Source organism: Cydia fagiglandana, chromosome Z, assembly GCF_963556715.1.
Source record: "Cydia fagiglandana chromosome Z, ilCydFagi1.1, whole genome shotgun sequence".
Taxonomy (NCBI): Eukaryota; Metazoa; Arthropoda; class Insecta; order Lepidoptera; family Tortricidae; genus Cydia; species Cydia fagiglandana.
The window spans coordinates 5,399,802-5,543,980 of record NC_085959.1 but is presented as its reverse complement, the minus strand read 5'-3'; the positions used below and the strand labels follow the sequence as shown (position 1 = coordinate 5,543,980).

Sequence of the window (144,179 nt, the reverse complement as noted above, 5' to 3'; positions counted from 1 at the left end):
ATGCACAGTTAGCTTGGTCCTAGGACCTTGTAGATGCAACCAGAGGTCCCAAGGCTCCAAAGCACTTAACGAGCTTTCTCCCCAGTTTAGGCTTAAACCAGACGAACATACACGCATTAAGGCCCCCACCTGACAAAACAGAGAGATCAAAGTCCATAAATCCTGCTAAGTACAGTATTATACCCGTGAAATGTCTACATCTGTTGGTTTTTGGCTATTAGACGCAAATATGTATTGATGGTCACCCCTAATACAAACACCGGGTCTCAATCAAATTTCAACTTTAATAACTATTTTATAAAATCCATTTTCATTCGCTGCTACTTCTAATTTACCTCCAATAGAAATAAGACTTTATGACAATAACGTTAGAGTGTATTTTTGATTGGTTGCGTATGTGAAGCTAGGGCTACCACCGGGTCAAATCTACCCTAATTCAATTTAGTCTTGTATGAGATCTGGTTAGGGCTGGCGGCGGCGGTGCGATCTTGTTACTCGCAAAGTGAGCAGGTTTTTTAAAGTATAATGCTTTTTATATTGAGTGCTGGTTATCATATGAATGGGCACGGATTATTATACATACTTATTTTATTAAGCTTTTGTATGAGGTGACGATTAGATAGTATCAATGTTTTTTTTTGCGTTTTAGTTTAAGTTTTTTGATACAACTTTTTATTGCCAACTGCCGTACAAGTTCTGCTGTCACTATGGTATTCTATAAAAGCCCGTACCTATATGGTATACCTACGGGAAAAATTTACACCGTGTGAACCTTTTCTTTTTTGAGGAGGGGAAATAGCCCAATGCCAACTAACTGCAGTGATAGTCCATATACTTAAATAATTCAAATACTGGAGGAAGTTATAAAGTTAACCCAATTTTATTTATTACCTATATGCCTCATCAAAAACGTTCCATGTAAGTAATAGTTATACACCTGTACCCATACCACGAGTCTCTCACGGTGTCAACACTAACGTACACGCTAAACGTCTACGTAACTTATTTTCTATGCATCCCTCTCGTACTGACATATTAGTGCGAGCGAGGTGTTATAATGGAGGTTTGACAGTCTAAAATTCCATTGTAAAATGCCTTACAGATGTAGAACATAATTGTTTTCCATCGTATTTTCTGGGAAACGTTCGTATGTGTCATGCTACTTCAGTCAACCTCAGTACTTTTTGTACTGAGACTGTCTGAAATAGCAATACACGTAAAAATACGATGGAAAATAATCATGCATTACATCTGTAACTAAGAAAAAAGCGGCCAAGTGTGAGTCGGACTCGCCCATGAAGGGTTCCGTAGTAGTAAGTAACAAATAAAATTGCGGTTTAACATTTATGACGATTAAAAAAAAACTACTTACTAGATCTCGTTCAAAACAATTTTCGGTGGAAGTTTGCATGGTAATGTACATCATATATTTTTTTTTGTTTTATTTTAGAAGTTACAGGGGGGGGGGGGGACAACATTTTACTATTTTGGACGTGTCTCTCGCGCAAACTATTCAGTTTAGAAAAAAATGATATTAGAATCCTCAATATTATTTTTGAAGACCTATCCATAGATACCCCACACGTATGGGTTTGATGCATTTTTTTTTTAAAGTTTAAGTTGTAAGTATGGGGGACCCCCAAAATTTATTGTTTTTTTTATTTTTGTGTGAAAATCTTAATGCGGTTCACAGAATACATCTACTTACCAAGTTTCAACAGTATAGTTCTTATAGTTTTGGAAAAAAGTGGCTGTGACATACGGACGGACAGATAGACAGACAAACATGACGAATCTATAAGGGTTCCTTTTTGCCATTTGGCTACGGAACCCTAAAAACGATCTATAATTTTGACTTCAGTGCCATAAAAGTCAAAGAACCGCCCAAGTAGTAATCAAGTACAGAATACTCGGACCTTAAGGCGGGGTCCCCTGGCAACACGTCTAATCGGCATCCTATGGTCTTTAAAAATCACATTAGGGCCGCCTGTGCGCCCCGAGCGGGAACGAGACGGACGTAGAGCGCTGGATGAGACAGGGCTAGTTTTAGAATGACAAGTACGCTCGTTAAGGTTATATGCATATCAAAATTGAAGCGCTTGTTAAAATTGTACAAATTGTACAATGTCTCTTTAGTTGCGCCTAGACAAGGTATAGGGGAGACCGAGGTAAGTTGTGACAGAGGAGAGTTGTGACATCGTCGATTTTTTGGAATCTATAAACTAAATAAGGTCGCAACAGTGTGCGTTTGTTAGCTCGTACAGTCATCAGCAATAGTATCTTACACAACTAGGGCCGCAAAAATATGTGACACGTTCTTATTTGGAGCGCAATAAGAGCGCGTCATATATTTTTGCGGCCCTAGTTGTGTAAGATACTATTGCTGATGACTGTACAATAACTTGAACTAACAAACGTACAATAACTTGAACGCTATTGCGACCTAGTTTTTAGTTAATAGATTCCAAAAAATCGACGATGTCATAACTCTCCTCTGTCACAACTCACCTCGGTCTCCCCTAGCTGTGCACGTGCTAACGAGCTCGCACACACCGAAAGAGAAAGAGACAAGCTTATGTGCAACTACGTGAGTAGGAAAGATGCGACAAGTAATCAACAATGACAACATTCGTAGTTTAATCAAATAAATATGGAAGTATTTTTTGTATTATTATAATTATGTATATCTATAGTTATACCGGGTGTGTCCTGTAATACGAGCAAAAAATTAAACTGTAGGCTTTATTCCTCTAACTGACCAACATATGTTCAGCGACTTTTAGAAATAAACTGTACCTATTTTGATTTTTAACACACTTTAAAGTTTAATCTAAGACGCAATGAATTGCGAATTTTGTTATGTATAAGCGTGACAAGCAACGTCAATTACACTGATGACAGCGTACATTGAAAATGAAGACCTATTTTGTATTGAAAAATACGAAGTCTAAAGTTTAAAAGGCGCTGAGCAAATGTTGGTCAGTTTGAGGAGTACAGCCTACAACTTAATTTTTTTCGCGTATCGTAAATTATATTTAGCATTTTCGGTGCAGCGGAGAGGTGTTAGCGGAATTGGTATAAACAAATTCCACCCTAATGATTAACTAGCGTTAATCATGTTAACATTAACCTTAATTTACCATTTCAGTTGGAATCATGTACAGGGTGCTTCCTGTAACAGGAGCAATAAATTATACTAAAGGTTGTACTCCTCAAACTGACCAACATTTGTTCAGCAACTTTAAAAAAATATGAATCCTTTAGACTTCCTCTTTTTCATACAAAATAAATATTGCCTTCAATGTGCGCTGACATCAGTGTGTTTGACGTTGCTTGTCACGCTGTAAACATGACAAAATTTGCAATACATTGCGTCTTAGAAAAAACTTTAAAGTGTAATAAAAATCAAACCATGAGTTATTTTCAAAAGTTGCTGAGCAAATGTTGGTAAGTTTGAGTGAGGCGTACCTATACAGTCTATTTTTTTTTTTATTATGAATGGGCTTACTCATGGCCACAGACTAGCCGAGGCGTAGACGTGGCCTACGATGGAGCGAGCTCGCCCAGAAGGTGCCTGTTCACTCTTGATTTGAAGGTTGCCGGGTTATAAGAACACGGAAATATAGACGCCGGCAAGGAATTCCATTCCTTGGCAGTGCGCATAAGGAAAGTAGAAGCAAAGCGCTTCGTGCGAATTGGTGGAATATCTACCAAGTAAGGATGGAAACCGGCCGTGCGTCTAAAAGTCCGATGGTAGAATGGGGACGGTGGAATAAGCTCGTGTAGCTCTTGGGCACACTCCCCGAAGTGCAACCTGTAGAATACCGACAGGCTGGCGACTTTCCGCCGATGGGCCAAAGACTGAAGCTTAGCCGTTAGCTTCTTGTCGCCAATCACCCTCCTGGCTCTGCGCTCCACTGAGTCCAAAGCGGCGAGTTGGTATTTAGCTGAGCCATCCCACAGGTGGCTGCAATACTCCATACACGACCGGACTTGAGCTTTGTAAAGTGTTAGAAGCTGTCCAGGTGTGAAGTATCGCTTCACCTTATTTAGGACGCCCAGCTTTCTGGCCGCAGTTTGTGCTTTAGACTCAATGAAGCTGCCGAAGCTGAGGACTGAACTCAGCTCCATGCCGAGGAGTTCCAGGCTGTCGGCAATAGGTACAGATGCACCCCGGAAAGAAGGAGTCAGGTCGAATGGACTCCGTTTTGCGGAAAATAGACACGTCTGCGTTTTGGAGGCATTGAACGTGACCAGATTGTCATCACCCCACTGGGAAACGAGACTAAGGGTCAAGTTCATTCGCTCAACCATGGCCTCTCTCTGTGAACGTATATCCTCCCTGCTGTCCCCTGCACTAGCCAAATATCTCTCAACAACCGTACTGTCATCTGCATAACCTACAATGCTGGGTTGCAGCATGTCGTTAATGTGGAGCAGGAAAAGGGTTGCGGAGAGAACAGACCCCTGAGGAACACCGGCGTCAATGGCCATGAGGTCTGAAGAGCAGCCATCAATAACTACTCTGATCGACCGTTCACTCAAGAAATCAGATAGCCAGCTACAAAAGTCAGCAGGGATGCCGTATGCAGGAAGCTTGCTAAGGAGACTTGCGTGCCAAACCCTGTCAAAGGCCTTCGAGATGTCCAGTGAAACAGCAAGCGCTTCACCGTTCCTCTCGATGGCCTCGCCGCAGCAGTGCGTGATATACGCTAAAAGATCCCCAGTAGACCGACCTCGGCGAAAGCCATATTGACGGTCACTGAGCAGATCATTTGCTTCGAGGTATGCCAGCAGCTTGCCGTTAAGTACCCTTTCCATGACTTTACAGAGCATGGAGGTAATGGCGATTGGTCGGTAATTGCAGGGATCAGCACGACTACCCTTCTTGGGTACTGGCTGCACGTTTGCAAGCTTCCAGGATTTCGGCACCGTTCTTGTTTGGAGAGAGAGGCGGTACAGGCGTGTCAGTACAGAAGACAACTCAGGCGCACACTGCTTTAGTACACGTGCAGGTATACCGTCTGGTCCACTGGCCTTATTCACGTCAAGATTCTGCAGAGCTCGGCGTACCTCTTTTTGATGAATAGCAATTCTCTGCATAGAGGAACTGCATTGAGGTAGCGTAGGTGGAAGTTTTGAGCCTGCGTCTAGACGTGAATTGCTCGCAAACAGAGAAGCAAACAAGTTTGCTTTCTCTGTCGCGGAGTGGGCCAGTGTCCCATCAGGTTTCTGCAGAGGTGGCAATGTGGGTCGGCAGAAGTTGGATTCGACCGCTTTCGACAGGGACCAGAACCGCTTGCTACCAGGAGGGTAGGAGGCGAGTTTGGCCCCTATTCGACTGACGTGGTCGAATCGAGCCTTTCGAAGCACCCGTTTGCAGGACTTGGCAGCTGAGTTAAAGGCTTTTTTCCTCGCGCGAACCCTCTGTGCTCCAGCTTTGGTATCGCGGGCTAATACCCAAGCCTGGTATGCAGACTGCTTAAGGGCCTCGGCTCGAGCACAGTCCGAATTGTACCATGCTCGGGTCTTGTGATCGAGCGATAGGTCGGAGAACGGAATGAAATATTCCATTCCCTGCCGAATCACATCCGCAACAGCCTCAGCAGAACACGAGGGGTCACCCGAAGTAAAACAGACCTGCCGCCAGGGGAAAGACGCAAAGAAATGCCGCATCTCATCCCAGTCCGCTGACTCGTATCGCCATACTCTCCTCGTGCCCCTAGGGCAGAGATCAGGAGGAGAGTGGATCGACACGGATTTCACTAGACAGTGATCGGACGATCCTAGCGGAGCTGAGACCGAAACCGAGTGCCTGTCTGGATCAGTTGTCAGCAGAAGGTCAAGGCAATTGGGTGTATGGTCAGTAACATCCGGTATCCGCGTCGCAACATTTACCAGCTGGGTAAGGTTTAGGGATACAGCAAATTTGCGCGCTTCCCTCCCAGCGTGGCAAGTATTCTTGAACGGGAACAGCCACTCCTCGTGGTGGGCGTTAAAGTCCCCAAGGAATACGAGTTGAGCCGCAGGGTACCGCTGTTGGGCTTTATCTGCCATCTCAGTAAGGTGGTCAAAGAGCCTAGTTGTCTCCTGGTTTCCGCTGTGCGATCGGTAGACACAGGCATACAGAGTTTTCTCTGAGCCCGAGTCAACCATAATCCACAAAGTGGAAAACCCGGCAGCCTCAAAGCAACGGAGACGCTTGCAGCAAATGTCATCGCGGACGTACACACAGACCCCAGCACGTGCTCTGAACTTATGTTCCAGTGAGTAGCCTGGGTAGTTGAGGTACGACGCGTCCGCTGGGGTTTTGATTTGCGTCTCCGTCAAAAAGAATAGGTGCGGTTTTTCGGTTTCAAGATGGTGGTGGACCGGATCGATATTTGAGTGCAACCCCCTGATGTTGGTGAGGTGCACTTTCAATGGGAGGAAGTGCAGCCGGTGTTTAACCCTATTCTTTTTTCTTTTCATTTTCATATTTGTGGAGTGTGGGATGGGTGAAAAAAATGCCTGTCGAGGTGTTGCGTTTACCATTTGGATCACTTGAGCTAATCCGGACAATGAGGAGCTCACTTGGAGACTGCGGGGACGCCCGAGCCCCCCTGAAATAACCCACCGGGTCCTCCCGTCCAGTCGCCAACTGGCACGGTGGAGCTATTCCAGGATTTTTCACTAGGTGGCGGGGCAGCCTCTCGCACGTGGCTGTCGTACAATTGGGCCCCCAACTTCCTGCGGTCGGCCACCGGCAAGACCGTGCCTCGGATCCCGCTACCCTCCAGCGAGAGCTGCTCGGCCCGACGTCACTCAGGAATCCAAAAACCGGCATTATGCAACACAACTGACAGCCAATCATCCCCCAAAGGCATCTATAGTTTAATTTATTGCTCCTGTTACATAAAACACGCTGTATACCAATTCCGTTAACACCACTCCGATACACCAAAAATGCTATAAAATGTACGATGTCTGCACTCTACTGAGGGGCTACCGCGAAAACCGAAATTCGCAAATTGCGGGTTTCTTTCTCCTTTACTCCAATGAAGGCGTAATTAGAGTGATAGAGAAAAATGCCCGCAATTTGCGAACTTCGATTTTCGCGGTTATAGCCCTGGACACACCCGGTATAATATCATTGAGTGTTGCCACATCCAGTAAAGCTACATCACACTTGTTAGATTAAAAATGTAATTAATTTTTTATTGCCCTCTCCACGGCCTGTGTAAATGTTGTTTTTATTTTTGGCTCAAACACACCCAGGGCGTTTTACTGGGATTACAAAGTTTGCACTGGCAACACCGGCAGATTGCCACTGAGTTGCCAGGATGAGGATTCGTGTTAGTAGCTTTTTTTTTAATTAAAGCCGTTGGCTGTTTTTTAACACATCTATCTATCTGTCTAATAGGTACCTCTAAACGAGCAATTCTTGTTTATTTATATATATATTTCGGTGATCTCGGAAACGGCTCTAACGACTTCGATGAGATTTGCTATATGGCGGTTTTCGGGGGCGATACGATATAGCTAGATCTTATCTCTGGGAAAACGCGTATTTGGAGTTTTTATATGCCTTCCGAGCAAAGCTCAGTTACCCAGATATTTAAACCTTAATCAACCTCTTTTCGTCTACCTACCAATAGAACGGTTACTTATTAGGGAATGCAAATCGGTTATTTTTTGTATGGAAATAATCGGTTTTTAACCGAAACCGCGGTTATTTCCACACAAAAAATAACCGGTTTGCATTCCTTATTACTTATACATTTTTCATATTCCAAAAACTTTCAGCGCTGCCCTCGTTGCATTTGCCAGGACTAATCTACACGCGACGTTAAAAGCACGCGCCGTCGTCTCTGGGGATTTGACACGAGTCGTGACATAGCCATTTGACACTAGTTGTTAGTTGGGCCCGCTTTGACTGTGTTTTCCAGTTATACTTTTAGTACTTACAGGCACATAGTGATTACTAAATTAATACAATATTTAACTATTTACTAGAAAAGTGTTTTTTCACCTCACTAGCTCGGAAAGCCCTTTTTTACTATTTAAAAACAGATAGCAAAACTGCATTTTATCCACAAGAGTGCAAAGAATATTTGAAATCCGAACGTGTTATTAGATACTTTTTTAAACAAAATAACATGAATAGGCCAGTCCAGACAGGACAATTTTCACCTAGCTGATTAAATTGTTTGATCAAATCAAATCAGATGTGGAAGCAAAATAATTTTATACTGAATGGCATTCAATTAAAAACATAGTGCAAATAATTTTATTACATGATTTTACCTAAAAACGCTTAAAATCTTACAAGAAATTTTATTTTGATCCATCCATTTTAGTTATTCTGGACGCACCACAAGTAACAGTGCAAACCATAGATATAATATACTTAAAGATGGCTTTGAAAAAAAAACGGTTTTTTTCAAAGCCCCGAAATAGTTAACAAAACTCAACTTCGTTCCGTTTAGTAACTTTCGGCCCTTGGATTTAAAGAACCCTTATTATGTACCTGTTACACAAAATACTATTGTACAATAAGTACATAATAAGCGTTATTAATCACAGTCCATATCCAGGTCGATATAAGTCGGATAATAAGATAAATGTACAGTCAACAACAGAGCTATGAATACAGGCAAAGTGTCAAAAATATGTATACAGTACTTTATTGCCTGTACAATGTACATTAAGGTCGTGTATACATATTTTTGGCACTTTGCCTGTATTCATAGCTCTGTTGTTGACTGTACCTAAAATTCGCCACTTTTTTAAGTTAATCCGATCATCCGCTTCATGCAACCGCGTCAGCTAGCGGACGCCCTTAAGATTCTTTACAGTTACACATGGTCCTATTTTCCTGCACTAGTGCGTAAAATAGCACTTTTCATGCGTATGTCAAAAGTTTAAAGGGCCATATGTACTGTAAAACGTAGTACGATACACGTGCGAATAGGTAATTCGCAACTCGTGTTGATTTAAAACACTCCCTTCGGTTGAATTTATCGCCACTCGTTTCGAATTTCCTCTTTTCCGCACTTGTATCGTAATAGTACATTTCGATGCTAGTGCGGAAGGTATGTCATTACTTCACGAGTACCGAGATATCTTGCCACGAGCCGCAGGCGAGTGGCAAGACTCGGGACGAGTGAAGAATGACATTTCCGCACGTGTATCGAACGACGTTTTTTAATACAGTTGCGAAAAAATAAGAAAAACATTGTTAATCGTATACTAAACAAAAGTGGTAACAGTGACAGCTCGGTTAGACGTCGTCTTTAAGTATATTATATCTATGGGCGTTTGGCAGCTATTCCGTTCCATTCAGTCAACTTAATAAGAACGGAATTTTCAATATTGAATATTAAAAAATAAACGTGTTATAATGATGAAGAGGTAAGTAATTAAATATGAAAATGTAATATTTTTCGTATTCTTACATTAACGGTAGGTTTTTATGCTGATTACGACGTTTAAAGGAAACTAATATTAACACTCATCAATAAGTAGTCGTGAATTGGAACAAGTATAAATTTAAAAAAATTGGAAAAGTAAAAAGCACTAGTTCGAGATAACCAACTTTCCGCACGCTAAACAGCTACGTAAAGTAGCACTTTTTGAGCAACTGTATTAAAAATAACTATTTTAATACATTTATTTTCAAGATACAAAAATTGTTTTTTTGAATCGCGCCCTTTCTCAAAAGCAACCTTTGACGTGACGTCAATCCAAAAACCGTCACAATTACCAAATTCCCAAAATTCGATCCCCAAATTCTACCGTCGTCAACAATTAGTAACTTGACATTAATTGTGATGTAAACTTTGCCCGATGGGGGGGGGGAGCGAGAGCGTGCGCGCCACGCGACCATTCGGTCACATCCAGATTGCATAGAACCATCCTGTATACCCTACACATGCTATTAAAACTCGAAACTTGACAAGCTTGACAGAGAATTTCGAACCCTATTTTTCTAAGTCTATAGTTCATATTCAATTAAACGATTGAACTGAAATATGAGCTTTCAAAAGTTATAAAGCGAATTAGATATCAACGCGTTTACAAAGTTATATTTGCTGTCGAGTTTTATATTTTCAGTTGAATTGTTTACAATATTTTAGTTTTTGGACAGCAAAGTTAAGTTGGTGCTAATTTCTTTAAGGTGCCAAGTGGTTTTGGTCGATCAAGTTCAGAGTGCTTATCTAGTATTTCTATTGAGATACTTATGTTATGTAATTTTGGGGGGTGAGATAAGTGTTTTTGGTACTTTTTAATGGCGATTGGGCGTGAAGTGGAAAATAGTCTAAGGGTCGGTTGCACCAAACTGTTCGTATCGTAAAAGAGTTCGTTAAATTTGCATGTATGGAAAGTTTCATAGTAAGGCGCTGGGGCGCGCCGGCTGAAGGCTCCTCTTCAAGTTGCTGGGCAGTGGCGGATTTGCAGTCTTTGCCGCCCTAGGCCCCAGGCCTTGTAGCCGCCCCATTCAAGCCACCCATAATATTGACTACATCATCATCATCTCAGCCATAAGACGTCCACTGCTGAACATAGGCCTCCCCCTTGGATCTCCATACGTGCCGGACGTATGGCACGTACGGAGATATTGACTACATTTTGAGTTATTTCTTGTTACCATCAGCGAATTTTTTGTCACAATTTGCCGCCCTAGGCCCGGGCCTACTGTGCCTTAGGGCAAATCCGCCACTGACGTTGGGCCAACGCCAACGCCAACGAGGGACGCAGCCATGCGGTAGAATGAGATAGCAATATCACTTGCTCCCTCTAACGCATGAATGCGCCCCTCGTTGGCGTTGGCGTTGGCCCAACGTGAAGAGGAGCCATGACGTTGATCAGTCTGTCAAATGTGGTTGGTGCAACTGGCCCCAAGGCTTCGAGCAACACGTCGGCATTCGCACTATTTCCCCTCTGCCTAGGTACAAGATCAACTAGGCATGCACACAACTAGCGCGGTGCGTGTTGACTCGACCGTCCAGTCAGCAGCAAAAGTTGCTAAGCGGGCGAGGTGTTCAAAATTAGCTTGACACGATCTTATTCTCTTAACAATAAAGTCGCGTCGAGATCATTTTGAACACCTCGCCCGCTTAGCTACTTCTGCTGCTGACTGTACACAATAATGATATCGAGGTGTGCAAGTGTCTTTGACGTGTGTCATTTTCTATGTGTATTAGATTTTGTATGTATTTATGTAGTGAGTGAAAAGTGCGCCTGTGTGCACGTTTCTTCTCGCACAAAATGGCAGAATATCTTGTACGGTCAGATATCGCTTGGGCTTCCTTTCCGACATGTCGGAAGCCAGTGTTGGGCTCGAAGCTGTAAAATGACAAGTAAAACCATAAATACAGTCGCCATCCGATACATCGGAGCGGACGAGGTGCTGAAAAATATCTGAACACGCACTCAACACATAGACTAGGAATCCTCTAGACCGAGTTCAGAGCAATTATTTCATGTGACCGATGAATACCAAAAATGCGGGGGTGCGCGGGACGAGGTGAGCGAAGTCCCGTGCCGTGATTGGTCCGTTCAAAGACACGTCACACAAAGACACTTTCGACTCGAACATGGAGTAAAATTACCGCATGCGTGGCAGAGGGGGTAGCGCGACTATGCTCAGTCTGGAGGATGTTTTGTCTGTGACTCAACACCTTTACAATAGAGGCGTGTGTAGATATTTGTGAGCGCCTTGATGGCGACTGTAGGTACCTACATCAGCAGCAGAAGTAGCTAAGCGGGCGAGGACACACTCTTTCTTCTTATAAACAAAACCGGCCAAGTGCGAGTCGGACTCGCGCGCGTAGGGTTCCATAGCATTACGCAGAAAACGGAAAAAACACGTTCGTTGTGGGGAGCCCCACTTAAATATTATATTTTGTGTTTAGTAAAGGTAAACGTACTGGTGCTCGACGCGGTCCCAGTACATGTTATCTCGAAACTTAAGTCATTGTCAGGGGTCGTACAAAAAGTGCGGTTGACGTCAAACCACTTATAGGATGATTTCAAATAGTATTTTTGATTTTCATAAACAATTATCACTTATCATTTATCAACCTCTTTATTAAACGATATCGCCACTTGAAATGAGTAAGTACGTTTTTGACTGACACATTGTCAATCAGATGAACAATAAATTGACTTCGTTATTGTTTAGCTATTGTATCTTCACGATTATATTTAGCTAAAATTTATATTTACTAATGTATAAGAAAACGCTCTAAAATGTCATCTTTACTCGAATATTGTGGCAATTTTCCGTTTTTGGAGGTACGTGACAAACACGTATACTGCTCTTGCTGTAATCAAGATATACCAACGGAGGTAAGCAATATTAAAAGACATTTATTCGTGAAATTTATTTTATTCACTACATCACCCTACCACCTGTATTATTAATTCCATGGATTTATTTACGATTATTTTGTTACTTCATTAATACTACTTTGTTACTACATGTCACACGGAAGTTTAAATACAAACTCAAACATCATCCTGTGTGCAAGATTACGTCATTTTTACGTCATCCGCACTTTTTGTCCGACCCCTGGTCATTGTCAATAGAGGTGACAGCAAGGTGTCATCTTTTGGGCATTAGCATGTCGAGCACTAGTACGTTTACCATATTTGTTGTTATAGCGGCAACAGAAATACATCATCTGTGAAAATTTCAACTGTCTGTCTATCACGGTTCAAGAGTTACAGCCTGGTGACAGACAGACGGACGGACGGACGGACAGACAGACAGCGGAGTCTTTAGTAATAGGGTCCCGTTTTGACCCTTTGGGTACGGAACCCTAATAAAAAAGACACGTCAACATTGCTTACCAGCTTACTTACCAAAAAAATGTGGAAAAAATGTACTCCATGTTCGAGTCGAAAGTGTCTTTGTGTGACGTGTCTTTGAACGGACCAATCACGGCACGGGACTTCCCTCACCTCGTCCCGCGCACCCCCGCATTTTTGGTATCATCGGTCGCATGAAATAATTGCTCTGAACCCGCAATAATATGTTACTCTTCGAAGGCCGCAAAAATATGTGACACGCTCTTATCGCTCTACAAATAAGATCGTGTCAGATATTTTTGCGGCCTTCGTTGTGTATTATTATTGCTGGTGACTGTACGAGTAGGTATATTTGCGGACAGAAGCTATCTGCCCTTCAGCTAAAGGCCCCAGTACACGATGGGCCAACGCCGGCCACTCCAAGGGACGCATTTATGCGTTAGAGGGAGCAAGTGATATTGCTATCTCATTCTACCGCAAGGCTGCGTCCCTTGGAGTGGCCGGCGATGGCCCATTGTGTACTGGGGCCTTAATAGATCTAGAAATGATATGGATTAGATGTGTCAGTGTCAAAAGTGACATTTTTCTTTGTCAAACGTCACATTTGACACTGATATATCTAATCCATATCGTTTCTAGATCTATTAGCTGATGTATCTTAAAGTTCGAATAGGGCCGTATGTAGTTAATAATCGTATAAATAATAAATATCTTATAGGCCAAGCAATAAGAAGGTATAGAGGGAAAAGCTAGGAACACAATTTTTGACTCCGTAACTTTGTTTTGAACTAGTTAGGAGGTGAACAAATCAAAAGTCCCCGGCCGTAGCCCGGTGGTAGGGGGTAGAGGGGGGAAAGAAGGTCTCATTTTTCGGTTTTTCACTTATATCTTGGAAACTTTGCGTCTTAACGACATGACTACTAAGACAAACCAAAAGCTGATGAAATTGGTTACAAGTTTTATTCAGTCAAGTTTTTCGATATCTTGAATAGTTTTTTAGATATTCGCTCTTGAAAGTTTATTTAGGGCTTTCAATTTAATCTTGATATCTACATTAGTGAAGCTGCTAGGCCGAGTTTGGTATCATTTTCGTATAAATCGGGGGTGCTGAATTAATTTTTGGTATCACATTGACACTTTTCCGAAGTAAAACCAAAATTTAAAAAAATATATTTTTTTAAATCCCTCTTCACGCTTAAACCGCTGAGCCAATTTCGTTCAAATTTGGTATAGAAATACCCCCCAGCACCGGGGCTACAGCCGGGGACTTATGATATGTTCACCTCCTAACTAGTCCAAACAAAGTTACGGAGTCAAAAATTGTGTTCCTAGCATTTCCCTCTACAACGTTTTTTGAGCATTCATTTCCTGACCTATTACGAGCAATTCTTGTATATATATATTATATATTTATATATTTTTAGCGGTTCTAGTTAACGATTTCGATTTTTGCTATTTAGCTAGGTCTTAGTTCTGGGAAAACGACAATTTTTTAGTTTTTATTGAAGTGAAAACTTATTTAGCGGCGCTGTGCACTTTTTGAGGTGGGGAAAAAATGTTAAACTCGAGACAGCGTAAGACGTAAACCTTCTCTTTCTACCGCGCGGCGAAAATGTATGCCTGAGCCTGCTGTTTCGTTTAGGCGGCGCAGGGCGCTTGCGTGACGTCACGTTTGACGGACAATGTCATTGTGTTTTTTGATTTAAATGACATCTAGTGTGTTTCCCTCAAACTGGTATAAATATAACTGTAGTACCTACTCATAGTGATGTGCTTAGGGGTTTCAAGTAATGCGAAGAAATAACGCTAGATGGCGTTAACCTCAATTATACAATAGTGCTGCAGACATTTTGCACTAAACGGCGCTGTTATAAATATTTTGAGTTACATTATCGTTGAGTTTTCACTTCTGCCGGCACTCCCGGAGTGCAATCCGTTGTTTTTTTATATGTTTTCCGAACAACGCTCAGTCTCTCTAGTAAACTACTCATGGCTAGAATAACATAATGCATCCTTCATTCAAAACCGACGGAGCATTCCTTGAACATTTCCTCCCTAGAGAATAAACGCGATCCTCAAATTAGTACCATAGGGCCTAATTATTGTATTCCTTTGTGGTGGGATTCAAACATGAGGTATTGTGTCTTTGTGATTTCGTTAGGTGTGCAAATAGGGAAAACTAACAGTTCACAGTTAAAAGGAAGGTTCGAATGAAAGGTTGGCCAAAAAAAACCGGGCAAGTGCGAGTCGGACTCGCGCACGAAGGGTTCCGTACCATAATGCAAAAAAAAAAAAAAACAAAAAAAAGCAAAAAAAAAAACGGTCACCCATCCAAGTACTGACCACTCCCGACGTTGCTTAACTTTGGTCAAAAATCAGGTTTGTTGTATGGGAGCCCCATTTAAATCTTTATTTTATTCTGTTTTTAGTATTTGTTGTTATAGCGACAACAGAAATACATCATCTGTGAAAATTTCAACTGTCTAGCTATCACGGTTCGTGAGATACAGCCTGGTGACAGACGGACGGACGGACGGACAGCGAAGTCTTAGTAATAGGGTCCCGTTTTACCCTTTGGGTACGGAACCCTAAAAATACGTTAACGTTATGCGAGTACGAGCGAGATGCATAGAAAGTAAAGGAGCCCACAGATTACCAGTTCGCCGGACGATATCGGCCTGTCAGTTGTTCGGAGCTGTCAAATTTTGAGTTCAACTGACAGGCTGAACTGGTAATCTGTGGGCCCCTTTGAAGCCTGTGCACACCGGCTGCGTGTGCGTGACGTGTACGTGTGTGTGCGGCGTTATAGTATACAGGTCCTTATGAGAGAAGGCACACCGCTTGCGTGACGTGTGCGTGTGCCGTTCCAACATTGCACGTCACGCGCACGCAAGCCGGTGTGCACAGGCCTTTAGTTACGTTCTCGATAGCGTATAATGGCTCTTCTACACGATGGGCCAGCGCCGGCCACTCCAAGGGACGCATTTATGCGTTAGAGGAAGCAAGTGATATTGCTATCTCATTCTACCGCATGGCTGCGTCCCTTAGGAGCCATACAATGTCAGTGCCAAGCTGGTGGTAGTCACATAGGACGTTCTAATTCCCGAATCAAGTATTTTTTCAAACTGTTGTAAGATTATTCATCAACTAAAGCAGCGGTCGGCAACCTTTTAGCAGCCAAGAGCCCCATAGTAGTTAAAGGAGGTGAGGCGGGCTGTATTTACCCGATTACGGCAGCGCAAAAGGAGGGTTATGATTTTGACCGGTATGTATGTGGGTATGTATGTACCTAAGTATGTTTTGTTAATATTTATGACTTTATGAGACATTGTCGTTCGTCACAATTACATATAAAATAGCCAAGGCGGCTCTCGGGCCGCAAGTGACAGGTTCACGGGCCGCATGCGGCCCGCGGGCCGCAGGTTGCCGACCGCTGCACTAAAGGATGACTCACGCTAGACCGGGCCGGGCCCGGGCCGAGGCGTCCGACATGTCATTTCCTATGACTGCTGATCGGTGATGACGTGGTGCTTCCATAGAAAACGAAGCGCCAGAAGCTCCGGCCCGGCCCCAACCCGGTCTAGCGTGAGTCATCCAATTCAATTAAAGTACTACCTATATACAAACAAGTACATTAACCAGTAGGTATACAATATACAAAATCACAACCCGTACCGTAAAATGGGGTGAGTTGGGTGAAATTTGATTTTCAATCCTCGATAAAATTTTATTTTTATATGTGAAAACTGAATGGTGTATATAATAAGTGGTTCGGACGTTTGTAAATAGTTTATTTTGGGTAGTTCCATTTCATAACTTTGACTATAAAGAGGAAAACCCACCTCACCCCGTAGTGCCTCGTATTTGGGGTGAGAGGGTTTTTCATACAAAGGTGATTTTGGAAGGTTGTTGGATCGATTTTTTTTATTACGCGTATTACTATAGCCCCATTTTAAATTGGAATACATTATTTTTGTAGCAGTAGCCTTAAAATCCCTTCTCAAACCTTCTCTCGCCATTCGTAACCCAACTCTCCCCGCGAAACCTACTCACCCCGTTTTACGGTACGCCATAAAGGGGCATGCCGTATATGAGATTAGCGCTTTTCATTATAATTACCATTTTAATTGAGGTGGGCGGAAAATATACGTTTTGTGCGCTCTGCACGGTCTACGGTGTGCCAACACTTTTCTGTTTAGGTAGTTTTTTACAGGCGTGGCTCATTCCGCGATTCCGTCGCTTTGCTACAGGTAGCTAAAAGTGCATCCGTTCGACCCCAATTTTGGGGTTTGCCATAAGCCGCGCGTGGCGCTGTCGCCACCTAGCGGCCATATCTGTGCTGGTCGTAACAGACGCGTTTTGATAGAGAGTGAGTCTTCTTTTCCTAGTACTATTATTTATTCTGTGCCCCGATACAAAAAAAGGGTTTAATATCCCCAGCGCGGACCCCAATGTCTGTCAGCGGCATCGTAGCTCTCCAACGGATGGAACGATTTCGATGCCGTTTTTTTACGTGAAAGCGAGTTGCCTTGCAGTGTTACTTAGCTATGTTTAATAAAAATCGATCCAGCAATTTGAAGAGTATCAGCTCTTTTTGCATAATATGCATTAAGGGGTTTAGAAAAAGATTTTTTTAATATTATTATAGTTTGTAAAGGTAGCCGTAACTGAAATAAAAGGTTGCATATCTATTCCTTTTTTAAAAATCCTGTATCTTAAGTGCTCTATCGTAATTAATTTGAAACGTTATGAAAATCAAAAATAAACGGAACCAAACATGACCACAATTTGTTTCCGGTGGTTTTGTTCGGTACCCGAATTTTATGGTAGCACAAATAATATAATAATCCAGTATTATGACTTAGTATATACATACTTACCATAAAATATCTAAATATATGAAACAGTTGCGTTATACATATAATATAAGAATGCAACAAGACAAAAGATATGACACCGCACGAAACTCAAGACGGAAAATATGGCCACCTCGCGGGTTTTACATTTTTTCCCATCACGTCATTCACGTCCGTCGGCTATATCACTAGCTATTTTATACTAAAATTATACTGCTATGGTATACAGGTTAACGATATACAATTGATAATAAATTAAAAATTCTAGTGGTTTCATGATTACTTTATACCGAGTCAGCTTTTATTTAGTACCATCGCCCACACTGTTAAGAGCCCATCAACGTGCACACTAGCGCCACTGCTAAATAATCGTGATTATTTAAATATTACATAAATTATAAAAAAAATTTTTTTTATAATTTATATAAATTTAAATAAATTATAAAAAAAAGGGGCCGCTACGTATACTGTATTTTGTATTAAAGTACCTTTTGAATACATCAAACTAGTTTAGAACAGACAGCATCAAAGGTAGCGTATCAGATTATACGTCCAAAATCTACTATTCTATGGGCCCGATTCGGATTTTGGAATAGACATCTATTAGATATCTTTTAGACATCACCAAGATACGATAACGATATGTTTAAGTTCTATCCTGTCAAATTTGACATTTGCGCGATTTTGGAGATACTCTTGAACGATTTCCACAGAATATGACTTAGAGATCCAATTCACATCTTATAGATATCTTACTCTATCTAACGTAAAGGTGACATTGGTTGCCCTAATTGTGCTGCAAAAGAGAACTAGTTGATATCTAAACTATAACGTATCTAGAATAATTGATCTAGTAAGTGTCGTCTCTTGTGAATATCTTGAAGTTCGAATACGGCAGTAGGACATCTTAACAAAAAGAGATATGTCTGTCCGCTGAACAAATGTTGGTCAGTTGGAGAAGTGCAGCCTACAGTTTTATTTATTGCTCATTACCCGGTAGAACAATTTAAAATAATTAACTGGTGCATATACTTTTGAACGCTAACTGTCCAAGACTTTGGGCGCGTTGTTTCATCCGCTACCATTGATGCTGACTAAAGCGTGTACTGCCTACTTTAACTGTGTGCTGCCTACGTTAACTGTGTACTGCCTACTTTAACCGTGTACTGCCTACTTTAACTGTGTACTGCCTACTTTAACCGTGTGCTGCCTACTTTAACTGTGTACTGCCTACTTTAACTGTGTACTGCCTACTTTAACTGTGTACTGCCTACTTTAACTGTGTATTGCCTACTTTAACTGTGTACTGCCTACTTTAACTGAACTGTGTACTGCTTACTTTAACTGTGGCACCGTCACAATTTTCTTTATCAAATTAACAAAACAATTTGTAGAGTACATTCTGATGGGCACTATTTCACAAATCAGTTTAGCGCCACGTGGCGCCTCGTGCCGTTATGGAACGGTGCCCTTTACCGTTGGACCCTCGGTTGTCAATTGAACATAATACATTTTTAGGAATAGGTATGCTGTTTTTACCCGACTACGGCAACGCAAAAGGAGGGTTATGGTTTTGACCGGTATGTATGTGGGTATGTATGTATGTATGTTCATTTGTTCCCTCAGAACTTCTAAAGTACGCATTATAATTTGACAAACGATATGTCATTCGAATCGTCTTAATCGTCCGCTGGTTATAGGCTATATGACGTCACAAAAAAATGAAAACGGCGCCCTCTAGAGGTCATAAAGTCACGAACCAAAAAAATAAAATAAAATAATGATGACGTGTTGTATATCATTTGAAAGAGCTCAGTTAGCACATTTCAAATATATACATATTGTTAGCTTTTGCACCCGGCTTTGCTTACATGAACCCGATAAAATATTAATTTATCGGGTAGGTAATTCGAACTACGAATCTACAAGCGCTTTGGATTCCCCAATTAAGGCGATACAAGAAGATTTTTGCAAAAGAAATTTGTTTGGCCACTATTTATACATGGTGTTTTTTAATGATCTGCAATATTTTATAACGCAAATAGGTACAAAAGTCCAGATCAGCCAAAATGTAGGCAACAGCCGTACAAGAGACGTACGAGGCACGCTGTACGTACGAAGCTCGCTGTAGGTGTTCCAAAACCGGGCGCCGAAGGCGCCCTCATACTAAAAGAGTCGGGCGTAGCCCGACGTACGAGGTACGCTGTAGGCGTTCCAAAGCCGGGTGTTGAAGGCACCCTCATACTAAAAGAGTCGGGCGTAGCCTGACGTATGAGGTACGCTGTAGGCGTTCTAAAGCCGGGCGCCGAAGGCGCCCTCATACTAAAAGAGTAGGGCGTAACCCGACGTATGAAGCTCGCAGTACGCGTTCCAAAGCCGGGCGCGGAAGGCGCCCTCATACTAAAAGAGTCGGGCGTAGCCCGACATACGAGGTACGCTGTAGGCGTTCCAAAGCCGGGTGTTGAAGGCACCCTCATACTAAAAGAGTCGGGCGTAGCCTGACGTATGAGGTACGCTGTAGGCGTTCTAAAGCCGGGCGCCGAAGGCGCCCTCATACTAAAAGAGTAGGGCGTAACCCGACGTATGAAGCTCGCAGTACGCGTTCCAAAGCCGGGCGCGGAAGGCGCCCTCATACTAAAAGAGTCGGGCGTAGCCCGACATACGAGGTACGCTGTAGGCGTTCCAAAGGCGGGCGCCGAAGGCGCCCTCAAACTATAAGAGTCGGGCGTAGCCCGACGTACGAGACACGCTGTACGCGTTCCAAAGCCGGGCGCCTTCGGCGCCCTTATACTAAAAGAGTCGGGCGTAGCCCGACGTACGAGGCACGCTGTACGCATTCTAAAGCCGGGTGCCGAAAGCGCCTCCATGCCAAAGGATGGCGCAGCCCGATATATGCGGCGCTCTGCGTGCATTTCTGTATTGAAGATGCCCTCGCAAAAGTAAAGTAACTTCAAATAGTTAGTAACGAAGCCCCCAAAATTAATTAAATAAAAAATAAGTTCAAAAACTAAAACCCGACTACTGCAAATCGCGCTCTAAAAAGTATGAAACAAGATAGAATTCTTATCTGAAATTATTAAACAGGAAATATTATAAATGTTATCATTTTTTAATAAAAAAATACAACGTAATATAATTTACTACATTTTTTATATATTTACAGAGATTCAGAGGATAGCCGTGGTCGTATGCCACTTTACTTTAAAGTTTATAATCGTGGCATACGACCACGGCTATCCTCTGAATCTCTGTAAATATATAAAAAATGTAGTAAATTATATTACGTTGTATTTTTTTATTAAAAAATGATAACATTTATAATATTTCCTGTTTAATAATTTCAGATAAGAATTCTATCTTGTTTCATACTTTTTAAAGCGCGATTTGCAGTAGTCGGGTTTTAGTTTTTGAACTTATTTTTTATTGTATGATGTAATGTGGAATGTCATGTAGGTATATTAAGGATTTTGTGACGTGTGATATTTAACACTCGCGTTTTGTACACATCTATAGTCAGACCAAGCCAAGTCTGCAACGATTATAGCACACGCAGTGCAAGTGTTATTTTATTGATCTAAGAGCTAGCTACGAAAATAGTCAAACTTCTATGAAATTATGACGTATATACAACACTTGGATTGCCTGTGCTTCGTCAAAGCGTCATTTCTCTATATATCTTGTCCTATCTAATATGATAGTGTAAACTTTCACTACCCAAGCATCGAACCTATAACCTATAACCCATCGCCAAGCTCCTGCCATTTTAACAGCCAAATCATAACTATAACGCACCTTCTTCTTCCTCGCGTTATCCCGGCATTTCGCCACGGCTCATGAGAGCCTGGGGTCCGCTTGACAACTAATCCCATGATTTGACGTAGGCACTAATTTTTACGAAAGCGACTGCCATCTGACCTTCCAACCCAGAGGGTAAAACTAGGCCTTATTGGTATTAGTCCGGTTTCCTCACGATGTTTTCCTTCACCGAAAAGCGACTGGTAAATATCAAATGATATTTCGTACATAAGTTCCGAAAAACTCATTGGTACGAGCCGGGGTTTGAACCCGCGACCTCCAGATTGCAAGTCGCACGCTCTCACCGCTAGGCCACCAGCGCTTGGCATAATACAGCATAACTATAACGCACCCCTCATAATAATTTAACGGAGTTTAATTCAACATTGTCTCGCCCCGGCAAAGCCCGCCCGCTACGTAATTAGCCGAGATCATAACCCGGCAAACGCATCCCCTCGCCAAATGTACGTACGTACAATATACGTATGTATAACATATATGGTGGGACAAAATTAGCGAAAGCGACATGGGTATAAGTTGAAATTTTAAGAATGCAATCATTTCTTTTTCACCTCGGCAGCTCGAACAAGGGTACTTTCTTCTTAAAAACAGTGAGCAAAATGCGATTTTGCTCACTGAGTCATTTTGACTCACTCAGTGAGCAAAATCGCATTTTATTCACTGATTGAGACAAAATGAGTGAGCAAAATCTCAATTTGCTCACTGAGTGAGACAAAATGTCATTCAAGTGACCTTTATAGTCAAATGTCATTTCAACATGCGGGGTCTAATACAAGTTCGATATACTTGGGTTCTATTATCTCTGTCCCTCTAGGTATGTTCTCACTGCTTAGGGTGAAAATTTTTGTGTACTACACGAGATCAAAGTTATTTACATCTCGTGCGCTTTTGAATCCCTTACTACGCTCAAGATTCTAAATTAGATTCACTCGCAATCTTTCGCTTGCACGGGACTCAAAATAAGCACTCGAAGAAATATCAAACTTTGATCTCTTGTTGTACAAATAACTATTGTTGTATTTGAGAGTCACACTGAAAGAAATGTTTGCATACTTACTTACTTGGTTGGCGCGATGACCGAAAATGAGTCTTGTGGGGCGATTTTTGAGTTTCGATCGCTTGATTTCGTCCCTCGAAAATCTGTGGAAAACGAAGAATCAATGCTAATTTTAGAAATACGAGCGATAGAAATTGGAAATCGAGTGGTATTCACCACTCGTTTTCAATTTTATTTGTAGAATTTAAATGCCTAGTAGGTACGAACGGTCGAAATTCAAAAATCGGCCCTCAGACCTCCATACAAGAGCACGCCACTTTGCTCGGTCCAGTGCGGACCGATACCGCCCTGTTGTCTGTTGTTGTTGACTATTATTGTTGTTGTTGTGTTGTCGTCCTAAGTATCGATGAGTGGGAGCAGCCGGCCTAGCCAAGGTTACAATCGCTATCGCTTCGACAACGAAAAGCATTATGTCTCTCTATCACTCTTCCATATTAGCGCGACAGTGACAGTTGCGTTTCGATCGCTACGGAGCGTAAGCGATTGGCATCTTGGCTACGCGGCCAGATCTCCGTGAGCTCGGCGTCGGCGAAAACTGGCGTGAATGCCTAAAGGTGACAGTCCATTTCCAACGACAGCAGCATTACTGTTAATTTTACCATGGAATTTGACATTAACTCCGACGCTTTCAGTACTAGTAGTGCAGCTGCGGTCAGAAATAGAATGTTACCATAACAGTAACAAAATAATTTATTGCTGGTAACACAAATAGGCGCCTGCGAATGATGTGTTACCTGTTACAGAATCGTATGGAGAGATCATAATAATACGTATGTATACCTAACATAACATAAGCTGCCGTATTCGAACTTCAAGATATTTACAAGGGACGTACTAGATCCATTCTAGATACGTTATAATTTAGATATCAACTAGTTCTCTTTTGTAGCAATTCGGGCAACCAATGTCACTTTTACGTTAGATAGAGTAAGATAAGTCTTACTCTATCTTACTTATCTTATCTATTAGATGTGAATTGGATCTCTAAGTCATATCCTGTGGAAATCGTTCAAGAGTATCTCCAGAATCGCGCAAATGTCAAATTTGACAAGTTAGATCTTAAACATATCGTTATCGTATCTTGGTGATGTCTAAAAGATGTCTAATAGATGTCTATTTCATTTTTCTCGGTTCAGAGCGGACCGATACCGCCCTGTTGTCTGCCGTTGTTGTGAAAAATGTGTTATAGGTTATAGGTTATAGGTTATCGCGGGCTTGTTTTCCGCAACTCGACGTCTATTATTGCGCCTATTTTGCGTGATGGGATGGCTGCACTATTCCTGCCAACCCAACTCCACCAAGAAGCCTAGCAGACCCTTAATGTTGCCGACGACTTCTGGGAGAGACCCCGGTGAGCCGAGGTGTTGTGCCCGGTATTTTGCCACCCCTGGGCATTCGAGAATGACGTGGGCGGCTGTCTCCTCTGCCTCCATGCATGCTCTGCAGAGGGGGCTATCTGTAACACGTAGGGTTAATAGGTGTTTGTTAAATGAGGCGTGTCCAGTTATTGCCCCAGCTAAAAGCCGGAGCTGTGGTCTCTTCAGCTGTCGAAGCCTCCGCGACAGATTGGGGTTGAGTGTCGGGAGGGCTTCCTTCGCCTGCCTGCATGTGCCTAGGTTAGACCAATATTGCTGGTGTTTTACCTTGGTGTTGTGTCGCAGCGTGTTCCGGAGCCAGGCATATGGCAGAGGTAGGATTGGCTCAGGTCCTGCCACCTTCAGTTCCGAGCCTCCTCTCGCCAGGATGTCGGCTGCATCGTTACCTCGTGAGTTGCTGTGTCCTTTGATCCACTGCAGAGTTACGCCATTGGTGGTACATACCTCTGACAGAGCTTTGTGACATTCGTAAATTAGCCCTGAAGTGAAAGTAAAACTTTGTAGAGCTTGTAGTACTGACCGACTATCAGAGAGTATGCGGATGGGGTAGTCCATTGCTTCCCTTGAGACGATTGCGTGTGCTGCCATTATAATGCCCATACATTCCGCCTGGAAGACTGTGTTATGGGCACCAAGTGGTGTCGAGATGTGTATGTTTAGGTCCTCTGAGAAAACCCCAGCGCCAGTGCCTTACCTTGTTTTTGATCCGTCCGTGAAGATTCTCAGCTCCCTTGGGTTGAGTCCTTCATGGGGTTCTTCGTGTAATTGTATTTTGTATTTTTTGTCGAAGACGAACTGCTTGGGTATCCTGTCAGTCACCGCTTCTATAAGCGGTTCCTTACCTATGGCCTCGTAGAGGATTTCGGTGTGTGGCACCCTAGGCGGTCTCCAGAGATTAGATTTTTTGAGACGTACCGCCGCAGCCAGCGCTTCTTGTTGTATGAAGAGGTGCAGCGGCGGCAGGCCCAGTAAGGCTTCCAGGGCCGCGGTTGGTGTTGTCCTCATGCAGCCCGTTGTCGCCATACAGGCCAACCTCTGGAGTCGTTGTAGTCTAGCCTCAACAGTGGATAGTTTGGTGCGTGGCCACCATACTATCGCTCCGTAGCTTATTATTGGTCTTATCACTGCCTGGTAAAGCCATAGAGTTAGCCTAGGAGTTAATCCCCAGGTTCTACCCACCATTCTACGACATTGCCAGAACGCGACTGTAGCTTTATCAATTTTGCCATTTAGGTGATTACTCCAATTCAGTTTGTTGTCAAGTATTACCCCTAGATACTTTACCTCTGCCGATAGTTGGAGTTCTGTATTGAACAGTTTGGGAAGGTGGTAGTTTCCCAAGTTGCGTTTGTTGGTGAACATTACCAGCTCCGTCTTGCGGGGATTGACTGTGAGTTCGTTGTTAACGCACCAGCGCTCCACGATGGCTAGTGCAGAGCGGGTAACATCGCATACCGTACCTGAGTGGTTGCCGCTTGTTAGTATCACTATGTCGTCAGCATAGCCGATTGTGTAATAGTGATTGTTGTTTAATGTTGTTATGAGGTCGTTCACCACTAGGTTCCATAGAAGTGGCGATAGAACTCCCCCTTGGGGGCATCCCTTTGCCACTACTGCCTGCTGTGTCTCGCCTGTCCCAAGTCTTATGATCCTCTGGCTCAACATGTTGTTTATCCATTTGGTCATGACTGTATTCGCACCATGTCTTACCAGTGCTGCTGCAATGCTGCTGAACCTAGTCCTGTCGAAGGCTCCTTCTATGTCTATAAAGGTTCCTAAGCACATGGACCTGTTTTTAATCGCTACCTCAATTTTGCTTACCACTGCATGAAGTGCCGATTCTGTAGACTTGCCAGGGCTGTAGGCATGTTGGTTGGGATGCAGGGGCACGTTACTCAGCACTCTCTCCCTCAGGTGCCTATCGCACAACCTCTCCAAGGTTTTAAGCATGAATGAGGTCAGGCTGATGGGCCTGAAGGATTTGGGATCTGAGTAATCGCTTTTACCTGGTTTCGGTATGAAGATGACTTTGACCTCTCTCCACCGCTTCGGCACGTACCTGTGAGCCAGACAGGCGCGCAGAATGGTGGTCAGCTTCAAAGTGAGATGCCTCCCGCCCCACTTAAGTAGCGCAGGGAAGATCCCGTCCATTCCTGGAGATTTGAAGGAGTCAAAACTGTTTATGGCCCATTGCGTGCGCTGCGGGCTGATTACCTCATGTGTCTGCTGCCACTCGTCCTCCGACGGAAAATGTGTTATAGTCGCACCAATAAAAGTCTGCAGCGGATTCGATAGCCCACGCAATGTAAGTTATGTATAGTTACGTCATCATTTCATAGAAGTTTGACGTTCAAAATGACACTTGCACTGCGTGGGCTATCAAAATCGCTGCAGACTTTTTACGGTCTGACTTTACCTGTTACAGAATCGTATAGAGAAATCATAATACAGCGTACTACGGAGGCGAATAACACGGATTTTAGCCAATCAAAAATTTTAATGATCAATTACAAATTTTCTAAATATCTAGCGTGAAATTATGTATTGATTAATATCAAGGGAATTTAAAAATAATATTGCGTGCACGGTGTATATTTGTAGGAAATGAACATCTGACTGGGACCTTGAGTGGTAGAGAATGCCATTTGACATTAAGTCTGCCATTTGTACATTATTGTATATGTTTTGTGCAATAAAGTTTAAATTAGTGTCAGTCGTGTGGACCGTGAAGTCTGAAGAGCTTCGTATATTCCGTCCATTGACATATGTGACGTTATCTATGAAAAGGGACCTTATTGTCGATGGCGCTTACGCCGTTATTAACGATGCTCCGATATAAATTCAATGCCGCGCGACGCTGTGCGGCGTAAGCGCCATCGACAATAAGGTCCCTTCTCATAGATAATGCCTCATATGAGTTCGCATCACGCGCGCGATTGGTCGCAACTAGTTGCGTTAGGCTGCACGATTGGCTCGAATCCGTGAGTGACACCGCTGAACTAGCACCACTCTTAGTGCCCGTAAGGCCCGTCCTTATGGTAACGTAACGTTCTCAGATAAAATAGAAGACTGCTGAAATCAAGCCCTATGGGCAACACACCATTGCAAGATGATAAGTGGAAGAAGTAGCCTAAGGAGATTTGTAACTAAAAACAGGCATTAGACAGCTAGGCCCACCTACTTCATTTGGCCTTTCTCTATTGCCAAAAATAATGAAAATTGTGTGTGCAGTTGATTGACTTCTAATTTCGTAACTTTCGTAACTCAGTTACCTGACGTTTCCCGTAGCGTCACGGCGTCACGGTGACGTGGGGGCTGCAAGCCATGCACGGGTTAAAAGGGTCAGTATGCATTAGGGGGACAAGTCACAAGATGGAGCGTTTTTAAGTTACGGTACCAAAGGCGGAGCGACACACATTTTCAAACATGTTTGCGTTTCACAAACTCATACAAATCAAATGTTTGTGCTTTATAAACTAAAACGTTAACAAATTGTGTATACAACTACAGTTGATTGATTTCTAGTTTCGTAACTTTCGTAACTCGGTTACGTGACGTTTCCCGTAGCGTCACGGCGTCACGGTGTCGTGGGGGCTGCAAACCATGCACGGGTTAAAAGGGTCAGTATGCATTAGGGGGACAGGTCACAAGATGGAGCGTTTTTGAGTTACGGTACCAAAGGCGGAGCGACACACATTTTCAAACATGTTTGCGTTTCACAAACTCAAACAAATCAAATGTTTGTGTTTTATAAACTAAAACGTTAACAAATTGTGTGTACAACTACAGTTGATTGATTTCTAGTTTCGTAACTCAGTTACGTGACGTTTCCCGTAGCGTCACGGCGTCACGGTGACGTGGGGGTTGCATGCCATGCACGGGTTAAAAGGGTCAGTATGCATTAGGGGGACAAGTCACTAGATGGAGCGTTTTTGAGTTACGGTAACAAAGGCGGAGCGTCACACATTTTCAAACATGTTTGCGTTTCATAAACTCAAACAAATCAGATGTTTGTGTTTTATAACTGCTGCAAAGTGTTGGAGAGAAGAGAAACCTACTGAGGACCATAGAAAATAGACGAGGCAAAATGATAGGTCACTTGATAAGACACGACACTTTCTTTAAAACTATATTAGAAGGCAAAATCGAAGCTAGGAGAGGAAAAGGAAAACCACGAGCACACACACAACAACTAAAAGCAAAAGCAAATGTCGTGTCTTACAGGGACCTAAAGAACCTGGCCGAGGATCGCGAAAACTGGCGCATACTCCACCGACAAGAGCCATGCTCTTAAATTATGATGATGATGATGATGATGTGTTTTATAAACTAAAACGTTAACAAATTGTGTGTACTAAAAGAGTCAGTATGCATTAGGGGGACAAGTCACAAGATGGAGCATTCTTCTTGGTCAAAGTTGGACTCTAAAGCCGACCACTGACTAACAGGGTGCCGGATGATATCGGCCTGTCAGTTAGAACAAAAATTTGACAGTTCCTAACAACTGACCGGCCGATATCGTCCGGCGGACTGTTAGTCAGTGGTCGGCTTAACGGCGGAGCGTCAATCATTTTCAAACATCGTGGAAATGTCGGCGATTGTTTAATTGGCTTTTTTTCGATATCAGTGGAGAAATGTTAGAGAGAAATAAGCCAATGAATACATATTTGTTTTACAAGGGGGGAAAGTTATTGCTTAACTTCTCGTACTAATATTGATACGCGAGCTAGCTAAATTCCAAAATTAAATCACTATCCTACCGAGTGCTTTAAAAAGTGGAATATTGAGTGTTGCGAGGGTTTCAAGCCACGACGGTTAAACGAACTTTGCCGCCGATTGTAGCATTTCTATTCCCACCACACTACCGCGAGGAAATTAACCGTAAAGCGTTACAAATCAAATTAAAATTAAAGTTGTTGAATACTTATCATTTAAAATTTTGCATCTTCGTTACATTGACACTCTTTTGACTACAATGCAACTTTCTAATAAGTAAGTTTTGGAAGTATAAATAGAGCCTTTACGAGCTAGAGGAAAACCCAATGACCTAAAAATCGCCGCCGCCTATCTTTAGGACCGCATCCACACATTCCCGAAGGAGCCACGCGAGCGATAAAAGCCTCATACATAATGGACGACGGCCGAAATCGAAAAATTAAAAACAACGCCATCTGCCGCCGGACGAGCGTAAATGCAAAGGGGTGTTAAGGGGAAAGTGGATAGCTTCTCCAAAACAGCCCTTAAGAGACACTTGCACCATCCCACTAACCTGGAGTTACCCCTTAAACCGTTAACCCAGTGTTAAATTGTACTGGTAACCATGGTAACTCCAGGTTAACCCGGGTTAGTAGGATGGTACAAGTGGTGCTTAAAGTGATTTGCAGATTTTTTAAAGTAGATCATTAAGCGTAGTTAAGGAGCAGTAATTAGTCTTAATTTAAATGATTCAATTGTGTTACGAAAAGACCGCCCAAGTGCGAGTCGGACTCGCGTTCCCAGGGTTCCGTACATTACCACAGAATAAATAATAGTACTAGGTACAGAAGACTCACTCTCTAACAAAACGCGTCTGTCACGATCAGCACAGATATGGCCACTAGGTGGCGACAGCGCCACGCGCGGCTTATGGCATACCCCAAAATTGGGGTCGAACGGATGTACTTTTAGGTACCTGTGGCAAAGCGACGAAATCGCGGAGTGAGCCACGCCTGACATTACCCAACTTTTAACAATGTATTTTTTATTAGTGAAACGCGAGAACGCGAGTGAATTGTCTTTAAAAACCCGTATAGGGCGGATCAAAAACTAAGTAATTAGTTAACTCACGCTTGACTGCATATTTCTAATAAGTTTTCCTGTCATCTATAGGTAAAGAACTGTTATGTATAATTTATGTCATTTTAGACCTAGTAGTTTCGGACATAAAGGGAGAGAGGGAGGTAATTTTTTGGCTGTTTTCTAAAACAACTTCTAAACTATTTATTTTAAAATTGCAATAACTATATATTTGAGAATCTCAAAATGAGCTTTTTCATTTGATACGTAACACGATATACCTAGTTTAAAAACATTATCTTTTATTTTTCTCATTTACCCCCCAAAAGTGGCCTCCGTGTTTAAAATTCATTTGTTTACGTAAGATGTCCGTCTTTGGGTCACGAATTTACATAATTATGTGTACTCGTACCAAATTTCAACTTAATTGGTCCAGTACTTTTGGAGAAAATGGGCTGTCACAGACGGACAGACAGACGCACGAGTGATCCCATAAGGGTTCTGTTTTTCTCTTTTGAGGTACGGAACCCTAATTAACCATGTAAATGGTATTGTATTGTAGGGACCAAATATGTGACGTTCTACGGAAGAAGGTACCTTATGGTGGCTGGCGCTTACGTCGCATAGCGCCGCAATAATATTGGAGCGGCGTTAATAATAAGTCTAAGGAACAATCGTGCCTCGGAAATCAAGAAAAAGTCATTCTCGGACAGATGCCGCACACACCTTTAGCCTATACGCGGCTAGATGGCGCGACGACACCGATACATATTTAACAATTTTAACACATATATATCAGTGAATGAACATGGATCAAAATGATATAAAAATAATAAAATAATTTATCCATAACTATAACATTAACTATATACATTTTTTCGATAATTTCATACGTTTTCATTATGAGTTTTAGTCGATAGATGGCAGTAAATTTACTGTGACTACAAAATGTACAATGACAGGACCCCTCTATAAGTAAAAAAAAACACAAATGACTCAGGAACAAATATCCGTGCTCACCACACGAATTATTTTTGGTTTTGAACCCGGGACCATCCGTTTCATAGGCCTGGTCACTACCAGCTTGGCTAGACACTCTAGACAGGTCGAAAAAAAATATCCAGTATTTTGGACATTGCCGAAAAAAGGTAAAAATCAAGAATTTAAAAATGTATTTTCAAGGACTCTTTTACAAGTCAGTACTTATAACACAGACAAAACATCCTCCGGACTGAGCATAGTCGCGCTACCCCCTCTGCCACGCATACGGTAATTTTACTCCATGTTCAAGTCGAAAGTGTCTTTGTGTGACGTCCGTGTCTTTGAACGAACCAATCACGGCACGGGACTTCGCTCACCTCGTCCCGCGCACCCCCGCATTTTTGGCATCATCGGTTGCATTAAATAATTGCTCTAAACTCGGTCTAGAGGATTCCTAGTCTATGACTTAGAACCTTTACAGTGACCGATAGAGACAAGAAAAATACAGTAACAGCTAGGGAATGCAAATCGGTTATTTTCGGTTATTTTTTGTATGGAAATAATCGGTTATTAACCGAAACCGCGGTTATTTCCATACAAAAATAACCGATTTGCATTCCCTAGTAACAGCCCATACCTGTAGAGTGTAAATTAAATTCGATAGCGTGACGTGACGCGTTTGCGTTAAGTGTAATTTTGTATGGGATTTTGAGTTTCCAAAACGACCCACTTAACGCTCTGTTCATGGTTATTTAATTTTTTTTATAGTTATGTAAATATGAACATGCAGTTTTGTCTATGGTACTGACATCCGAAGCTATTTACACTAATAAAAGTACGACATTTTGAAAGTAAGCAAGCTTAAGACCTGGGCCTTCTTTGTTGCAGTTACCTAATATCTAAGATTATGAAAAACGCATTAACATTAACGTATCGATTCAGAGACGCGTGAAAAGGCAGTCACATGAGTGAATGAACGAATTGAATAATTCACTCATTTGTGGGGCCACCGTAAACATGCCCACAGCGGGGCGTGGCAGTCGCCAGTCGGTCACTATCCGGCGTCGAGAGCGGTCGTGCCGCGTTTCACCCCGTGCGTACTCAAAGCCGTCAAGATTTTCGACCGGCAATACCACTCACCCTCCAAGGTGTTAAAGTTGGAGGACGACCCTTGGGGGTCATGTGCCATGTACTCCCCGGACAAGATGAAGTCGGGCGGGGGGCTCATGGGGCCCCCCGGCTGCTTCCCGGGCCGGTACAGCCCGACGTACCGAAGCCCGGATCCGAGGCGCTGCGTGCCCAACCCTTCTGTGAGTACCCATTTTCAGGTGCCAAAAAAATCGTTTTTTTCTTAAGGGTGGAAAAAAACTAACAAAAAATACTAATCCATTTTCTCCAGGTTTGTATTTTTATGTATATATGCTGAGCGATGGTTTTATGCTAGCGATTGCAATGGCGAATAAATGGAGCTCCATTTGTTTTATATATATATTTGTGCGAATTTTTAACACGGTCCGTAATACATAGGTACTTGTGTTTGATATATATAGGATGGTTTCAGTATATATTGATTTGGACATTTAGTGAATACAAGGTTATTAAAGTTTTTCATACAAACTAAATGTTTGTACAATACAAACAACTAGGCTTTAACATATATAACACATGTTCTACTTGATGACACCAAAAATATTTTAATACATATATATTTTGCTTAAATATATAAAGTTAACCAAAATAAATCCAAATCATCTGGGAATAAATCTTAACTATATCTCAAACTGACATATTAACTTTTCATCAATTATTTATGTATTTGTTGAATTCGTATACCTACCTATAGTTCGTTTTTTAGCATTAGAAAGAACTTGCAAGAAGGTGAGCGATCTTGACATGTCTTTTAATCGAAAAACACTTTTTAAAAACCAATAACTATTACTTATGAAAGCAGAAGAATATAAATGATCGTAATAGATTGATATTTGTTACATATTTACCGTAACTTATTTTTAAAATGTGTTTTTCAATTAAAAGACACATCAAGATTGTTTACCTCTTTTCTAATGCTAAAAAAACGAGGTATTGTATACATAGGTATACAAGTACGCTAGATTACAATTTATTCATGACCGTAATAATAATATAACCATCAGTTGTTAGTTCATGGGTGTTTATTGTTGCGCCTGTGAACGGGTTCCAGCAGGCGTTCTAAATACAGTGAAACCTGGTTAAGTGGGACCTGGATAAGTGAGAAACCTCTATAGCTGGGACTCATGGTGCGGTCCCGAGACTTTAGCACAGAAATTACATCACATTAAAGCTCTCCAAAGGGCCTCTACATGTTGAATATATACCTACGCAAGCCTATCAAAATACCGGGATTTATAGGTCCGTGGAATCCAAGGAGATACAAATAATAAAACCATTCATTTATTAAACCCACGTGTAGACCAAACATGGCATATTTAAATTATATAGGTAAGTATAGGTATGGCACAAAAAAATAGAATGTATTTTATTAATAGGTATTTTGCAAAATGTAAAATGTCTTATGATGAAATGTGATTTTGAAAAATACATCCGTAATACCATTAAATATACCATTAATAAATAACATATTTTATTTTTTTATTGTATTAAAAAGGAATCATGTAAAAAAAACAAATTAAATGGAAGAAATATAAGAGATAACTGTAGTACAACAATATTGTAAAAATATTTTAGTATAACTGTTAATAATTATAAGATTTGTTATGTAGGTATGTACCACAACTGACGTAAAATTTATAAACAATATAACTGTGAATAGACAGTTACTTTAAACATAAATTTGTATTACATTTAATATCATAAACGTGAAAATATAACAAATATCTGAGTCAAATTAAACATTATTTATCTCACCAAACCAGAAAAGGAACTCCAAATTACCAAACAGGATTACACATCATAAATTACAGAGCGGGAATTACAAGTTTCCCGGCGTAATCTGCGCTCATTGCAGTTGGATTGTTTCACGGGGTTTTTATTAGCGCCGCCATTTGTTCGAGCTTATTGCCGGCGCCCGTTTGTCTGAAGGGCCGGGAAATAAATTGTTTTCGCGTCGGGACGTTAATTTTTATGAAAATTGATAATTATTACCCCTGGTAATATTTGGAAAAAAATTAATAAATTAAAGAGTTTATTTTATTTTAATTTATTTAATCGTATGGCATGAGACATGTTAAAAAACAGAATACAACTTGAAGAAGAAGCTATAAAATTGAGAACGAGCTTAGCTCCTGTGTCGTCTTAAGGCCAAGCGCACTACGATTATTGTCGCGCGATAATTTTGTCACAGAAATGCAATGTATGTGTTTATATTATACCGATTATACGATAAAAAATATGTATTACAGCGCGATTCTAAAAACGTGTCACAAAAATTAAAATCATAGTGCGCGCTTAGCTTAATTAAGGCCTAAGTATTTTATTAAAAAATATAGCTAAATATTTATAAAGTTAAAAAGTATGTGTTTTTTGAAGGATTAAATGAATTTAAACAGCAACGTACTTCACAGCGAATGGAATAAGATTTTTTCCGCTTTTACAGTTGTTTAAAAATTTAAAATAAATGAAAGTTTTAGTATTTACTTTTCAATAATAAATAATACATTCAATTAATTTACGTGTTGTAAAGATTTTTTGGTAATGTTTTTATATTTTTTTAACGAAAATAGAACATGCGAACGTGGCCAGGTGGTAGAGAAATGTTATATTATTTTTTATTTTATTCGACGTTCTAATATTTAAGTTTATATTTTACAGCTTTTTTCTTGGTAAGATATTTTTCACGGAAATACATTAACCAAATAGGTTTAAAATCATTCAAATAACATGAAACAATGATTTTTGATTTAAATATACGAAGTCCTTTTTGTTATATGTTACATTCAGTTAAATATTTAATTAATTAATTCTTAATTAAGTATTATTTACTATCTGAAACGTCCGTTTACTTCTAAAATAAAATCATAAGTTAATTCATCATGTTTAAAACTATATTTTCATTACTAATAATAGCGACGTATAAAAACAATGTTTTTTATAATGAGATAAAACGAGATGATTACATGTGAAACGGCTTTTAAATAAATTAAATAATGCGACTATAAATGTGATGCTCTCTTAAAAAATATACGTTTTTGTTACGATCATTAAAATAAACAATTTTTTTATGATATTTTTAGGGTTTTGTACAGTCACCTGCAATAATATGTTATTAGGCCGCAAAAATATGTGACATGCTCTTATGGCTACAAAAAGAAGAACGTGTCAGATATTTTTGCGGCCTTCGATGTGTAACATATTATTGCAGGTGACTGCACCCGAAGGTTTACACACGGAATCCGACATTTTGCAATATATATGTTGAAATATTGAAATAATAACAGAGTTTTTATTTATTTACGCTATAATATAAAATGACGAAAATTAAATGAATATCACTATTTTTGGTATTTGTGATATTTTTAATTTTCTGCAAACTTTAATCCACTTGCACCATTCCACTAACCCGGAGTTAACCGGTTAAATCTGGAGTTACCATGGTTACCACTGTAATTTGACACTGTGTAACGGTTTAACCAGTTAACCCCGGGTTAGTGGAGTGGTGCAAGCGGAACTTCATGTGAATACAGAGAAAATACTTAGCGTGGGCTTAGTAAAAAAAAAAATTGAAGGTAATTATGTGATGCTTCGGAATTTATATAGATGCAAACTTATATGTAACATTTCTAACTTTTATTCTGACTTATAAATGGTAATATAAATGATGTCCGTTTGTTATCGCTCGCTCGTCTCGTCTCTAATATCTGTACGGTTAAAGTAACTAAATGACAGCAGAACATAGATATATTACACTTGTATTAATTAATACACGTTTTTTGATGATTTTTATGTATTTTAAATACCGAAAAAATCTAAAAAATTCTTGAACTTACAGTACCTACTTAAATACTGCTTTCAGTGCTGAAGTTCATATGTCATCACAAATGCTCTCATATGCCTACTATACTTAAAATAATTCACATATATAAAATTCTGACATTCTTTAAAAAAAATTATAAATTAATTATATGATTTATAGATTATTTGTAATTAATTTAATTATATATACCTATGTTTTACAATCTCGGCCGATCATAATTAACAACCAAAGAAAAGTAACAAAATAAAAAAGTAAACGTAGGCATGCTCGTACACGTAGATTGTCGTAGCACCTTAGGTATTTCAGCCGACGGGGCGGCGCTACGACCGGGGCGTAGCTACGCCGACGGCTACGCGTCGTAGCATTGTGTAGCTACGGGTTATAAACTATAGTATTATTTTTGTATTATTTGAGACATGACTTTATAATCTATATTTTTTTGAATAAAAAATATTAACACATGTCTTTTGTAAATTGAAGGATATTATTTTGATTGGTCGACATTTAAACTGAAAATCGTAATTAGATTCCAAAAAAAATGAGACAATGTTGCCACTGCAATAATTTGATTGGAAAATAGTAAAATTATTTTTATAAATAAACACGCTATATATAATTTATTTATTGGTAATTTTGCTCCTACGTTTTAAAAATGTACTTTTATTTACTTATTTTTACATAAATACAAGACGCGCTAGGCGCTAGTAAAAAGTGACAACATTGACTTACTTTTATTTTAATCTAATTTCGATTTTCAGTTCAACTATTTTATTTTGAGATGATTAATAATGATTCTAATTAATATTGTAAATACTAAAGATAAAACAGTTACTGAGAAAAAACAATAAATTAAAATGTTTTAATTCTTAGTATATGTTTTGTTTGGAAGATGGAAAACATATTTATTATTCGTATGATAAAAAAATAAAAACCGGGCAAGTGCGAGTCGGACTCGCGCATGAAGGGTTCCGCACCACAATGGAAAAAAAAACAAAAAAAGCAAAAAAAAAAAACGGTCACCCATCCAAGTACTGACCACTCCCGACGTTGCTTAACTTTGGTTAAAAATCACGTTTGTTGTATGGGAGCCCCATTTAAATCTTTATTTTATTCTGTTTTTAGTATTTGTTGTTATAGCGCCAACAGAAATACATAATCTGTGAAAATTTCAACTGTCTATCACGGTTCGTGAGATACAGCCTGGTGACAGACGGACGGACGGACGGACAGCGAAGTCTTAGTAATAGGGTCCCGTTTTACCCTTTGGGTACGGAACCCTAATAACCTAAATTATTATTGTTGTCCACAACAATAATTTAGGTTTTTTTTGTTTTAATCGCACTATAATAGTGCGTATAAAACAAATTATTATTATTTATGTTTTATACGCACTATAATAGTGCTTATAAAACAAAAATACTTACAATCACATATCTGTATACAAATACGTGTGTATTTGTGTAATACTTTAATACTGATATGTACTAATAATTACAAAACAATAATAACAATTACAAGACAATAACAAAACATATAAGTAACTTATGAATTAAATAGGTATATCTATGAATAAAACTAAATTAAAACTAAGAACCCTAAATATATTTAAAATTAAACAAGAAATTTAAAAGTTACTGAATGAGGTTGTTCCGCGCAACTCCCGTTGTTGCGCCTGTGAACGGGTTCCAGCAGGCGTTCTACATGACATTAACCTCTAGCCGCCCAGAGACCTATAAAAAGGTCTCCTGTTCCATTCTAATTTGAACTTTGTGTTGACAAAATAAAATTTATTTTTGCTTGGCAAGGTTTGACGTATGGGCGGCTAGAGGTTAAAGCTCTCCAAGGGGCCTCTACGTGTTGGATCTGTATCCCCACGCAAGCCTATCAAAAGACCGGGATTTATAGGCCCGTGAAATCCAAAACTTAGTTACAAATAATTTACGTTTTAAATATTTTGTAAATATTCGCCACAAATTGACCACAAATCATTGTAAGGAATAAAAACAAAAATTAATATATATTTTAACTAGCGACCTGCCACGGCTTCGCACGGGTTGACAAATTATACACCTAAACCTTGCTCTAAAATTGTATTGATGGATGAAAACCGCATAAAAACCTGTTCAGTAGTTTTTGAGTTTATTGCGAACCTACAAACACACAGACAGATGCGGCGGAGGACTTTGTTTTATAATAGGGTATGGTTTTCACTGTTTGTTTAAAATAAATACTTAACATTAATTCAACCGAACGAATACTAGAGTAATTTAATAATTTATTAATTTAAAATTAGTCAAATTTCCACTTGAACCTTTTATTAATATATTTACATATTAAATATCTTAAGAACGGGTCACTCACGTATTTTAACATGTCGAGCGTTTTTCTACTTAAAATACGTGAGTGACCCGTTCTTAAGATATTTAATATATATACATAACAAATAATTTCGCATTAAGTATGTATTACGGGCCGTAGTTATTATATGCTTATATATATGTTTGTACCTAAGTTATAATATATATTATTACAGGGATCCAGTTACCCAACGGAGTGTCTGCTTTAAAAAGTGAAGTGCAATTTAATTATTGAGACAAAATAATAGTATTTTATGCAACCATTGTTTAAGAGAGGTCAAAAAAGGCGAGTGGCGTGAGTAACAATTTGAGGCGAAGCCGAAAATTGTTAATAAATACGCCACGAGTATTTTTGCATACAATACTTTTACTACGACCAAGCACAAAAAAAAATTGAAAATTTAACAAATCTTTTTAATTCAAGAAGTAGCAAAAATAGAGGGTACGGGCGGGAAAAGAATGAATGAATGGATGTAATTAAAAACAAAACATGTCTATGGTTCACTTGTTTGTCAGAGATGACATTTAGAATAAGGTTGGCAACACTGTATTTCATTCAATATTTTTTAAGTGGTCATTACACGAAGTATCGTAAAATCGCCAAAAAGATACTGCGTGTATGCACAAATTCTTTTTTTAGGAATAGACTTAAAGAGTTGTCTAGACAACTATAAGGTAGGGTTTTAAAGGTGTGTGCACGACCCTTTAAATGACAAATAAAAGTACGGGAGTAAAAGAATAACAAAAACAATTGTACTTAACAATATCGTAGATAATAATTTTGTTCGTTTACAAAAATAAGTAATTCCTAAAATATAAAACCTTATTTTACCTAGTTCGGAAATGGTTAAAGGCCCGTTTTCCTAGCCGTGCCGTTATAGCGACCGTCGCCATACAAAATATATGGATGGAGTAGTATTTTGTATGGAGATGGCCGCTATATACTTAACGGTTGCGTCCTCCGGATTGCAAGTCGCACGCTCTTACCGCTAGGCCACCAGCGCCATTTAGTATATTTAAATTAATTACTTATTTAATTTAAATATGATTAAATGGCTGATTTGTCTTATTACAAAAAAATGTGCACGTAAAATTAATTAAATTACATTATTCCCAGAAATATTTCAATAATAATATACCCAGTCTCACACTCCCAAATTTCTATTTATAGACCGGTATATTGTTATTTTTTTCTACAATAGTCCCAATGCTGCTGAGACCGGGTTCCAGCACGCGTTCTACATGTCAATAAAGCTCTCCAAGGGGCCTCTACGTGTTGGATCTTTATCCCCACGCAAGCCTATCAATGGCAAAAGACAAATAATGAAAATCCGTTTTAATATTATCATTTCATATTCTAAAAAAAAAGATGGATATAAAATGTGTAGGTAGACCTATCCAAACTTTAAATTGCTACGGATAGGTACCATAAATGAAGCACTATAAACTGCTACCGATAGGTACCATCACTATAAACTGCTACCGATAGGTACCACAAATGAAGCACTATAAACTGCTACCGATAGGTACCATCACTATAAACTGCTACCGATAGGTACCATCACTATAAACTGCTACCGATAGGTACCATAAATGAAGCACTAAAAATTGCTACCGATAAGTACCATCACTATAAACTGCTACCGATAGGTACCATAAATGAAGCACTATAAACTGCTACCGATAGGTACCATAAATGAAGCACTATAAACTGCTACCGATAGGTACCATAAATGAAGCACTATAAACTGCTACCGATAGGTACCATAAATGAAGCACTATAAACTTGAAACACATAGTCTTTGCTGTAGTTATCGATTTGTATACATTTTTCTGAAATTCAAATCATACAAATTTTAATAGAGTAATAGCACGCGCAATGCAATAGTTATTTACGAATTTACGATACAAGTGCGGAAAAGAGGAAATTCGAAGCGTTTGGCGATAAATTAAAACACGACCGAAAGGAGTGTTTTTAATCGACACGAGTTGCGAATTACCTATTCGCACGTGTATCGTACAACGTTTTACAGTAAGTACATATGGCCCTTTGAACTTTTGACAATGTACGGAAAGTGCATAGATATACTGTAAATGTTATTTTAAACGTCAAACTTCTATGAAATTATGACCTAGGTATAAATAATAAGTAGGTACAGTCGCCATCAGATATATCGGAGCGGTCAAGGTGTTCACAATATCTGAACACGCACTCTAACGCCTTGACAATAGAGGCGTGCAGATATTTGTGAACACCTTGGCCGCTCCGATATATCTGGTGGCGACTGTACATGCACTGCGTGTGCTATCAAAATCGTTGCAGACTTCTCTTGGTCCAGCTCTAAGTAGGTTTTAACATGCTTATAAGGATAAAATACGAAATTTAGGCTTTAAGTTCGTTTACTTCATAATGTGTAAAACATTTTTGACCCATAACATTTTCACAACTCAAAATATTACAAATAACCATTTCCAAACATCTCTGCAATAAGTGCATTTTATTATCAACATAATATTACCCTACCTATATATACTTAACTAGAACAATCGTACACCCCAACCTACCGTTTCATTTGACGCGGGCCTTGAGAACCGCTGTCTTATCCTTTCGCTCTCATGGACCCATTCGTATAGCGGTCTCGCTCGACGTCCGCGTCCCATGAATAATATAAGACGCCCGCTAGCTAGCCGTCCCGCTTACGGCCCCTCGGGCGGCGATGAGCGCGAACGGGAGAGCTATATATACCTACGCCTATATTTTTGTGTTCATGTTGGTATTATTTCAGCCAGTAGCCACGTGATAATTTCCTTTTAATTTTGGGTAATGACGTTGCTTATTTCATTTGGTGGTAAAAAAGTAGAACGCGGATTTTAAGCTTTTCAGACAGTTTTAAATACGGTTTGGATTAACGAAAGTGTAAGGTTTTTGGTCATAAAGTTGTAATGCGATGTACTGGCTGTAAACTAACACTTTCACTTCGCTCAGAGGCTTTTATAGCACAGGCTTGTGAAAACTCTCTAATAAAAGACCAGAAACGGGATTTTTTGTGGCATTATTGAATTGTCATACTGCCGTATTCGAACTTCAAGATATTCATAAGAGACGACACGCACTAGATCCATTCTAGATACGTTATAGTTTAGATATCAACTAGTTCTCTATTGCAGCGCAATTCGGGCAACCAATGTCACTTTTACGTTAGATAAGATATCTATTAGATGTGAATTGGATCTCTAAGTCATATCCTGCGGAAATCGTTCAAGAGTATCTCCAGATTCGCGCAAATGTCAAATTTGACAGGTTAGAACTTAAACATATCGTTATCGTATCTTGGTGATGTCTATATAGATGTCTATTCCAAAATCTGAATCGGGCCCATAGAATAGTAGATACTTTGGACGTATAATCTGATACGCTACCTTTGATGCTGTCTGTTCTAAGCTAGTTTGATGTATTCAAAAGGTACTTTAATACAAAATACAGTATACGTAGCGGTCCCCTTTTTTTTAAATATCTTTCGTAAAATTTAAATAATCAGCTAATAGATGTCTATTTCATAATCCGAATCGGGCCCTGACTCAATAAAGGAAGGTTTAGGTATAATTGTTGTTAACCCGTGCGAGGCCGCCGGGCTGCTAGCAAAGCATAATACGCTATTACACTTTATTAAACATGAATGAGCAAAAAAAAAACCAACTTCGCCATTTTAAGTTCAACCGGAAATCCAAAATACTTTTAAACTCGGAGCAGACGGATAATATGACATCTGCCAGTGAATCCGGAAGTTCAGGTTTAACTTCTTAAACTTTCAGTTATAGTCTGGCATACAACTTTAGTCAGCGGCAGTAGAATAAAAACCGGACTAGCGTCGGACTCGCCCACCGAGGGTTCCATACACTCTAAAAAAAATTTGGTTGGCCCTATCAATATCTTGATGGCCGTAATCAAGCATCTTGATTCCATACGAGCCTAACAAGAACTTAAACACATCAAACAAGGTAATTCTGATTGCTATTACTATTGTTAGGTAACTGAACCAATTAAGATCTTGTTCAATATTTACACGAAAAATAATTATGCTAACTAATTGATCCTAGTAAGATCAACTAAGGGCTTGATAATGAAAACAAACAAGTTAGTTTAACTAACATGTAAATCAATGTTAACATGAAGAATTACTGTATTAACTATTTGACCCAAATAAGTTCAACTAAGAACATGATTACACCAACTTATGGCGTATTAGCCTGAACTAAGATATTGGTCAATTTGAATCTTAATTGTTTAATCATTTCAACTAAGATGTAAATCAATGTTAACATGAAGAATTACTGTATTAACTATTTTACCTAAATAAGTTCAACTAAGAACATGATTACATCGACTTATGCATCTTATTAGCCTGAACTAAGATATTGTTCAATTTGAATCTTAATTGTTTAATCATTTCAACTATGAAGCTTGTTTAGTACAATACCATTCTTGTTCAATTGTACTATGACTTACTTTGTCGCATTTACTAAAACATTTCTTTCACATCTCTATTTTTTATACGCGCCGTGCTGAATAATGCTGGTGGTCCTCGTTATTATTCTCAAGGAATTAGTCTTAAATACTAAAATATACATTATACATTTATTTCAGATCTTTTTGGCGATCGGCTTAGACCGGTTTAGCTTTACAAACACGGGAGGAGGCGTGCTTGTGAAATGTGAAGCCATATCGGCCTAGGCCGATCCTCAAAAAGATCTGAAATAAATCTGTAATCTGTATTACCTACTTAGTATTTAAGACTAATGCCTTGAGTATAATGCGAGTACGAGGACCAGCATTTATTCAGCACGGCGCGTATAAAAACTAGCACAAAGAAAATTTATAAAATTTAAACGAATAAGTAGTGAATAAAATATTACAACAAAGAAAGGGATAAAACATAATTAAACTAAATCAAGCCCGTAGTTTTATAAAAAGGGGGTAAATGAATAAAACAAAAAAATATTATAATAAGATGTTATTTATTCATTTAATCATTTTGAAAGTAAACGTTTTGCATTTAAATTCACGCGCACGGATCCGTGTCTAAGCATACGAGGGGTTAACACTCGTTGGTCTAATCACGTTCACACTTGTTGGTCTATCCAAGCACACTACACTCACAGTGTCACTACGCGAGTTTGATTCGGATGTCACTGGTTGTTTTTTAGTCAAACAAATCACAATATTCCACACATTTCACAGTTTAAAAACCCATCTTCACGATTAAAATTGTTGTATTTGTGAATTAAGGCTTCTCTTACCAATCTTGGTATATAGTGGCGTGCTGTCGAAATGACCTTGGGACTATGCAGCTCGATCCAGTGACTTATACTCGACTCAAGGTGACACTGAGCAATAGCTGACTTGTGAGCGTCGTTGTTCTTGACCGCAGCGATGTGGTCTTTAATTCTGCAGGCAATAGTGCGTTTGGTATGCCCACTGTACGAACTACCACAACTGCAATCAACTTTGTACACACCAGGTTTTTCCAGAGGAATAGGTAATTGAATGAGCTTAACGCAACTGCGTGCTACAGAGACTGACTGCTCGGTCGCACGCGCCACGAGAGGGGCGCGGGCGGGGCGGAGAGCGGGTGTACAGCTCTTGATTGATCGGATTATTTAATTTAATTATTAAGAAAATCGATTTAACAAATAATTCTTAGTAGAATGGAATATTAGTTTCGTAATCAATACAATAACTTGATCATAATGGGATTGAGTGTTTTATCTTCGTTGTTCTAAATAAATTATATGTTTAGTTGATTCAACTAGCAAATCTTATGTAAATCAACAAAGACAAAATAATCAAATAAACTATTAAAATGTTCATAACTATTAACATATTTATCTGTTTTAATTAAATTGTTAAGGATTGAATTAACCTACGTTACATAATTATGCCAACAAGTTAATAATAGATGCAAAGTATACAATTGTTAGGATTAATAACATACCTACTTTATTAGTTCAATCACAGATACACTTATTGTTTTAAGTAATCAGCTTTCTTTGATTTATATAAGATCGTTATTGTTGTAATTAACTTAACGTCAACGAAGAGAAAACTGCTCTTAGTTGGTCTTCATTTTTTAGAGTGTACTAAGGGCCCGATTCGAATTATGAAATAGACATCTATCACCAAGATACGATTACGAAATGTTTAAGATCTAACCTGTCAAATTTGACATTTGCGTGAATCTGGAGATACTCTTGAACGATTTCTACACGAAATGACTTAGAGATCTAATTCACATCTAATAGATATCTCACGTTACGTTAGATAGCTAACGTAAAAGTGACATTGGTTGCCCGAATTGCGCCGCAAAAAGAACTAGTTGATATCTAAACTATAACGTATCTCGAATGGATCTAGTACGTGTCGTCTCTTATGAATATCTTGAAGTTTGAATACGGCAGTAAGTATTTGTTGTTATAGCGGCAACAGAAATACATTATCTGTGAACAACTGCCTAGCTATCACGGTTCATGCGATACAGTCTGGTGACAGACGGACGGGCGGCGGCGTCTTAGTTTATTTATTTTATTAGAGTCTCTTATAAACTCACGGGTACCTATATATATCCCGGTCATTGATAGGCGTGCGTCGAGACACAGATCCAACACCTTTGGCGTTGGACGTGCGGTGCGGATATATCGGTCTTTGGCGTGCAAAAGGTTAAGATGAGTGCACGACCGTTTTTTCATACAATCATAGTCACTATTTTCCTTCCAGATGGATACTAAAATATTTTTACACGATTTATTTTAGAAACATAAATATACAGTATGTTTCTGACCATGGGGCTTTAAATCTAGGGCTTAATTTTACTCGCTAAACTGAGCTACTTTTACTATGGGACCAACCCTAAAATCGGAGATTTTTTTTTGGCTTTTCCATAGAAAACGTCGACATTGATCAGCCAAAATGTATGAAAAAGTAAAATTTTTTTTCGAGAGTTCGGGCAGGCCTATGGAACTCTCCGCGCGAGCTCGGATTAATACCTACGAATCGGCTCCCGTTCACGGTAGATAGGCAAGCCAGTTGGTTGCCACGCGCGCTCACGTGCGCACGTCACCGCGCGCCGCACTGTCAATTTTTACGATAGTTCCAAGCTACGTAGTAGGTGCCTACCTACTATTGAATTTCTTTAATTAAACATGTAGTGTTTATTATGTATGACAAATGTATAGTTTTAGATATCTATCTATTTGAAATAGGTAGCAATTTTTTAATTTATTTTGGTAAATGTTTATTTTAACGACAGTAAGTTAACTTTACACCGGAAAGTGCCTACTCATTTTTGCACTGGTTAACTTATAATTAATTACCTGTATTGATGGGGTTTCTATTATTTTTCTTTATAGTATAACATTAATCTCTATCTGGTTTTAAATTACACGAAGTTTTAAAACTAATTCTTGCTGGGATTGTTGCGCGGCTTATAAAACGGCGTAAACACAGCGGTTACTGCAGGGACATATGACCTTTTAAAAAGACTATTTCGCAAACACTAACGCATAATTGGAATATTAGGTATAATTTAAGATTTAGCTTTCCTTTTATTTCACTCCGCTGTTTACGTAGGTATTTATTTATAATTTCTAAGCATCAGCAACCCTAGCGTTGTGCCGGTGCGCGCGGTGCGGGGAGCGGCGCGCTGAAGGTCACTCCATTGTATTTTTGTGTAGGTATCAAAACGGTAGGTATTTTCGTTTTGTTTGAGAGATAAGTATCTGTTCGTAAGAACTATTATATAATCTGTGGTTCGGGGTTGGTGCCATAATAAAAGTAGCTCAGTTTAGCGAATAGAATCGAGCCCTGGATTTAAAGCCCCATGGTCAGACACACCCTGTATATAATCGTTTGACTTCGAAATTTATAAAACCTCCCAACTCTATCACTACACCTTATAAAACAAAGTCACCCGTCTCGTCTGTCTGTGTGTAAGTATTTTCGCGATAAACTCGAAAACTACTGAACGGGTTTTCATGCGGTTTTCACCTATCAATAGAGTGATTCTGGAGGAAGGTTTATGTGTATAATTTGTTAAGGTTTTGTGTAACCCGTGCGAAGCCGGGCGGGTCGCTAGTTTATTCATAGAGCTAAGGTATTTTATGTGATATTTATAACCTTCGTTTCCATAAAACCGAAACAAAATGTCATAATATACCTTTTATTTTGGTTATGCTGTCCTCGTTTTTATGGTTCCGTACCCAAAGGGTAAAAACGGGACCCTATTACTAAGACCCCGCTGTCCGACTGTCCGTTTGTATGTCTGTCACCAGACTGTATCTCATGAACCGTGATAGCTAGACAGTAGAAATTTTCACCGTATTTCTGTTGCCGTTATCATAACAAATACTAAAAAGTACGGAACCCTCGGTAAGCGAGTCCGAATCGCACATGTCCGGTTTTTTAGTATGAAGAGCTTTTGAAAAACACAGCCTTATCAGACACGCTCAGAACAAGAATCAATTTCATACTCACCCGCTCAAATGAAAACCAGACCTAACGTCAGAAGCATAAAGTCACAAATTGATTGGACGACAACCTCACGACGAGCGTTCTTGCCCCGACCACTGTAAAACAAACCGTATGACCCAAGAAATAGAACTCAGAATTACATTAGCAAGAACGCTCTCAAACAAAAGAGGCTTTGTGTAGTGTTCACTATTGTGTCGGGCCGTTAAGGGCCAGTTTTGCATGTACGGTGAGTACTACACCGACTAACTATACACGAAATGCATGCACACGATTGTGACCCTTAACAGCCAGAGAGGGGGAATAATAAAAATATTTGTATGAAAGGACGTGTCTTATAAATAATTTATGAATTCTTAGTTCTGCTAAGAGAAAATTCTACTTAGAAGCATGCCTGGATACGTAATATTCGTACAGCTTTTGAAGTACGCTTTTAGCCATTTTGGAAATGCTTTGAATTTTGAATTTTGACGTGACGTAAAGATCTACTTGTCTTGGGTCAAACCAGCTAGAGTTAGACCAAGAAAAGTCTGCAGCGATTTTGATAGGCCACGTAGTGCAAGTGTTATTTTAAACGTCAAACTTCTATGACATTATGACGTATAAATAACACTTGCACTTGCACTGCGTGGGCTATCAAAATCGGTGCAGACTTTTCTTGGTCTAACTCTCTAGCCCTTCAAGTGGCGGTCAACCCGTTAATGGTCGGATCAAAAAGCAGTAAACTGGCGGCCCATCACTCACGGGTCGATGCGAAAACCAGTAAACAGCATGTCGGCCACCAGTGAGTGGCTAATGAGGTGTTGTCGTATTTAGAGGTGAAATTGAACGCATTTACGATAAATGATTTTTAATTTTTATTGTTCCATACTGAGTTACTGACCCGTGTTCTTTCACTGATATCAACGCCATCTAGCCAAGAATAGGCCAAAGTTGTGTGCACCATCTATTCGAGAATGACTTTTTCTTGATTTCCGAGGCACGTGTTTTTCTTAGACTTTATTTATCTTATACGAAGTTATATATATCTCGTCTAAGTAAATACCGTTGCCACAGCTTAGGCTGTCTCTGTTCCGATTCCAATGCAAAAGGGGTATCACTCTACATAAAAACATATTACCATATAAACTCATACCAACGAACTGAGAACATATCGGTATCCCAAATCGTAAACATGGCTTATACAACCGTCTTGTTACGTAAAGTCGTATGTCCACAGTCAAGGTTAGGGAGATACGTCACATTTATGTTACATGGTTGTATCGGCATAAAATGTATGATGATACGCACCCGTTCGCGGTATCAGATTTTGTGGATAAAATTTTATAGAGGGTTCAGTAAATAAAATTGAGTTGTGGCCAAGTGCTAGTACTTATTTTACTGATAATAGTAAAGTTTATAGCCCGTTTTTTTAGCATTAGAAAGAACTTCGCAGAAGTAAGCCTGTGGTTCCAAACCCGGCATTTTTAGCGGTAATAATTTGAAGTAAATTATATGTATTGACCATGCTACATTAGATAATTCAATAATTATTAACAATTAAAGAGCCTGATAAAAACTGCACACTTGCTTCTGTGGAGATCTTTCTAATGCTAAAAAAACGAACTATAGTTTACATCATAAAACTATGGTCGATTCAAGTCAGTATAAAACATGTACCTACCTAGTTACTTAAGTACTTACACATATTTTTTAATAATGTTGAGTTAGTGATATAGAAAAAAGTATTTGCTCCACTTCCACCATCCCACTAACCCTTAAACCCGGGTTATACCGTTAACCCTGTGTCATAATGTACTGCTAGCCATGGTAACTCCAGTTTAACCGGCTAACCCCGAGTTAGTGGGTGCACCATGCAATGCAATTGGCCCTTAGTGTATCTACTGTAAGCTCAAAAATAACACTGAGCGTACAAAAAATAAAAAAAAGCGGCCAAGTGCGAGTCGAACTCACCCATGAAGGGTTCCGTAGCAGCAAGTAACATAATAAAATTGCGGTTTACGATTTATGACGTATTAAAAAAAACTGCTTACTAGATCTCGTTCAAACTATGTTTGTATGGTAATGTACATCATATACTTTTTTTAGTTTTATCATTCCCTTATTTTAGAAGTTACAGGTTACACATTTCACCACTTTGGAAGTGTCTCACGCGCAAACTATTCAGTTTAGAAAAAAATTATATTAGAAACCTCAATTATCATTTCTGAAGACCTATCCATAGATACCCCACACGTAAATGTTAGATGAAAAAAAAAATGATTTTCAGTTCTACTAGTAAGAATGGGGAAGCCCCAAAATTTATTGTTTTTTTTCTATTTTTGTATGAAAATCTTAATGTGGTTCACAGAATACATCTACTTAACAAGTTTCAACAGTATAGTTCTTATAGTTTCGGGATAAAGTGGCTGTGACATACGGACGGACAGACAGACAGACATGACGAATCCATAAGGGTTCCGTTTTTTGCTATTTGGCTACGGAACCCTAATAAGGCAATTTTTGACACCTTTCTCTCTGAAAAAACTCGTGATTTTGCTTAACAAGAACATAAAAAATCCGTAGTTTAAAAAAAGTGTAATACCTATGTCACTTAAAATATATTTAGATCAAAACGGATACACTCACTTGTATTTTTCGACGCGATACAAAAAAATAAATAAATAAAAATACAAGTGAGCCGTTGTGATCTAAATATTTTAAAACCTGTCTCACGAAAGTTTGTTTTGAACTTTAAATGTACTTAATTTATAATACAAAAATTCTCAAAAAGAAATATAGGTCGACAGTACACTACATCTAGTTACGCCCCCATATTCCCAGTTTCCACTGACGTGCTTTAACAGAGTGACAGAGCGCTCGTCATCGTACATTTGGACCAACAAATGGAATGGCTAATGCAGCAATTAGTATAGAGTGGATGCTCTGCCTGAAAATGTTCTGTGACGGTTGCTTGGAACGATTTTGTTTTTGAATAACCTCTATCCGCCCATACGTCAAACCTTGCCAAGCAAAAAGAAATTTTATATTGTCAACACAAAGTTCAAATTAGCATGGAACAGGAGACCTTTTTATAGGTCTCTGGGCGGCTAGAGGATAAGTGTTTTTAGATTTTGGACTCGGAAAGTTTTTTTAAGACTGTTTTTGCGACTTTTGACTGTTAAAGGCTAGTTTGATTTTGTGATTAATCAAAGCACATGGTTTGATAATGGGCGACACAGGGACGTGTCGGGCCCGGGCCACCATATTTCTACTTTCATCATGAGCTCATGACTTGGTCTGCGTGGAACAATGATAAAGATTTATCAAAACTATCCTTCCCTGGGCCTCAAATTTCATCTAAGTCGGTTCAGCGGTTCAAGCGTGAAGAGGTAATAGACAGAGACATGAATTACTTTATTAGTAGGGATTATTAACTTCATCTCCACTAAGTTATATCCAAAATAAAATGGTAATAATCGACAAAAAATAAAAAATTGTCATTGCACCCCTCAATTTTTGACAATGACTGAATTCCGATCCCCAGAGCCCTTTGCAATGTTCCATCTTAAAATTCATGGCCGACGAGGAAACAGGAGCCAACTTGCACAAGCTTACCCGCGACGCTTAAATAAATGAGTGGGTTTGCAAACTTAGAATTAAGTTGGTACCCTGGGGAACCTCGCTTGAATGGTCCATTGTACTCAGATTATGTTATGCCTGTGTAATCTTGGTTATAGCTTAAGACCTAGGTTGTACTTTAGACATAGAATGCGGATTTTTAAAATCCTGGTCACGGCACCAATTTGAAACAGTCTTTTTGGGTTCATTCAGTCTTATCGGCATCATCTTCCTCGCGTTTTCTCGGCTTTTTGCCACGGCTCATGGAAGCCTGGGGTCCGCCTGGCAACAATTACAACTATTCCCAAGAATTTGCGTAGGCACTAGTCTTTTGCGAATACGATCTGACTTTCCAACCCAGAGGGTAAACTAAGCCTTATTGGGATTAGTCCGGTTTCCTCACGACGTTTTCTTCACCGAAAAGCGACTGGTAGGTATATATTAAATGATATTTCGTATAATGTTATATTGTGATATTGAATAAAAGTTTTAATTCACTAAATTCAAACTTTACATACTGTCAAACCGCTTTCGCGACATTACAGATGTAGTGCATAATTGTTTTCCATTGTATTTTCACGGTCGCCAGATGAAGGAAATAAGAGAAAATATAGCCCAAAAGAAAATATCCACGAAACGTTTAGCCATTTATTTTAGAGTCATATTATGATGTAAAGAATCATAAAAAATACATATTTAAATATTTGTCAAAAATCTAAAGAGTTCGCAACACGTACGAACGTATCTTGCTATTTCAGTCACTCTCGGTACAAAAGGTACTGAAGTTGACTGAAGTAGCATGACAAATACGAACGTTTCTCAGAAAATACGATGGATAACAATTATGCAGTACATCTATACATTTGATACTGTCAAGCTGCGCGCGATACAGTTGCGTAGCTCATGCCTCAATTCCTGTAGGGTAGGGAAGAAACGGAACCCTTATCTGTCTGTCTGTCCGTCTGTCACAGCTTATTTTCTCGGAAACTACTAGACCAATTAAGTTGAAATTTGGTACACATGTATATTAGTGACCCAAAGATGGACATATTTTTTTTTATATTTTAAAATACATAGGCTCGAAGTTGCCAATAAATTACCATTCCCCCCCGCCCTTTATTTTCAAAACTACTACGCCTAAAATTTTGAATAAAAAATACACAAAATAATTCTTTACCCGTAGATGACAGGAAAACTTTACAAATGTGCAGTCAAGCGTGAGTCGGACTTATGTACGGAACCCTAGAAACGCGAGTCCGACTCGCACTTGGCCGGTTTTTATTGTATGTTGGGTGTTCGGAGGCTAGGCTAATTAAGTCAAATAAAAAAAAACTGTAAAGTACCCTGTGCACTTAGGGGGTTATAACCCTAGCCTCTCCGCGTCCCTGGATCGATGCAAAATGCCTGTTATTTGGGTCATCCGCACATGCTGACTCCCACGGCCCGACACGCTATAGTAAATAGAATTATCGTAAATGGAACAACGGCTGGAGGTGGTGTCCTTTGATTTTAAATGTCACTAATCCATTAAAGGTGACAGTCCATTTCCAACGAGATTTCCAAAGAAGCGCTGGTGGCCTAGCGGTAAGAGCGTGCGACTTGCAATCCGGAGGTCGCGGGTTCAAACCCTGGCTCGTTTTTCGGAACTTATGTACGAAATATCATTTGATATTTACTAGTCACTTTTCGGTAAAGGAAAACATCGTGAGGAAACCGGACTAATCCCAATAAGGCCTAGTTTCCCCTCTGGGTTGGAAGGTCAGATGGCAGTCGCTTTCGTAAAAACTAGTGCCTACGTCAAATCATGGGATTAGTTGTCAAGCGGACCCCAGGCTCTTATGTGAGCCGTGGCAAAATGCCGGCATAACGCGAGGAAGAAGTCCATTTCCAACGACAGCTGCATTACTGTTCATTTTACTATGGTAATTGACAATAACAGCGACGCGTTCAGTACTAGTAGTGCAGCTGCGGTTAGAAATGGAATGTTACCATTATACGCCACGACTTTTCGAGCAACACCGCCTTCCGACACGTCGGAAGCTCAGGCCATAAGTACAGTTGTGCCTATGGTTCGGCAGAGGGGAAATAGTACAAATGACGGCTCCCTTTCTGGTGTTGCTCGAAGCCACGACTTTAATCGATCTAGCTAGGTCTTATCTCTAGGAAAACGCACGTTTTATAGTTTTTATACTTAATGTTTTCCGAGCAAAATTCGGTCTCCCAGATATTTTATTTTATTTTCAAATGTTATCACAGTAGGTACATTTGCGGCAGTAATGCGGCTGGCAGTAATGTCGCACTGCAATACTGCTGGTGCAGTCTGAATCCTGACAGTAGTACCTTAATTTTTTTTTTTAATATTGCCATAGTTAAAAAATAACGAAGAAGAGTTGTTTCAAGCCAACCGCCATTCGCCACACTATGTTCCTACATTTTTAAAATTGGCCAGTACCGCACCTGAGCAGGGGTAGAGAACATTTTCTGACAATAATTAGAAGCACGTGCGGTGGTCAGGCGTCGGGGACAGCACTTCCGGCACGCAATGCCCAGGGGTAGGCAAGCGTCGGTCTTTTTCATTATATGTATTTATTATGCTTTGTGTGGCTTTAAAGTTGTAAAGTGCTGTTGCTGGCGATAAATATAAAGCGTTTATAGCTTTTGAATTTATACTGAATTCAAATAGGAGCATGTTTTATGACATTGCAAATAATGGCTACTACTATATGTTCAAAATTAGCCTTTATTCTTTTCTTTAACGATTGCCCCTGAATAACCTGAATTTGACTACGTTATCAAACAAAACTTAACACCAAAACAATTCAAATTGGTCAAATTGGACTTTATATTAGCCCTTGATCAATTAATGGACAATGACTTTATGACAATAAAGCTAAATTACTTGCTGTTGTTTCCACACAAAAGTAGGTATAGTCGTCTCATTCCGACGTAAATAAAGTTAAGAACTCAATACACTTCTACAAAACTCTCGATTTATCCGCAAAAGTTAAGAACTGATCAACGTCAAAATCACTATTGCAAACCCGAATGGAGTTCACAGCGCCAAACGGCTTATCCAAATCCACTCAACCCAAAGAAATCTTGACCAGATCGATGAGACAGTTATAAAAAGGCTCGGCTCAAAACACAATCCGCCTAAGCCTCCCCTAGAAAAATATTTTCTTACACCAAGTAAGTTTTCCTTACCTACCAATTTAACATTTACCGTCCACTTACCAACCTTAACACTCTAAGTCAACCGCATAAGACACATTGTACTGTAGCACGCTTTTTTACAGCTGCCACACGTAAAGTTAGCGTCTTTACAAAACAAGCAAACGTTTGCCGCTCTGAAAATGCTAGCGCAACTCTATAACGTGCACATACGAGCGTTTATCGCATGGTTTTACGTATATAAGTTTTTATAGGCGTGTAGGAAACGTTAGGGTTGTCACCAGCTATCAATATCCCCTGTAAACTGACGTGCGGGCCTTAAATCGATAAAGTGTGTTCGAGATCCTTAGCAGTTCGGATGACTTTATTGGTAGCTTGACATGGCTGAAGTTGGGACTGAATAAAACAATTGTTTGTTGGGTTTGCTGAATTAGGTTGATTAATGGGATAAAGTCGGGGCTCGGATAGTTGAGGGAGGAGATTAGAGAAAAAACGTGGGTGTCTGACAGGAAGACACTAATATTTTTGTCACTTATATAGAAATAAAGGTTTCGGTATAAATATTTTTGCAAAATCAATCCAAAGTGTTTTATGTTTCAAAATAATAAACATTTCTTTTTTCTAATTACAAGATTTATAAAGTAAAAGGATTCCTTAGTCCAGACAGGATTGTGTTTGTTCATAACAATATCAATAACATTGAATGCGTGTTATTATTATTTTATAATACAAATAGCAAAAATGATTTTAATAAGTTTCATCTACATTTACATGCAATTAAGGGATAAATTAAATTAATCATTTTATGAACATACAAAAATCACAAACTGCTATAAAATTGTAATAAGTGAAACCCAGCAAAACCTCCCTAAGTATCTAAATGCAAAACAACGTAAAGCGTAATACGCAGTAAAATCCTCACTAACACATTAATACACCGGACAACGCTCGCACGGTCCAAAATTACAGTATCCTTTATAAAATATTAATAATCTAAACGCGCGTATTACACAGCTTAAAGCCGCATTTCCATTAGAATGCGAAAACCCATATCCGGGTGGTTGTCAATCCCTGCCCGGAAGCGTGTAGTTAGGCAAGATGGCGGATCCACCCAAACATCCGTTCGTAACATCAAGTGCATAGGGTTTTATAATTGCGACCAGATTACGTGGACCCCTGCCCGCGGCGCTAGCGTCGCGGGCTTCATGCTATTTGTATGGGGCTTTTTAGTTCCTATTTCGTCCGCATTTTCGTGCCTACCCCCTATTTATTGGCTTGCCATCTGTTATGATTGGGGGTGATTTTTATAAGCGAGCTTGACATTATGAGTGTTTCGAGTACCGGTCATTTTGTGGTTGTGATTCATTGTGTAGGTGATAGTTTACCGGGTTTGAAAAAGGGAGTGATAGTTTTTAGGGTTCTGTACCTAAAGGGTAAAAACGGGACCCTATTATTAAGGCTCCACTGTCCATCTGTCAACAGGCGGTCTCATGAACCGAGATAGGCGTTTCAAATTTTAACAGATGAATGTGTATCTTCGCCGCTATAACAACAAATACTAAAAAATAAAAAAAATAAAAAAAAACATACAACCGAATTGATAACCTCCTTCTTTGAGATTTGGAAGTCGGTTAAAAACAGAATATAATAAATATTTAAGTGGGGCTCCCAAACAATAAACGTGATTTTCTTGCCTTTTTTGCGTAATGGTACGGAACCCGTTAGGTACGAGATTGAAAAGCTTGATTATTTCACTATTGTATACAATACTTTTTCTACGAGTCAACAAAAATAATATTTTAAACTAGTAGAATCTTATAGCCAAAGGTATATACAGCTAACATACGCGAGCAGCCGCGACTTCATACTGGTACGCGCCCCGGCCGCCATGCACGCCCGGCGCGTTGGTCAACGACACCTTCTCGTAACTCATGAGGCCCTGGTACTTTAATCCGCGCTAAATTCAATTATTTGACAGTTTTTTCTCGGTTTTGGCCATCGTCTCCTATGCCGTCGTGTGTGTGTGAGTGTGTGTGTGTGTGTGGTGGTGGTTTCGGTACAAAACATACTGAGGTTGACTGAAGTAGCATGACAAATACGAAGGTTTACGAAGAAATACGATGGAAAACAATTATGCACTACATGTGTTTCCTGTCTAACTTTGAATATTAATTGAGTGCAATCGCCTTGTAACCTAGCTAGGTTTTAAAGCTAAGCTTAGTGTAAGACCAAAACTCGGCAAATGTAATGGTCTTAGAACTTAGGCATCCTCTATAACCTAGTTTTTGGTCTGGATTACGCCAAATTGATATTCCTATTAGATTATTATTAATTAGTGTATGCCACAATACAGTTTACATCTAAAGGGGCCCACTGATTAACAGTCCGCCGGACGGTATCGGCCTATCAGTTAGAACAAAATGTTGACAGTTCCGAACAGTTGACAGGTCGATACCGTCCGGCGGACTGTTAATCAGTGGGCCCCTTAACTGGTGCGGACGCCTGCGACGGAATTTACCGACGACGACACCCGCGAGCGTGCGCCCATCCGGTCCAGAGGGCCTACCGCGAACCATGTTCGACGTGTTGCCTCTCTGTCGCACTTGTAAATTCGTACGTAAGAGTGACACCGAGGCAACACGTCGAACGTGATTCGCGGTAGGCCTCCAGCCTTTAATACGAGTATACCCCGCCTGAAGCTTTGAATAACGAACGTTTCCGAGAAAATACGATGGAAAACAAATTAAGCTAGATTTACATTTGTCTGTCGTGTTGTGTTGTGATGCATCAGAGCGGTATCGGTTTCATACATTTAATATGGTTGCGTTCACATTTCTCTGATGCCGTGTGTTGTGACGGCTTGTGTTGTGTCGCATCATAAGCGATCCCGGTCGCGCGTCAGAACGGGTAAGGTGCGGGGGGCGGTGCAGCGACACGACACAGCGCATCAGACTAGTGTGCACGCGCCAGTGTTGTGTTGTGACGCGTCAGAGCCACAACAAGTGTGGACGAGGAGTCTCTCCAAGAGCCAGGAGGGAACTGATAAAAATGCATCATAACACGTCATATAGATGTGAACAGTATGCCATCACGACAGAGAGCATCACAACACAACACGACAGACAAATGTGAATCTAGTTTTATGCACTACATTTGTAATCTTATATCGTACCGATAGCAAGCTGCTAACAGCAAGATGGACCAAAAAGTTTCTTCGAGGTTATTTTTAGGGTTCCGTACCCAAAGGGTAAAACGGGACCCTATTACTAAGACTTCGCTGTCCGTCCGTCTGTCACCAGGCTGTATCTCACAAACCGTGATAGATAGACATTTGAAATTTTCACAGATGATGTATTTCTGTTGCCGCTATAACAACAAATACTAAAAACAGAATAAAATAAAGATTTAAGTGGGACTCCCATACAACAAACGTGATTTTTGACCGAATTTAAGCAACGTCGGGCGGGGTCAGTACTTGGATGGGTGACGTTTTTTCTATTTGCCTTTTTTTGCATTATAGTACGGAATACGGAACCCTTCGTGCGCGAGTCCGACTCGCACTTGCCCGGTTTTTGTTTTTTAGCTTGAGTTAGACTCACTCATTCATTAACTCATTACTGGTTTTGCGGTTAGTACTCTATGGCCCAGTTGCACATTTAACAGACTGATTAAAGTGATTAACGTCAAACGGCAGTGAAGTATGAAATTTCTCATACAAATTAAAGCGAACGCTTTAACGGTGACAGACGGTTTCGTGCTACCGACCCATAGTTGCTGTGTGTGGAACCATTTACCTCTAGCAAAGACAATAAAGACATATGTAACTTCGTATAAGATGAATAAAGTCTAAGGAAAAAACGTGCCTCGGAAATCAAGAAAAAGCCATTCTCGGATAGATGGCCCACACACCTTTAGCCTATACTCGGCTAGATGGCGCGACGACACCGTTTCATATTTAACAATTTTAACACATCATCACAATCAGTGAATGAACATGGATCAAAATGATATAAAAATAATAAAATAATTTATCCATATATATACATTTTTTCGATAATTTTATACGTTTTCATTATGAGTTTTAGTCGTGTGATAGAGGGCAGTAAATTTAATGTGACTACAAAATGTAGAATGACCGGACCCCTCTGTATAAGAATAAGAATAAGAGATGTTTATTAGCACAAATAATAATAACTAATAACACAAAACTAAAATTCAATTACATAAATATTTGTGCCAAAAGGTCCTCACTCAGCTAATTGTCACGTTGTGTATCCTAGGACACACAACGTGACGCTGATTTTCAGTGAGGCCTACTTAAAGACTAAAGCTAAAACTATGAGGTGGCAGAATAGTATTATCTATTCTTTTTGCCTCTAGTCTCTTGGCAATCCCTACAGAAGAATGAAACTTATCGTGGTCCAACTATATTTAGATTTTCAAATGAATCGAATCAGCAAACAACAGCACAACAGTTTTAGCGCAGCTTTTTGTGGTCAATTAAACGACATTAAATCACCGTTACAATAAAAAGCCAAAACTCGGGCCAGACGTCTGTCGGTCCATCGTTGTCAATCAATTTATTACATGCTCACACACAACTGTATTTAAAACCTTATCTTTACTGCCATACGGTCTATAATGTGTATACAGACTATATTGTAGAGTTTTGTGAGTACGGTACGCAGCCTCAAATCTGAGGCCACGCCTTTTATTGATCCGCCCCGCCCCCTAGCGGGAATTTTCGTGTAGCTATCCCACTATGCTCTCCGCTTTTGGTGTGTTTGATCAAATGGTTGCCACCGTCGCCAATACTGTGATTGAAGTGCATGTCAAAAGTTGAATGTACGAAGATAATATATGTGAATTTTTGAAAATGATTCAAATGAAATCGTAGGCAGAAAGTCACACTCGTTGGAAGTTACTCTTTGTTTTGAAACGGCTTGATTAAATTACATGAAACTTGGCGAAAGCATACACATAACATATATTTGTGTCTGGTACTAGTTTACGTTGCGCTAAAAAAAGCGCTGGTGGCCTAGCGGTAAGAGCGTGCGACTTCCAATCCGGAGGTCGCGGGTTCAAACCCCGGCTCGTACCAACGAGTTTTCCGCAACTTATGTACGAAATATCATTTGATATTTACCAGTCGCTTGTCGGTGAAGGAAAACATCGTGAGGAAATCGGACTAATCCCAACGAGGCCTAGTTTACCCTCTGAGTTGGAAGGTCAGATGGCAGTCGCTTTCGTAAAAACTAATGCCCACGCCAATTCCTGGGATTAGTTGTCAAGCGGACTCCAGGCTCTCATGAGCCGTGGCTAAATGCCGAGATAACGCGAGGAAGAAGAGACACAACTAATGAATTACTTTTATTAATTAAATTAATAAATAACAGACGTACTTTTATAAAATATATGAGGGCCAATCTACCCTAATTTTATTAGCTATATTTTTTTTGTAAATATATACTCGGATCTACTAATATTTTAATAAATATTTTTAGAAATAACTTTAATACGCCTGGTAAGGTAGTCACATCCAAGTAGCACATATACTAAGACACCATTAGGGGAGACCGAGGTGAGTTGTGACAGAGGAGAGTTGTGACATTGTTGATTTTTTGGAATCTAATGACTGTTAGCGAACTCGCAACAGTGTGCGTTTGTTAGCTCGTAACTTGAACTAACAAAAGCGCTCTATTGCGACCTAGTTCTTAGTTAATATATTCCAAAAAATGAACGATATCACAACTTTCCTCTGTCACAACTAACCTCGGTCTCCCCTATCAAACTTAGTTTGCGTACTTAACTTACGGTATATAGTTCGTATCTGTAATATGACAGTTTACAGTAAAGTTACATGTTTGCTGTATTCAACTTGTTTGCATATTGTTCTGTAAATCAATATTAAATAGGATCTCAAACTAAGCATATGGTGACCTAAACCGTTGGTTTAAATGGTAGGATTACTGTTTACTGATGACACGCCTTAATAATAGCTTAAGATTTTAGCAAAATAACCAGGCAAAACAAATATTCAGGTCTAGTTTTTGTTTTTTGCTCTTTTAAGAGGAAAGGGAACGTCACGTGCCCCATTTTCCTCTCTGGTTATTAATATTGTAGAAAATAATTTTACGACATGGCATGGTTTCCATCGAAAACTATGCGCCGGAAGCTCCGGCCCGGACACGGCCCGGTCTAACGTGAGTTAACCTGTCTAAAACATAGGTATACCTAAGACAGTACCCATCTGCGATAACGAGTCGAGACTGCCTCTTACCGGGACCACCATTACGGGCGTATAACAGTTATCGTTAACGCGTAATTGTTATGGCAAACGCCCCTTACTATAAATATGCCTTGGCTATAGATACTTGTAGGGGAGACCGAGGTGAGTTGTGACAGAGGAGAGTTGTGACATTGTTGATTTTTTGGAATCTAATGACTGTTAGCGAGCTCGCAACAGTGTGCGTTTGTTAGCTCGTAACTTGAAGTAACAAAAGCGCTCTATTGCGACCTTGTTTTTAGTTAATAGATTCCAAAAAATGAACGATGTCACAACTCACCTCGGTCTCCCCTACCTATGGAGTACGAGATTTGAGAGAAGTCAAGAACAATTTTGTGACATTCCACGGGTAAAGGGATCTTAACCCCTTCTTCCTCGCGTTATCCGGGCATTTTGCCACGGCTCATAGCCTGAGGTCTAGCACAACTAATCTCAAGAACAGGGATGTTTCCTGTACTTAAAATAAATTATTTCAAACCGTGCCCGAAATAAAGCACCAGATAATTATTAGTAAAACATAAATAGCAGCAATTTTTAAACACAATTTGTATTTAATAAATCGGGTTGAAATATAAAAAGTAGTATGTGACGTCACTATATTCGTTTTCATATAAATTCCATATTAGCAAATCGTTTTGACAGTTCTAAAAAAGAAGCTGATTTGACTAGTAGGAATGTAATGTAGCCTATAATCGTAGGCACTAGTTTTTACGAAAGCGACTGCCATCTGACCTTCCAACCCAGAGGGGAAACTAGGCCTTATTGGGATCAGTCCAGTTTCCTCACGATGTTTTCCTTTACCGAAAAGCAACTGGTAAATATGAAATGATATTTCGTACATAGGTTTCGAAAAACTAATTGGTACGAGCCGGGGTTTGAACCCACGACCTCCAGATTGAAAGTCGCACGCTCTTACCGCTAGGCCACCAGCGCTTTGGTACATTACACCTTAAATATGGCAGATGTCAATGTCATTGTGCGAGCTCGACAGCAATATAATATCGCGCGTGCAATAGAGATAGCAATATTCAGGTCAATGTACGAAAATCTCTGTGAAAAATGTCCTTCTTTAAAAACTAAAAATTTCCAAAATAATACATTTTTAAACATTATTTTTCATTTATAATAATATTCACCTCTTGTCTATTCCGTACACTAAACCCTACACGAATTAAAAGCCTCCCATCCACGGATCCAAACTGTAAAACATAATTATCTGTTCCAAAGATCCCCATCTCCCCCAACCGTTCCCATTGGCTATTTTTATATACGAAATTTCCATAAGCCCTCTCCCTTAAAGGGCTGAACTCTTAAATTTAAGGGGGAATTAGACGGGAAACTCCTTAAGAGTGATTATGTCAGTATAATTGCACGTTGAGTGCTTTGTAATTTTTTTTTAACGTTAAACTTTGGAGGGTTCAGGTGTGAGCGGTGTTTGGGGTAGCAGGGTTGTTAGGGTTCCGTGCCCTAAGGGTATAAACTTGACCCTATTACTAAGACTCCGCTGTCCGTCCGTCTGTCTCTCACCAGTCTGAACCGCGATAGCTTAGGCAGTTGACATTTTTGGCGCTATAACAACAAATACTAATAAAAAAACCGGACAAGTGCGAGTCGGACTCGCTCACCGAGGGATCCGTACTTTTTAGTATTTGTTGTTATAGCGCGGCAACAGAAATACATCATCTGTGAAAATTTCAACTATCTAGCTATCACGGTTCGTGAGATACAGCCTGGTGACAGACGGACGGACAGCAGAGTCTGAGTAATAGGCTCCCGTTTTACCCTTTGGGTACGGAACCCTAAAAACAGGATATACAGTGGAACCTGGATAATTGCAATCTCAAGGGACCGGCCAGTTTTTGTCAATTAACCAGGTTTTTCATTTAAGCAGGTCGTGTCAATTAACGAGGTTCAAAAAATCGTTGTGTCAATTATAGAGGTTTTCATTAATAGAGGTTGCGTTCTGACAAATTTCTTTTATGGAGGTGCAAATAACCATTTAAAGTAGATTTACACGCATACGTTCTGGGTTTCTGGTCTATATATTGCTTCTGTCTATACTTGCATATTTACACTACATTAAATACCACTTTATTTTCTTATCATTTGGGTTTAAAAAAATCCCTTGAAATGTAGAAGAAAGTTTTATTAGAATGTAAAAAGCATAAATGTTTTTTTATTGATCAAAACTATTTCACCTACTACAGACTGTGATAGTAAATAAATTGAATTCTGGATGGAGATATAAATAAAATGATTATTGCTATTAAAATATTGTTTCTGCTGTCTACAACTACATTGTTTCAATTACAGAGGTAATAGGTAAGACTCGTTTCAATAATAGAGGTAAAAACAAGAGCAAAAATAACGGTATTTTTAGCACAGTGTCAATTATAGAGGTCTTAAGTTGCGATGTGGTCAATTACAGAGGCAAAATTACGAGAAACACTAAAATCTAAATTGCAATTATAGAGGTTCCAAAATTTCAATTATAGAGGCCTTTTGGTCTCAAAGGACCGGGACCGGACTTTTGGTTGGAATTATTGAGGTTTTCCATTTATCCAGGTGCCAATTAAGCAGGTTTCACTGTAATAATAATTTAAGCGGGGCTCCCATACAAGAAACGTGATTACTTTGCCGTTTTCAGCGTAATGGTACGGATCCAATCGTGCGCGAGTCCGACTCGCACTTGGCCGGTTTTCATTTAGGTTTGGATGTGTGGATTGTGTGGAATTGTGGATACTAAAAATCTTTAAGTAAAAATATGGGTGCATGCAACTTACTCAAAAATATGTCCAATAAATAGTTCTTAATTGTCTGACATTAGAACTGTGGGACATATTTTTGTGTATGTTGACTTCATGAGTGCACTTACATTTTTACGGTATCGTCTTGGGTCGTCCCATTCGTTTTTCGTCAAGTTCTTAAATTAGCCCTATTTTGCTTTCGTCACCTATTCTACATTCGTCACAATCGTCGGTGGCTTTTAATGTAGAATGAGTGACGAAAGTAAAATAGGACTAATTTAAGAACTCGACGAAAAGCGAATGGGACGACCCAAGACGATACCACTTTAACAGTTGACCATACAGTGCCTTAAGATGCTTGTTGTAACAATTATATGCTTTCAGTTTACTTCTGCATTAAAATAGATAATTTACATATGGGGGAGTCCGACTCGCACTTGGCCGCTTTATATCAATGCAATACCAAAATCTGCGTGATTTCTGTACAAAACAAAGTTTCACTATGAATTTAGCGCAAATAAACATAGAATAGAGAAAGAAGCAGAATGCAACAGAGGAAGTTTGAAAGTAGCTCCAGTAACTGAGAAAATGAGGAGTGCTAGGTTGTCTTGGTATGGGCATGTAATGAGGAGGGATGAATGTCATATAGGCAAAAGAATGTTAGGGATGAATGTTGATGGACGGAGAGCGTGTGGTAGACCCAAAAAACGATGGATGGATTGTGTGAAAGAGGATATGAGAAAGAAAGGAGTGAGTGCTGAGGACACTAAAGACAGAGGAGAATGGAAGAGAAAAACATGTTGTGCCGACCCCACATGACGTGGGATAAGGGCAGGGGAAAGAAGAAGAAGAAGAAACATATGAAAGTAGTCAGATGCGCACATATTTATGTAGTTATAGTGTGTAATCACTTAATATAACGCAATAGTTTTTTGTATGGAAAGCGAACCAAATAATGGCTCCTCTACACTATGGGCCAACGCCGGCCACTCCAAGAGAGCCATGCGGTAGAATGAGATAGTAATATCACTTGCTCCCTCTAACGCATAAATGCGTCCCATGGAGTGGCCGGCGTTGGCCCATCGGGTAGAGGAGCCATTAGGCATCTTTAGGTGTACTTATTATTGAACGTTTACTTGTAAATTCCACGCATTTATTGTTATTTGCTAATTTTACAGTAGAGATGCACCGGATATCCGGTTACTATCCGGTTTCCGGTAAATTGGATTTAAGAAACAGACACGGTCATAATCGTACTTGTTCATTATTTTAAAACAATTTAATCATTCCACTGACTTGCACGCGCACTCATTCGAACCTAGAAATAAGTCCACGCGAACGTTTACTAAGAAACAGGTCAAACCTGCAGAATGCGCACCTGATAAACCGAAATGTAGGTGTAGTTTCGCAGGCCGAATATCCGGTATCCGGTATCCGGCCTAACAATTATCCGTTGCATCTCTATTTCATAGCCATTGGTGAATGGCTTAAAAAAATCTTATAATTGAATGGTTTATACTAGAAAATTCATACTTAAGTCGACATAATTATTACAGCCTATACCTATACCTTAATAGCATTTTATTCTCTCTCTCTCTCTAACACAACCTGTGAGAAAGAGCGACATTGCCAGTGTTTTCTTCTACCGCATTGTTTTCTATTTTTACTTCCTAATAACACTTCAGGCGCTCAATTTCATAAGATCGTAAGTCGTGATAGTATCAAAGCGAAATTCACTTTATTCCTAAGCAATAAGGTTGATTATAATGTGAATATTAGTTAATGGCAAGCGTTTTTAATTGGCATGTATTAAAAAAAGGTGTTTTAGACAACAGCTATTATAATTTCTTTTTTTCATTCAATACAATGATTTAATTTAACAGGTAGAAATTATTAACCCTTTTAATGTCTAGTACTTATAAATGTCCCGTAAGGATACGTAGGTTTTAATAAGAGATGCAACGGATAGTTGTTTGGCCGGATACCGGATACCGGATATTCGGCCTGTCCATTAACCGAATATCCGGTATCCGGCCGCCGGATATTCGGCCAGCGAAACTATACCTACATTTCGGTTTTTCAAGTGCGCATTCTGCAGGTTTGACCTGTTTCCTAGTGAACGTTCGCGCGGACTCATTTCTAGGTTCAAAATGAGTGCGCGTGCAAGTCAAAGGAATTATTAAATTGTTTTAAAATAATAAACAAGTACGATTATGACCGTGTCTGTTTCTTAAATCCAATTTGTTTACTCCGAAATCAAGCAATATTACTATCCGGTATCCGGCCGGATAGTAACCGGATATCCGGTGCATCTCTAGTTTTTATCTCATCTTTAATAGTGATGACATTATACTGCTTCACATGCTCTAACATGTTGCCACGGCTCATTGAAGCCTGGGGTCTGCTGGGCAACTAATCCCAGGAATTGGCGTAGGCACTAGTTTTTACGAAAGCGGCTGCCATCGGACCTTCCAACCCAGAGGCTAAACTAGGCCTTATTGGGTTGGGATTAGTCCGGTTTCCTCACGAAGTGTTCCTTCACCGAAAAGCAACTGGTAAATATCAAATGATATTATGTACAGTCAACATCAGATATATCGGAGCGGCTAAGGCGCTCACAAATACCTGAACACGCCTCTATTGTCAGGGCGTTCAGATATTGTGAACACCTTGGCCGCTCCGATAGATCTGACGGCGACTGTACATAACTTCCGGAAAACTCATTGGCTCGCGCCGGGGTTTGAACACGCGACCTCCGGATTGCAAGTCGCATGCCTAACATGGAGTAAAACATATTAAAGTTAGGCGGGGTAAGAAAAACTCTGGGGCCAAAGAAACACTTGTAGAGTAAATAAACAGAGATAATTATTGCAAACTAAATTAAATGATAATTGATAATACTAAAAATAAAACTAACTTAAAAATATCTACGTAGAAGGGCTTTCTTTCCTCATATGGTTTTCCTTGCCCCGGGCAAAATAAACTACTTAAATATATATATATATATATATATATATATATATATATATATATATACGAGTATATATATTTTTAACCTACCTGTAAAAACAAGTTGCAACATTACCAATAATTTATTCTGTTACTTACATGACATTGTGTTGTGTTAGAGGCTACTGAAATTTTACCTGAATTTTTGGCAAGAAATTCAAAAAATCTTGGGCTGGTCACCCGCCGTGTTTACCTAGTAGGAATTATAGTTTTGATACTTGACGGTAATTATGTTTGATTGTCTGTGCACAAGTAAGGTACCTAAGGAAATAAGGCAAATAAACGTTTAGGTACGTGCACTCAAAGTCAGCTCACATAATTTCTACCACTATTTAAAGTACAGCTAACGACAAACACATATGTTTACGTTCCAATATTTAGATTTTATAGATATTTTTCAGAACATTTAGTTTATCCGTTTTTTTATACACTTGTCCTGTTTATAAGATTCAGGTATTAATAAATTCACGTAGTTAATCAAAGTAATAGGCAAATGTTAGAACTAGTACTTAAAGTATCAAAATATTTATAGAGCACCAACCTCCAAATTTGTTTACATTTGTTTAGGAGTTGTAAACATTGCAGTTTTTCGTTATACAACGCTACACGTCGACTTCGCACATCGTCGTAATTATTTACGAGCTTAAATAATAGCTTGCGAACCTCACTCAGTATGGAAACTATTAATATTATTTAAAATAAACCCCTTAAAAACCGCAAACAATTTGAATGAATGACATAAATTGACAACTGACTTCTAGCTTTTTTTTTAAATAATAGACAATTAGTGATGCAACAACGAAATATCTGTCAACATTTTTGGCTAGCCAGACTCTATATTCTCTATTAAAATTGTGTTATAGTCAGACCGTAAAAAGTCTGCAGCGATTTTGATAGCCCACGCAGTGCAAGTGTCATTTTAAACGTCAAAATCTATGAAATAATGACGTATACATAACACACTTACACTGCGTGGGATATCAAATCCGCTGCAGACTTTGTTTGGTGCGACTATATATATAAACGAAATTGATAAATGATAACTAGCTTAAATCTAAAATAGGCTCTTGAGAAGGATGCTGGCGGCATTTCCTCGCTGTATTGCAATGCTGATACTTATTGCGAGGAAGCCGCCAGCTCTTCGGTCACCAATTACGTCACCCATGTGTTAAATAGGCTCTATCAAAAACTAACACTATCTAGTTTGCATCGGGAGCAGCGACATCTATGAGGTAATTTGATCAACAAACTATACATATTCCATATCGGCTCGAACACCACCTGGGGCCCGTTTCTCAAAAGCTTGTAACTTGTAATACAAGTGGAAGTCCCTTTCTAACAAAAGCTGTCAAAAAGTGACATCCGCTTGTATTACAAGTTACAAGCTTTTGAGAAACGGGCCCCTGACCGTAAAAACAACTAAAATATAATTTACGTAACCACTTAAATGAGGCATTTAAAACGCTTTGCAACTAGCCGTTCCCACTGAAAACATCCATCCATTATCCACCCTGTATATCCAACTATACATCTACGTATAACATTGTTTTGTAAAACCCCCGCAGACTGACTGTGACATCTCAGGGCTGCATAAATAATTAACTGAGCCCTTTGGAGGGCCTAAATGGCGCGACTAAATACCCTCCCACCCTTTCCCTTCCACCCTTACTGTACAGCAATAAGGGGCATTATGGCCCGGTCCGGGGGTAGAGGGTTGGCAAATTTTAATACTTTGAAGTTTAGGTAGTTTAATCAAAATGTGCTTTTTCTGGCGGATATTTGTCGTTGTTTCGACGGTCTTCGTAGGTTTTCAATAGGGGTATTACTGCAATGTTTAGCTGCCAGAGTATAGAATAGAAACATATTTATTGTATGTCGTTTTGTTACAAATTATGTCCGCTTAGCGGGTGTGGGTAAAATTACATATGTCTTAAAGATTAACCCCCTTATTCATAAACGCACTGCAAACCTCAATTAGCTAATAATCGTTTGTCTTTATCTGTCATTTTGACTTATGTATTTGTAAGAAAGGGATAAAACATAATTTAACTAAATCAGGCCCGTAAAGTTTTATGAATAAGGGGGCTAGTAATTTAATCTATGTGTATATTTTACATATTAGGTTATGGAGGAATTCAGAATTCATTCATAACAAACGAGCCCTAGGAGGAATATTACGCTTGCTGACGCGTTTACCCCTCCCTAGCTTATCTATATGTCGGCGGCCGATCGTAAGATCAGGCAGATCGTAATGTTTCTGTGTAATATTTTGACGATAGTCTCATTAAACCAATATATAGGTAGGATAGGTTCATTAGGTTGCTTCAGATGCCCGAAGGGCAAACTGCCCAGAAATAGAAGCCCCGCGTAGCGGGGCTCCGTCGACTCAGGGAACGAGTCAAAGATTTTCACGTTTCACGATATGCCTGATCTTACGATCGGCCGCCGACATATATATGGCTTCCCCGATTCTTGTGCTGAGCAACATTGGGTTGAATTCACCGTATCTTGTGTACATTGGACCTGAGTATCTAACCCTTAAATGCACAGTTTATCCATGTCTCCGTATTCCGTATCATATCATGGTGTCACTTTCTTTGGACATATTACGCGTCGAGATGATACATCTGTGGAACGGCTTGTAGTGCAGGAAAAAGTCGAAGGCACAAGGCGCGGTAGGTCACCAATGCGTTGGTCAGACCTAAAAGTGCATTCAATGAACCACTCCATGAATGTACAAGAAGGGCTACAGTACGGGAAGAATGGCGACGGATTGTGAAGCTTGCCACCGGACTTATATGACGACCACGACCACTCTGACAAGAGTGTGACGACGAAGAAGATCATATGTAGGTCATGTACTCTTATGTGCCATGGATCTTGCCAGAGTGCAACACTGCCGTCTCTAGTAAACCATAGAGTAACTTATACATACTGTGCCTTAAACTGATTTTTGACAAGTTTTCGCAGACAATAAAATATGAGATTGATGCATCAAGGCGGTTTGTTAACAATGGCCTACGGGGAAACGCGAAACTCTAGATTCAGTTATCTGCCTCTTTATCGCCCGAATATAAAAGAGTGTTATTATATAATTTCGTTTAGTAGTAGTTTAATGTTTAAAATAACACTTGCACTGCGTGTGCTATTTGAAATCGTTGCAGACGTATCTAAGTCACACTCTATTAATATTTAAATGTAAATAATAAAATAATACGTCAAATGCTGACATATATAAAATCATATTAAATATTACACATATTCGTTTACATTATTTGCCATTTCCATTGAACTCTAACGATGTATAAATAAATTAAATGAGTGCCACTAGCTGTCACTGCCCCTTGTCGGATTACGTAGCTCTAAACTAAATCAATCCAAGATGGCTGCCTTGTTTTCTCCTCATTAAAGTATTTTTAACTGTCAAGTAAACTAGAACTATTAGGTAAGCTAGCCCACTTTGGAGGTACTCAAGACTTTTGTGTTTTCAGATTAAAGTGGGTTTTAGACTAAGACCTTTATCTGCTAAGTAATTATATCGATTTTCGGTTGAAAGGTAAATTATGGTATTTTAAAGAAGGCTTTCAACGTAGGGACTTAATTCCGTTTAAGTTGTCCACTCGTCTACTCTAATTCTTAAATTAAGATTTCGTACCTATACCAAACTCCCATTTGGGTACTTTTAATGTATGGGCTCCCAACTCAACTATATTATTCATTTCGAAACGGTATAGTCAACTTTAATGAAATTGACCAATCACAGCTCGCCGCTGTCAAGAGGACGAAACCAAACCATACTTCAAATTAATTACTTATTTTAGGTCGTATAGTAGAAACAGTTGCTTCATACGTCAGAAACGCGCATGTGACACCCTAAATATAGCAACATCCATAGACTGCGAAAACCATTTAGCGTTGCTTTGTTAGTCTCCATAGGCTACGGTGGCCAATATCGAGAAAAAAACTGTCTAAAAATTGAATTTAGCGCGGAGCAAGTACCAAGGCCTCATGACTCTCATGAGTTAGGAGAAGGTGTCGTTGACCAACCCGCCGGGCCGCGGCGGCCGGGGCGCGTACGAGTATGAAGGTATCGCAGCTGCTCGCGTATCTTAGCTGTATACTTTTGGTTTGTTTACCTATATGATTCTACTAGTTTAAAGTATTATTTATGTTGACTCACAGAAAAAGTATTGTATACAATAGTGATATAATCAAGCTTTTCAATCTCGTACCTTACTTAGGCATCTCAGCAAGCTTCGTTGCCTAATCACGGTACTCGACTGAAAAGCTCTCTATTATATCTCGATTATATAAAATAGGTAGGTACTATTATGGAGTTCGTATGGTGTTTTTTTATCCCTACTAATATTATAAATGCGAAGCTCTGTCTGTCTCCTTGTTATCTTATCACAGTTATCACGCTTAAACTACTAAACCGATTTATATGAAATTTTGTATGAACATAGTTTGAGGCCCGGGGAAGGGGATAGGTTAGTTTTCATTAATCATCATTATCACTCCATTCAGACAAAGTCGCGGGCAGGTGCTGGTATTATAATAGGCAAAGTAAAGGTGACGTTCCGATTCAGACCGCATTACCACCTACAGCAGTATTTTGTTGCAGGGCGACACTACTGAGCCTACTTACACTTACTTACTACTTCAAGAGCTTACTTTCTACTTCAAGAGTTTAAGCTACGAGTGCTACGCCGTGGCGCGTAACTAGCGTATTTAAGCTATTAATTAGCAAAAACGGAATAAGTTTTTGGTAAAATTTCATTTTTGGTGCAAGCTTTTATCGCTGACTGTACTTTTTTTCCCCAGGCAACTAATACTCATTGAGACAATTCTAAAAATCCCAAACACAATTAGGAACCAAATTAATTAATCCACAAAAAAAAACACAATTAGGTTGCGTTGTTTTATCACAGTTCCTATAGCCACCTCCTGTGAGTAGGGGTCTTCAACAAGCATTTTTGTTAAAGCGAACATTTTCAGAAATAATCGCTCCTAAAGAAAAAACATTGTTCCCCCCGTACCTCTGACTTTAGAAAATTACGTCCAAACAAATATGAAAAAAGCCGTAAAACAACAACTCAATAAATACTTTCAACGAAAACTATAGCGAACATAATCTGTCCAACTGTATTTACATAAAGTCTTCTCTTCTTAGTAGGTAATAAAATAACTAATAATACTCGTACTCGTACGTATAGTCACCTGCAATAATATGTTACACGACGAAGGCAGCGTAAATATCTGACACGATCTTATTTGTAGAGCCATAAGAGCGTGTCACATATTTTTGCGGCGTTCGAAGAGTAAGATATTATTGCAGGTGACTGTACAATGCGCTGCGAAAGTACTACCGCTTGTAATGTACATGATACTTACTAATAGCCCCGTTTATCCTATCCTCTAGCAGCCCAGAGACCTATAAAAAGGTCTCCTGTTCCATTCTAATTTGAACTTTGTGTTGACAAAATAAAATTTCTTTTTGCTTGGCAAGGTTTGACGTATGGGCGGCTAGAGGTTATTCTGAAAGAATGGTAACACAACACAATGGGAGCATGGCCCGACCTTGGCCAATTTTTTTCGCTGATCAATGAAGTGATTCCTGAGGAAGGTTTAGGTACAGTCGCCATCTGATATATCGGAGCGGCCAAGGTGCTCACAAATATCTGAACACGCCTCTATTGTCAAGGCGTTAGAGTGCATGTTCAGATATTGTGAACACCTTGGCCGCTCCGATATATCAGATGGCGACTGTACATAATTTGTTAACCAGTGCAATGCCGAGGCGGGTCGCTAGTATAGAGATATTTTTATTTTTGTTATGTTAGTACTTTTGACGCAACTGCAGCCGCAATGGCCGTTTATAACTAGCTTGTTCCAACACTAATATCTAAGAGACAGAGAAAATATATACAAATTCAAAAATGCGCGGTTTCTCAGAGATAAGACCTCTGTAGCTAGATCCATTTTTCGCCCCCGTAAACCCCCATATAGCAAATTGCATCGAAATCGTTAGAGCCGTTTCCGAGATCCCCGAAATATATACAAATAAGAATTGCTCGTTTAAAGGTAGATTAATAACAGAAGTGCGCCATAAGTCATCCACCTTGGAACGATGTCGCCGTGAGGCCTATAATTCAAGATGGCGCCGGTAAGGCAATAATGGCTGTTAATCATTCCTTCAATACGTCAAAATGCTCTTTTATTTGCTGGACAACAAGGCGATTAGCGACCCTGTTATTAAACAACCACTGTACATAGAACTGTTAAAACCCCGGCTCGTACCAATGAGTTTTACGGAACTTATGTACGAAGTATCATTTGATATTTACCAGTCGCTTTTCCGTGAAGGAAAACTTCGTGAGGAAAACGGACCAATAAGGTCTAGTTTACCCTCTGGACGGGCCCGGGCCGAGGCGTACCACATGTCATTCTATGACAGCTGATCGGTGATCACGTGGTGCTTTCCATAGAAAACACAGCGCCGGTAGCTCCGGCCCGGCCGTGGCCCGGTATAGCGTGAATCCTTTAGCGGAAAAAATCCCGGACGAGGCACTGTCACGCTAATCATGAGCTAACCCAGCTGGATATATAAATTATTTATTTTTAAATTAGGTGTATTGGAGTAATCGCTAATCCCTACTACTTAATATATACTTAGCTACTATATCTGTATGTATGTCTATATTGCTCCTTAGGTACCTTTAGGTTAACTGGAAGAGATCCGTCTTAGGGATGAGTTCGCCCTTGTACTATACATAAAATGTGTCATCGAGATGCGTAACAAAGGCGCGTTATCGGAGAGCGCACCTACACTGGTTTTTTGAGCGTTGGCGTAGCCCGCGCTCAGGTGCCAAATAGAATTTATACGACCCTTTTTAGGGTTCCGTACCCAAAGGGTAAAACGGGAACCTATTACTAAGACTCTGCTGTCCATCCGTCCGTCCTTCCGTCCGTCTGTCACCAGGCTGTATCTCACGAACCGTGATAGCTAGACAGTTGAAATTTTCACAGATGATGTATTTCTGTTGCCGCTATAACAACAAATACTAAAAAACAGAATAAAATAAAGATTTAAATGGGGCTCCCATACAACAAACGTGATTTTTGACCGAAGTTAAGCAACGTCGGGCGGGGTCAGTACTTGGATGGGTGACCGTTTTTTTTGCCTTTTTTTGCATTATGGTACGGAACCCTTCGGGCGCGAGTCCGACTCGCACTTGCCCGGTTTTATTTGCAGGTGCTGTTTGACTTAACAATAGGCAAAGGTTTAGCCGTTCGGGGCCAGCTACAAATCGAACAACTATACTGCCGCCCACACTGTTAACTTTACATCGGACCTTATGCCTTTTGTAATAAGGTCCATCTTTGTACAGTTAGGAGTGTTGCTGTTTGTACTATAATATTAGATGATAAAGATAAGAATGATTTTGTGCGTTGCGTAAGAATGACTATACTAATGTAATAAATAAAAACATTATAAGCACAAAATTACATCATCATCATCTAACATTATAGTAGGTAGGTATAGTTCGTAGGTTTCAAATAGAGCCCGCCTATCCTATTGTCTATTGTTAAGTAAAACCACTCGTGCCACGTGCCACAACCACCTGCATAAAAACCTGCGTACTTCGGTTACTGAGTGCCGGCGAGTCGAACACTACAGAACCAGTCTAAAATGTGTCATCGAGATGCGTAACAAAGGCGCATTATCGGAGAGCGCACCTACACTGGTTTTTTGAGCGTTGGACTAGCCCGCGCTCAGGTGCCAAATAGAATAAGTATGACCCTTTTTTGCAGGTAAGTAGCACGTGCCATTTTACTTAACAATAGACAATAGGATTAGCCGCCGGGCTCTGTTACAAACCTACGAACTATACATAGTACCCACAGCAACAAACCATATTGACATTTCATAAAAAGTACATTCGATTGGCTATGATTATGAAACTAGCCTATTACTGGCTATTACACCCAACGTCCCTAACGACGCATGAATTTTTCACAACAGAAAGGCCTTAATGGCTGAACAAACACTTCCAATAGACCGATGATTCAATTAATAGACCACTAACAACACTGAGTGCCCTTTGTTGAACCTTATGTCTTCTCAATAAGGACCACAATAAGCCAAATAATAAGTTTTTCACCACGCCATTCAGCGTATTATGGATAGCTTTATCCATCTTTATCCACGTGATAAAATAACTGTCACTGTTTAACACCGTGCCGGACACCGTTTTATCACGCTGTCACGTAGACAAGAACGACCATCATATCCGTACAGCTCGTATATTTGCCTGTCTATCAGTGAAACTGTGAGGCGTGCTAATGAAGATCGGCGTAATGTCAAATGGCAAAAAAGGCCTTTGTATTTGGGTGGATGGCAAATGGATTATTAAGTAAATTTTTACTTTATGGATTATCTCAGGTGATTTTCTCGGTTTCGGACCCTATTCTGTTAAACAAAAGGTATTGTTTTCTATATGCAGTGGTTACAATGCTCCCGACATAAGTAACGGGAACAAGTCCGTTTAAAAAGCAAATTTACCGTTATAATTATAAGGCTCAAATTCATGAAACAGCCCATTCGGAGATAACACGTTTTGTTATTGATACACCCTGATTGTTCTCTGAACGAGCTGTCATATGAATTTGAACCTTAATTTAATACTATAACGATAGTTGCTTTTTAGACGACGTGGTTGCATTGGCACGTGCTGGCACGTCTTAAAAGAAACAAAGGCTTTTGTTTAACGGATTAACACCCGAGCCCGAAAAACTCATTGGCCATAATTCATATCTGCATTTTGTGTTGCTAAAAGAAAGATAGCTATGTTTGATAAAAATTGATCCAGCAGTTCGAAGAGTATCATCTCTTTTCCAATATTATGTAAGGAATTTTTACCAAAAAAATTGTTTTTTTGGCATAGGAGCGTTATTAATTGTTTAATTTACTAGTTACTCGTACTTACCTATATTTATATATGTATTTAATACTTTGACTTTATTGTTATTTATGGCATGTTGATTAAAAAACTTATAAAAGTTACTGTTACCTATATAGAAGGAGCACAAAAATACTTCCATATTTATTTATATAAGTACCTACGAAGAAATCTGTACTATTTGATTAATTTTCGCATTCCATTCATCTCGTTTGTCTCTTTCTCTTTCGGGGAGCACGTTAGCACGTGCACATTTCTCGCGCCGGTGCGACTAAAGGCAACTTGTACAGTCGCCATCAGATATATCGGAGCGGCCAAGGTGTTCACAATATCTGAACGCGCACTCTAATGCCTTGACAATAGAGGCGTGCTCAGATATTTGTGAACAACTTGGCCGTTCCGATATATCTGTTGGCGACTGTAAAATTCGTCACAAGGTAAGCGCTTCAATTTTGGAACGCTTATAACATGGTATCATAGCGTAGTAGCCAATGGAAACAAACTCAGCTATTACAGTAATGTTTCTTTTGCACGGTTAATCGAATAAAAATTACCGTACGATAGATTACGGAAAATGTCTTGGACTAACACGCCATGTTTGTTCTCTATTGGACTCATTTATTCAAAAATTTCCTGTTCTTTTCCAGTATTGCTTGAGCTTTGAGCTCCAGGTTTCTTAAGTAATTTCATACTGTTTGTAAGAAATAGATAAAGTAACACTTTAAGCTCTCGCATTTTGTACATACATAGACTGGTTTTGTAGCGCTCGACTCGCTGACACTCAGTAACCGTAGTAGTGACAGGCGTGGCTCACTCCGCGATTTCGTCGCTTTGCTACAGATAGCTAACACTCCATCCGTTCGACCCCAATTTTGGGGTTTGCCATAAGCCGCGCGTGGCGCTGTCGCCACCTAGCGGCCATATCTGTGCTGATCGTGACAGACGCGTTTTGTTAGAGAGTGAGTCTTCTGTACCTGTTCTGTATTCTGTGGTAGTGGCAAATTGTTTGTCCATTTGTTAATTTTGAATCTTATTGCAATTTCCATAGGAGTTGTAATGCAATAACCAGGTAAAGTGACCGATGCAGGTTCCTGAGCCGTTTTACTTATCAATGGACAAAGGTGTTGTAACTTGTAGGTAGGAGTATTAGGGTTGTGTCCTCTTGTTTCAATAAATCAGTTGTTGTTAAGGACTCATGGTGTTTCATTGAATGGTACATGGTGGCAGCGGTGGGATGTTCGGGGCCAGCTACAAATCGAACAACTATACCTACAGTAACATACCATACCATATTGACGTTTCATGAAATTTTCATTCGATTGGTTATGAAACTAGCTTATTATATTACACCCAACGTTGAATTTTTTCAACAAAAAGATTATAACAAGTTTCATACTAAGTAAGATTTTGTTTTAACTTTGGCGCATCTGTCACCATTAAACTAATTAAAACTTTTAACCGTTTTAACTGACAAAATGTGATAAATGTAAGATAAATTTGACAAGATGAATGACACTGGGGTGATAAATGATATGACAGATAATGCGGGTAAAGTAATATAAGGCGGAGAAAGAGTTGAAATTAACGAATGCAAATCGGTTATTTTTTGTATGGAAATAACCGCGGTTTCGGTTAAAAACCGACTATTTCCATACAAAAAATAACCGATTTGCATTCCCTAGTTGAAATCCTAATAATAAATGTAGAACGGTCTCATAGCGAAGAGTCTCGACTAGCAATGCACGCATGAGAACTTTCCAAAGTTGCGAAACTTTCCACATGAGAAATTCTCGGTAACTTCTGAGAATGTTCTCGGGAACGAGAATTTATTTATATATCGTAGTTTTATACCATGAATATTCACGATAGTTTAGGTGTAGTCCTTACCCCCAGAAAATTCCGACTTCGCCCGGCCAAACGGTCAGACTTAGGTGGGGGGTGCTCGACCAAATGTCATAGAGGGACCCTGGCAGTTTATGACGAAGCCATTTTTTTCAATATGGCCGACTTTTTTTTTAAACTTTTATAATTTTGTCCTAGCGCGCTGAAATTTTGGTCACAGAATCTCGGGGTCCCCTAGATACCTATAAAACTTTTTTTTTTAGAAAAATGCTACAATTGCGGGAAAACTGGCCACTTTTATTTTGTATAGCAACTTTTAAACGGTGCGTGATAGGTGGGGGGTGCTCGACCAAATGTCATAGAGGGCCCCGAGACAAAACAAACTGCATTAAAAAAAAATCAAAAAGCCCACTTTTTTTTTTAATTTTTTAAAATTGGTCCGAGCGCGCTGAGATTTGGCATGGCGGGAGATAGAGGCCTCTAGATTCTAATGAAACAAAAAGAATTTTTTGGAAAAAAATGTCAAAAGTCGAAATGTTCTCTGATATACAGTGAGAATTTAAGCAACTTATTGGTAAATTTATCACATCAACAAAATAGCTAACTGTAATAGACAATAATATATGCATAATAACATTTAGTTTTAAGTTATGCCTATTTAAACTTTATTTCAAGTATATTCTCTTGTTTAAACAATAATTTCCAAGTTGCAGGAATGTTCTGAGAACATTCTCGAGAACGTTTCCGCTTTTTGGGAATGTTCTGCAATTTGTACATTGCTAGTCTCGACCAACACCTAGAGAGACTCTCGCTGGGTGGCTGGATCAAGGGTCAGATGCAGAAGGCGGTAATTTTGGACACGGCGCGGATAGTCCGCCGGTTCCTCTCTCTGCGGCCCTAATAGTCTGTAGGAAGGAATCCGGCCTGTTTTGAAAAAAGTCGTCGACATCTCTTCTAAATACCTAAAACTGGTATGGATGTGTTCGTCGTGATCTCTAGAATACGAATTGACCGGTTTTAGTTTATGGAGGGGGGGACGTAACGAATAAAAAAAAGATGGCGGCCGACCATCATTGATATTTGTTCACATCTTGAGTCCTATGGGACCGATCGGTTCGTGTGAGGTGTCTTTTGAAAGAGTATTAAACGTGCTATTATTGTTTCATAATGACCGTAGTCATAACTGTAGCCGTTTACAAAATATTTTATAATATTTGATTTTTTACCGTGCATGGATGGCATAAGTACTGCATAAATATGCGTCTAACTTAATAAATTACAACTATACCGCAATTATTTTATTACAAAATATACGAGACATTTCATTAGCTTACCAAAAACATAAGTTTTATTGGTGTATGATATTATATAACCAAGTAATAACGAATTTTGTTCAGCATGGGTCACTACACAGCGTCACGTAAATGGCGGGCGACCGACGTCAACTTTTCATTATTTCTCGGGTTCTAATTTATTGATCAATTGGTGATAGATACCATTTGAAAGAATATTAAACGTACTATTATTGGTTTTCAATAACTGTAGTCATAACTTAGTCATTTTTAAAATAATTGAAAACATATAATTTTTTACCGTGCATGCATATGAGTACTACTAAAACATGCTTCTAACTCAATAAATTATAACTTTACCGCAATTAATGTTATTACAAAATATACGAGACATTTCATAAGCTTTCCAAAAACATAAGTTTTATTGGTGTATGATATTATATGACCAAGTAATAATGAATTTTGTCCAGCATGGGTCACTGCGCACTGTCATATAAATCCCAACAGACAATTAGGCGACACTTAGCACCTATTTTCTTACCTAAATACATAGCCTGGCTAGATATATACAATAGCTACATATTTAGTCTTAGTTTACAGTTTACAGGCTCTGGTGACATAAAAGTGTTTAAAAGGTTCATCTAAAGATTTAAGATCTACAGTAGCTGTTTTGGGCGCTATAATGCATGTTAAGCTGCTAGTGTTATAGCTTATAGCTCAAAGTGAATTGAACAAGCTTAACAGCTATATGAGTAATAATCTGCAATTTGCACTTAAGGTTCTAAACGTGTGATAAAGTCTTCTACTTATAGCTTTTTATATCGCAATCGCTACTTAACTCTCTTGTATGACTTACAGTCGAATAGAGAAGTTATGAGTCGCTATTATAGATCTAAGATCACGTAGTTACAGACGAGCGTTATTTAATTACCGTAGCACTCTCTAATCTCATAACTGTCAATAGAGTCATACGTATAAGCTAAAACTACAATGCCAAACGCCAATGAATCAATAGATGAGCGAAAACTATAAATTAGACCGTAAAATAAAATAGTAAATAAATATAGATATTCTATTCAATAATGACTTGTTTTTATTTACTCGCCATTAGATTTTACTTCAAGTGATCGCATTGTGAGCTTACAAAAATGCAACGAAAGTAGATAGTGGCAAAGGAAAATAATGTGCAATTACCTTCTTGAATCCCTAATCGCCTATTACAAATGTTGACCATAAATGCTTATTTAACATCTAAAGCTGAAACTATCACCTATGTGGATCTACGCTGCTACTCAAATAGTAGTCACTTATTTTGCATCCTGGAGCGGAGCAAATATCCATTTAAAACGCCACAAGCCTCAGATCTCAAGGCAATTTTAAATTATTAACTACGGAGTGGGTTTGAAAACGTTTTACGTGTAGAAGTGAGTCAAATAACAACACAGATATTAAGTACTTTATATGCAGTGGTCTTGCAATCATGAAAGCTACGAACTTAACGATGTTATAAACCTAGAACTGGGCTTTTGTCAAAACATACTTAAGTTTCCTGTGATAAAAGACAAAACAAACAAACCATCATTTTATATCGATATTTTATAACATACCCTCACATTTTGGATACCTACATTATAAAATGTACTGTCTAACAATAATAGAATGCTGCTGGTAGACCTACAAGCAAACACACGGCGCGGCGAGCGCCTTCTACCAGGCGCTCGCCGCGCCGTGTGTTTGCTTGCTTGCTTGGCGAAATTGGTCCTGGCATACATATATGTTTATAGTTGTACGGTAACTAAACAATATTTTTGGAAATTTAATCAATAGTTTGTTGATTTTATCCCAAAAATTTCTCACTATATTAACTACATTATCTCTTTCTCAAATTATTTCAGCCACTAAGCAAACCTCTTAAGTAAAAATTAAACATCATATTTAATATTTTTTTAAATGGTTAATTTTGGGCCTGAGATTTCAAACAATCAAGTATTCACAGAAAATTAATATGCTTGCACATGGTATCCACAAAGTATTAGAAAAATAGAACCGGAAATATAATGAAAACTCAACGATGGCCGGGCGGTATTTACGTGACGGTGCACAGTATCTTTGCTGAACAATTAATGATTACATAGTTATACAACATTGTACAGCAATAAAAAATATATTTTTGGATAGCTAATAAAATTTCACGTATTTTTTGAAAACATTTATTGCGGTGATGTTATAATCTATTGAGTTAGAAGCATGTTTTACCAGTACTTGGTCCATGCACGGTAAAAATCATATATTTTCAGTTATTTTGTAAATGACTACAGTTATGACTACGGTTATTAGAAATCAATTATAGTACGTTTAATATTCTTTCTAAAGGTATCCATCACCAATTGATCAGTAAAATATAACCCGAGAAATAATGAACAGCTGAGGTCGGTCGCCCGCCATTTACGTGACAGCGTTTAGTGACCCATGCTGAACAAAATTCGTAATTACTTGGTTATATAATATCATACACCAATAAAACTTATATTTTTGGAAAGCTAATTAAATTTTACGTACATTTTGTAGGAATATTATTGGTGTAAAGTTATAATTTATTGAGTTAGACGCATATTTTATCAGTACTTATGCCATCCATGCACGGTAAAAAAATCATATATTTTAAAATACTTTGTACATTACTAAAGTTATGACTACAGTTATTAGAAACCAATTATAGTACGTTTCATAACCTTTCAAATAGTACCTATCACTAATTGATCAATAAATTAGAACCCGAAAAATAATGAAAAGTTGACGTCGGTCGCCCGCCATTTACGTGACGCTGCGTAGTGACCCGTGCTGAACAAAATTCGTAATTACTTGGTTATATAAGATCATACACTAATAAAACTTATATTTTTGGAAAGCTAATGAAATTTCTCGTATATTTTGTAATAACATTAATTGCGGTAAAGTTATAATTTATTGAATTAGACGCATGTTTTGTCAGTACTAATGCCATCCATGCAAGGTGAAAATTCGTATATTTAATTTTTTTTTTGTAAACGACTTCAGTTATGACTACAGTTATTATGAAACAATAATAGCACGTTCAATACTCTTTCAAAAGACACCTCACACGAACCGATAGGTCCCATAGGACTCAAGATGTGAACAAATATCAATGCTGGTCGGCCGCCCACTTTCCCCCCCTTTTTTTCGTTACGTCCCCCCCTCCATAAACTAAAACCGGTCAATTCGTATTCTAGAGACCACGAGGAACACATCCATACCAGTTTTAGGTATTTAGAAGAGATGTCGACGAAAATCGTGAAGGAGAGGACTTGTGTTTAATTTGCCTATAGACTATAACCACCGGCAGCTTGGGCCCTGCCCCGCTGCTGGCGGCACCCTAGGTTAGGTTTTTTATAATGTGTTTATACTTATTTTTTGTTGTTTTTTATGTGTTTTTGTATTTTACTTTTATATTCATGTTATAAATGACCTAGCCTCAGAAGAAAAATAAATAAAAGATGTTAAAAACATACAACCGACTTGATACCCTCCTCCTTTTGAGATTTGGAAGTTGGTAAAAAACTAGTGTAAAATAGTGTACGAGGCTATTGAGTAGAAGCTGACCATACAATATATATATCGGATGACAATGCAATATTATGGTACCATCGAGCTGATCTAATGATGGAGATATCAGGAGGTGGCCATAGGAACTCTGTGATACCTAATAGTTAAAGCAACGCAACCTAATTTTTTTTGGGATTTTTTGAATTGTCTCGTTGAGTATTAGTTGCCTGTGGAAAGAAACGTACAGTCAGCGATAAAAGCCTGTACAAAAACAGATTTTTTGCCTAAAAATATTATTTCATAGTTGGGTAACTATTTTACAATAAACAAAGTAATAAATACTAAAAATCATTTCCGCACATAAAACTCCAGGGTATGGTAAAGACGCTATGGTGACCTAGCGATCATCACCGCTAACCTCCCACGTCATGACTTGTCACTATGTCAAGTGAAATAGACCCCAAAGCCATACAAACATAGTAGAAATGACATGACCAATGCCCTTTGCGTGTTTTTTAACGTAGCCACGCTTCGTCCCATACTTGAATAATATATCAAATGAACGTATCATCAAATAAATTAAACAGTAATAGGTAAGACAGTTATATCGCCGTCTTTAAATGGCCAGGGAGTAATGATTACATGGAGAGTATTAACCCCCGTTTAACGCAAAGTGTTAGAACGCAATTGTAGATGGCTCTGGTGTAGATTTTCGCAAACAATCTTTGTGCTTATTGATAGCTAATGTCGAATGGACTGTATTACTTATGAGATGATGGAAACACGTTTTATAATTAATGGTTTTAATTGATAAATAAAGCACAATAAAGATGTTATTATTACAACGGTGACAGGCAGACTGATTAACAATAATATTGAATCATAATTCGAAAGGTTTTACAAAATAATATATGTTCCAAAGAGGTCGCGCGCCAGCCAGTCGCCAACACGTATTATAACTGATACCTTAACGGTATACTTTAGCTTTAGAAATTATTATTTTGCGTAAAACGACAAACCTTCAAGAGCGTAGTCGGGTCAATTTCACCAAACGAGCATTTTTGTCTAATTCCCATGGAATTTTGAAATACCAACATTTCACAAAAAAAAATATGCTGAGAATTTGATAAAAAATATAATAAATATTAATTTTCTTATGGGATAAAAATATTCATAAAACTATAAAAGTTATTTAAATTTAAAATTTTGGTCAGGGCACGGGAATTAGTGTGTCCATGGAAATTAGATTTTACTAGGACGGAAATTAGAACACGGCACGGGAATTGTTTTCTTAACTTATTTTGGTACTTAAAACTATTATTTATATATATTTTAATCTACAATAATATACTGCAACCATACTGAAGTGGCATCGGACATATTTACCTTCTTTAATTTTAGTTTCGAACGACAAATCTACGAAAGTATGTTATACTAAAAACTACGTATTTGAATAATCCTTTCCTTTATTTTAATGGCAACTAATCTCTCTTTCTTAGTAAAATGTAGATATTTCAAAACAATACTTTGAGTAGTTTCGTAAACTTGTCCCCCTTTACATACAAAACTATTCATTAAAAAGTGTCATTATGTATCTGCATGCAGATAGGTACAAGGTGTATGATCTGGTATATGGTCTTATAGGAAATGATACTAAGAAATAAATAGGGGCACAGTGAGAAGAAGTTATTGTGTAAGTTAATCTGAATAAATCGAATATGCTGATTTCATAAATTAATAACCCAAAAAATTGTTTGAACACATATGAGGTAAGGTGGGGTAAGACTATCACCGGGGTAAGTCTATCACTTGTATGGAATCCTCATACTGTTAGTCTTGCCCTGATCAAAATAAACTAAGTTAGTCTTACCCCGCCTTACTTTACACATAGGTATACGGGGTGTCCCTGCCCTGCGGGAAAATCTTCAAAGTGTAGGTTGGTTAAGTAATTTCTCAAAAATATCATAATCTTCCTAAAAAAAACTTGCTTACAAAATACCCCCTGGCACTGACTAAAATAACCGACTTGGTTTCACATTACATCCCAAAACTTTTTTGTAGTAGAGTAGAAGAACTGCGTTGCGAGATTTGCATCTTTTTACATGAATTCTTTTTGATAGGATCCCATCTCTTTTTGTAGGCTGTCCTTCTTTTCGGGTAATCATACCCATACCATACTGATACTATGTATATACATATCATAATACATCTTTATTCATACTCACATCGTCCATCGTAGTGTACCTTTATTTTCCCTACTAATTGTAAGAACTAAAAGGTAACGTTGTTATCGCATATATTTCTATAGGATTACAAACTTAATTATGCAGTTATCTTTAGAACGTGACTAATATTGCAGTATTATTAGATTTTTATTGGCTTAAAAAGCTAAAACCTAATTACGTTTCTAATTTGGAACTTGTGGGTATGCTAGAAGTACCTTAAAATAATATCGATTGAGAGTGATTGTGCCAGTGACAAAACTAAGGGATTTTAAAGTGTATTAATTCTTAGACTACATGCTCAAATTAAATGTTATTTAGATAAAATGTTATTGAGATTTGATGGCACGGCCTTGCCACTTTGTTTTGCTCGACTTGGCGGCGGCACTGCCGTGCCCCCAGATCCTTTGTCCTTCTTCAGGCCTCAAACTATCTCCATGCCAAATATGTATTATCAAGATGATATTGTTTTAGCGGCTTAAGCGTGACAAGATAACAGACAGACAGACAGAGATACTTTCGCATTTATAATATAGTAAGAATAGGATATATTTAATTTTTCTTGTACCTATTAGAAAAGCTAATTTATAACAACTAATCTATTAAATGAGCAATTCTTGTATATATTTCGGGGATCTCGGAAACAGCTCTAACGATTTCGATGAAATTTGATCATACATATATGGGCGTTTTCTGGGATGAAAAATCGATCTAGCTAGGTGTCTCTGGGAAAACGCGCATTTTTGAGTTTTTAGGTAGGTATATGTTTTCCGAGCAAAGCTCGGTCTCCCAGATAAATAAACTTTATACGGCTTACGCTGTCAGCTGTCAAATTTACAAAAAAAAAACATTGTAAATTTGATTAATTTTGTTTCATGTAACCTTAGGTACGGGTATTATAATATGTAATAATTCCAAAAATAGTTTTATGTCTATATAATATTTTAATGTTATAATATGATCAATGAATAAGGTAAGGTGGCGCAAGACTCACAGTACGAGGATTCCATACAAGTGATAGTCTTACCCCAGTGTCGTCTTACCCCACCTTACCTTACGTATTAAAATTGCCCGGGTTATTCGGGTCCACCCTGTAAGTATGTACTATAATACTTATACTAAAAAACCGTTCATATATTTTTGTGCATTCTTTGAGATTTCCTTAAATGTAAAATAGAAAGATATACGTCATATTATTATTACATATAATATATATTCAATGCCAATATATATATATGTAATAATAATATGACGTAAACATTGCCAATTAACTTACAGTGCCCCCAATTAAAAATTTGTTGACAATAAATGTAATACTTTCTAATTCCCGTGCCACTTAATCAGCTGTTTTAGGTAAATATTCCATGGGAATTAGGGCACGGAAATTAGAATTCGTAATAAAAAAATTCGCCAAAAATTTAAATCGTGTTTAACCAAACTGTTATGTTATCGCTTACATAAAGATACATAAAGGGCTCCTAAATATGATAATTGTTATTGAAAAGCTATGTGGGAAATAAAATTTATAAGGGGCATCGAAATTAGAAAAAAATTGTCGCCCACCCGGATTCCGAAATACTCATGCGATTTGCTCGAACACGCCGCGGCTTGACGTACATCCGCTTGCTTTGAGAAACAGCCGAATACTGCCAGTACAGGTGAGGCGGGACACGAGGCGGTTCAGATACAGACGTCGGCTGTCAGAGCCCTTTGAGTTTTGCCGACGAAATTTTACTCGCGCGCTCGGACAAAATTTAAACTTCGATCACGAGTTATTTACCACAATGAAGTTAATAGTGTATGTGCTCAGTGATAGTAAATATCATCTAGTTTAAGTATTTGACACTAAATTAGTGATACTAATGTAGAATTTTTCGTAGGATTTTTCCTTATGCTCAAAAGTAGATTCCGGACAGGGCACGGGAGTAGTAATTTGAGCCTTTAGGTATTTTTAAGTGTACTCTAAAAACCAATTAATCAGTGAATTCATATGGAACCCGGTGTGAAAGTGTGGCTTCTTTATGTAAAAAAAAAATGGTAAGTATTATCTGATGCTAACCCGCGATTTTCATCACGGACAGAAAAAAAATCGTGTTCAGAAATTGACCCAGTCCCATCTTAAATGGGAAAAATGTTGCCTAGTATTCGGCCGAATACCGAATATCTGTTGCACCTACCTAAAAAGAAAAATTACACAAAAAGATAACCAAAAACTAGGTATATTTCATATTTAAAATGTATTCTTGGAAAGAAACTAAATATAAAGGCACGTTTTTGAGCATTTGTTGATTACAACATTTTTTTTTTATCATGGGACTTATTTATAACTACATTCATTAATTCTGTTAGAGATAAAAATATATCTAAGCAAACGTTGTGCTTTGTTGGCGAACAGATTTCATAATATGTAATTCTCAAAATGTTCGCTCGTCATGCCGAATATTCGGTATTCGGCCGAGAGTGGAGCCGAATATTCGGTATTCGGCCAAATTCACTATTCGGGGCATCTCGAATAAAAACTATCGTATGTCCTTCCCGGAGCCTCAAATAATCTCCACAACAAATTTTATTAAATTTTGAAACGAATAATAAGGAAATGTGTTTAACCCCGTAACGCCCACCAAACCCCACCATATTTGTAGGAATACACTACAGCGCCACCTATAGGTAACAATGATGGCCGGAGTTGTCAGTCTAACATTTACTAGCCTCTGCTGTATCGTTGTTCCGCCATCTTTAAGCACAAGTTTAAAAACGGTGGTTAACGTTCTACGGTTAATTAATGAAAATTGGAGCAAATTAGTAAAATTGGTTGAACATTGAAGTTTGTAAGTTTTTCAGTTCTTGTACTTCTTGTAATTTGGTTTTAAAACGTAAAGTTAATAAGTGTAAGAGCGTTTTCATATTGTCTGATCCGATGTCGGATGTAGAGGTGGGATCAGATGGTTCACTCGAATGAATGTTCACTTGAATGATGATTCGTTTTTCTTTCATTGCATGTTCACACGGAGTTTTCATTTCCTTTCACAATGGCGTCGAATAAAGTTGTGCGTCTTGGATTAATTTTTATTTGTGATCATTTATTAAAGGGTGGTATTTAACTGTTCACCAGGTATAGTAAAATTTAACATCAATAAAATAATTTTAGCACAAAAAATAATAAATGATGATGATAGCCGAATAAATTTCAAAATTTTACCGCAGTACCGGTTCCTGGTGATTGTTTTGGAACTCTGGAATATTTACAGAGTAGGTACCTACCTACAAATATTATATCCTGTTTTTTCTAAGAAGTCTAGGTACTACCTACTACCCACAGGATTCGAGAAAATATGCTAAATCGGTATGAACAATCACTCTGTGTTCACATTGTTCATTTTTTGTTCATTCGGAGTGCGAGTGAAAGATGCCGAATGAAAATATCCAACAACGTTGGATAATTTCACTAATCAATTCATTTTTCACTTTTGGTTCATTTTGTGTTCACACGTGTCACTTTGAGTGAAAGATGAATAATGAAACACGAAAATGAACACAAAATGAACCGTCTGATTTCACCTTATCCTACATCCCCGAAGTCAGGCTATGGGGGCGCGCCCGGGCGCCGTCTTTATAGCTCCTCTACATGATGGGCCAACGCCGGCCACTCCAAGGGACGCATTTATGCGTTAGAGGGAGCAAGTGATGTTGCTATCTCATTCTACCGCATAGCTGCGTCCCTTGGAGCGGCCGGCGTTGGCCCATCGTGTAGAGGCGGTCACTTTGTTTAGTGCATGCATATCCATAATTATCTGTACAAACTGTGATTTCTATTACAGAGCCGGATACTGGAAGATGCGTCACTGATGTGTAACTCCTGGTCTCCGAGACACAATGTAAGTAGTAGTAGCAGAACCTAGTAGTAGTTACTAGTAAAATAAAATACAATAAGTAAGAAGTACAAAGGCGAACTTATCTCTTTGAGGGATCTCAAAGTCTCAAGCCTATTTTTATTCATTACAAATCAGACACGGCCCGAATTTTATTTTGTTGTTTATTTTTCTATTCGGTACATTATGTAATTTTTCCATTAAGTTACGAAAATAATATACGTTTTCGCATCCCGTATTAAGCAGATTTTTTAGGACGAACGGTAAAATTGCGATAGGCCCAATACCCAATATTCCAAAATGAGTTCCAAAATGAATGAATACAATGAACTCTAAATTCCTAAGGCATTATTGGCATGAAATGGTTTAAAATATTATGATTATAGTTCGTTTTTAGGATTCCGTACCCAAAGGGTAAAACGGGACCCTATTACTAAGACTTCGCTGTCCGTCCGTCACCAGGCTGTATCTCACGAACCGTGGTAGCTAGACAGTTGAAATTTTCACAGATGATGTATTTCTGTTGCCGCTATAACAACAAATACATACTAAAAACAGAATAAAATAAAGATTTAAATGGGGCTCCCATACAACAAACGTGATTTATGACCAAAGTTAAGCAACGTCGGGAGTGGTCAGTACTTGGATGGGTGACCGTTTTTTTTTTGACCATTTTATTCTGTTTTTAGTATTTGTTGTTATAGCGGCAACAGAAATACATCATCTGTGAAAATTTCAACTGTCTAGCTATCACGGTTCGTGAGATACAGCCTGGTGACAGACGGACGGACGGACAGCGAAGTCTTAGTAATAGGGTCCCGTTTTACCCTTTGGGTACGGAACCCTAAAAACACGATTCGAATTTCGAATATAACGGCCAAATTAATATCGTCATCGTGTTTGACATCGGCAAATGAAGCTAAAGTGCATTGCAGAGTGGACAGTGGCAAAATGAACCCTGTCCCGTTATAATTAAAGTTTAAATTGAACTTAATAATTGGTGACGTCTACATGCCTATTTGTATAAATTATCGTGTTCCATATGTAACTGAACAGTGTTTTATTTTGAACTTTAGTCTGTGAGTGTTAGAGTTTAAAATCGTTATAAGTATTTAAAGTTATATGGATTGAAAATGTTTTAATTATGACGAAATTTGAGTGTTAAAATAGTTTAAGCGTAATAATTAAATTGTATTTTAAGGCAGACTTTCAATATTATAGTGATACTGAAATAAGATTCGATTCTCTACAATTAAATGCCTGACGAGCTCCATTCGACATGTTTTAATCATTGTTTTCATTATAGCTGATCGTGATAAAAAACCGGACAATTGCTAGTCAGACTCGCCCGCCGAGGGTTCAGTACTTTTTAGTATTTGTTGTTACAGAGACAACAGAAATACATCATCTGTGAAAATTTCAACTGTCTCGTCGGCCGATGGTCAGGCCGAAAATCCGGTATCCGGTATCCGGCCAAACAACTATCCGTTGCATCTGTAATATATTGTCAAGGCGTTAGAGTGCGTGTTCAGATATTGTGAACACCCCGGCCGCTCCGATAGATCTGACGGCGACTGTACATAGCGATTGACATATCACGACACGGCTGTTTCCAATTAACTTCGCGGCGATGGGTTTTTGTATGAAATGTCAGTGTCTTATGTACCACACAAGTTTTTAGGGTTCCGTAGCCGAAGGGTAAAAACGGGACCCTATTACTAAGACTCCGCTGTGCGTCCGTCTGTCTGTCTGTCACCAGGCTATTAACTCGTGAACGGAATAGCTAGACAGTTGAAATTTTAACAGATGATGTATTTTTGTTGCCGCTATAACAACAAATACTAAAAACAAAATAAAATAAATATTAATTTTTTGCCGTTTTTTACCCGACTACGGCAACGCAAAAGGAGGGTTATGATTTTGACCGGTATGTATGTGGGTATGTATGTATGTATGTATGTTCATCTGTTCCCTCATAACTTCTAAAGTACTTATTATAATTTAATAAACGATGTGTCATTCGAATCGTCTTAATCGTCCGCTGGTTATAGGCTATAAGGCGTCACAAAAAAATGAACACTGCGCCCTCTAGAGGTCATAAAGTCACGAACCAAAAAACTAAAATTAAGTAATGATGATGTGTTATACATCATTGGAAAGAGCTCAATTAGCACATTTCAAATATATAAATATTGTTAGCGTTTGCACCTGGCTTTGCTTGCATGCGCTAGATAAAACATTAAATTTTCGGTTAGGTGATTCGAACTATGAATCTACAAGCGCTCTGGATTCTATCCGTGTGTTACGCGACTACGGCGATACAAGAAGGTTTTTGCAAAAGAAATTTGGCCGCTATACATGGTGTTTTTTTTAATGTCCTGCAACATTTTATAACGTGAATAGGTATAGAAGTCCTGATCAGCCAAAATGTATGAAACAGTCAATTTTTTTACAAGATACGTACGCGTTCCAATGCCGGGCGCCTTCGGCGCCCACATACTAAAAGAGTCGGGCGTAGCCCGACATACGCGTTCCAAAGCCGGGCGCCTTCGGCGCCCTCATAATAAAAGAGTCAGGCGTAGCCCGACATACGCGTTCCAAAGCCGGGCGCCTTCGGCGCCCTCATACTAAAAGTGTCGGGCGTAGCCCGACGTACGCGTTCCAAAGCCGGGCGCCTTCGGCGCCCCGCCCTCATACTAAATGTGTCGGGCGGAGCCCGACGTACGCGTTGCAAAGTCGGGCGCCTTCGGCGCCCTCATACTAAAAGTGTCGGGCGTAGCCCGACGTACGCGTTGCAAAGCCGAGCACCTTCGGCGCCCCCTTACTAAAAGAGTCGGGCGAGCGTTCCAAAGCCGGGCGCCTTCGGCGCCCTCATACTAAAAGAGTCGGGCGGAGCCCGACGTACGCGTTGCAAAGTCGGGCGCCTTCGGCGCCCTCATACTAAAGTGTCGGGCGTAGCCCGACGTACGCGTTCCAAAGCCGAGCTCCTTCGGCGCCCTCATAATAAATGAGTCGGGCGGAGCTCGACGTACGCGTTGCGAAGCCGGGCGCCTTCGGCGCCCACATACTAAAAGTGTCGGGCGTAGCCCGACGTACGCGTTCCAAAGCCGGGCGCCTTCGGCGCCCACATACTAAAAGGGTCGGGCGGGGCCCGACGTACGCGTTGCAAAGTCGGGCGCCTTCGGCGCCCTCATACTAAAAGTGTCGGGCGTAGCCCGACGTACGCGTTCCAAAGCCGGGCGCCTTCGGCGCCCTCATACTAAAAGAGTCGGGCGTAGCCCGACATACGCGTTCCAAAGCCGGGCGCCTTCGGCGCCCCCATACTAAAAGAGTCGGGCGTAGCCCGACGTACGCGTTGCAAAGCCGGGCGCCTTCGGCGCCCATATACTAAAAGTGTCGGGCGTAGCCCGACGTACGCGTTCCAAAGCCGGGCGCCTTCGGCGCCCACATACTAAAAGGGTCGGGCGTAGCCCGACATACGCGTTCCAAAGCCGGGCGCCTTCGGCGCCCACATACTAAAAGGGTCGGGCGTAGCCCGACATACGCGTTCCAAAGCCGGGCGCCTTCAGCGCCCTCATACTAAAAGAGTCGGGCGTAGCCCGACATACGCGTTCCAAAGCCGGGCGCCTTCGGCGCCCTCATACTAAAAGAGTCGGGCGTAGCCCGACATACGCGTTCCAAAGCCGGGCGCCTTCGGCGCCCTCATACTAAAAGAGTCGAGCGTAACTAAAAGTGTCGGAGCCCGACGTACGCGTTCCAAAGCCGGGCGCCTTCGGCGCCCACATACTAAAAGGGTCGGGCGTAGCCCGACATACGCGTTCCAAAGCCGGGCGCCTTCGGCGCCCACATACTAAAAGGGTCGGGCGTAGCCCGACATACGCGTTCCAAAGCCGGGCGCCTTCAGCGCCCTCATACTAAAAGAGTCGGGCGTAGCCCGACATACGCGTTCCAAAGCCGGGCGCCTTCGGCGCCCTCATACTAAAAGAGTCGGGCGTAGCCCGACATACGCGTTCAAAAGCCGGGCGCCTTCGGCGCCCTCATATTACATGAATCGGGCGTAGCCCGACGTACGCGTTCCAAAGACGGCCGCCATCGGCGCCCTCATAGGCACTAAAGGAGTCGGGCGTAGCCCGATATAGGCGGCGCGCTCTGCGTGCATTTCTGTACTGAGGACGCCCTCGCAAAAGTAATATAAAGTGACTTCAAAAAGTTAGTAACGAAATCATGACCCCAAAATTAATTAAATAAAAAATAAGTTCAAAAACTAAAACCCGACTACTGCAAATCGCGCTCTAAAAAGTATGAAACAAGATAGAATTCTTATCTAAAATTATCAAGCAGGAAATATTATAAATGTTACCATTTTTTTTATATAAATTACAACGTAATATAATTTACTGATTTTTTTATATATTTACAGAGATTCAGAGGATAGCCGTGGTCGTATGCCTCATTACTTTTAAGTTTATAATCGTGGCATACGACCACGGCGATCCTCTGAATTTCTGTAAATATATAAAAAAATCAGTAAATTATATTACGTTGTATTTTTATATAAAAAAATGGTAACATTTATAATATTTCCTGCTTGATAATTTTAGATAAGAATTCTATCTTGTTTCATACTTTTTAGAGCGCGATTTGCAGTAGTCGGGTTTTAGTTTTTGAACTTATTTTTTATTGCTTAATGGTACGGAAACCTTCGTGCGCGAGTCCGACTCGCACTTGGCCGGTTTTGTAGTTATAGTTGGTCAAGCAGATCTTGTCAGTAGAAAAAGGCGGCAAATTTGAAAAATGTAGGCGCGAAGGGATATCGTCGCATAGAAAATTTGAATTTCGCGCCTTTTTCTACTGACAAGATTTGCTTGACCATCTATACGTTACTATCTTAAAAGAGGGCGTAAAAACAGTTAATTAAAATGAAATATAAGTTTATAATACAAACTATTAAACTAGAGTTCGACCAAGATAAGTCTACAGAGATTTTGATAAGCCCACGTTTTAAACGTCAAACTTCTATTAAATTATGATGTATAAATAAATAACACTTGCATTGCGTGGGCTATCAAACTCGCAGACTTTTCTTGGTCTAACTCTAGGTATATAAGATACATTTTTACTTATGTCCTTTAGAGTGACATTCCATTTCCAACTGCAGCTGCAATACTGTTCATTTTACGATGGAAACGCGTTACTGCCATTGTCAATTTCCATAGAAAAATGAAGAGTATTGCAGCTGCAGTTGGAAATGGAATGTCACTCTTATATACCTAGTCACAGAATAAACAATAGTACTAGGTACAGAAGACTCACTCTCTAACAAAACGCGTCTGTCACGATCAGCACAGATATGGCCGCTAGGTGGCGACAGCGCCACGCGCGGCTTATGCTAAACCCCAAAATTGGGGCCGAACGGATGCAGTTTTAGCCACCTGTAGCAAAGCGACGGAATCGCGGAGTGAGCCACGCCTGCCAAAGATAAGACCTTAGCCAGATCGATTGATCGCTCCCGAAACCCCCATAAAACAAATTTCATCTAAATCGTTAGAGCCGTTTCCGAGCGCCCGAAATATATATATGTATAAATATATTAAATAAACAAGAATTGCTCGTTTAAATGTATTAGATTAGATAGTACATAGGCCTTTGAAGTTAAACTTAGGATTAGTACAGTAATGTGCCTGTAGGTAACGGCACATCATGCTAATCCAGCTACAGTCGCGCACACAAGCGTTACGGATTATAATATAATTTCCTATATAAGGTAGGATTTTACTAAGCGAGGATTAAGCCTAGGCGGGATTTAGTGCTAATTATGAGTTAGGTATTAAGGTAAAGGCTGTTTACCTTTGATTACCGTGTGTTTAAAATGCACAAAGTATATAAATATAGGTGATAATTAACAATACAATGGGATCTAGGGACCCTAGGATAGGCCTAAATCAAAATAGGCCCCTAGGGATATAAATATCTTTGGAAAACACCGAAAATAACCGGGCAAAGGTAACATTTATTAATACCGCAATAACCGGCGGCTACTTTACGACAACGATAATAAAAACGGCCGCCGGGACCACTGAGGATAGTTCTGTCATTTCATAAGTGGAGTTTTACAGTTGCCTGGGATGTGGGGTCCAGTAAAACGAATGTGGAATAGTTATTTATTTCCTAAATTGATATAAGTCTCCCATCTCGCCAAGGAAAATTCAAGCGTGGGATACGAATGGTTCATAGACATTTCTTTGTATGCTTAATTGCTTAACTCGTTCCTCTTTCCTGTAGACTTCGTAAAGTTAAGTTAGAGAACACTTACGACTCAAATTAGAAAATCGTCATATTCAACTCGCACTGCAGAACTAAGAACTGTTGACTGTGGTAAAAATCAACCAACGCGGTAATCATCAGATTGTGATTACCGCGTTACGTATATGCGGTAATCGGTCAAAGCAATATAAGTCTGCAAGGATTTTGATAGCACACGCAGTGCAAGTGTTAGGTATTTGTACGTCATAATTTCACAGAAGTTTGACTTTAAAATGCGTGTGTGCTATCAAAATCGTAGCAGACTTACCTTGGTCTAACTCTATTTCTGCATCGATGCGACTTTCAAACCTTTAAGAAAAGAGAGTACTTCCATCTTAAATGCCGGTAACTAACTACCCCTCTGGTGTACGGTAAACGGCAATCGACTAAACTAATCGCTTATTATCTTATTAGTATTACCTACCCCCTACACGTTTGCCTACTACTTCTTCTTCTTACTTGCGTTATTCCGCCATTTTGCCACGGCCCATGGGAGCCTGGGGTCCACTTGGCAACTAATCCCAAGATTTGACGTAAGCACTACTTTTTACGAAAGCGACTGCCATCTGACCTTCCAACCCAGAGGGGAAACTAGGCCTTATTGGTATTAATCCGGTTTCCTCACGTTTTCCTTCACCGAAAAGCAACTGGTAAATATAAAATGATATTTCGTACGTTAAGTTCCGAAACACTCATTGGTACGAGCCGGGGTTTGAACCCGCGACCTCCAGATTGAAAGTCGCACGCACTTACCGTCAGGCCACCACGGCTTTTTTTAAAGCAAATACCTAGTTTAAATGTGTAAAACCTTGCCTACTAAGTATATCATAAAAAGGGAACTTTTCTAAAATGTATTTAGCCCATAATATACATTTATAGCAATAGTGCTATATGAATGAGCACTGGCGTACGCGACAGTACCCATCAAGCGTGCATTTACTTCATGACATGATACAACCCCACTACGCTCCCCTCCGTATTATTATAAGTATAATGACCCGCCCCGGCTTCGCACGGGTTACACAAAACCTTAAGACGAAACAGGAGCTGAGATTTAAATATTTTAGGTAAATATACCCGTCTCGCTAACGGAAGCGGCTCCTAAAACTAGTGCGATAAGGACAAGGCGAAAAATTCCGCGTAAAACCTTAAGATTGAGGTTTCGTACTCGACTGTTTCCTCCTCCAAAACTTAACCAATCGTAACCAAATTTGGAAATCTAAATGATTATGAAATTATCTGTGTCGGACCGTTTTGCTTTTTTGGCTAATTGATATCAGTTTTGAATACCACGCCTCTCATTGCGGCATGGCCATTTTGGCCATTTTTGAAGAGTTCTAGCGCCTTAAAGAACTAAAATATCAAAAAAGCAAAACGGCCCGACACAGATATTGACTATTTTAATCTATGTTGAAAAAACCATTGCTCTAGCTTCAAAACCCACGGAGGAAACAGTCGAGTACGTTTGTATGGAGAAATGACCACTCCTGTTGGCTCTTAACAAATTATACACAAATTTACCTCAAAAATCACTGCATTGATAGGTGAAAACTGCATGAAAATCCGTTGAGTAGTTTTTGAGTTTATCGCGAACATACATACACACAGACAGACGCGGCGAGGGGCTTTGTTTTATAAGTTGTACCTAGTGATAACGTCGTAGGTACATACTCGTATATTAAAAAGGCCGGCCGCACACGCACAGGCTTTAGGTTACTTTTCGTTCATGTCGTCTCAGCTATGGCACAGAATAAATAATAGTACTAGGTAAAGAAGACTCACTCTCTAACAAAACGCGTCTGTCACGATCAGCACAGATATGGCCGCTAGGTGACGACAGCGCCACGCGCGGCTTATGGCAAACCCCAAAATTGGGGTCGAACGGATGGACTTTTAGCTTCCTGTAGCAAAGCGACGAAATCGCGGAGTGAGCCACGCCTGGCTATGGGTGAATATATGGTATCGATGCATTTAGTGTAATGCCCTGAACATAAGCACGCGCGCTAAACACAAGATCACAAGCGCGAAAGTGGTGGGGGGGGGGGGGGGGGGGGGGGTAGTTGCTGTGACGACATAAAGTCGGTAGTATAAACTTTTTTTTTATTTTCTTATAAAACATACCATGTGAGGTCTACGTATCTGAGACGACATGAGCGAAAATCTAGTTCTGGAAATCTTTTCGTGGACAGGCCCCGTCGCCCCCGTCTATATCGCAAGCATAGTGATACGAACAGGATACGAACGACTTATACCGTAAAACGGGGGGAAAAGACACGATTTTCAACTTCAAGGACGATTTTCGCCAATAATCCAAATGATAAAAGTAAAAAATATGACATGATTTTATGAGCCTTGGTTAATACTTCAATTTTGCATCTGTGAAATCGATTTTGACCTGTTTTCTCCATATCCTTAAAACGGGGTTGATAGACACACGAAAGGGGTGAATAGAAATATGAAATTTTAGTTGTCATAGGCATCGAATTCAGTACCCTTCCAAGATTATTCCCTTTCTAACTACAGGGTGTTGCTGACCATGGGGCTTTTCAGGGCTTGATTCTGCTCACTAAACTGAGCTACTTTTACTATGGCTACAACCCCGATATCCTGAAAAAAAATTTTTACTTTTTCATACATTTTGGCTGATCAGATGTCGACGTTTTTTATGGAAAAGCCAAAAAAAATTCTCCAATTTTAGGGTTAGTTTCGCGAGTAAAATCAAGCCCTGGAATTAAAGCCCCATGGTCAGACACATACTGTATAACACGTACCTTTGGCTTGACAGACCCCCTCTCCCTGTTGCTATGACGTAATATGTGTATGACCCCAAACCACTTACAATTGAAGAGTCCTCACGACCCCTGGCAGACTTTGTTACACTAATCTCACTTATAAAATGGCGTGGGAACTACAACATGGTCATTGAATTCTCTTATTTATCGCCGAAAATGGTATGGACGATTACCACTTCCCAACTCAGGGCGCATTCAAAAGGGGGAAAGAACGAACCAGACCGCGTAGCCAAGATGCCAATCGCTTACGCTCCGTAGCGATCGAAACGCAACTGTCACTGTCACACTAATACGGAAGAGTGATAGAGAGACATAATGCTTTTCGTTGTCGAAGCGATAGCGATTGTAACCTTGGCTAGGCCGGCTGAGTGGAATTCCTACGTGATGTACGCGAAGCCGGGACTGCCAGGAGACAACGATCTCGAGGTCTGAACTCGATTCAGAGTAGAGATGCAACGGATAGTTGTTTGACCGGATACCGGATACTCGGCCTAACCATCGGCCGAATATCCGGTATCCGGCCGCCTAATATTCGGCCAGCGGAACTATACCTACATTTCGGTTTTTCAGTTGCGTATTCCGCAGGTTTGACCTATTTCCTAGTAAACCTTCGCGCGGAGACATTTCTAATAGGTTCGAAATGAGTGCGCGTGGAAGTCAGTAGAATGATTAAATTGTTTTAAAATAATAAACAAGTACGATTATGACCGTGCCTGTTTCTTAAATCCAATTTGTTTACTCCGAAATCAAGCAATGTGACTATCCGGTATCCGGCCGGATAGTAGGTGACTATCCGGTGTCCGGCCGAATACTAAAATAATTGCCGATATCGGATACCGGATAACCGGATATCCAGTGCATCTCTAATTCAGAGGGCCTACCGTGAACCACGTTCGACGTGTTGCCTCCCTGTCACACTTATGTACGAATTTACAAGTGGGACAGAGAACGTGAAGGAACGTACAGACGTACAATACATACCAGCATAATACAGTCCGACTCGTGTCTCATAAATGATTTTATACTTAAGAGTATAAAATCATTACTATATATAGGTGTTATGTATTGTAGGGCTAAGGCCCTAAAAAATATACCTTTCTAGTTTCTGCTCGCCATTTGCGTGGGATGATGATGATGATGATTGATCAAAATTATCCTAAAGGTGACAGTCCATTTCCAACGACAGCTGCATTACTGTTCATTTTACTATGGAAATTGACAAAAACTGCGACGCGTTCAGTACTAGTAGTGCAGCTGCAGTCAGAAATGGAATGTTAACATTAGTCCTACCTCTCGATGGTACTAAATATCATCTTAATCGGTTCAGCCGTTTAAGCGTGAAGAGATAACAGACAAATTTACTTTCGCATTTATAATAATAATGGTGGTTAGTGAAAAACTGTGTACATGGCAGAGTTTTTCACGTATATTTCTATCTGCCGTATTCGAACTTCAAGATATTCACAAGAGACGACACGTACTAGATCCATTCTAAATACGTTATAGTTTAGATATCAACTAGTTCTCTTTTGCAGCGCAATTCGGGCAACCAATGTCACTTTTACGTTAGATAGAGTAAGATATCTATTAGATGTTAAATGGATTTCTCCTTTGGTCCGTTTTCATAACTATGGTTTTCGTAACTGGCTGCCAAAGAAGATAATTTTTTCCTATTTCATAATTAATTATCAAACAAGAATTTACTTTCTGGTTTCGTAATTGAGTTTCGTAACTGGTTATGAAATAAGATTTTTTTTTCTGTGTTCGCCTGGATTGGCTACGAAATATGAATTATTTCCTTTGGTCCGTTTTCATAACTATGGTTTTCGTAACTGGCTGCCAAAGAAGATTTATTTTTCCTGTTTCATAATTAATTATCAAACAAGAATTCACTTTCTGCTTTCGTAATCGAGTATTTTTTCTTCGTTCGTAATTAATTATTAAAACTTATTACTTTTTCTTTTTTCATAATTGGACATTTTCGTGTGATACACTTAGTACCTTTTTCGTACACACCTTTTTTTAAGAAAGACAAATTTAATGTTATTTTCATACTCAGAATCATGAGCTGATTCCATCCTTCTACGAAAAAGTAGGCATATTTCTGAAAATTTTCATACATTTCACTTTGTTTTCCATAGTCCATTCCGTAACCGCCGTACAACGCGTACGAACCTAAAAATAAAACTTAGGACGCTTTCTTTCTCCTAGTAGGATAGAAAAGAAAGAGCGTGATCCTAAGTAGGAAAATCATCAAATTGGAAAATAGTACATTATGCAACATGGGGCGTATGTTAATTAACTATTAATTTATTACGCCCCGAGTTACACACAATGGTTTTCATCACACTTGCGATACAAAAATGAAGTATAAAGACAAAAAACTGTTAATTATAATACTAGAAACTTCATAACTCCCTACGGAAAATGCTTTTTCTATAGTTCCCGCTAAGCATGCGTGCAATTCCACATTTACTGAGCGAGTGTGATGAAAAAAGCATTTATTGCACTAATCGATCTCCTTTGTTAACTACACTCGGCGTCAAAAAAATCGCACCTCGCCAAAAATTCGTTTCAAGCAAATATAGCTCTTATCTAATGCATTGTACCCTGACAATATTGGTATCATTTGAAAGCGCAATTAATAAACTTTGAAAAAATAAATCGTCATTGTCCGTAAAAACAACCATCGGCGAACATAGGCGTTTTGTTTAAAAAAGGGCTGAAATCCAATTTTAATCGGTCCGTTGTTGTGCAATCCGGGACGGGTATAAAATGGAGGGTAAAGGTTGGTTATGGTTTATTCGCTCTCCAGAGGTCACTGAGGTTACTAATGAACCGTTACAGCAAGAAAACACCCTTGGACATGGATACCAGGCCAGAAGGAGCAGCTCAAGAGGTGGCACTGCTGCAAACAAGACTATGGCAGTAAGAAGTTACTGAAAGATTTAACATAAGCGGTTTCCAAGTGCGTCGAGTCTTGCTGGGGTTCCAGGTGACTGGTGGTTACATCAGGAGCCCTGGACCTGGAAGACAACGCTGCTCTTCTGCTAGAGACAACCGGTACATTGTAACGAACTCTTTGCAGAACCGTTTCTCCGAGACTGTTGAGCTGCAGCAGCAGCTTCAAACAGCTCAAAAAACAGCAGTAAGCATCTCTACGATCGGAAGAAAGCCGGAAGAGAAGAGAATGTTGCCCCGTAGAGCTGCTACAAGCCCCCAATTAAAGCAATAGCATCGAATAGCCAGGAGGAAATTTTGCCGACTGCACGAAGATTGGACGTTTGAACAATAGAGGAATATCCTCTTTTCCAACGAGACGAGGGTGTGCCTTTACACCAACGACAGGTGCAGGGGGGAGTATAGGAGGCAGGGAGACCAATTTACGCAAGCCTGCACTGAAGAGACCGTCTGCTTAGGGGACGGATCTCGCATGTTCTGGGGCGGCATTTCGATTGACGAGTAAACTGATCTCCTGTGCATTTCCCGCACTGAAGGTGGTCACAGCCAGGGATCTCTGATTGCTCGGCGTTCCATAACGGTATTCTTGGAGGAGCATGTGATCCCATATGATGGTTTTGTGGGATCCAACTTCCAGTTTATGCATGACAACGCCCGCTGTCACACTGCGTTGTTTGTGTGAGACTAACTGTGGGAGGTTGGGATCACCCTAATGGAGTTGCCAGCAAGGAGCCCTGACCTGAACCCAATCGAACATCACTAGGATCAGCTAAACCGGCGGGTTCGGTCGTCTGATCCTGCTCCTGCCACTCTCGACAGGCTTCAAAACGCCATTATTGAGGAGTGGAACAACTTTTCTCAAAAACGCATCGTGGCACTCATGACAGTCATGACTGATCACATGGAAACTACTCGGAGGGCAAGAGGAGGCAGCACTAGGTTTTAAGTTTAGTTTTAAGTTTGTTTTTTCTGAATCTGTTGATTTTGTAGTGTTTTTATTCTTTGCAAATTTTAACCAGAATACACGTCGATTCGTTTTTCCTGAAAATTTTCTTTTTGTATGGGGTAGATCGTCCATTTTACGACATTTTCCAATAGAGAGTTTCATAACCTTTCAAATAAGGCCCCATAGTCTTATCTTGCCTTATATAATATAAGGTTTAAAACCGCTTGAAAGAAAAATGTTAAGATGTGCGATTTTTTTGACGCTGAGTGTAGTTACTTCAAAGCTTTCAACTCCTCTTTCACCACCTTAGGGGATGAATTTTCAAAAACGCTGAAATTAGTTTTCTTGTACTTTAATTTAATACCTTTTTGCAAAGTTTCAAGTTCCTAGCTTAAAATAAAATTTGCACCCCAAGACGAACTTTCATCCCCTTTTTGCTTGTTACTGTAGGGATATCTATGTAGGTACTTTTATTGTATCTAAGTTTTTTATTAATCGAAATTGGTACAGAAAGTGCCTCGATGTTGCTCTCTTCTCTTTTGTAGTCAATTTACCCAGCCAGTCACTCACAGGGTAAATTGGCAACAAAAGGGGAACTTAACTTCCACAAAAAATATATCGAAGTTAATAACGAAACTCGATTACTAAAAGAGTAATAAATTCTTGTTTGATAACTAATTACGAAGCAGCGAAAAATAATTCATATTTCGTAGCCAATCCAGGCGAACACAGAAAAAAAAATCTTATTTCATAACCAGTTACGAAACTCGATTACGAAACCAGAAAGTAAATTCTTGTTTGATAATTAATTATGAAATAGGAAAAAATTATCTTCTTTGGCAGCCAGTTACGAAAACCATAGTTATGAAAACGGACCAAAGGAATTATTTTTCGCTGCTTCGTAATTAGTTATCAAACAAGAATTTATTACTCTTTTAGTAATCGAGTTTCGTTATTAACTTCGATATATTTTTTGTGGAAGTTAAGTTCCCCTTTTGTTGCCAATTTACCCTGTGAGTGACTGACTGGGTAAATTGACTACAAAAGAGAAGAGAGCAACATCCAGGCTCTTTCTGTACCAATTTCGATTAATAAAAAACTTAGATACAATAAAAGTACCTACATAGATATCCCTACAGTAACAAGCAAAAAGGGGATGAAAGTTCGTCTTGGGGTGCAAATTTTGTTTTAAGCTAGGAACTTGAAACTTTGCAAAAAGGTATTAAATTAAAGTACAAGAAAACTAATTTCAGCGTTTTTGAAAATTCATCCCCTAAGGTGGTGAAAGAGGAGTTGAAAGCTTTGAAGTAACTAGTTAACAAAGGAGATCGATTAGTGCAATAAATGCTTTTTTCATCACACTCGCTCAGTAAATATGGAATTGCACGCATGCTTAGCGGGAACTATAGAAAAAGCATTTTCCGTAGGGAGTTATGAAGTTTCTAGTATTATAATTAACAGTTTTTTGTCTTTATACTTCATTTTTGTATCGCAAGTGTGATGAAAACCATTGTGTGTAACTCGGGGCGTAATAAATTAATAATTAATTAACATACGCCCCATGTTGCATAATGTACTATTTTCCAATTTGATGATTTTCCTACTTAGGATCACGCTCTTTCTTTTCTATCCTACTAGGAGAAAGAAAGCGTCCTAAGTTTTATTTTTAGGTTCGTACGCGTTGTACGGCGGTTACGGAATGGACTATGGAAAACAAAGTGAAATGTATGAAAATTTTCAGAAATATGCCTACTTTTTCGTAGAAGGATGGAATCAGCTCATGATTCTGAGTATGAAAATAACATTAAATTTGTCTTTCTTAAAAAAAGGTGTGTATCGTTTTACACGAAAAAGGTACTAAGTGTATCACACGAAAATGTCCAATTATGAAAAAAGAAAAAGTAATAAGTTTTGATAATTAATTACGAACGAAGAAAAAATACTCGATTACGAAAGCAGAAAGTGAATTCTTGTTTGATAATTAATTATGAAACAGGAAAAATAAATCTTCTTTGGCAGCCAGTTACGAAAACCATAGTTATGAAAACGGACCAAAGGGGATTTCTAAGTCATACTCGTATCCTGTGGATACCGTTCAAGAGTATTTCCAGAATCGCGCAAATGTCAAAATTGACAGGTTAGATCATAAACAACGATACATTGTATTTTACAAGCTTTTATTTAGTTTCACCTGACCGTTGTCTGTCTGTAATCAAATCTTGCAAGTTAAATTTGATTCACTTCCCGGTTTCCGGATTGAGCTGAAATTTTGCATACATACGTAAGTCGCGTGACAATGCAATATTATGGTGTCATCGAGCTGATCTGGTGATGGAGACCGGAGGTGGCCATAGGAACTCTGTGATAAAACAACGAAACCTAATTGTGTTTGGGGTTTTTAGAATTGTCTCGATGAGTATTAGTTGCCTGTGGAAAACAAAGTACAGTCGGCGATAAAAGCTTGTACCAAAAATGAAGTTTTTGCCAACAACTTATTATTAGTATATTTTTTTGTGTTCAATTAAATCTTTCTCTCACTCTAAATAGTGTCTAACAGTAATGAACAAACAGAAATTCAAATTCCGTCTAATTATATTAGTAGAGATTAGTAGGGTTGACACACTGTCACACCGATCACGTTACCCCTTTGGTCTCGCTTTAATCGTCTGTGAACGCATAATCGACTAACAATTACAGAGTGACAACCCTATTGTAGTTAAAAAGACACTTGACTATATTGAATTCGCTAATCCCTACACATTCTCATCTTCACTCTGATAATATTTGCCCATTCTAAACCGATCCTTATTATAAGTGAATATGGTTTAAATTTGAATGAATTACAAATAGGAGTTTGCTAAAATTTACGCTCGATTTCGTAATAATGATTACTGATAAAAACGACGTATGTTGCTTTTAGCGTTCATTGCAAATGCAACTTTGTCCGTATAATGTTAAAGTTAAGAATAGTTTTGGCAAAACAGCTATGGATTTGCGAGTACAATCGTATACAGTTTCAGGGGTGGCACAAAATAAATTATGATGATTGTAATATATGTTAGAGTGGGTTAGAATGCAATCAGCAATTACATTTAGAAGGTCGACATGGTGTTTGGGAGATTGTTTAATATACGGAGTGTATAATTTATTGGGGACAAAATCGAGACTTGTGAAATTGCGTTAATTAAACTAAAAAATATGATGAAAAAGACTCGGAAAATGCTTTTTAAGACTTCTTTTTATTTTAAAACGATGTGGCTAATTAAGAGTCACACGATCCTGGGCGCCGCCATACATTCAAAGGTACATTCTCAGATTATTGGAAATGACTATTGTTTGATAATTTATTTTTTTATCTTTTATTTTAATTAAAAAAAATACCGTTACATAATTTCTGAGAAGTAACCCTACGTGGGATTTCTGGGTTTGTCCAATGGCTAAGATCACCCTGTATAGTAATGTATAGCAACGAAATCTACAGACATAGATATAATAGGGTCATTGCGCTATTTTCCATCCAGCTCTAGTTTTCGTCCACTTGACGAAATTTGAATAAGTATGAACCTACATTGCTGCACATATTTGGACTTATTGTTATCCTTAATGTCTAAACAATATATCTATTACATAAAAATGATACTTCGCAAGTAGCAAATTAAAAATGAAATATATTATTTGCTAATCCGTCAAGTGGATGAAAACTAGAGCATAGACGGAAACTAGCGCAATGACCGTTACGTTAAAGTTTCATATAATTTATGTACCTACGTCTTTTTAAAATGAGAATAGAATAGAATAAAATAAAACTTTATTTTATAGATGGTCAAGCAAACCTTGTCAGTAGAAAAAGGCGCGAAATTCAAATTTTCTATGAGATGCTATCCCTTTGCGACTACATTTTTCAAATTTGCCGCGTTTTTCTACTGACAAGATCTGCTTGAGCAAGTATATATAACACGTAACAACGATTGTATGAGAGCGGTACCTGTGACTCTTAACCCAAAAACCTTAACGTTCTATTTTTGAAGTTAATCAAAATATCATACCCACATAAACGTATCACATAACTATTATTATGCTTCTGAATGTTTAAGCATTCGTTACACATGCAGCGAGCGAGCGTAGCGAAGGGTCGTACAAAGTCATAAATAATTCAATACACTTTTAAATAATTCTCACTTCAAACATTAAGTATATATGTTCTTTCACGGCCTCCTAGCCTAGTCGATAGTGCCTACGAAGCAGGAGGTCCCGGGTTCGAATCCCGGTAATTGCGTTTATTTGTGTGCTTATCACAAATATTTGTTCCAGGGATTTTTTAGATGTTTTCATTGTGAATTGAATGGATACATTTTTGGTAAAATATTATTTTAATATTTTACTTGAAAGACATTCGGCGCCTAGGGTTTCCTACATGTATACTTTTGCCAGCCCTGGTTTACAATGAATTACAACATTGACAACTAGTGATAATCAGAACGGCTACCATGAGTCGATTTGGCGTTTACGCTAGCGACTGCGCGAACTCGATCACAGTCCATCTCGCTCGCTCCGATGTACAGATGCGATCAAATTTAATGTCAACTCCTGGTAGCAGTACTTGACCGCATTCGACATTTAAAAAACAAACACCGCTCGTAAACCGCCAAAATTTGAAAGGATCGTTCGAAATTTAAACTCCGATCCTATACACATCCACCATTCAAATTCATGCCACATCTCGGGCAAATCGAAAAGAAAACTATTCGTTTTAAAAGTGGTGTGGGCTATAAAACCGTGTGTTTGGGAGTCAGGAGGAGCTCTCAGGCCAGGGGTGCTCATAAATAATTTAGAGTAATACACGACCGAAGGTTGAGCGCTCATGACTTCTTGATGGGATCTCGGGTGTGGACTTTCGAATTTGAGGCCTTTTTTAAATTTGCCGCCAATTGTTTGTGATGACTGGATGTTGTAGAAGGTTCTGTTATTATAAACTACTTATACATTGATATAATTTCTTTTTATTTTGTTAATTAATGCGAATGTAATACAAAAGATTAATTACGGGGTCATAATTAAATGTAATTTCTTAGTCTGGTTTAATTTATTGCCCGTATTGGATTTATACACTGTATATATTTTATATAAACATAATATAATATAATAAACTACCTGTTTTGTTATTTTATTATAATATATAGTACTAGGTACCTCCTTAATTAGGTAATATTACAAACAATTATAAATAGCCCGCATATAAAAAAATCTAAATAAGCAAAATTATTATTGTTTTTTTGGAGGTGTAAGTAATAATAGGGGTTATTACTGCAATATGTTCTGCCACCAGAGTGCAGTACTATAGTCAGACCGTAAAAAGTCTGCAGCGATTTTGATAGCCCACGCAGTGTCATTTTAAACGTCAAACTTGTATGAAATTATGACTTATACATAACACTTACTCTGCGTGGGCTATCAAATCCGCTGCAGACTTTTATTGGTGCGACTATAGCTCCTCTAGTAAACCATAGAGTAACTTATACATACTGTGCCTTAAACTGTTTTTTGACAAGTTTGCACAGACAATAAAATATGACATTGATGCATTAAGGCGGTTTGTTAACAATTAAGCGCCTACCGGGAAACGCGAAAATCGACAGTTACCTAGTTATCTGCCTCTTTATCGCTCATATATGCAAGAGTGATGGAGAGGTAAGATAACGAAATTTCGATTTTCTTGTTTCGCGGTATACCCCCAGATTGTGACGGATAGTGGTAGTGGCGCCCCCTACGCACAGTTTCGCGTAATATTCCCTATTAAAATACGCGAACACATAGTGTTTTCAAATAAATTTAAGTAGTGTTTAAGCTTGTAATCAACTTTATTAGGTAATTGCTTACCGTTTAAGCCTTAGTGTCATATACCGGGTGTGGCCTGTAACACGAGCAAATAATTAAAACAGATTGTACTCCTCAAACGACGACACTTTTGTTCAACAACTTTTAAATATTATGAAGTATTTAGAGTCCCTATTTTTCATACAAAATAAATATTACCTGCAATGGACGCCATCGCCACGCCATATCATTGTGATTGACGTTGCTTGTCACGCCTTAAACATAGCAAAATTCGCAATATAATATATTGCGTCTTAGAATAAACTTTAAAGTGTATTAAAAATCAAACCACAAGTTATTTTTAAAAGTTGCTGAACAAATGTTGGTCAGTATGAGGAGTACAGCTTACAGTTAAATTTTTTGCTCATATTACAGGCCACACCCGGTATATAAAGGTCAATTCATAGCTGTCAATATTTACTTCTTAACTTACACCGACTATATTGACCTAAACTTTACCGTACATTTTTCTGTAACAGTGTTGGCAATTGTCAAAGGTTTTATCCAGTATATTTTTCCCTTGTTTCTAGTTTAATTCTATGGGATTTTGCGTCCGCGTTCAAAAAGTAAAAAAAAAAATGGGTTGCACTCCGGCGTCCGGGAGTGCCGGCAGAAGTGAAAACTCAATGACGCACTATGTATAATTGAAGTTAACGCCGTCGTCGTCGTAAATTTAAGAGTTACTCTTGTCGGTGTAGCTCTCTCCATTTGACTCTATCCAGGGCCGCCTCCTTGATTTCCTTATACGACATTACAGCTACCTTTTCTTTTATTTGTTTTATGTAGCTTATCCTCGGCCTTCTCCTTCTTCTCTTGCCTGCAATCTTACCTTCTATTATGTTGTTAAGGACAATAGAGAGTGGGAGAGGGAAAACAATTGGTCATCTTAAAAGACATGGACATGACGCTTTTATAAATAACATAATACAAGGTTAACGCCATCTAGCGTTATTTCGTCGCATTACTTGAAACCCCTAAGCACATCACTGTTAGTACTCGAGGTATTTATATTAGTATATACCAGTTAGAGGGAAACTCACTAGATGGCATTTAAATCGATCAGGTCACGTGTCCGTCTTTACGTCTTACGGTCACGTGACACCTGTTATGAGTTTAACATTTTTGTGATGGGGAAAAACTAAAGCCGCTAAAGAAGTTTTCACTGTTTGCACTATTGGCAAAAAAAGGCCTAGTTTACCCTCTGGGTTGGAAAGTCAGATGGCAGTCACTTTCGTAAAAACGAGTACCTACGTCAAATCATGGGATTAGTTGTCAAGCGGACCCCAGGCTCTCATGAGCCGTGGCGAAATGCCGGGATAACGCGAGGAAGAAGAAGGCAGGATTGACAGTGTTGATATGCCAATTCTGTAAAAAGCCCATTGTATCTACCTAAAGGGGCCCACTGATTAACAGTCCGCCGGACGACATCGGCTTGTCAGTTGTTCGGAATTGTCAAAATTTTGTTCTAACTGACAGGCCGATACCGTCCGGCGGACTGTTAATCAGTGGGACCTCTAAGTAATCTGAGTACCGTAAAATGTGAGTAGGGTCAAAACTAAAATTCAAACCTCGATAACATTTTATTTTTACATATGAAAACTGAATGGTGTATATAATAAGTGTTCCGGACGTTTGTCTTTTAGTTTTTATTTTTTTGGGTAGTTCCATTTCATTATAACTTTGACGATAAAGAGGAAAACCCACCTCACCCCGTAGTGCCTCGTATTTGGGGTGAGAGGGGTTTTCATACAAAGGTGATTTTGGAAGATTGTTGGATCGATTTTTAGGGTTCCGTACCTCAAAAGGAAAAAACGGAACCCTTATAGGATCACTCGTGCGTCTGTCTGTCCGTCCGTCTGTCACAGCCAATTTGCTCCGAAACTACTGGACCAATTAAGTTGAAATTTCGTACACATATGTAAATCTGTGACCCAAAAACGGATATGTAACGTCAACAAATGAATTTTAAACATAGGGGCTACTTTTGGGGGGTAAACCATAAAATTAAAAATCAAAGTTTTGCAAACTATGTCGTGTTACATATCAAACGAAAGAGCTCATTGTGAGAATCTCAAATATATTTTTTTTATAAATTTACGATAAAAATTTTAGAAGTTATTCAAGAAAATAGACAAAAAATGACCATTCCCCCCCCTCTATCTCCGAAACTACTAAGTCTAAAATTCTGAAAAAAAATACAAAAAATAGTCCTTTACCTAAAGATGACAGGAAAACTTATTAGAAATCTAGAGTCAAGCGTGAGTCGGATTTAAAAACAAAAATGCGGTTTAGGTTTTTTTAGGGACACAGCCACAATACTTTAAGTGAAACATGATGTAGACAGCTATTGCGAAGGCCCTAGGCCGATATCCGCATAAGGCCGAAGACCCGAAGCGTCCCGAAGAGGCGTGCCTTTAGCTTCAAGCGTGAGTTGGACTGTAGATAAAAAAATGCGACTAGGCTGTATCTGGCACACAGCCGCAATGGTACTTGTAGTACTGATTGATTAGGTTACTAGGTATTGTCACGTGTTTTAAAAAGCACTATACAGGGTGGCCAAAAAATAAACTAAGTGTATTCCCGTTGCCGACGTCGCGAAATCGCGAAGAAAAATTTGGCTGTTTCATACGTTTTGGCTGGTCCGTTTTCTATGGGAGGATACATTTTTTTTCGCGATTTCGGGTCCCATAGTAAATGTTGCTCAGTAGGTATAATCCCAAAACCTCCCTGGCTACGGGAATGTGCGTATTTTTTGGCCACCTTGTAGGTATTATCTCTCTTCGCAGCTTCGGCCTTCGCTTTTAAAACACTTGCGGAAGTTGTAGGAAGCGCGACCCGTCGGACGCTCCGAGTTTTAAGCTCTACGCGGAGCCACAGAATAAATAATAGTACTAGGTACAGAAGACTCACTCTCTAACAAAACGCGTCTGTCACGATCAGCACAGATATGACGGCTAGGTGGCGACAGCGCCACGCGCGGCTTATGGCAAACCCCAAAATTGGGGTCGAACGGATGTACTTTTAGCTACCTGTAGCAAAGCGACGAAATCGCGGAGTGAGACACGCCTGGCGGAGCTCGGTCTTCAGTCTTCGCATTTAGACACTTGTACTATTGTTCGGCATTTAATTTCCTATCAAAGCTATATACTTTGCATATTTGCAGAGATATAAGCCACCACACCAGAAAACTTCATATTACATGTGTTGAAAACTTGATTGACTCATTCGGGTTTTTCAAGACGTTTCACTCACGTCACGTTACACGTACAAAAAAAATTGTTGAAAATTGTGTGATGTACGGAACCCTTGAAACGCGAGTCCGACTCGCACTTGACCAGTTTTTTTATTTTTATTATGCATATTACTATAGCTCCATTTTAAATTGGAATACATTATTTTTGTAGCAGTAGCCTTAAAATCCCTTCTCACCCCCCTCTCAAACCTTCTCTCCCCATTCATAACCCACCTCTCCCCGCGAAACCTACTCACCCCGTTTTACGGTATACAATATGCATTTATATAAAGTTTGACTTATTTTCTCCAGGGTGACCTGTTTGGCGGTCTAAACGACGGGCTCCTAAGCCGCGCAGAGGCCCTCGCGGCGGTAGACATCAGCAAACACCAGAGCGGACCTCAGCCCGGACCCCTGCCGCAGCTCAAACATGACATGGTGTACCACCATGGGGTCGGCGGACCACCGCCGCATAACGCTAGACCACATCAGGTATTATTGCTTTTGATATAGTTTAAAAATAAGTTTTTGGCAAAAATTTCATTTTTAGTACAAGCTTTTATCGCTGACTGTACTTTTCTTATGACAGACAACTAATACTCATCGAGACAATTCTAAAAACCCCTAACACAATTAGGTTGCGTCGTTTCATCACAGAGTTCCTGTGGCGTCCTCCTGTCTCCATCATAAGATCAGCTCGATGGTACCATAATATTGCATTGTCATCCGATTTATTCACCAGTGTCTGATCCACAACAACCTTGCTGGTTTTGATGGTGGGTTCCTTCTACATCGAGTGGTATCGTCAATCCAAGGTAAAATATATGTAGGTATCTAACAAGGCTCGCAAAAATTTATCCACACCTCCTGGGATGGACCAAACTACAATACGCATTTAGGACCAAATGAAGGTATTAGCGCATTTTTTGGTTCTAATATGATTGGCCTCAAAACGACAATCGAAAGTGAAATAATGTACGGAAATTATCACGATACTTTTCTTAGCATCTGTCATCCTGAAACACTTTATTTTTGTTTGGCGTTTGTCAATGTACGATTGTCATCTTGGCTACCCCAGGACACTCTTTAATCGAACCCCCGTTAATCCAAAAATCGATCCTCATAAGGGCAACATCAGCCATCAGCCGAGTAATCTTCAAAAAGAAAAAAAAACACTTAACTGGCGAAAATATTTCACCCCGACATTAGCCCGACCAGATGCAAGTCTCAAGGCATATGTAGGGGCGTAGTCCCAGAGGACTCAGGCACGTAGGGGAAGGGATACAGTACAGTAAAAATTAGATAATTTTATGCACTACAATATTGTGTTCCGCCCTTGCGATTTTGTTTTTTTTTATTCAAATGCGATGGTGATTTGTGCTCTTTGGTAATGCAATGTTTGGTGTACTTAATGCCTCATGTTGATAATTTTTAAACAAAATTAAAAATTAAAAAGCTTTCTTGATGTGTTGCTATCGATTTTATTACATTAGGTTTGTTGTTGAAGCTTTAGAAAATATTTAAACTTGAAGTAAATATTAATTCAGATTCCCAAAATGAAGTGGTACCTAATACCGAATCATCATATAATACAGTATACATTTAAATAGTAATAACGACCTACAAATGTTGTTGTCCTATGGCACCCCAGAGGTGCAAAGGGCCTTCACAAGCTCGCGCCACGCCTTCCTATCTTCAGCGACCATTCTGGCCTCGCTCCAGCTCAACCCGACCGTTCGTAGGTCGTGTGGCTCACTTGTGACGGACCGCTGCCAAGAGTGTACAGGGCGCCCGAGGCCACGGCTTCCGTCCGGCGGTTTCCAACCGAAAGTGATGGTTGCGAATGACCTACAAATTGGTACATTTAAATCGTCAACGTACATGTGACAATTCTGCAGTTACATTAATGCCCTAAACTACGGCCTCCATGTACGAATTATCATTTAATACTGAAATTTAAACAGATCGTCCACTAAGTTAGCCAAATGGAATTAATCACATTAATAAAACCTTTCAAAGAACAAAAGAAACACCTCAAATCCCCAGATTAGAATCAAACTACAATTACTTTTTTCGCCTATAAGAATCGAAAGAGCTCCTGATTTTCAGTGGAAAAGGTAGAAATGATGTAAAAGCTTACAAATAAAAAAAATTGTACACTTTAAATAAAATGACCCCAATACAAGTTTATCACACCACTGTAAAGCACAAAAAACCAATTCTAATAAGATCTAAATTCAATTTGTTCAAATTTTAGTGCTAGTCGGCACCGGAGTCCCGCAAGGAGCAATTCTGGGTACGCTCCCTGCACCATATTTACAAATTAGGGTTCCGAAATTGCTACTGTTGGACCCGGGGGCGATAAAGCACAGGTTACGGGTTCCATACGAGGGGACTATATTGACTGTAGTCTTTATAATTGGTAGTGATACAATGATATAGTGTGATGGGATTGCTATGAACGCGGTTTGAAGTTGTAATTGATTAAGTAAAGGCGTTTGACAGGGTGTGTCGCTTTAGAGATTAATGTTAATTTAATTTGCTTTTAAGGAATTTGGGATTGTATCTTTTGGAATGGAATTTTAATTTTAAAACCAGATAGGGCCCTATATAATGATACCTAATTTATTGTATACTAACTTCTGCCCGCGACTTCGTCTGCGTGAAATTATAAAGATGATGTTTGATGTAAACTATACCATGTCCTTCCCTGAGCTTCAAACTATATCCATAGGAAATTTTAGTACAGAGGAAACAGACAGACAGAGTTACTATCGCGTTTTATAATATTAGTAGGTAAGTAAGGATGTAAAACTAAATTATGTATAAATATATGCACTATTATAATATAAGTTAAGAATTCATACGTCCAGTTACAACCTTTAAAAGAAAACAAATATTAGAAGTGTAAATAACACAATACGATTCTATTCGCTAATTCAGTACCTAAGTAGTCGTAAAATATACGTAGGAATTTTGCTACTAACAAAATCACATAAATTACATTTGCGTTCTCAATATGAGATGAAAAAGTCACCAAATGTTTCCAAGAAGGCATATTCTTTACGTTCATACAAATGTCTTATCGTAGAATAAAATCCAATGCTTTTATGCTCTTTCGAAAGTGACGCCATAGAGACAGACTGCATTTTACTTTATGATTATTTACTGCGAGGGGCACCATCGACAATTTTATGGGTACCTTTATTTTTATAGTTGCAGTACCAGGGCCGGATTTACGGGTGTGGGGGCCCAGGGGCAATTGAAAAGTGGGGGCCCCTCCCTATACGCCTATACCGGGTGTTTCCTGGAACACGAACTCAAACTAAACAACATTTGATCAGCGACTTTTAATGTTGTTTGAATTTTAGTACACTTTAAAGTATATTCTAACGAGCAATGTATTGCGAGAATATTATAACTGTGGGGAGAAGACTGATAAACAATTGTCAATAAAACGGATTTTAAGGTACATTAAAAACACTATTTAGTTTGTTTGGAAAACAATAATAAATAAACGTAGTTTAAACCTGTTCCAGCTATATTTTGCGTTGTCTGTATCTCACAACGGCAATTGTCAAAGTGACCGATAAGAACAAAACATATCTTAGCTGGAACAGATTTGAAGTATGTTTATGAATAAGGGGGTCTTTTTTTAAAAGAGTTGTTAAGCAATAATTTTACTGTTTGAAGAGTAGAGTACTCTACTCTACGTATTAATTTATCAGGCGACATCTGGTATATTTTTCGAGTCAATTTTTTTTTTCTCAAGTCTTTAAACATTTATTGCCACTAAATTATATTATTTGAACAAATAAATAATGTATGATGTAATTACTTACGTTGCAATAACATATAATATACTTAGTTTAAAAAACTAAATTAACGAGTTAATTGGAACTTTACGAACTTTTCTGGACGAGAAATCGTTGATTATTTCGCCGAAATCTAGCTCCCGAAGTAAATCATTTTCAATACTAAGTAAAGCTAGCTTCGATAGCCGGTCTTGTCCCATCGTTGTTCGGAGCCTATTCTTTATAATTTTCATTTTTGAAAATGAGCGCTCTCCAGTGCAATTCGAGACCATCAAAACTAAGTACATTCTCAGTGCTATTTCAATGTTTGGGAACGTAGCTCTGAAATTTTGATCTTCAAGAATGTGATAGTAAAAAAGTTCCTTAGTTTGATGTTTTTCGCAATCTTTTTTGTATAAGTTTATCAAAGATACAAATTGAACTAACTCGTTACCAAGACTAGGCTCTAAATCATCTTTATATATTTTCACCAATTCCTCTGCAGCAGCGTACAAATTCTTGGCATCCATCTCCTCTAGGTGGTTAAGAAATCCAAATCTCGAGCGAACAGTTTCGTATGCCTGCAATCTTTCAGTGAGCGAAACACAAAGTTGATCAATCACTGGAAAAAACCCAGATATTTTAAGTTTCTCTCTTGGCGACAGATTTGTGTCTTGTGCTGCTACATCACCAATTGAAGTCAACTTCACACTTCTTTTTCTAATGCGTGGCTGTATATATTCATCAGTTTTGGATAATAGTTTCGCTGCTTCTTCGTATTTATCGAAATCGTCCCTTTTAGATTTAACGAAAGACGACAACGACTCCAAAGCACGCACAGCTGATTCGAGGACCATTTTGGGGTCTTGTAAAATCTTGTTAGTCGCATTGAATCGCTCCAAAATGTCATTCCAAAAAATGGCATATAGGGCGGTTTCGAGACTGTTCATCTTACCCAGTAGATGTATAGCTTCGTTTCTTACGATATCTTTCTGCTCCCTGTCAGAAGATATGATAGTTAGAGCTTCTTCGATTTGCGAATATCCCATGACAATAGCTTTCGTAGCATCAGCTCTACATGACCAACGAGTATCGCTAAGATTTTTTAAAACTAACGATTGTCCGCTTTTTTTCTCCGATAATTTTTCAGCCAGAATTTGGTAGCGTTGTGTACTGGCTGTAAAAAAGTTATATAAATTCTGAACGAAATTAAAGAACAGAACGGCGGATGCACAAGAGTTAGCAGCTGCCTTTCCAACTAAGTTGAGTGAGTGACCACAACATGGTACAAACGCTGCTAAATCATTTTTCTGCAAAATAAGAGCTTGCATTCCTTTGTATTTGCCACTCATGTTTGCAGCATTGTCGTAAGATTGACCACGGCTCAGATAAAAAATGTAGTAAAGCTGTTGCTGTTGCTTCACCTGTGTGGCCGCAGTTTGGTAAGAAAGTAAGAAATCGTTCTATTGGCCTCGATCCTTCAATATAACGAACAACTATCGTAAGTTGATCGATATGAGATTCGTCGGGAGTAGAGTCAACTGAAACCGAATAATACTTAGATTTTTTAATCCTTGCTACGATTTCATTAAGTACTTGATCACCCATGCAACTTATCAATTCTTCACATATCGTAGAGGAAAGATAATTGACGTGACCGCTCCCTTTGTTTGCATGCAGCTTTAAATGAGTTGCCATTTCTCGGTGAACCAATAATCTCATCATCTCCTCGAAAAGCTAATCCCCGTTCAGCAATGAATTTAATCGTACTGACGATAGTTCTAAGAATCTTTCGCCAATACTCAATTTGTTGTGCCTCTTGTATCGCCAGCTCTTGATCGATACGTCCTCCAACTTCTCCTCGTTGCACTAAACTCATTACTGACTCCAAGTGAGCCTTCGAAATCTCATGTTCGGAAAGACGTTCAGATGCATGTCTCCAGTCACTAAAGCCTTCTCCACTTAGCTTCGTTTTTTGAGTGGACATTAATTTACATGCGTAGCAGTATACTTTCCCCGTAGTTGGTGAAAAGCAGAGCCAAAATCTATTGACAGTTTCTTGATTTTTATTGCGACGTGTGAAAATACTCTTTGAACATTTTCGAATAAGGTTTGTCTTGTCTCTCGACTGGTCTTGGAGAACTGAATTCTGCAAAGAGACTTCATCACAATTTTGCAGTTTTGTAGAACCTTTCTTCGCCCAATATTTGATAATATCTTCTGTTATGACGTCAGGCCAAAGGCCAATGTCATTATCGAAACCATAAATTTCCCCATCTTCTTGAATGCGGATACAAGGTTTTGAAGATTCTACGGTGTCCTTTGATGCAAGAGCTGTCTTATCTTGACTACAACTGCTAATAGCCACATCTTCATCTATTACTGATTCTGGTTTTTCAGGATCTCGCGGGAGTTCTTGTTTAGGTGTCGGTGTAAAATACTTGGTCAATTTGGATATTTTAGCAACATTTTCTTCACTTTTTTTTTCTCGTTCTGCTTGCAATTTTCTCTTATGCGATCCACTAGCGTAAACTCGAGGAATTTTATGACGATCATTCATGATAACACTGAAAAAAAAAATCCTAAATAATAGTAATAATCGTATAGCCGCAGAAACACAAAAGGTACCCCTTTAACTTAAAGATTTATGGAAAATTCCTTCTAGGTCTCATCGTGTATTATTATAATGTATAATAAATAATAACAACGTTGCTAGGTATAAACACACGAAAAATAAATTAGCAAAGAGTGATAACGTCATTTCTATACAGAATGATTTTATTGTCGCTAACAAAAATGTGCGAGGTGATTACGCAAGCCATATTGAAGAACTTTTAGAATAGAGCCAAATCTGAAATCCCAAAAAAACTGGCTGATTCATAGATTTCGGCGAATCAAAGGCCTTTCCGCGAACCACTAAGATCGATCGACTATTTCCCTCTCCATCGCTCGTATATGCATGCACGGTAGAGAAGAAAATAGTCGATCGATCTATCGAAGTAGTTCGCGGTAAGGCGTCAGAAGTCAACATTTTGTATGAGGAGAAAAATATTTTTTTTTTTCGGATTGCGCAGATGGGCCCATAATAAAAGTTGTTCAGTACGATTTACCTAATCATCGGGCACAATTTCGCTAGCCACTAAAACTCACCCTGTGTATTCATTTTATTAATAGAATTTATTTCTGCGACTTAAATAAACATTAGTGAAGCTACTTACATGAAAAATAATTTAATACTTTACTATAACAGCGTGCGATCGGCTAACAATAAGTTGCAATGCAGTAGTTGCCGTCCGTGTAATATTGAATACTTACCTATTTCTTAGTTAAATTATGCAAGTATGTTGTTAGTGTATTACAATCTCGTTGAAATCAATGAATATAATAATTAATAATTTCAATCAGAAAAACTACGTTACATTTCATCATCTTTTAAAGAATTTATTATTTAAAGTCGCATATCGATAATCTAGAAAAGAAATGTAAATTTCATAATTGCTCCATGAAGTAAACGAAAAGGGAACTTATTATATTATAACATAGCTGAACATTGAACGTACTTACGTGTGCTTGTATGTTCAGAAGAACATTCACTTGTTGAAAAACTAGCTTCCTTTTTTAAAAATAAGCGGGGATTCACCTCGTACACGGCGACACCGCGACGCCGCGTCGAGTTTGCCGACGCGACTCGACAAGTTTCAACAGTGTTGCAACCCGTAATATAAGATTGAAATTGTTTTTTCCCTCGTAAAGCGCTTGTTTATCCTTCTTTAATACAATACAAGAGGGTAAAAACTCATTTTATCCGCTAGTGATTAAAGTGATTTGGCCTTGAAGTATACTTAAGTAGCATTTGACAGATAACGAAACGTTTTGTTCATAATTATATCATATAATTTATATGGTACTTTCGATAATATTTATCATTGAATTCATGGTTTGAAAAGCTGGTAAAAATTAAAAAAATCGCTATATTTTGTTATTATAACAGTAAAAACTGTAAATTAGATAAGAAATCTTTGTTTTTTGTAATAATGTTGAATGTATTCTAATCGCAAATAAAAAGTCAATGCTATTTCAAAACGCATTATTGGATTGACATTTCCAATAATGCGTTTTGAAATTGCATTGACTTTTGCGTTTAGAATACATTCAACATTATTAGAATGAACAAAGATCTAGTTCTCATTGTTTTCGTGTTAAAGTTACTTACCTAACGTAATTTGGATAAATTGTAATTGATATTCGAAAACAATTATGTGAACGTAAATGTAACTAGGCATGGTAAAAATGCGGAAATATAATGTTTGGGAGACCCGTCGTGACTAGGATATTTTCTCTTGTGGGGGCCCCTCTGTTGTGGGGGCCCCGGGCCGTTGCCCCGCCTGCCCTGCCCTAAATCCGGCCCTGTGCAGTACCATCGATATGATTGGTATGTTTTTGGGGTGTCGTATTTGATTTTTTATTACTTTAAAATTATATTTGAAGGGTCGTTGGATAAGTATAAACAAACTTATGCGTTTCTGATTTGGTGGAAGGTGAAGTTTGTCGGAATCCGAACACAATTTAGATAAATGATTTTTGATTTTTATGAAATCTGTGATTTTAATAGCAAATTGTATGTTTATCGGTTAAATTAAAAGAAAGAATTCCTTACCCAGGTTAGCTAGGTTAGCTTAGGTTGTCTGGATGAAATTACTTATAGCGATAAGACCGATTATTGCTGCCTCTATTTACAATGTAAATATGTTGTTAAATTTGATTTATTATGTGGTGCAATAAAGTTTATTTACTTACTTTACTAGCAAATTAGTTATATTCAAGGGGATATATATCCAGTAACCATATAACTTATTTCTTCAGCTGACTCCGGCTACTAATTAAACTACTTGCTACATTGCGCGTCTTTTAATTTTAAGATGATAGTGGAAGGCCGCTAATCCATACAAAAGGAGTCCTCATTTTTTACCTACTTTGATGACCCTTTGTTTGATTTTTCAATTTTTACATCTTTTGTAAATCTTATGATATTTTTTATTTGCTCCTAAGTATATCATACGGAGGGGCAGAGCTATGCTAAATATACAATACAATACAATACAATACAGAACAATACAATACAATACTCTTTATTGCACACCTCACATACACGTAGTATCGTAGTAAATATATAATGAATTGTCTAAAAATACTAAAAATATTTTCGGTAATGTAAAAATCCAGGGAGAACAATGGGGACTACGTTTGTATGGATTAGCGGCCGGTCCACTATCGTCTTAAATTTTAAGAACTCTACTTGTTTTACGTGATTCTGCGCTTTCGAGTCTTTTAAGTCTTTTAAGTCCCGAGTCGAGTCGTCTGTTGAGTCTTTTTTAAACACAACTTAAAAGGACTCGAGCCTCCGAATAAACAATTTGATAGGTTTTATCTAATTAACAGTAAAGAAAACGGACGTTATTGTATGATTTGTGCACCTATAATAACCCATGAATTTTACATCCCGATGACAAGTTCACTGAAAAGGACAAAAGTCTCTACTAACGATTTGGGTCTATAATAAATAGTTGAAAAGAAATCGAGTTTCGTTTTAATTATAAGAGTCTGAAAAACTAAGTCGAGTCTCAAACTCAAAGCAGAGCACTCGAGTCTTAACACTCATAACCAACATTTATCTTAATATTTTTGGCGTGATAATGTCTTATAAATCCGTGAACACCGGTAGCATGCACGAAAAAGTGTCACGTTGTGGACAGATCTCCATGGTAACGTTAGGGCAATTTTTCATCAATGTTTTCTTATGACGTTATCACGCAAAATTATCGTCCGTAAACCTACTTTACAGACTATTTTTTTTAGTCAACGTTACTAAAGCACTAGACAGCCTAACACTAATAACTCAGATCACCCACTCTTATCGTCCCTAAAAATGTCCCCAGCACAAATTGTCACGTTTTTTCGTCCCTAGGGCGCCCACCCTTTGTGTGTTTGCACTTCGAATAGCCCTTGTGTCGCACCGAAAGGTCCTATAGGCCCACAAATGCGTTACACTTGTGTGTTTCTGGTCCAAAAGAGGGTCAGTAGTCACGCATTGCGCCGGTTGGGAGCTAGTCGAGCGTTAAAAGCATACAGAACAAGTGTGTACATTTTCGTATGTTTTATGGAGTTGTGTTTTGACATGGCTATCAAAATTTGGATAAGGGTGATATTACAAAAGAAGCGAGGCTGTCTGTCGGTCAAATACATATTAGTAGTAGATATCATTTTGGACCAAAATCTTATTTTCTCGCTTGAATCTTTAAAGGCATATTATTTTTATTCTTTTTTAAAAGCTGGATTAAGTATGACAGTATAATTTTACACCGTAAAAATGGCAGTTTGTCTAAGCGTTTTTGAACCGTGAGTGAATTATACAGGGTGATTCAGGAGACGTGAGCAGGATTAACACTGCGAATTTCGTAAATTATAAGCAACTGTTTCCTATCAGTATCAGTGAGGTTAACGTTAACTTTCTAGTCGTGTTGAAAAAAAAAGTTATTAAATTAATTACGACATGGATGGTCACCCTAACATTAGAATACTAAACTACCGATATTCTGTGTCAAATTGAATGTCATCACTGTCATCACGGTCTGGTTACTTTTGAAAACTCGTATCTCACTCGGGTTTGACATTTTATTTTCTTCGTAAAAGAGGTTTTATGTTTATTAATTAGGTCTGGTAGGGTGACCATGATTGTAGAGAATTAAATTTGCCCTCACCAAAAAGTTGAAAAATAGGAAAAAGTGTGGTTGTTTCACCTAAATACGACGGTGATCGATCAATTATCAGTTACTGAGTGTGCAGGATTAGTCCTGCTCACGTCTCATGAATCACCCTGTATTTGTTTGTAATAAAAACAACTGGTAGTGACCTTGTTTTAATCGTTTTGAAAAATGGCACAGCAAATAATATTTGACCACAATTATAAAGCTTATTGAGATTACTTTATACAGAGTGTAAAAGTGGCTCATAATGTACATATTTGCAATTTAGTCATAATAAGAAGAATTACTTAATTTACGTTTGGGAAATAATTAAAGAGAATTGAGTAGATAGAGGCATATGGTCATAGTAAATTTTGTAATCACAGTTGGAGGGTGGGCAAATTTATTAAGTATATTTTTGGCCCCAATAATTCATAAGCGGGCAGTCCAATCAGAAATTACACGTCATAATTTCCATACATTAGGTACTTAAGTTTCGATTCGCGATGTCTTTTACCAATTGTCGCGGCTAGGGGGGGTATTCAGATTCATTCGCACGAAACGCTTATGTTTGTTCGTCAACATGTATGTACAAGTGTCATTATGCGAAAGCTTAGAGGGCCTACCGCGAACCACGTTCCACGTGTTCCCTCTCTGTCGCACTTCGCATTCGTACGTAAGTGTGACAGGGAGACAACACGACGAACGTGGTTCGCGGTAGACCCTCCGGACCCTAACATAAGGGATCGCATGCGTTATTTCACGCACACTAATAATAGCGCACTCATCATTTTTGTCAACCCTAGGGACCGTGGGGCCGCGATACTAGCGGGTCCATGAACGGTTTCACTAGCGATTATTAATATTATTATACAGAGTTCAGTGTTGTTCATGTCAAAATACAACTCTCATGCGTTTTATTACTTAAATCGTTTGCCTTATTTCACGAGTAGCATAAAATTGGTCACATTATGCATTATCTAAATATGTAGAATAAATATTGTTTATTTCTAATTTTCAAAACGTCGTACAGATTTCTGCGCTGTTTCTTATATTCTTATAGAATAAAATAACGAAAGCTAAACCTAACTAAAAAAATCAATACCCCTAAAACCCAACCTTCAAAACCTAGGCCCATCGGCAAGGTGACCATCGCGCAGGCAGCATTCCCGCGCTGTATAGCGATGGCAATCCATTGCGCGAGAGCCTCCCTTAACCGCTTACCAAGCTCCTTAAGGAGCCCACGCGCTCCTCTACCCCACGGCCCCAGTGTCACGACGCCAAAGCTACGAACTCGTAGTCGGCGCCGAGACAGCTGTATTTGTAAGCCTTAGCCCGCTCTCGCGCGTCCGCCAGCATTTCTGCTGGTTGCTAGCAGGGATGTTGCGGATGCAGATTTTTTAATATCCGCGAATGCGGATGCGGATGCGAATATTCGCAACATCCCTGGTTGCTAGAATGTAGGACGCTGCCAACGTGTCGGCGCAGGTATAGCGCTCCACACCAGCGCGCGGACCATTCTCCATGCATTATCTATATATGATTACAGCATAAAGTGACCATCTATTATTGCTCTTTAGGGTTAAGATTCTGTAGTGTTAGGATATAATTATGTCTAGGATTAAAGGTAGCTTGACTGCTGTAAACGCAATCTATTTATTGATTAACCTTGTCTACAGCTACACAGACAGACAGAGCTATATAGTAGATACAGACAGACTGCAGCCCGATTGCAAATTTTATTCTATAATTTATTTCTTTTGACGATTATAATACGTACTTAATCTAATCTATGGGAACTGTACGCCGACTGCACGCCAACTGCAACGTCCGCGTGCAGATCCCATACCAGTTGCAGTTGGGGTGCAAACGTTGCAGTCCGTCTTACCAGCTCTAACTGTAGGTAAAGCCTTGCAAAAAAAGTTTAGGTTGTGGTTCTAGATGACAATATGTATACCTACGTATAAAAGAATATTTAATTACATAAGAAATACACAAATACCAGATAAAATTATATGTGAACCTGTCATGTTTAACTGGAAATGAAAATCACCAGTTTCGTAGGCCGGGTCACTGACTAGGCCAGGGGCCGTTAATAATGTTAATTATTTTATAAATTTACAACTTGTATGTTCAAAACAAATTTAAACTGAATGAGAGAATTTATAGTTATATTTCTTCTTCTTCCTGGCGTTATCCCGGCATTTTGCCACGGCTCATGGGAGCCTGGGGTCCGCTTGACAACTAATCCCATGATTTGACGTAGGCACTAGTTTTTACGAAAGCGACTGCCATCTGACCTTCCAACCCAGAGGGGAAACTAGGCCTTATTGGGATTAGTCCGGTTTCCTCGCGATGTTTTCCTTCACCGAAAAGCGATTGGCAAATATCAAATGATATTTCGTACATAAGTTCCGAAAAACTCATTGGTACGAGCCGGGGTTTGAACCCGCGACCTCCGGATTGAAAGTCGCACGCTCTTACCGCTAGGCCACCAGCGCTTCATAATTTATAGTTATATTTATGTTTTAAAAATGATATTTCACAATATCCTTTCAATAGAGGGGGCCGATAATTTAATTCGAGCGCTCGTTTTCGTGTTCTTTAATATATCTCCACTACTAGGAATTTAAATTCTATCAATAGAATCGAACACGAGTGGTCAATACCACTAGATTCACAATTTGTATCTCAAAAATATTGATTCGCCGTTTTCCACAGATTTTCGAGCGCTCTCCATTAGTAAGCCGCTTGTTTCGTGGCCCGACCCTCTGTAAATTCGGCCACTTGTCCAAATCATAACGTTGTGATACAAATCACTATTAACGGAATATAATTTATTTAATATCTACTCGCGATCAGGTGTAGGGAAGGGACAAGAGTCGGTAGTTTATAGAAAGGGAAAAGTCGATAAATGTTTGAATCAGAGTAGAGACGAGCGTTCGCGTTTGTGTTGTCTATTTTTGTATGGGATTTTGAACAGCGCGGCATACGGGACGTTTTGTAAACTCAAAAGGCCATACAAAATAAGACTAAACGCAAACGCGTACGTCACGTCACGCTATTGAAATAGAAATAGAAAATATTGATTTGGCTTAAAAACATACATTAGGTACAACATATATAAAGAAACATACACCAAATCGGATGTCGCTCAGCATAAGCAGTGTTTGTAAGATACTGCGCTGATTTTCAGGGCGCCCAAAATTAAAAACTAAAACTTAAAACTAATTAAGGGGACCACTGATTAACAGTCCGCCGGACGGTATCAGCCTGTCAGTTGTTCGGAACTGTCAAAATTTTGTTCTAACTGACAGGCCGATACCGTCCGGCGGACTGTTAATCAGTGGGCCCCTTTAATAATTGAATGAAATTTACACTAGAGGTACAGGCTTATCTTACATACGTACAAACTAACCCCCTTATTCATAAACGCGCTACAAACATCAATTAGCTAATAACCGTTTGTCCTTATCTGTCATTTTAACTTGTGTATTTGTAAGAAAGGGATAAAACATAATTTTACTAAATCAGTCACGTAAAGTTTTATGAATAAAGGGGTAACTACTACTTTAGATTCGGAACCAACTATCTCTGCATGGCATTTGCAACGACAAAGTGTGACAGTGTCTTCATTAATGACAAATTTCTACGAAAAAGTGACGTTTATAATGACATGCTTTCACTTTGTTCTACGCGTATTCAAGTCGGTGCATGCAAAGTTAGCTAATCCTAAATAATTATTGTTGGAATTAGATAGAGTTAGACCAAAATGAGTCTGCAACGATTTTGATAGCACACGCAGTGCAAGTGTTATTTTAAACGTCAAACTTCTATGAAATTATGACTTATAAATAACGCACTGCGTATTATGCTATCAAAATTGTTGCAGACTTATCCTGGTCTAACTCTAGCTAAACCTAAAAAAATTGTTATTACAATTTTAATTTCTGGTATCGATACTGTCGACGTGTCCCGTCTCTCAACCCACGGGGGAGCGTGGGGTACATCGGTGACATACGCACCCCATCGCGGGGACAGCGGGGCAAGGATTCACCATCGAGCCGCAAGTGTCGTTTAAATGGTACTTTTATTACTGGGGCTAGGTGGAGGTACGGTTCTACAATTGGATTGATGACACATGACATGAATAGGTATATCTGCGTTGAATTCAAAACAGTCTAGCTTAGATGACGATTATTCTTGATGGAAAACGTCTCTCTCCCTCTCTTTAGCCCTTCTCTTCCCTTCGGGTGTAGGCCTCCTTCATTTTACGCCACTCCTCACAATTCTGTGCTACATGAAGCCAGTTCTTCCTCGCAGTTTCGATGTCGTCGTCCCAACGCGTCTGGGGTCTACTTTGGGGACGCTCCTCCCCCCATGGCCGCCACTCGAGTACTCGTTTACTCCACAATTCGGTCTTTCGTACTATATGCCCATTCCGTCTTTAAACTAGCTACGGAGCATTCCATGAAATACTCTACCGTTTATTCCGTGCTAAAGCGAATTTTCTGAAGATTTGCAGGTATAAGAGTAATAAGAGTTTCCTTTTTTATGACAAATGGTCAAAAATGCCGAAAAAATCACACATTTCATCACACAAATAAATGCCATTACCGGGATGCTGCACTAGGACATACGCTTGGCGGGGAACAGAACTCTATGTAGGAACCTGGTCTTCAAAAGGATATGATGTCACGATCCTCAGTATTGAGGGACCGACTGAAGAAGAAGACCGGGATTCGAACCCAGAACCATCAGCTTCGCAGGCAGGGTCACTACCCACTTGGCTAGACAAAACGACACTCTTAAAGAGTGACAATTCGAATGTGACTCTTACTAGTAACAACACCAAGCTAAATTAGCAGCAACTTTGTTAGCACAGCTTGTGCAAGTGTTACTTCAAACGTCATCATTTATTATTGTTTTATTTGATGATAATATGACGTCTTTGATCTGTTCTACTCGGTGCAAAAATTAGCTTAGACATACCGTAAAAACTAACCCTTTTGCCCAGAAAAACATAACCTTTATCAATTTCACATTTACATCAAAAACGCCTCCCCCAAACAAACGAACTATATGAATAATTATGCCAAAACCGGATCATACCAGATCAAAGCAGATTATCGCGGCAGAAAAAATGCATTATTTTTCGTCCTATTACCCTCCCCTTATGCGCAAACACTTATTTTGTATGGGGAGTATTGTGACGTTGATCGCTGGAAGCATACATTGTTCTGTTTTTCGAGTGTTTGTGCCCATATGTTGGACAATCGGGTCGAGTGGATGCCATTAACTCTGATTTTCTGAAGCCTATCATGCTTGTGTTTAGTCGAGCGATGAGTACGGCATTGTTTTATGGGGAATTGTAACGGACGGTTTTTGTGGAAATGAGCTTTTTTGTTGTTGGCTAGATTGAAATTGTTGTTGCATACAGAAATAAATGGGTTACCTATAGGAAGAAAAAGTGACCAATTTCACCTTAATTTCGTTTATTAATTTATATAGTAATGTTTCTATTACATCCGTATTCGTGTTTCCAGTATTTTGCCACGGCTCACGCCACCTGGGGCCAGCTTGACAACTAATCCCGAGAATTGGCGTAGGTACTAGTTTTTACGACAACGATTGCAATCTGACCCTCCAACCCAGAGGGTAAACTAGGCATCATTGGGATTAGTCCGGTTTCCTCACGACGTTTTCCTTCGCCGAAAAGCGACTGATAATTATCAAATGATATTTGATATAATGATTTGAACATAAGTTCCGAGAAACTCATTGGTACGAGCCGGGGTTTGAACCCGCGACCTCCGATTGAAAGTTGCACGCTCTTACCGCTAGGCCACCAGCGCTTTTATAATGTCAATATAGAGGAAAATGGGGACTACGTTTGTATGAACAAGCGGTCATCCACTATCCTCTTTAGCCCCAAGGTTTAACCGCAAGAAAACAATTGCCAACCGCCATTAGTTACCTTGTAACTGCATGCGTCAAGCCGTGAGTCTGTAATTTTGTACCCGTCCCTAGGGGGTTGTATGTCTGAGTTAGTATCATTTGAGGGAGCATCGGTTGCCGATCTGTCTTCTTTTATACCTACCACATTCTTTCCCTTTTCTTGTTTGACCACTCCGTCACGCTTCTATTTATGTGTTTTATCAAATAAATAAAGTTGATTGCTATTGGATGGTTTTCTGTGTTCTTTAGCTGTAGATTATAATTCTGTCCATTGTTAAAAACTAAATTTCACCCCATACATAAAGCTTCACTAAGTCACATTTTTTGGGGACAAAAAACAAGACAAAGAAAAGAATTTTGACCCATGCGTATTACTTGTGGCCGACGATGGTTAGCGAACAGCGTAGACCATAGACGCTTCCAGCTACAAAGTTGTCTGATGCACATTGCTGGATATTTATTATATAACTATGAAAGTAAAAAAAATAGAAATTCTTAATAGAAAACTGTTTTAACAGTTTGACTACACTCTTGGGTATGCAATGTTTTAAATATACTCCGTATTCATCGGTCACAATAAATATACACATCGAATTATAAAAACCCCCATCATTTATAATTATACCATATCTCCTTTGATAAATAATATATTAAACCATCTTCCAAACCAATGCCATAGCTATTGACAGTACGATAAAACGAATTACAAAAAGCATTTCTTCTCACAGATGGGCCACCACGGCATGGAGAGTCTCGACATGCTGGACCCGCTCAGCTCCTCATCCATGACCACCCTGGCCCCCATGGGGGAGGTCGCGCCCCCTCACCACCAGCTGCACGGCTACGGGATGAACCATGTCATGAACCATCACCACCACGCAGGGTCCTTAGGGCACGCACCGCCAGCTCATCTAGCTCACCCGTCAGCCGCTCTTCATCCTGATACAGACACAGATCCAAGAGAGCTTGAAGCTTTTGCAGAGAGATTCAAACAGAGAAGGATTAAATTGGGAGTAACTCAAGCAGACGTCGGGAAAGCACTGGCGAACCTGAAACTACCTGGTGTTGGAGCGCTCTCCCAAAGTACTATCTGCCGCTTTGAAAGCCTTACTCTAAGTCATAACAACATGATCGCTCTAAAACCGATCTTACAAGCTTGGTTGGAAGAAGCAGAGGCCCAGGCGAAGAACAAAAGACGGGACCCCGATGCGCCCAGCGTCCTACCTGCTGGCGAGAAGAAACGCAAACGCACATCCATAGCGGCACCAGAGAAAAGAAGCCTCGAAGCGTATTTCGCTGTCCAACCACGCCCTTCCGGAGAGAAAATAGCAGCGATCGCGGAGAAACTTGACTTGAAGAAGAACGTGGTAAGGGTGTGGTTTTGCAATCAGCGGCAGAAACAGAAGCGGATGAAGTTCGCCGCGCAGCACTGACCGGGGGGAGGCGGCGCGGCGCTGCTCTACCCGGGTACCGGGTACGGGTACTAGCCGCCCGCGACACCTTACCCGGTCTCCCCCTGGGGTCGACCACTCGTAAGCAATAATCGTTTCGATCTCATTCCTTTGACACATCTCAATTCGTAGCGTAGCTCCTTTTGTATTCTCATATTATATTTTTCGAGACACAGGGTATATATTCGATTATATACATATCATTACAGTAACTAGAGGTCGCTTAACCGTATCATTTCTGCCGTTTTGATGTTTTACCAACATCTTGTACATGAAAAATTGAAATTCAGGATTTTAAAGAGAATGTGCCTTGCAAATATCAATATTCTGTGTTTAATGTTAAAGTAACTTGAACGCCGTGTGGCGTCGGCAGTAGCGCCGGCCACAGGCGGTAGCGGGGCGGGAGCGATCCGCTCTTCGCTCGAGCCGTGTGTGGATTGGACAAGTAAAATGTGAGAAGAAGCCTTATTAGATGCGATCAAAAGCACGAATAAAATTTAACAAAATCGCAACATGGTACCTAAGACAAAGTTTGTGTTTTATTAACTATTAGTAACACGAAGGAAAAGTTAATGTTTTTATTAGTATAAAGTCTTCATATTACTTGTCTAATTCGATCAATTCGTTAGTTCTGTTCTGATACTATAATACTGTACAAAGTTTAAATTAAGGGTATACTTTCAATTTTAGTTGTAGATAGTATCCAGTAGTTCATGGTTTAACGATCATTTAATATTAAAAGCATTTCACGAAAGGCACAATTAAATTAGCTTAAGAAGTTACTAGTGACATTTAGCCAAAATAGTTTTAAAATTTCATTTGTAAATAACACATTTCGATCTAATAGGCATTTAGAATAGTTATATAATTCAAGTGAATTAGTACAATGCAGGATTCGTGCTGTTCATTTCAAGCATGCCAAAAATAAGTGTATGATAGTTTTGAGGCCAAATCTCCAGACATTTGATGGAAGTTTTCTTTCTTAACAAATTGTTAAGGCAGTAATAACCTCTAGTCGCCTAAGAATCAAAACATGCCAAAACAAATGCAAATTTTGATACGGCAAAATACAAATATTAATTGTAAGGAAGCCCTTTTTATAGGCCTTTTTAAAATCACACATTTCATCACACAAACAAATGCCATTACCGAACAGAACCCTATGGAGGAACCTGGTCTTCAGAAGGATATGATGTCACGATCCTCAGTATTGAGGGACTGACTGAAGAAGAAGACCGGGATTCGAACCCAGAACCATCAGCTTCGCAGACAGGGTCACTACCCACTTGGCTAGACAAAACGACATTCTCAAAGAGTGACAATTCGAATGTAAGGAATGTAATAATTGTAAGGAAGCCCTTTTTATAGGCCTCTGGGTGGCTAAATATAAAAATGTAATGCAGTTAATATTAAATTTTATATCAATTGAAACTTGTGTTTTGGTCCTTTAAATTTAACAGCTTATGAGTGACTTTTGCTTGTCACCCGACGACATGTTATCCAGAAAATGTTATCTTATGGTTTGGCGTTTGTCGTTTTGGCTAGGCAACTGTTATTAGAGCGGTAATATGAATTCATTGTACAGTGAGATGCGACATAGCATGGAGAAATTTATGAATAAATTCAATGATAAAGTCGCCATGCACTTTTGCGGCTGATGGTCCATTTGTCCAAAAACTATTTGGCACGAAATAGCTCAAGCTTTTTCCAGTTCTGTGGCCATGAGTAAGCCCATTCAGATTTAAAAAAAAGTTGTTTTATATTTTGATGACGCGCAAAATAAACAAAAAAGCTTTTATTAGAAATAAATATTGGAAATCAAAATATAGGAATTATTAAGGAAGAAAATTTCCATCAATTATCTTTAAAGATTATAAGCATGAATCCAGTTCGAGACAGCTTAAGAAATTAAAAAAAAAAAGTAAAAAAGTTTGCGAATTATAAATAGTATTTTTAAAAGATATTTTGTAAATATAGAAACTAAATAAGTAATCAACACGTGCAATTTAGATATCAGTAATTATTGTAACTGATAGTAATGTATTGTCTTACTGAAACTACCAAATAATATTTTAACCTCGTAAGGCCCAAGGTCCTACCTATAGTACTTATTCAGTTCGATGAAATTTAAATCATATCCAATTGGAACAGAGTTTTGTCATTTGTCCCGCGTCGTTCATTTTTTATACAAAGCAAAATCAACTCAATTTCTTACAGTATAGGTTCAAATTGCAGTGGCAAATTTTGGATTATTTATTTGTATGGCTGGGCCTTAGGAGGATAAGTCAGGCAGTTGTACACGAGACGAACTAACTAAATATACGTCGAATGTTTCCTTGTTCTTTATGTTGCAATATTAAACTAGGCAAAAATACAAAATAAACTAATCCAAAGAAATGTTACTTACAATGATCTCAGAGTTAATTCTACACAAAAGTGGGAATCTCATGAAAAGCCTGACAAAATTATATTTGGCCCTGATATATGTGACGTTCCACAGGTAAAGGTACCTTATGGCGGTTGGCGCTTACGCTATTATTAACGTCGCTCCAATATTATTACGGCGCTTTGCGACGTAAGCGCCAGCCGCCATAAGGTACCTTTTGTAGTGGAACGTCACATATGGTCGCTACAAGCAGCTTACATCATTATTATGGCAATAATGTGCGTACGTCATTAGGATCATTGCGCTAGTTTTCATCCGGCTCTAGTTTCCGTCCACTTGACGAAATTTGAATATAAACCTTAGTTTCTGCACAAATTTGGACTTATTGCAATCTTCAATATCTAAACAATTTATCCATTTACATAAAAATTATATTTCGCAAGTAGCAAATTAAAAATGAAATGTATTATTTGCTAATCCGTTAAGTGGACGGAAACTGACAGTGGACGGTAAAATGACGCAATTACCCTATAAAATGCCAGTACCCTGTCATGACACAATTAATACACATAATTTAAAAACATTTTTTAATGCTACGCAATCCTTCGTCCTTTTATTTCATGTTTATGTTTTATTTTATTAAAAATATATTTTTTAATACAGTTGCTCAAAAAGTGCTACTTTACGTAGCTGTTTAGCGTGCGGAAAGTTGGTTATCTCGAACTAGTGCTTTTTACTTTTCCAATTTTTTTAAATTTATACTTGTTCCAATTCACGACTACTTATTGATGAGTGTTAATATTAGTTTCCTTTAAACGTCGTAATCAGCATAAAAACCTACCGTTAATGTAAGAATACGAAAAATATTACATATTTCATATTTAATTACTTACCTCTTCATCATTATAACACGTTTATTTTTTAATAGTCAATATTGAAAATTCCGTTCTTAATAAGTTGACTGAATGGAACGGAATAGCTGCCAAACGCCCATAGATATAATATACTTAAAGACGACGTCTAACCGAGCTGTCACTGTTACCACTTTTGTTTAGTGTACGATTAACAATGTTTTTCTTATTTTTTCGCAACTGTATTAAAAAACGTCGTTCGATACACGTGCGGAAATGTCATTCTTCACTCGTCCCGAGTCTTGCCACTCGCCTGCGGCTCGTGGCAAGATATCTCGGTACTCGTGAAGTAATGACATACCTTCCGCACTAGCATCGAAATGTACTATTTTGCATCTTTAAATAGTTATTTACGATACAAGTGCGAAAAAGAGGAAATTCGAAACGAGTGGCGATAAGTTAAAACATGACCGAAGGGAGTATTTTAAATCGACACGAGTTGCGAATTACCTATTCGCACGTGTATCGTACAACGTTTTACAGTACATATGGCCCTTTAAACTTTTGACATCGCACGAAAAGTGCTATTTTACGCACTAGTGCGGGAAAATAGGACCATATGTACTGTAATAGTACATTTCGATGCTAGTGCGGAAGGTATGTCATTACTTCACGAGTACCGAGATATCTTGCCACGAGCCGCAGGCGAGTGGCAAGACTCGGGACGAGTGAAGAATGACATTTCCGCACGTGTATCGAACGACGTTTTTTAATACAGTTGCGAAAAAATAAGAAAAACATTGTTAATCGTACACTAAACAAAAGTGGTAACAGTGACAGCTCGGTTAGACGTCGTCTTTAAGTATATTATATCTATGGGCGTTTGGCAGCTATTCCGTTCCATTCAGTCAACTTATTAAGAACGGAATTTTCAATATTGAATATTAAAAAATAAACGTGTTATATTGATGAAGAGGTAAGTAATTAAATATGAAATATGTAATATTTTTCGTATTCTTACATTAACGGTAGGTTTTTATGCTGATTACGACGTTTAAAGGAAACTAATATTAACACTCATCAATAAGTAGTCGTGAATTGGAACAAGTATAAATTTAAAAAAATTGGAAAAGTAAAAAGCACTAGTTCGAGATAACCAACTTTCCGCACGCTAAACAGCTACGTAAAGTAGCACTTTTTGAGCAACTGTATTAAAAAATACTTTTGAGTATTTTTGTGGTATAACCGTTTATACTAAAATCTTTTCTTCTTTTTTTGTGGCTTGTGGCTAAAGTAGCCAGCGTCATGTCGAAATCTTAAATTAAAAAGGAGAAACGGTAATTTAGAATGATAAATTTAACTTTTCTTCTTATTTACAGTATTGGTGACATTAGATAACTTTCAACGTCAGTTGTCAACTCTGCTAGTAAAATAAAGAGTGCCAAATAAAATATTGTCAGGATAGCTTTTACTCCCCAGTAATAGATTAAAAGAAAAAAAAAACCTCATCAATATTAAAAAACGATAAATAACTTAAAAGATTTTTTTTAAATTGACGGGTTATAGGCGTCGCCGCGGCGTCGCCTTATCGGTGTATAATTAAATGAACCAAAAAATTAAGTCTCGTATACAAATGAGTTGTAAAACGCTTTATTCTGAAACAATTCTAGTCCTTTTTTGTTTTTTTTACGCTTTAAGAAACTTAGTGTGATATTATTTTTACTATTTATTATATTTTAAATATTTCGATGTAACGGAACGAGTTATTTGATTTGACAACCTGTAGATAAAACTATTTTATTTCACTGCCAACACCTATACATGGTAAAAATTCATTTCAAACCATCAAACCACTTTAAGTCGACAGTGGACCACAACTTCTAACAAACGTGGTCCCCACTTTCCGCCCTCGATATTGATATTGCGGAAAATATGTTTACACTATTTATTGTAGGTATATTTACCATTGCTTGACTTTTTTCGATTTTTTTTTATTTTATGAATTAGTAGCGAAAAACCAATTGTTTCAAAACTTTAGTAAAAATTAAAAAGTCGATAAAAACGAAGAGGCATAGCTGTGGTAACTGTATAGTTTCGACTTTTTAATTGCAAATTGATGTATATCAATTTGCGTTTTAATATTATCCGTCGTAGAGGAAAATGAGGACTGCGTTTGTATGCAAAAGCGGTCATCCGGTAGACCCCTTTCCTCTTAAAAACTGTGTGGGTGATTAAAAAAATGCATGTAATTTACGTTACTGCATTAACTACAGGGACCATAGCACAGATTAAATAATAGTACTACTAGGTACAGAAGATTCACTCTTAACAAAACGCGTCTGTTACGATTAGGACACATATAGCCGCTAGGGGGCGCAAGCGCCACGCGCGGCTTAAGGTTAGCCACCAAAATTGGTGTGGGACGGATGTACTTGTAGCTACCTGTAGCAAAGCGACGAAATCGTGGAGTGAGCCACGCCTGGCTGTCATGTCAAATAACTCGAGTCGACGATGGTTAGTTTGTTATTGCATTTCTAGATTAAATTTATTTTATTGCATTTACGTTATTTTTAATTCTAAGAGGGGGATATGTCATACTTTTCATTATTTTTTACTTATAATTTTGTATTTGTGTAATACCTACGTGACTAGTTTTCAAATTGGATTATATTACGTGATATAAATAGTAATTCATTTATTATACTTTGTTAAGGACAGTTGTTTATTTGTATGACATTTAATTGAATTGTATAATGTATAATTTAATAAAACCAAATATGTTTATAATTAGAGTATAACTTTACTGTGCACTATCCCTCTCTAGCATATTGTGACTGTGAATCGCTAAAAAAATCCATTAGTAGAAGGGCAAGCTATACAATCTATGAAGATTAGTTTTATTAAAGTTAAATTAAAGAATAAGAATAAAAAATAATCATTGCATTGAGAGAAATATCTCAAGCATTCGTAATTGCCCTACTCTCCCCTGACCAAAGATTATTAAGTAAAATTATTTCCAGAAAAGCATAGGTATATTGCTTTTCTGGAAATGGAAACAGTTCCCAAGAAAAAACGATTTCCATTCCAAATGGTTATACCGGGTGTGGCCTGTAATATGAGCAAAAAATGAAACCATAGGCTGTACTCCTCATATTGACCAACATTTGTTCAGCGACTTTTAAAAATTACTTGTGGTTTGATTTTTAATACACTTAAAAGTTTATTCTAAGACGCAATGTATTGCGAATTTTGTTGTTTAAGGCGTGACAAACAACGTCAATCACAATGATAATGGCGTGGCGATGGCGTCTATTGAAGATAATATTTATTTTGTATGAAAAATAGAGAGTCTAAATACTTCATAATTTTTAAAAGTTGTTGAACAAAAGTGTCACCGTTTGAGGAGTACAATCTATGTTTTAATTATTTGCTCGTGTTACAGGCCACACCCGGTATACAGGCATCAGATTTTAGGAAGCAAAATTTTATGACAGGTACACATCGATAATTGAATTTATCGATATAGGAACTGTCCTGAAATGCAAGGTCTGGTATACAAGAAAATGGTTTATGATTGTTATACATAAACAAAAACAATTGGAGTTTTTGTTTAACATTATGTTGTGTAAAAAACCTAGGTACTAATGGATTTTTGTAGCGTAGAGTATTAAAGTGACATTCCATTTCCAACTGCAGCTGCAATACTGTTCATTTTCTATGGCAATTGACAATGACAGCGACGCGTTTCCATAGTAAAATGAACAGTATTGCAGCTGCAGTTGGAAATGGAATGTCACTCTTAGACTGTTTTTTTTTATTATGGCCTGGATGCGATCATGTATTTGAAGCTGGTTTTTTATTTTAAATTATTGTCATTTCCTATGATAAGTTAAAGTAGGGCAATTCTTGCAATCATTATTAATTAATTGTTATTTATAATAAAAGGAAACAATCTTATTTCGGAAACCAATAAAAAATTGAAAATAGAAATATTAGTAAACTCTGGTTTTATTCGACCTGCATGGATATGGGCTCTAACCGCGAAAATCGAAGCTCGCAAATTGCGGGGATTTTTCTCTGTCACTCTAATTACACCTTCATTGGAGTAAAAGAGAAAGATCCCCGCAATTTGCGAATTTCGGTTTTCGCGGTAGCCGCTATGGTTGCGCTTTGTCGTCTATCACCGAGGACGTCTTGTCATTTCGAACAAAACTGACGTCAGAGGGCCTACCGCGAACCACGTTCGAAGTGTTGCCTCTGTCACACTTACGGACAAATTTACAAGTGCGATAGAGAGGCTTCACGTCGAACGTGGTTCGCGGTAAGCCCTCTGACACGTCGGAAGGGAGGAGCCCAAGCGATATCTCACCGTACAGTCGCCATCAGATATATCGGAGCGTACAGGATGTCATATGGCGGGTGACAGATTAGAAGCCTATGGAAGAGACTGGCCGCGTAGCCAAAATGCCAATCGCTTACGCTCCGTAGCGATCGAAACACAACTGTCACAGTCGCACTAATATGGAAGAGTGATAGAGAGACACAAAGCGTTTCGTTGTCGAAGCGATAGCGATTGTAACCTTGGCTAGGCCGGCTGGTCAGCAACATTAGGACATGATGTCACGATCCTCAGCATTGAGGGAACGACTGATGATGATGACAGGGTGTCCCAAAAGCATCACGTCAAACTGGCACTGGAGGTAGGACCCGGAGTAGTAAAAATTAAAACAAAAAATAGCCTGCATACCTCGTGAGTGTTAACTCTAAAATTAACTTCAATTTGAGGGCTTTCCAAATGAGCCGCCGCCGATAGGCACCGTCACTTAACCGTCAGTGATATAAAGAGCAAAATTTATAAAAACCTAAATCGATTATAATAATTCGAAAACCGTGCAACTTTTACTGAGGTCATATTAATCTGGTTTAATGATCCCCTTAGGGTGTCCTACCTCCAGTGTCAATGTGACGTGCTATTTTTGGGACCGCCTGCCGCCTGTATATCTATTTCGTAGGAAATTTTATACAAATTATTTACAAATAAGACATTTTTTGCTATGGGCTACCGTTTACGAATTATTTACGAAAAACTATAAAATAGAACCTTCAAACCCCGCTCTACCCGTTAGCTTCACCTCCACCCTCCGGTACTTTCAGTATGTTATAAATAAATAAATATTATAGGACATTTTTACACAAATTGACTAAGCCCCACGGTAAGCTCAAGAAGGCTTGTGTTGTGGGTACTCAGACAACGATATATGTAATATATAAATACTTTAATACATAGAAAACAACCATGACTCAGGAACAAATATCTGTATCATCATACAAATAAATGCCCTTACCAGGATTCGAACCCGGGACCATCGGCTTCATAGGCAGGGTCTCTACCCACTAGTGTGCCACTAGGCCAGACCGGTCGTTTAAAGTATGTTATTTTAATGCACTATTCCCTACAACTATGCCAAAATACGCGACTACACATATTATTTCCCCGGTTTTCCTTCGTTTGGTGGCCACCTATTGACTGGATTGGGTAAATAAAGAAAAACACCTAACTTTGTTCTAAAACCCCTTTTAAACGGATCAAAAACTTGCTTGCGATAATTTTCGTTACACTGCGGCATTTGGTCGATAGACGGAATTATTTGTACCCTGTCATAATAATTAGAGTTAGACCAAGAAAAGTCTACAACGATTTTGATAGGAATCCGCAGTGCAAGTGTTATTTATACGTCATAATTTGATAGTAGTTTGACGTTAAAAAAAACCCTTTTACACTGCGTGTGCTATCAAAATGGTCGCCGGACTTGTCTTGGTGTCATCATCATCTCAGCCATAAGACGTCAACTGCTGAACATAGGCCTCCCTCTTTGGGGGGTGAATGCCATAATCGCCACGCTTGGCAGGCGGGTTGGCGATCGCAGTCGAGTACACCGAATTTGAGGGACGCTGCTGCCCGTCCACCGGTGGTCTTGGACGTAGTTTAAGGACATACCCGGGTGGGTCCCTTGTGTGCCCGCTGTGGGTCCGGATGTCCTGGTGTAACTCGAGCAAATAGTAATGTGTCGAATATTTCATGGCAGTTCTCGCACCGTGTTAGAGCCGACCCACGTCCTTTTTTTTGCGGGTACAGTTTTTTGCAGGATCCAGTTTTCTGTAGTATGCATGCAGGATCCCGCAAACAGAATCTTCGTGTGAAAGTTACTATACAGGTTTACTCGGGTAATCCCGAATGTCGAAAACTGTCGGATAATTCCGAAAAGAGACTTTTATTATGATGGAATTTAGGGTGATTATCATCTGATTTTCGGAATTATCCGACATTCGGTATTACCCGAATACACCTTATAAGCACCTATACTACTAAAACGGGATCCTGCAAAAAACCGTACCCGCAAAAAAATGGACGGCAGTGGGAATCAGCTCTAACCACATCAGGCGAGGGGCACTCAACGTTTTGACTAAATACTCGTAGCTTTTCTATTTACACAATCGCCCTCATCGCGTATTTAGCCCACGGCATCTCATCAGCTTAAACTAAAACAAACTTCACATTAATTGAACTATAATCCCTTAATTTAATTTAGTTTGTACCCGCACGCGTTACAAACTTACCGTAGTGGGGCTGATTTTTATATCGAAGCTTTTTTTTTTCGTTTGCTTTGGCTAACTTTTGGCTGGTTTGAAGAGTTGCTCATTCTGTGTAGGTAATAAATAATAATATACTCATGGACAAATATAAAGGAACGCAAAAAAATGCTGGATTAGAGCACCTACAGTAATTTCAAAATGCTGGATTACAGCACCTACAGTAATTTCAAAATGCTGGATTACAGCACCTAAAGTTTATTTACAGCACCTAAATTAATTTCAAAATGCTGGATTAGCTTTAGGTGCTGACCTAAAGTAATTTCTAAATACTGGATTACAGCACCTAAAGTAATTTCAAAATGCTGGGAAACAGCACCTAAAGTAATTTCGAAATGCTGGATTACAGCACCTAAAGTAGTTTCAAATGCTGGATTACAGCACCTAAAGTAATTTCTAAATACTGGATTACAGCACCTAAATTAATTTCAAAATGCTGGATTACAGCACCTAAAGTAATTTCAAATGCTGGATTACAGCACCTAAAGTAATTTCAAAAGCTGGATTACAGCACCTAAAGTAATTTCTAAATACTGGATTACAGCACCTAAATTAATTTCAAAATGCTGGATTACAGCACCTAAAGTAATTTCAAATGCTGGATTACAGCACCTAAAGTAATTTCAAATGCTGGATTACAGCACCTAAAGTAATTTCAAATGCTGGATTACAGCACCTAAAGTAATTCCTAAATACTGGATTACAGCACCTAAATTAATTTCAAAATGCTGGATTACAGCACCTAAATTAATTTCAAAATGCTGGATTACAGCACCTAAAGTAATTTCAAAATGCTGGGAAACAGCACCTAAAGTAATTTCGAAATGCTGGATTACAGCACCTAAAGTAGTTTCAAATGCTGGATTACAGCACCTAAAGTAATTTCTAAATACTGGATTACAGCACCTAAATTAATTTCAAAATGCTGGATTACAGCACCTAAAGTAATTTCAAATGCTGGATTACAGCACCTAAAGTAATTTCAAAAGCTGGATTACAGCACCTAAAGTAATTTCTAAATACTGGATTACAGCACCTAAATTAATTTCAAAATGCTGGATTACAGCACCTAAAGTAATTTCAAATGCTGGATTACAGCACCTAAAGTAATTTCAAATGCTGGATTACAGCACCTAAAGTAATTTCAAATGCTGGATTACAGCACCTAAAGTAATTCCTAAATACTGGATTACAGCACCTAAATTAATTTCAAAATGCTGGATTACAGCACCTAAATTAATTTCAAAATGCTGGATTACAGCACCTAAAGTAATTTCAAATGCTGGATTACAGCACCTAAAGTAATTTCAAATGCTGGATTACAGCACCTAAAGTAATTTCAAATGCTGGATTACAGCACCTAAAGTAATTCCTAAATACTGGATTACAGCACCTAAATTAATTTCAAAATACTGGATTACAGCACCTAAAGTAATTTCAAAATTAGTAATTAAACTTTCTCTGTGCAGGACATGAGTGTATTAAGGTAAACGTACTGGTGCTCGACGCGGTCCCAGTACATGTCTTCTTGAAACTTTAGTCATTGTCAATAGATGTGACAGCAAGGTGTCATCTATTGGGCATTAGCATGTCGAGCACTAGTACGTTTACCTTAATACGAAATCCCAATCTGAATTACTAAACGCCCATGATACAAGTTATAGAGGAAATATCGGGGAAACCAAGCTTTGCACGGAAAACATATAAAAACTCAAAAATGCGCGTTTTCCCAGAGATACGACCTAGCTATTTAGATCGACTTTTCACCCCCGAAAACCCCCATACAGCAATTTTCGGAGGCCGAAATATATAAATATACATATACTCGTATATACAAGATTGCTCGTTAAAAGGTATTAGATTATGATTTACTTAATGATAGTTAAGGCGAAGTTATGTCATTGTACAGTCGCCATCAGATATATCGGAGCGGCCAAGGTGTTCACAAATATCTGAACATGCCTCTATTGTCAGGGCGTTAGAGTGCGTGTTCAGATATTGTGAACACCTTGACCGCTCGGATATATCTGATGGCGACTGTAACAAAGGCGAATTTAAGATACAAACAGACATTCCTAACTGTACATCGGTGGACCTTATCTTATCTTATAACTTTAACTGAACAATTCTTGTTTATTTATAAGTATATACAGGGTGATTTTTGGGTCGTGATCCAGAACCACTTTTTCTGACTCTGTAAATGATCCACATTATCATATGGTAGTATTTGATTAAAAGATAATTAATTTAATTATTCTTATTTTTCAAGTAAAATTAATGTTATACTGAGTAATTATGGTAACCCTATGACTTTTGACATACGCTGTATGGAAAGCGACAAGAGTTGACAAAACGTCACATTGAGTAGGGTCACCAAATTGTATGCAAAAATGTTATTTCCTACTTGTCATCTGGAAAATAATCATCATTATTGGTGATAAACAATAATTAACAACATCATTAGGCTCATCTTTGGATTCTGTATGTTGTCTGGCTCTTGCTCCACGACCCCGAAATCACCCTGTATATTTCGGGCATCTTGGAAGCAGTTCTGACGATTTCAATGAAATGAAGCAGTTCTGATGAAATTTGCTGTGTGGGGGTTGTCGAGGGCCATAAACCGATATAGGTGGGTCTTGTCTCTGGGAAAACGCGTATTTTTGAGTTTTTATATGTTTTACATACGTTGTATTTAGCAAGGCTCGGAACCGGTTTTATCTTAATACAAAAATACCGGTATTATTATGTTCTTTTCCGTTCTTTGGTTTATTATTTAATTTTTAATGGGACAATGTAATAATACAAAGTTGTTACCTAAACACATGAAGACCATAAAATAATTAAAAAAATTGGGCTTTTTGGGATTTAAAAAAAAACCGGATCTTTGGTATTTAGCCAGGTAAAGGCCGGTGTCCACTAGCGGCCGTGAGTTAGGGCCCGCTACAGCCATACGTCACGGCTCCCAAGGGGCTGGGGTTGTAGACCCTTACCAAGGTCCTTATTCAAACGCAGCTATGTTGCGGATATTCGCATACGCAGTATTTTCAACATCTGCATCCGCGTCCGCATAAAATCGATGCGGAGCATCCGCATGATGCGGATGTCGACCAAGCCGGTAACAGGAACGTATTAGCGGCGGCGCCGGCGGAGTAAGTGCTAGGTAATTTCGTCATTATATTATATATAACGAAATTGTCTAGAACCCGAAAAGTCGGCCAAGTTACTGCTTATTAAAAAAATCGCACGTCACACGAATTTCAAGGTTTTTTGACCCCTCCCCTCCTTGTCACACTTGGTCACATTTGGCAAACCCCTCCCCCCCTGGTGTGACGTCACATTTTTTCAGCGAAATCGGAAAATCGAATTAAGTATTATTATTTTTTTGTCATATAATATTAGTAAAATTATAACCCAAAACTGATTATGAAAAAAAATTCAACTAATAAAAACGATTATCGTTCCAAAAACTTGTTTTTGAATTGTAAAGTAATTAAAATGATTAAAATAAAATTTTGGTTACTGATGAAGTTAAAGTGACGCCACAAAGTTTGTGACCCCCTCTCCCCCTTGTCACAACATGTCACATTTTCTTGACCCCCTCCCCCCCCCCCCTAAACGTGTGATGTAATTAATGGATGACCCCTTATATTTCGTAAATTATATACATAGTTCATTCGTGTGAGCGACTTTCTTAGTGAGTTAAACTCGTAGTAGGGGCCCGGGCGGCAAACTATACATTTTACTGTAGGACACGCCAGAATTAAATTATATAAGCTATATACACGGTATTATCTCGCGGTGTAGCCTTAGAGCGTTTCTATTCTAACCTGCTCCTGCGAATACTGACCAATTTTCATCGAAAATTGACAAAAGAAATACTACTACGAAATAAAAATGAGTCATACCTAATGATCCGCGCGCCCCTAAAGTCCTAAGGTTATACAGGGTGTTACTGACCATCGGGCTTTAAATCCAGGGCTCGATTCTACTCGCTAAACTGACCTACTTTTATTATGGCACCAACCCCGAAATCCCGATTTTTTTTTTACTTTTTCATTCATTTTGGCTGATCAGATGTCGACGTTTTCTATGGAAAAGCCAAAAAATTTTCCCCGATTTTAGGGTTGGTCCCATAGTAAAAGTAGCTTAGTTTAGCGAGTAAAAACAAGCCCTGGAATTAAAGCCCCATGGTCAGACACACACTGTATACTCTTACTGCGATAATGTTGTAACGCGTTCCGGTACAAAACTAAATTAAATTAAGGGATTATAGTTCAATTAATGTAAAGTTTGTTTTAGTTTAAGCTGATGAGATGCCGTGGGCTAAATAGTTATACGGTGAGGGCGATTGTGTAGGTAAATAAAAAAGGCATTGAGTCAAAAAGTTGAGTGCCCCTTGCCTCTGTGGTTGTAAGTAGTGTTGGTAGGAACTCGAGTCTTTTGAATCTTTTGAGCTTAAAATACTCCAGCATTTTAAGTCCCAAGTCGAGTCATTTATTGAGTCAGTCGTTTTTAAGCGCAACTCAAAAGGACTCAAGTCTCCGAATAAAGACTCAGTCAACAATTTTATAGGTTTTACCTAAACAACAATAAAGGAAATTGGCGTTATTGTATGATTTGTGTTAGGTACATCCATGAATTTTAAGGACAATGCATTTTGAAGTGATGAAGAAATAAATAAAAAACCGGGCAAGTGCGAGTCGGACTCGCGCACGAAGGGTTCCGTACCATAAAGCAAAAAAAAAACAGAAAAATTGCAAAAAGAAAACGGTCACCCATCCAAGTACTGACCACGCCCGAGGTTGCTTAACTTTGGTCAAAAATCACGTTTGCTGTATGGGGAGCCCCACTTAAATCTTTATTTTATTCTGTTTTTAGTATTTGTTGTTATAGCGGCAACAGAAATACATCATCTGTGAAAATTTCAACTGTCTAGCTATCACGGTTCGTGAGATACAGCTTGGTGACAGACGGACGGACGGACAGCGAAGTCTTAGTAATAGGGTCCCGTTTTACCCTTCGGGTACGGAACCCTAAAAAAATAATAAGTTCTCCGAAAAGGACTCAAGTTTCAACAAAAGACTCGGGTCTCTTACAAATTAAAAAGAACTCGAGTTTTGTCTTAATGACTAGAGTCTGAAAACTGAGTAAGGTCTTAAAGCAGAGGACTCAAAGGACTCGTTGTAACTAACACTAGTTGTAAGCAGAATGATATGAATGGGTCAAATAGAAATCGTCTTTCCTGTAGACATACTGACTTACACAAGAGTTAAGGGCTATAAAGGTTAATTTTCCTCTTTAAGCCTTTTAGCGCCCCTTGCACCATTCCACTAGCCCGGGGTTAACTGGTTAAACCTGGAGTTACCATGGTTGCCAGTACAATTTGACACTAGGTTAACAGTTTAACCGCTCAACCCCGGGATAGTGAGATGGTGCAAGTGGGCCTTAAAGGACAGAAGCAGACGGAGGAAGATCGGGAGAGAGAAAGTGATTCAAAACGGAGGTCACGACCCTCAATAAGTATTTAGGAATACGACGCAAAGAGGAGGAGGGGAGGAGGGATTTAATATTTTGTCGCAGACCGTCTAGAGTCAGACCAAGAATAGTCTGCAGCGGATTTGATAGCCCACGCAGTGAAAGTGTTATTTTAAACGACAAACTTCTATGAAATTATGACATATAAATGACACTTGCACTGCGTGGGCTATCAAATCCGCTGCAGCCTTTTTTTGGTCCGACTCTATTATGAATTTATGACGGCTGCATTTGATGGAATGTTAAGTATTGAAATAATCTATTAGAGGGCCGTATAAAAGTTTGTACTGCCGACTTTATGACGTCACAGCAACTACCCTCACCACTTTCGCGCTTGTCATATATATGTGTGTTCAGGGCATTACACTGAAAGCATCGATACCATATTCACCCATATCCGAGACGACATGAGCGAAAATCGATTTCTAGAAGACTTTTCTTTCGCTGGCCGGTCTACTATATGCTTGAGTGTGTTTGGCTGCGATACAGTGATTTTTATTTGAATAACTCGAACAGCTGTTTAATGGATTGGTTCGTGGCTGATTCTGATGACAGCCCAAACGGAAGCAACCTGAGTGGAACCGGCAGTCAGTTTTGAATTGGAAAAGTGTCGCAGTATTCTGTATTCCTATATTTTATATTTTTTTGAATTGTATCTTTTAGCTATGGCGTTCATCGAGTTTATTTAATTGACGTGATCGTTTATTTTAGATACTCGTTATATTTATAATTTAAGAGAGATCAGTGTGGCTACCATTTTGGCACTAACATGAACGATATAGAGAACGTAACATACTTTCTATGCGTCTCGTTCGTACGTGCATATTAGTGCAAGCGAGATGTAAAGAAAGTAAAATACCGTTGACGTTAGCGTATAATTATGTCAGGTTTGGTACGGGTACTGATGAGAATTTTAAACAGAAATACACTCTCAGAGTTATTGTGTTAAACCCCGCGGATTGGCCACATCTTCCGTTGCAAATTTACTCTTTTCTTAAGAATAGAAGATAAAAGCAATTCCACTATATTATAAGTTATTTCCACTGTAGGTACTTGTTTAATAATGCATAAGTTATCTATGCAGGTACCCGATCAACCCTTGGTATTATTTATTGGGGTCTTTGGTCAATCTAATTACATCAATTTGTTGTAGTATAGTGTGGTCTTTCCTACAGACGTAGATACCCAAAAGTTAAGGGCTATGAAGGTAAATTTTCTTATTTAACCCCATATCCACATGAAAAAAGGTACTCCTTTTATTAGGATAAGTATGACAAAATCATTACCTACATGCCCACAGGCTGTTAACTATTGCCCACAGGAGAGAAAACTTGTGTGTTAGTCAGAGCTATACAGTTTTCTCTCCTGGCAACAATGTTGTAGAATTAGTATTTCATTGTACCACTTCCATAGTAATTTCCACCCTCATTTCATTCCCTTAAGGGGCTTGAACTGTCTCCATACCAAATTTCATTAAAATCAGTTCAGCACCAAGGTAAAAACAAGAATTGTTACGATCACTTCTCCATACAAACAACGTAGTCTCCATTTTACTCCCTGGATATTGACATTATGGAATAAAAGTTTAGACAATTTATTGCATATTAACCATAACTTTGCCCCCTTGTTTTCCC

The 144,179-nt window shown here is 38.8% G+C and overlaps 1 protein-coding gene across 2 annotated transcripts; it reads left to right on the top strand.

Moving 5' to 3' along the window:
- The first annotated feature begins 31,636 nt into the window (after positions 1 to 31,636).
- Positions 31,637 to 129,015, top strand: LOC134678748 (inhibitory POU protein). Of its 2 annotated transcripts, none has more exons than XM_063537442.1 (4): positions 31,637 to 31,966; positions 87,018 to 87,074; positions 109,489 to 109,668; positions 126,400 to 129,015. In XM_063537442.1, the coding sequence occupies exons 1-4, from the start codon at positions 31,844 to 31,846 to the stop codon at positions 127,102 to 127,104; spliced, it is 1,065 nt and encodes a 354-aa protein (XP_063393512.1). In that variant the 5' UTR covers positions 31,637 to 31,843; the 3' UTR covers positions 127,105 to 129,015. The 2 variants fall into 2 exon arrangements, with proteins under 2 accessions (XP_063393512.1, XP_063393511.1); XM_063537441.1 differs by having other exon boundaries at positions 126,385 to 129,015.
- Positions 129,016 to 144,179: the final 15,164 nt, after the last annotated feature.

What these genes read in the sequence shown, in the direction of transcription:
- LOC134678748 (XM_063537441.1), top strand. Translation starts at nt 31,844, where the DNA reads ATGTACTCCCCGGACAAGATGAAGTCGGGCGGGGGGCTCATGGGGCCC. An exon ending in GCTGCGTGCCCAACCCTTCT is followed by an intron (nt 31,967 to 87,017) that starts GTGAGTACCCAT and finishes TTTCTATTACAG; the next exon opens with AGCCGGATACTGGAAGATGC. An exon ending in ATAACGCTAGACCACATCAG is followed by an intron (nt 109,669 to 126,384) that starts GTATTATTGCTT and finishes AATTACAAAAAG; the next exon opens with CATTTCTTCTCACAGATGGG.